Source organism: Coffea eugenioides, chromosome 11, assembly GCF_003713205.1.
Source record: "Coffea eugenioides isolate CCC68of chromosome 11, Ceug_1.0, whole genome shotgun sequence".
NCBI classification, from domain to species: Eukaryota; Viridiplantae; Streptophyta; class Magnoliopsida; order Gentianales; family Rubiaceae; genus Coffea; species Coffea eugenioides.
The window spans coordinates 37,913,845-38,058,023 of record NC_040045.1 but is presented as its reverse complement, the minus strand read 5'-3'; the positions used below and the strand labels follow the sequence as shown (position 1 = coordinate 38,058,023).

The window sequence follows — 144,179 nt, the reverse complement described above, 5'->3', positions numbered from 1 at the left end:
TTAGCTTGGGTCATTGGGTGGCCCATATCATAAACAGAATCGAACTTTTATTTTATAATTTTTTTTAATAGGAGTATTGTAAGATTTAAGAAAAGTGAAGGGAGCAGTTTGATTGGAACCTAAAATCTCTAAAACTTAAGATGTCAACGTTACTCACTACGCTAAACCTTCATCGGCAAATAGATTCCAACTGTTAATGGTCTTGATGGAAGAGTTCTTCGAGTTAAAATGGATGGACAAGAAGGAATCTTTCTCTCTTCTTTATTTATTTATTTATTTATTTATTTGAGATTGTACTGGATAAGAATATTTGAATTAGAAAAGAAATTTTGCGACAACAATTTGAGCATTAATTGTTGGAGGGTTGACTGCCCAGTTTACTTGGACAAATCTTTCTTAGGCACAATAGTTCTTGGCATTCATGAATTCTTTTTTTTTTTTTTTTGGTGTGAAATCCACTGTATCCAAGTTACCCCTATTTAAATTTCCACCTAAAAAAGCGGGCTGTATCCAACCTCCACCCAAGAACTTGCTAAAACTCTGCCCAGATAAGATTCCTCTCACTGAATCAGTGGAAGGCGATTGGGGAAACGTGGGCTGTATTCTTCTTGTCCATTACTCAATTGGCAAGATCATTATTCTCACAGATAAGCAAATTTCCATCATTTTTCTTTTCTCCCCGGAAATGGTATTATATTATTGTGGTAATTAATACAAATACTAGATGCCATTACAACCATCACATTCATGATTAGGCCTTAGAACAGCACTAGAAGCAAAAATCTAGAAATTAGTTGAAGTTTTTCGTTATTGCAACCTGCAACAATTTCTTGACACTTGCCAAAAACCTATCTTTAATTATGTGTTAATGCACCAACTTTCTTGTGTAAATAAAGCTCCTACAGAAGTCAGCTGGATTGTGGTTTATACCAATCATTCAACCCTTTTTTTCATGTGGGTTTATTTCAGGAGAGAAGGAATTGATTTCAAAGGAGACGGTGGAAGCTATGGACAAAGAGAACCAGTCAATTACTTATGCTATATTTGAGGGTGAGCTGATGAAGATGCACAGAACCTTGAAAATCACTTTCCAAATTATTCCAAAACATGGAAAGAATTTCTTGAAGTGGACATACATATATGAGAAGATGAATGCTGATGTTCCACCTCCTGATGCATTGAAGGGCTTTGCTAGCGAAATTACCAGCATAGTTGATGCACATTATCTGGAGATGAATAACAAAAGCCATGGGGTTCGAGCTTGAGAACTTAATTACTCACTTGATTATCTAAGCATAATGTTAATTTTGTGTTTTTAGTAATTATGATCTGGTCGACAAAGCCATATTATAGCTTTCAGCTTATGTTGTTTGATCAAATTGTAAAGAAGGCAGGCTTAATAGACCAAATTAGCCGTTTGTTGGATAGCTTAATGATTAAAATAATAGTATGATACGACTAAATTGTCTACATGTTCAAGATTTTCACTTTTATTATAAAATATATTATCAGTATTTCCAAGTCTTGCAAATTGGACTCATGAATTTGGGACAGCCGGTCAACATGTTACTAATGCCAATGGGAGATCATAGGTTTGACTCTTGTATGTAGCACTCTGGACCAGACCTTCACCTTCAAATAAGAATCGAATTTTATGGACGCTTTTTGAATCAAATTCGATTTAATTTTACTAAAGGTGAAAATATCGGGTGCTCAAAGAAAAAAAAAGTCTTGCAAACTCGACTCATGGTTGTGGCATATATATATATATATTTATATTTATATTCCACTTTTACCAGCTTAAACTTCGGCTCCGTTTGGATAGCCATTTTTCGTCGAAAAATTACGTTATTTTCTATGATCACATTTCCTTATTATTATTTTTTTTTTACATACATCAAATCTCTATAATAATTTTTTTAAAAAAAATTCAAAAAAATGCAATCCAAACAACGCCTTAAGCGGTTGGGAATTTCAACCCCAAAGGGCAATTGAAGTAACGAATAAAGAATAAGAACATCCGGAGTAGGGGGAATATCTAAAGACTCAGAGTCTTTAAAGTCTGCCCCTTGTAATGCGGGCTCTGACCATCGATGGAGTCTGTACTCACATCGAACCCCCTCTCCTTCCCCTTAGGCTAGGCTAGATTAGGTTATAGGACATCTATCGTTACGAAAAAAAAAATCTTCCCCTTGTAATGCGGGCTCTGACCAACAAGGTCTGCAAAGCCAGTAAAGTTGAAAGAAGAATGTACTTCGTAAGCCTCGCTAAAATAGCTATTGGTTTAGGGGCACTCGTTTAAATATATTAAATTATTATATTTTTTGAAAAATAAAATTAATTTAAAAAAGTATATAAAGGTAACAATAATAATAATTTTTTTTAGTGTTTATACATATAATAAATTAGATAGAATTTAAATATATTAATGAGTATCATTCAACATCTTTAAATGAAAGTGATGGTGGTCAATCCTGGCTGGACTTATAGCCAACTTAGCTATTATGTTTCAGGGAGTTAGATTAGGTTGGATGACAAGGTGGAGATTTAAAAAAATAATAATAATAAAAGAAAAATAATAATAATAATAAAATAAGTGATCAAGCAAAAGCAAATCTTTCTGAAGAATATTTTGCTAGATCATGCCCAAAGACTTGTTAATATTTTATTGAACTAGCAGTGAGGAATTCTATCCTTTGACCATTATATTATACTTCTTTACCGGTTAAGATGGCTATAGTTTTCTCCGACATGATATATGGTTAAAAATTAATGAAGCGTAAGTGACTTTAGATGGATTAGGAAGATCCAATCGAATGAATTAAAAACCTTCTCCAACAACTTATAATTGCAAAATGCTATTAGTTGTATATGACAAACTAAGGAATCAAATTCTGCTTCATTGGGTTGATTCTTTTCCCTTTGGTCATCCTCTCATTGAGCCCCTAAAATAGTAAAATTTGCCTAGGTAAATTAAGTTCCACCATTAAGGAAATTGTGGAGATGTGGGCTACAAACTATTTTTGTGCATTATTTAATAGGCAAGGACCAAGGAAGGTGAAATAAATCATGTACTGCCAAAGTGCTCCATCAAATATATACTTCTCTTGAATAAAAAAAAACAGAGGAAAATTTTTTTTTTAAAAAAAAATCCAGTGGTTTCACAAAATTGTATTTTGTATGCCTAGAATTGGGGCAATTTTCATACAGGTCCCTAAGATTTTAAAAAGTGGCTAGCTAGTAGCCACCAATGGTTTTAGTAAATGGCAAAGGGACGCCTACCAGCTAAATCTCCATTGTAACCTCTAGCCCATTGTTGAAAACTGATCAAACATGTTACTTGCTTTTTAAGTTTGTGTCCATTGCATTATCAGGTTTAATTTGTAGAATTTTTCGTTTGGAGATGAAGATATATGCAATAATTTTTCTCTTTTGGTGGATAACACAAATTAAATCTAGATATTAATTAGCTGACAAAAACCATATTCAATTTGATGTTAATTTGTAACACAAAAACTTCATAGTCATGGAACTAACATCTGTGATACATTGATTGTAATCATCCCCTCTGCTGACAATTTCTATAGCAAAAGCATCTGTGATGCCCTTTGCTTTGCTGTTCTAAAGAAAGTTGTGTAACGAAATCTTGTCATGATAAATCAGCTTATTTTGTTGGTGCAGGTCCCTTTCTCGGAAAAAGATAAACAGAGTGGAGAGTAAAATATACCAATTAGGAGTTGTGATGTCTGATAAGAGTTTATTTTACGTATTTTTAGTGTGTTTTATTAGTTAATTTTGGTTTGATTATTTAGTTTTATAACTAAAATAACTAAGGTTTTGGTAAAAATCTACATTTTATGTTAAAGTGGCTAACATTGCATTTTTATGGATTTTTATGGTAAAAACTTCATATTTTGTAGGTTTAATGATTCAATCATCAAATGAAGTGCATTGAGAAGATATTTGGATGATTGATGATGAATTAAAGTGGTGAAAATAAAATATGAAGTGTAAAAGGAAGAAATGCAATTTGAGGACAAAAATCAAGAAAAGTCAGCTTTGACAACTCAGACACATTTTCGTATTTTGACTATATCAGGAGCTACACTGATCGGATCAAGGTGATCTTGGTACCATTTTGAAGCTAAAAGATATATCTACATTTGGTATGAAGACATCAAAGTCCAGTTCAGCCGTTTTCATAGTCAAAAAGTTGAAATACCGAAATTCAACTCAGCTGTCCAAAGTGGAAAACAGAGCTCTGACCAGGGTTTAGTATTTCGATCATATCTCAGGCTACAAAGCTCAGATTTGGATGATTCTTGAAGCATTGGAAAGATAACTCAAAGGGCTACAACTTTTGTGTTTTACACAAAAGCCAGTTCAGCCTTTATGATAGAGAAAATTGCAGCTGAAGTAAGGACAAAGTGAATACGCGAGTACACAAAACGTGACTTGTAACCGCGTTTTGTGTAGGCGCGTTTTCTGGCCGCAATTCTGCAATTTGCTCAGTCAATTCTCTTATGTTCAAACTACTTTCCAGCTATAATCTGCAAGAGAATTCGGTGCACATGCTTCAGAAGACAAAAGGGCAGACAAGGTGGCTTATTTTCAAGTCAAAAACAATGGTTTTTGACTTCCTTAACAAATGGAGATTTGGGAATCAAAATGTGGAATTTGACTTGGAAAAATGGAGCTCTTAAGCAGTTTATATGCAGAGACATTTTGGGTGGTCTGAAAAGGGGGAAATATACGGGAGAAGCTTGAAGAGTGCAGAAATGTAGTTCTTCCATTTCCTTAGTGTAGGATAGTGTAGTAAGTGTAGTTCATCCATTCTTGTATAATGGCTAGATTAGGATGAAAATGGAGATGAAGAAAGAGAAGTTGAAGCTCAAGTGACATGGGTTATCTCTTCTCCAACTCTTTATCTTTTGTATTGGATTCTTAAATATAGTTAATATGCAATTTCTGGATTTTATATTTAATATGTGTCTTTAAAGTTTATACCTTGGGTTTGGTTGAACTTTTTATGATTGTTAGTGTTTATCATTTGGCTATTTAACTGCTATGATTTGAGCAAGTTATTTAGCACTTTAACTCTTTAAATCATGATTAATATGGTACCATTAATTGTGATTATCTAAGGTGTTATTTCTGCAATGAAAATTGAGATTTAACATTAGTTCAAGAAGTGCTAAACATAGGGAGTACACTCACGAAAGTAGAGGTGCACCTATGTGGTTTTTAGTGATTCATTTCATGTAATTTCACTGAAGAAATGAACTTGCAGCTAATTTCATAACCATGAGAATAGGTATGGATTAGTTATAAGTATAATTGATTCACTACGAAAGTAGGATTCAAATGCATAAGGAAATTACACCATAACTAGCTTAGATGTAGTATTCAATGATCCAAATATAACACTTGCATGAGTAGTTAGGGATACCACAACCTAAGGAGCTTTTATTTGTTATTTTGTATAATTTCAGTAGGTTAAATTTGTTATAATTCATTGATAGTCTAAATAATAAAGAAACTTTAGTAATACCGGTAATTGTTCACTCTTCCCTGTGGGATCGACCCGATATATACCCTAAACTACTAGTTGACCTGTATACTTGCAGTGAACGGGTGTAATTCGGTTTTTTAACTTGTACGTCTGTAAAATACCCGTCAATGTCCTATTCTTGAAAAAGGAAATCAGAGTGGGAGACTAGAAAAAACACCAATTAGGAGGTTAGGTGATCAAACGTATTTTTGTTTTTTTGTTTTTAATCAAGGGATCAACCATTCAGATCATGACTGCCTCGTGGAAAAGCAATCAATCATAGATCTCAATCCCAAAATATGATTTTAAACTTTCTGCTCAGAAATAAAATAACTACATTTTACAAGTATATAAAGATCAAAGGGAACTTTATACTTCAAATTGTCCAGAGAAGAATGAGTCTTAGTGGCAAGCTAGTGTTCGAGCAGGAGATCTCATCTCCTGGAATACTTTTCTTCGAAATTTATGGCAGCAAGAAACAATAATATCTGCCAAGCATCTGCCCTGACAACTTCCTAGCATCGAATTACTTGAAGGAAATTGGGGAGAAGTAGGATGCAAACTTTTGGTAAATTACTTGATTGGTAAGGCCTGCATGGACTTCTTATATTAAAGAGTGTAGACCTTGTATAAATATGCAATGTTTTTTTTTTTTTGTTGATTTTTCATTCCTAATTTGGTTCATGTTGTAATCATGTGTATTAATTGCAGATGGCAAACTAATTCCTGTAAAGGAGACTATTGAAACTGTTGATGAAGATAACAGGTCAATGACTTACAGAATTCTTGAGGGTGATCTTCTGAAGGATTATAAGAGCTTGCTAATAACTTTCCAAGCAACTTCAAAAGGTGAGAAGAATTTTCTTAATTGGACATACGAGTATGAGAAGCAGAATTTAGATGTCCCTGCTCCTGATCACATGTTTGACTTTGCAAGTGAAGTTAGTAACATAATTGATGCTTACTTCCTCAAGAACCAAGATCATTTCCAAGCTTGATAAGCTTCTTGATCAGGAATTTCAATGTAAAACCAGTCAAGAATACATGCCATGTGTGTCTCAAATAAATTTCATTTTAGCATTTTTATGATCTATCATGTAAAAATTCGTTTGTCTCTTTTATGCACAAATCGTTGTGACACCAAGAAGGATGGATCAACATTTACCAATGGCTTATGATAAGAAGCATAACCTTAGCTACCACAACCGTCAAAAGCCACAAAAAGAGAAGGAAAATATGCATGAATTACCCTTGGCATGGCCAAGTTGAGTTTTCCATCTCAAATTGTCAATGTTTACAATAATTGGTATGGTTACTGAATGAGTGATCAAAAGTATATGAATGTTACAATAAAAGGGTTCGTACTGTACAAGTAGGTACAATTCACGGGTCTAATATTCTATATGTATACTATATACTATACATCTATGCTTCTATATGTATACTATCTACTATACATCTATGCTTGATTTTTCCACAAGGCTTTGCATATCATCAAACACTTCCGCTTCTGGCATACTTGTCAATCTGACTGATATCGAGAATTCTATCCATCCCACTTGCCAAAAGAAACCTGAAATTCCGAATCAAAGCATAGATAAATTGGCTGAATGAATCAAAATTTCAAGAGTACTAATATGAAGCCAAGAAATCAATATTGTTAATGAAGTAATGGAAATTACTTGTCCCTGAGGTCTCTTGACATCAATTGGCAACCTCCTGGTACGTTGGATTGCAAATTCACAGCTATATTTGGATTGTGAATGCTCTGTCTAAGGTGTACCCATCCAAGTTCTGCATTGTCCTTGTCAGAAACTTTGGCCCTGGAGTTTGAGCAAATTTGTATTTAGCAATAAAGGGACTACAATTATGTAGAGTTTGTCAAGGTGTTAACATTTTATGATAAATAGATTAGGAGCAGCTTGAGCCATTCTCGCCAAAAGCAATGGTGGATCCATAACCTAAGATTTAAAAGACAATGATGCAACCTAAAGATCTACCTGACCATTGAAAAAGTTTTATGTTTTTCAAATTAGGTGATCAATTCTTTTACATCATACGGATTTAAGGGAAGGGGCTGTAATTTTTATGCCGAAATTTGTTATAGAGGAAAAGGAGAGATTGATTAAGGAGCCCCAAAAACATAGGAGGCGGAGCATTAGCCTGAAAACTTTTGGCACCTGTACATGTGAGCATCAACAGCTGCTGGAGTGTCGTTGGTGTCCACAAGGCAGCCATCACTTACCCAACACTCTCCACAAGAGTCTAAATCCCAGCCTGGCAACTGACCTTCCTGCAAATAATTTACCATTCTTTTAGCATAAAGTATACTAAAGATTTGATCAGATATGGTTCTTGCTATTTTCCTTGTTCTTTTTTAGCACAAAGTAATAGATATGTACCTCAACGTAGTTTCTGAATGTTTCAATGGCCTCAATGGCTTTGGCTTTTGCAAACCTTGGCTCAGAAATGACATTCATCCTAAGCTCTGCTGATTCCAGGGGCCCTTCAAGATCTTTAATAAGACTACCTATTCCATCACCTGAGCCCTCAAGCTTCATTCTTACCATCTCAATGATGATCTTCACAACCATATAAGCACCTGCAAAGTTCAACCACATCGCTTGATTTAGTCAATGTAAAGTGCATATCAAGAATCCATGCCAAAATTTAAGATTCATGTTTATATATAGAACAAGGACAATAGTTGCATTACAGACATTGTGATTTTCAAAATAAAAAAGACAATGTAAACCCCAGTAATTTTAAGAAATCGGGAGAATGTTTATTTTAAATTTAGGGATAAAGTTAGAATCAGATTGACAGACTGAGTTACATGAGATATGTTAGAAAACTATTAATATATGTCTTTTAAGTTTGAAAGTTACAGTGTCTGCAATCTTGATATTTTCCGTAGAAGAAATAGACTAACCATCATCAAGGAAATGGTTTTCTTTGAGAGCACCATGGCCAGTAATTTCCATCATCAGATGAGTCTCCATCCCATCCTTATTAAGCTGAACTCCTTTATCAATCACATTTCTATATCCAACTCGATACAGGCAATGCTGACCTCCTCTGTCAGTGATGAATCTAGTCAGGGCCATGCTTGTACGTGCATCAGTCACAATTGTAGTTCCAGGATGCTCTTTCAGGACAATGGCAGACATCAGTGCTATGAGTTTGTCACCATTTATGGGGTTGCCAGAGCTGTCAACGACGCCGCTTCGATCAACATCGGTGTCGAAAACTATGCCAAGATCAGCTTTGTTTTCAAGAACTGCAGCCCTTGTTAAGGCCATGGCAGTTTTGTCCTCAGGGTTAGGAATGTGGTTAGGGAACATTCCATCTGGATTGAGGTGTAGAGAACCGAATGTGTCTGCTCCTAGCCTGTCTAAGACATCGTATGTAAAGAACCCTCCTGATCCATTTCCAGCATTCACAATTATCTGCATTAATTTCATCAGATTTCCTCCATATGCATCCCAAATAAGAAGAAAAATAAATAAAAAAGACTGTAATTTACCCAAAAAAACACCGTATAGAATAAGTAAATTGAAGGTACCCATATATCTTTCCTTCTTTCATTTTCTTTTTAAGAACAAATTTTCATTTTGTTTTAGAATGGGCCTTCCGTTTCATTGCTATTTCTGGCCAGCCTGTGTTGCAAGCGTATTGACTGTTGGGGTCCGGAAGAGCGTGGGCCGACACTTTGGTTGAAGTTATTTTATTTGGACAAAAGTATTAGGCTGAGCCCAAAGTTTAGTTATTATATCGTAGCAAGCTCTTTAATGAAAATATTGGTAGGCAGCAGTTCATTTTACTAAATTAGACAAACGCAAATTTACTTTTAAAAATATTAATCAGATAAAATTCGTATATTTCAATCACATATTTTAGGTTAATATTCATCCTAACCACTGGGGTCGATCTAGTAGACAGGAAAGAGTTCTTGGAGTCTTCTTTACTGTCAGATTCAGGATTCAAATCCTATGTCTGACAGTTGAAAATAGGATGGGTGTAGAAAGGGGTGAAAAGATAAATAAATAAATCAAACAAAGGTTAATATTCACCCTAACAACACAGACAATCATGCAATTTTTATGGCCAATGTTCACTTGCTAGTATAACAATTGATTCCAACATAGATGAGGTAAGTGGAACCACCATTGCACATGAATGAACAGAACAAGGGAAAAACAACTCGTGCAGGAGAATTTTTCAGTCACAAACTAAATAAAGATCGAGCTAAAATTTCCAACCTGAAATCCTTGGAGAGGAGTGTCATAATGCAAGGGATGATTAACTCTTTCCTTGATGATATCTCTGAGGTGTTTTGCATAAGTGCTCATGAAATCCACTCTTTTTGGTGGATTCCGTAGAGCAGTTGACACTTTTGCAAGTCTATTAGCATATTTCCGGGCGGCTCTGTAGCATATTTCCTCCACATCCAGCGATGTCAGGCCTCCATTCTTGGTGAAAAATTTCAGACCATTCCGGGTGTATGGCAAATGAGAAGCTGTCATCTGCATCATGTTATATTTCTCAATTCTTCCACGTATTAGCATACTAATACAGACTAAAATAAACATCCAAAGCCTAGTAGTAGTATTTTCCCATTTTCTCTCATTTGCTTAAAGCCTTGAACTATTTTTAAAGACTTATAGTTTCCCAGCGGGTTTTAATTTTGCTTTTAACTTATTTCAGATGAAAGAAAAGTATTTGTGAAAATCAAGTGTCTTTTGAAGTTCGAATTTACAAAAGTTGAAGAGCAAGATTACCATCTGGTTTCTTGAAATCATGTTTCAGGAAATAATAGCCATAGCATCACTTAGAAAGCAAAAGGAAACAATATTTAGCTTTAAAAAGTTTTGTCTTCACAAACTTCTCCTACACGGTCTCAAAAGGCATTTTCTACAAATTTTATTATTTTCCTTAAAAGCTTCAAGACTTGATATCTATGTTTAACAATAGTTTTAGTGCAAAATCATTGAAGAAATCAGTCTATACCATTTTTATATGTATGCATAACAAGCTCAAAAACATGGAGCTGTTTTTCAATACCATTATGGAAGCATCATACATAAATGGAGGCAACAATGTACTCATGAAGCAAGCCGGTGTAGTTGCAAGCCCCATATCAAAAGCCAGACAACCAGCACGAGCAAGACCAGCAAAAACAGCAGCACTTAAGGATGCACCTGAAATTCTAGGGTCACGTCCAAGTGACACCCTAACATTTTCCACACTTCCATTTGTTTTCTCCTTCTCCAATCTCTCCACAACCCATTCACCAAAACTCTCTGCGATCGCCTCCACGGCGGGAGGCGTTAGGTCGACCGTCCTCCCCTTTTCGCCTTCTAGAGCCACCCCACGAACATCCGAGCCATTTTGCAGTCTTCTAATTTTATCCATTTCTTCATCCACCACAACTTCATTGTACTTTACAGTGCTGGAAGATTCGACGCGTGGTAAAGATTTTCTAGAGGGAAATGGGAATGAAATCTTGAAATTTGTATTGTGCAATATTGGTTTATTTATTGGAAGTGATGGAAAGTTTGTTTTGGAAATTAGACCTTGTAGGGATTGTGATTGTGTTGAAGCCATTGTTATTATTTGCTTCAAACTTGGCGCCCTTAGTTTATTTTCAAAGTGTGTAATGGTGATGATATTCGGACAAGGGTTGAAAGTTAGGAAGATAAGGTTTATTGGTGAATAAACCATAACCTTACAGTTTGCATATGTATCTCCTGCAAAGGATGAAATATCTGAGAACAAACTTCCAAATGCCCTGAGATTTTTTTTCTTGTTTTATCTATGCATATCTTCTTCAGCGATTGATACTTCTATCGAACAGAAAAATGGTATATTCCACGACACCTAATAATCCAATTGGGGTTCCAAAAACTGCAAAAGGCAAAAAAAAAAAAAAAAAAGTGTTCTATCTTTGCATCTGAAGAATTAATATTACGTAAAACAACCAAAATATAGTGATCTGCATTAATTTTTTTTTTTTGGGAGAAGGGGGGGGGGGGGGGGGGGGTTCCTTTTCTGTGGGGATTAACCGGAATGCCGAGTCAAATTAGAAATTCGGATGGAAGACTGGATTACTGAGCATCATTTCCTGGAATTTGAAAATGAGATCTATATATAACTAGAATCAGTGAACATATCTGTTGGTCCCAAGAATTTCAAGTATCTAGATGAAAATTATAGATTATTCAAGTCTTCGAGATATTTTATTTATCAGAGAAAAAAGTCTCTGAGATATTCTAAATCAAGAACAGTTTTTGTGTAGCTTTTCTGAAGTAATTTATCCAAATGAAGTTTAGAGATACAAGATCTTATGACTGATTGACTAAAAAAAGGTCGTGAAGGTTGTTCAAGAATATGCCAAGTTCCTTATGCTTGACGAGGAGAACATGGGAATAACGCCAGATTAATTTTTTTTTTCCCTTCAATTTGATCAAGCTCAGAATAAAATTAAAAAAAAAAAAACCAATTCTCGTCAATGTCAAGCAAATAATATCACAGCTAAAGAGAAAGGAAATCAGGGGTAAATGATGAAAGAGAAAAATGGCATCTAATCAATTTCTGCTGTTAATTGTCGAAAGAGAAAATAACATCAGCCAGGGCGAATTCAGTTCTTGATTGTAAACTTTTTCAAAAAAAAAAAATCTCAAATTTCTTGCTGAGAAATACGTTATATTCAGTTAGAATAGTTAAGGGCCTTATTCATCTCGATCGTCTTAAAGCAAGGATTCAATATTCTCTTATTCGCGTTATCCTTTTCTGCTTTCTTCAATCCCCCTCCCAGGTAAAGAGACAGAAAAGGTTATATTTGTTATAGCTACACCAGCAAAGCAGTAACCTGAACAATAGCCATACAAGAGGCCGAGATAGTTTCCTGCGAGGGTAATACCTTAGCTCTCAAACATTACATGAGGAACAGCCATAAATATACAGCAAGAACTTAGATTGTATGCCTTCATCATCAGCCCTCGAATCACAAGTACGCAACAGCGAGGGAATCAGTCTTGCTTTTAGCCTCTAAATCCAGGATAATCAAGCCATTCAAGATGTATTTCTACTTCACCACATTCCACGTTTCTCAACCTAAGTATCATCTTTTGGAACATTTTACCCTGGTTCCAAACAATGCAGCTCTCATCTGCAAGGCAATTGTCGTGGCTTGGTTGAACTCTGTCAACTTTAGTCCCATCTGGGAGGTCTTGCAAACCCATTTTCAAGCACTCGAGAAATGGTTTCACGTTGAATTCTGCATCTCCCATTGGATCATCTCCCGTAAACGTGTCTTTATCAAATACTCTCTGAAAGATACAAAATCCATTGTTAATCAGTGGAAGTCATACATGATGATCACCATATTTTGGTCCTCCAGAAGGCAAGACAGATATACAAAGGAACACACACTTTTGATTAAGCAAAATGCATAGAGAACATAAACTTGAACTCATTGCTTTATACTATCAGTTTGGCAAGACTGCCGACCTAGATCCATTCAAGTCACGGATGTTCATTGCAGACACTCAATAAGAAAGGAAAAGAAAATGTGACTTACCAGAGCAAATGGGACATTAGGATCCTTCAAACTAAGAGTCAGACTTTCATTCCAAACAGGGGAGCAGTTTTTATTCACCACACTTGTCTTCACAGTCTGCAGTAAACTTTACATCATGAGAAGCAGTACACGATCCTACGATCTACATGATTGAAGAAAATTCAGTAATCACTACTAAACTTGTCTTGCAGCCATCAGGGGGATAACAGATCAAATTCCTCAATCAACAAATTATTCAGCAGAATAAGCACATTGTAACCACGTTCATTAAGACTATCCAACATCTACAAATTCCTAAAATGGCTGGTCATTATTTTGTTGGTGGTGAACGGTGAAGGAAAATTGAAACGCCATCTCTATGCAGCGAGTTCACTTGCCAAGTCAATTCGGTACTAGCAGTGCTAAAACTAAGTGAACACAGCATGCATCTCTCCATTTGTAATCAACCAATTACGTTTTTAGCTGTCCAGAAATGGGAAGCTTATCAAATAACAAAGCAAAGCATTTGCAATGCCATATTTGAGAATGTTATGAACAACCAAAAGTTTGCTCTATTAAATAAGAAAGAAACAAATTAAGCAGAAAGTATAATGCAAGAACGAAAAGAAACATTGAAATTGAACTTTCAGTTTCAGTATCTTGAAATTCAATCAGCATTTTTGAGCATTTAGCTGACAAAACCATGATAGCCTAACTACAAATAGGCCAAACAGCACTTCCACCATGAAATGGTATACTTAACTTTCTGGCATAAACGCCACTAGCTCAGTTCACAATCCCCCTTATTCAGCCATGCTTCTCATTCTTGCCTGATCCTTTTCCTCAGTTGCAGGTATCCTCTCCAGCATCAATCTTATATTCAGTTTCAAAAAATTTAAAAAAAATCTTGAAATTTCTATGTATCTTCGTATTCAGACCTAATTTCTTTATGTTTTTCCTATTCTTCTTCAACTAATATTTTAATTAGAAAATCAATCTGGTTGGTTAATTCTAATTAACATGGCCTTCTAATTCTACAACTTCAGCTTGCAACAGATGCCGATTTCGACGAGATTAACACCAAAATTGCAATCTTTGGAAACAAAAAAGAAAACCCAATATGATTTGAATAATCACAGAAAAAACCCACAAATTAAAAGACCATATGAATCATATAAGATACAAGCAATACATGATATGATTACAGAGCCAAAAAAAAAAAGAATTGCCAGTAGAAAAAGTAATGAGAAGACGACAGGCCTGGCCAGCATGGCTGACGACGACATAAGGGTCACTGCTATGGCTAACAGTGTCACGAACAGCGAGGTTGATGCCTCTGCAAACCTTAATTCTCAGTAGACCACAAGAATTCATGTTCTTCAGTACTTTGAGGAAAGAGCAGAAAAAAGAGGTAAAGAAAGGTTTCTAACTTGAATAGTCAACTCTTTTGTAAATATAGGAAAAGTTAAAAGAATATCCTCCTCACAAACTTAGAAAATCGAGGACAACCATTCCACTCAGAGTCACAACTCACAAATTCCAAGTAAAACTGAATTTACAAAACAAAAAAAAAAGGTGGAAAATGGAGTTCCATCTTATGTTTATGTTTTGTGTGACACACTGATACTTAACATTTTTTCAATAAATAAAACAAGTAAATATACAAGAATATTATTCCATTAGTTTGTTATTCTCTTTTTTTTTTTTTTTAAATCATCAACTCTTTCACTATTATTACTCCAGCCTACTTAGGAGAGAACTCAACTATGTCGGGAGCTAGAGGGAATAGTTCCCTCACTTAAATTAAAAGAATGCAATAGTGCACGCTTTTTAAATTTTACATCTTATGTTTTGCCTCATTTGTTATTCACACTAGTAAACGTGTATCAACTTTCGGTGAATTATGAGAGCTACCGAAGATTCATTTTTGGATTCAAATTCTCTTTTTCTCTCCCTATTTCTTCAATTTCACCTCTTTCTTGTTAGGGAAAAAAAAAAGTAATAAGACCAATGTTTAATTATGCAGGTTGTCTAAATGTCTAATCTAAGGACTATTCCATGAGCATTGCTTAAGGGCGAAGTTGATGTGTTAATGTTGGAATTTTTAGCATTTGTGATCGATGGTTTGAGGAACATATAGCCAATGCAGTGGAATATGCTAAAAAGCAATTAAAACTTGCGTTAGTCCTATTCATTTTTTGCTCATGTAAGAAGAAGAGTATTTAAGATATTCTCCTATAATTGAGAGTCCAATACCTAATTAATATCCACTGCCAATTAAAACGAGTCATTTATGTTACAAACAGTATTTCACGATACAATTTGAATGGAACAAAATTAATGAGGAAGCACTGGGCGGCATAATCAATCCACTGATATACAAGCCCAAGCCGTGTCAGGTGAACCATAAATCTTATTCATCCAGTCCAGTACACGAGCATCTCATAGCCCATTGACCATCCTGGCCTTTTAGGTCTGGGTTTGGCCTCTTTACACTGCATAAACTTTGTTAAGGAGAGAGGGAGGGGGAGAGAGAGAGAGAGAAAAAAAAAAAGAAGTCTACCAACTTCAGATTCCAGATATACAAATTATAGTCAAGTGATTAGGGAGAGTTTTTAGAATTTTTTTTTTTACTGTCAAGTTCAGGATTCGAATCTTGTACCACACACAGGTGAATATGAGAAGGGGTGGGAGGGAAGCGATTTACTATCAATTTTACAAAAATTTTTGAACAAAAGTCCTAATTAGAGTTCTCGAATTAGGAGTATTTCTAGCTAGGTCCACAAGGAAAATCAAAAGCAAATTGTACACAGTCATTACACGTTGTTTACTTTGCCTCTCTCCCCCTTCCACCGTACTCACTTCTGAAAAAATTATTGGGACAAGACAGTCGAAGGATGGAAGAAAATGGCAAAGAAGAAAAAGCCGAAAATTCAATTAGAAACTCTAGAAAGGAATGAATGACACTAAAACATGCATATAAAACACAACCAACTACTACAAAAGAATTCAACATTCAAACATGAAACATGTGTCCACTGCCCACCTTCGATGATGGCCACATTCTTATCATTTCTTTCCTCCTACCTTTAAAAAAAAAAAAAAGGGACTGCATCAACATTTTGGTATGCTAACATGACAAATTAATATTTAATCTACAATAGGACAATCATATTGGAGAGCTTTTTTTGTTTCTTTATTTCTGCTACAATAGATTCAAACATATTCATATTTAAGATTAGAATAAATAAAGAACATAAGCTACCACAATGTCAAATATATCACCCTGGTTTAGGTTTAACAAACTTGACTTCACCTACCATAAGGTATCATATACGAAGGTTCGCCTATCTACATCTCCTATTGCCTTTTTTTTTCCCCACTTGTCTTTGTTCTTTTGTTAATCAAGGAACAAACATGCATATGCTTAGAATATGCTCAATGGCCCCATTCACGAATTCTTAATCAGAGAACCCCATTCTTGAAGTCAAATACAGGTTCTGTTAAGAGAAGAAGGTGAACCAATCATCTCTTTTCAAAATATAGCTAACAAAGAAGCAGATAAAACCTATTTGTGCTAATTTTCAGCAACTGTTGGGCAATGCTGCAAGGATGAAACACAAACCAATAAATATATATATATATATATATATATATATATATATATGTTATTTGATAAGGTAATCACGCAAATACTGATAAAAGGATATCTGATCGTGAAAATAACTTGTTTTGTAGATTTTTAAATATTAGCCATCTGATTGTAGAAGAACGTCACACTAGCTATAAGTTCGATTTAAAACCAAATTAAGATGAAAGAAATTTTTAGTGATGCAACACCAATTAATGAGATGAAAGCTAAAATGGGTGGGCACTAGTACAATATACAATCCATTTGGATTGGTCTATTTTTTAAATATAATACTACAGAAATACACAAACAAAAACAACTCAAAAAACATCACATCCATATAATATATCAAAAATAACTCACAAATATACATAAAAAATTTTAAAAAAAATAAATTCTACAATATTTTTCATCTCTTACACCATCCATCACTACCGTCACCAACCCCTCCCTTCTCCTTTCTCCTCCCCCTCCCTCTTTCTCCTCCCCTTCCCTTCTCCGCCACCCCCGTCCCTCCCCTCTCCTCTCGATCTAGTCGAGGCATCTAGTCGCCACCAAAAGGTCTCAACTTTCTAGTTACAATTTGGCCATGACCAGATTGCGGCCTTTGATAGCGACCAAAGGCCTCAATCTGGTCTCGACCGGATCCAGGGGGTACGGGAAGGGGAGAGAAGGAGGAGGAGGAGGAGGGAGGGGTGGTGGCGGTGGTGGTTGTGGTTGTGGGTGGTAGTAATAAATTTAAAAAAGTACCATAAAAATATTTTAATTTTAAAAAATACCCCAAAATATCTATTAAAAACCCCTCCAAAAATATCACAAAAAGTATTTATAGTAAAAGTTTTTCATATACATTACTACTGTAAAATATTTCAAAAATACCTTAAAAAAACAACTAATCCAAACGGAGCATAGATGGCTGAAAAACAGAAATGGAGAATATTTTGTGAAACCAAACGCGGCACAGTTGATCTTTTTGCCTGCTCAAAAGAGCCAAATACCTGACAAACTCCAAAACTAGACGCATGTGCACCCATGCTTTTCAAGAGGGAAAAGGACATTTGCAGCCATCAAAATCGAGCTTTCCAGCAATCTAAACAATGTATATTTCATACACATCTGCATGGAAACGACTAAATATATGTAGAATCTTGTATACGACCCATGACTCATCTATACCCTGTTTATCTTTGCAACCGCCCCCCTCCTCCTCACCGACGGGAACTTTCAGGCCATATTAAACCTTCAAAGTACTAATCATCCCCACAAATCCAATTGCCAAGAGACGTAATATCAAGTTCATCAATTATATGCCCAAGCAAAGGTGTATAGACAGGACCATGTTATTGAAAACTTGGCTGCTCCAATCTGTAACCAAATTTAGGGAAAGAATATTCATCACTCAATCTGTTGTCCAAGTTACCACTAAGATTACAAGAAACTTCAAATCCATAATGTTGAAATTAAGCACGCTTAAAAGTCTTTATGGTTTTTCATGATTTGTGTTATATTAAGTCAAGGATCATATTAAATTCTTCTAGCAAAATTAGATCGTGCTTAGTTAGTTTGCTCTTATGAACTCGTTGAGAACTATTCAGATCTGGCTCACAACGTATTAAAAGTAGGAGGAACAAACCTACTTATCAAATGACGAGATAAGTAAATGAATAATTTTTTTTCTGACCAAATATGGATAAAAACTCATGAAGAAGCCTTTGACATGTGAGCAACTATATATTCTTTGGTTAGATGGTCGAATTATATACATTTACACTGCAACTGCGACTGCGACTGAGTGCAATGTCTAATAGCCCAATATTCAGAAAAAACAACCAAAGGCTCCTCTACTTTGACTATTCACTCTATTGGAGAGTCAACAAAATTCATAAATGCTTCCAATTTGTCTACAATCCTGCAATCCATTCGCTTATCTCAAAAATGGGTCCTATGAATTGAATGCAGCACAACATGGAGGCCAAACCAATGAAAGAAAGTCGACTGTAGTATCAAGAATATCACTCAAAGATACTTGAAAAATTGAAATTTCATAGACACTTGTTTTGAAAGAGGTCTGGATAAGCTCCGTTTACTTGTGGTTATCTATCCCTTCATCCCTTTCAAAAATAGACACTTGGTTTGAAGATAAGCAAGAATGCAATTGTACTGTCATATCCTCGAAAGAGGTCTACATTTCATACTTAATAATACGCCTTGTCAAATTCCAGGGGCTAATTTTTATTGTAACCATCAAATTAAGATTCAATAACATTGAAAAACTGGGAGCATACGATAGACTTAATAGATAGGTCAACTCTTTAGCATCTATGATTTCATCTAGTCTAGTATTTATTCATAATATTTTCTAGTAAACATTATAGAGGGCTGGAAAACTAGAAATTTGATACCTGTGGCTAGAAATATCACCATTTCTAAGCAAAAAAAAAAGAAAACGAAAGATGGATATTGCTTTTCAGTCCGCAAATCGGACCCATGTAGGTCGGTAGGGTACAAGGTACAAGTACATGGTACGAATCCAGGGTCCATTTGTTGCAAGGTGTTAATGGCTTCAATGGCCATAATTATAAGGGATAATTTGACAAACCTCCCCTCAGGTTTCTCACAATTATAAAGAGCTCCCCTTAGGTTTTAAAAATGTAGGTCCAAGAACTTAAAATTTCTTTCAAAAATCCTAAATTGTCCTTTTGTACAAAACTAAGAAAGAAAAATATAGTATAGTCAACCATTTTTTTTCCATACTTTGCATAAATCAACAAGCTAAACCCCTAACAACCATTCAAGCATAAGTTCTAAAAGCAAGTAACCATCCAAAAGATCCCAAATTGCATATATAATATCAATACTTTCCACGATAAAAAAAAATACAAAACCCTATTGACAACCAATTTTATGCCCCCATATTAAATATCAATGCTTAAATATCTTTTCCATATAAGCTAATTTGACCAAGAACCACCATTACAATTCTCCTATGGCTTTAAAAATATTAATATCTGAAAAGTTGAGAATAAATTCTACTTCCACAATAAAATGATAATAAAAAATTTCTAATCCAATGAAAGAAATCATTATGTAATTACTGATATTTTATAAAAATTTTCCTTAATAATAAACAAAATATGACAAATTCCACTTCTTTAGTTCTTTTTCCTATTTCAATCATCAATTTCATTATTTATTTCTCTATCACTGCGAAGTCTCTTTATTTTCTTCTAGTTTGACACATAATCTACCCCCTTTGTATATTTTGTAATTCAATTTGCTAATATCCACAAAATTGAAGATAATAAAAAGAAGTTATATTAACTAGAATATAGACAAGAGACGGAAAAATAGATTTTTTTTTTTTAGGTTTTGTAAATTTGTTGCCTTAAATTTAAAATTGTCTACTAAGTAGAGAGCATTATATGTATTTTACTATATCAAGGGAGGTAAGTGTAATTTCTTAAACCCGAGGGGAGCCGAGAGCAATTGTCAGAAACCTCAAAGGAGGTTTCTAAAATTATCCCTAATAATAATAGGCTTTAAAAAGCTTTAATTATAGTTAAATCAATTGAAGGCATTGACCCCTCCAAACCTTGATTAGTCGTTATCTAATGTCCATCATCCCACCCTAACCTGACCTAGCCGTCTTTCACAACCTTAAAGCTTTCATTTGAGAATTTTTTAAGCTTTAATTTAAAATATTTACGTTTGACCTTGTAGCTGTGCAGATTAGTCAATTAATCCTGCTTTGTAATAGCAATTATTTAAATATGGCTTGTTAGTTAATTACCAGCCAAGCATATATTCTTGAATACGAGCTCGAGTCGAGTTCGAACTAATCAAGTTGAATTCGAGCTCGAACTCGAACTCAAAATTACCAAGCTAGTTAGCTCGCGAGCGGCTCGCTAGTTCGATTATATATTTTTTTTATTTTTTTTAATAGTAAAATTACATATATATATCTAATATTTTATTATTTATTAAAAAATATTATTTTATTCATTTTTAAAAATAAAATATTTTTTTATTTTTAAAAATAAAATATTTTTTTTTATTTTTTTAAGTTCGAGCTTAACATTTTGAACTCATCGAACTTGATCGACCTCGAATTTGAGTTCGAGTTTCGTAAAATTAATTTGAGACTCGATTCGATTAGTTTAAAATTCGACTCGACTCGATTCGTTTACACCCCTAGGTGGAGGGGGAGGGAAGCGATTTACTATCAATTTTTCAAAAATTTTTGAACAAAAGTCCTAATTAGAGTTCTCGGATTAGGAGTACTTCTAGCTAGGTCCACAAGGAGAATCAAAAGCAAATTGTACTCATTCATTACACGTTGTTTACTTTGCCTCTCTCCCTCTTCCACTGTACTCACTTCTGAAAAAATTATTGGGACAACCCCTAGGTGGAGGGGGAGAGAAGCGATTTACTATCAATTTTACAAAAATTTTTGAACAAAAGTCCTAATTAGAGTTCTCGGATTAGGAGTACTTCTAGCTAGGTCCACAAGGAGAATCAAAAGCAAATTGTACTCGTTCATTACACGTTGTTTACTTTGCCTCTCTCCCTCTTCCACTGTACTCACTTCTGAAAAAATTATTGGGACAAGACGGTCAAAGGATGGAAGAAAATGGCAAAGAAGAAAAAGCCAAAAATTCAATTAGAAACTCTAGAAAGGAATGAATGACACTAAAACATGCATATAAAACACAACCAACTACTACAAAAGAATTCAACATTCAAACATGAAACATGTCCACTGCCCACCTTCGATGATGGCCACATTCTTATCATGTTCTTTCCTCCTACCTTAAAAACAAAAAAAAAAAAAAAAAAGGGCTGCATCAACATTTTGGTATGCTAACATGACAAATTAATATTTAATCTACAATAGGACAATCATATTGGAGAGCTTTTTTTGTTTCTTTATTTCTGCAACAATAGAGACAAACATATTCATATTTAAGATTAGAATAAATAAAGAACATAAGCTACCACAATGTCTAATTAACAAAGTTGACTTCAACTACCATAAGGTATCATATACGAAGCTTCGCCTATCTACATCTCCTATTTATTTTTTTTTCCCACTTGTCTTTGTTCTTTTGTTAATCAAGGAACAAACATGCATATGCTTAGAATATGCTAAATGGCCCCATTCACGAATTCTTAATCAGAGAACCCCATTCTTGAAGTCAAGTACAGGTACGTCTGTTAAGAGAAGAAGGTGCACCAATCATCTCTTTTCAAAATATAGCTAATAAAGAAGCAGATAAAACCTCTTTGTGCTAATTTTCAGCAACTGTTGGGCAATGCTGCAAGGATGAAACACAAACCAATATATATATATGTTATTTGATAAGGTAATCACGCAAATACTGATAAAAGGATATCTGATCGTGAAAATAACTTGTTCTGTAGATTTTTAAATATTAGCCATCTAATTGTAGAAGAACGTCACACTAGCTATAAGTTCGATTTAAAACCAAATTAAGATGAAAGAAGTTTTTAGTGATGCAACACCAATTAATGAGATGAAATTTTTTTTTTGGGTGTTTTGGGGGGGGGGGGGGTAGGCGGGCACTAGTACAATATACAATCTATTTGGATTGGTCTATTTTTTAAATATAATGTTACAGAAATACACAAATAAAAATAACTCAAAAAACATCTCATCCATATAATATATCAAAAACAACTCACAAACATACGCAAAAAATTAAAAAAAATAAATTCTATAATATTTTTCACCTCTTACACCACCAATCACTACCGCCACCAACCCTTCCCTCCTCCTCTCTCCTCCCCCTCCCTCTTCCTCCTCCTCTCTTCCCATTCCCTCTTCATCCTCCCCTTCCCTTCTCCGCCACCTCCGTCCCTCCCCTCCCCTCTCGATCTGGTCGAGGCATCTGGTCACTACCAAAAGGTCTCAACTTTCTAGTTACAATCTGGCCACGACCAGATTGCGGCCTCGATCTGGTCTCGACCAGATCTAGGGGATACGGGAAAGGAAGAGGAGGAGGAGGAGGAGGGAGGGGGAGGAGAAAGGAGAAAGAAGGGGTGTGGCTGTGGTGGTTGTGATTGTGGGTGGTAGTAATAATTTTTAAAAAATACCATTAAAATATTTTGATTTTAAAAAATACCTCAAAATATCTTCTAAAAACCTCTCCAAAAATATCACAAAAAGTATTTATAGTAAAAATTTTTCATATATATTACTACAGTAAAATATTTCAAAAATACTTCCAAACAAAGCATAGATGGCTGGAAAACGGAAATGGAGAATATTTTGTGAAACCAAACGCGGCACGGTTGATCTTTTTGCCTGCTCAAAAGAGCCAAATACCCGACAAACTCCGAAACTAGACGCATGTGCACCCATGCTTTTCAAGAGGGAAAAGGACATTTGCATCCATCAAAATCGACCTTTCCGGCAATCTAAACAAATTTGTATATAGACAGTACCATGTTATTGAAAACTTGGCTGCTCCAATCTGTAACCAAATTTGGGGAAAGAATATTCATCACTCAATCTGTTGTCTAAGTTACCACTAAGATTACAAGAAACATCAAATCCATAATGTTGAAATTAAGCATGCTTAGAGTCTTTATGGTTTTTCATGATTTTTGTTACATTGAGTCAAGGATCATATTAAATTCTTCTAGCAAAATTAGATCGTGCTTAGTTAGTTTGTTCTTATGAACTCGTTGAGAACGATTCAGATCTAGCTCATAGCCTATTAGAAGTAGAAGGCACAAACCAACTTATCAAATGACAAGATAAGTAAATGAATAATTTTTTTTTGACCAAATATGAATAAAAACTCATGAAGAAGCCTTTGACATGTGAGCAACTATATTCTTTGGTTAGATGGTCGAATTATATACATTTACACTGCGACTGCGACTGAATGCAACGTCTAATAGCCCAAAATTCAGAAAAAACAACAAAAGGCTCCTCTATTTTGACTCTTCACTCTATTGGAGAGTCAACAAAATTCATAAATGCTTCTAATTTGTCTACAATCCTGCAATCCATTCGCTTATCTCAAAAATGGGTCCTATGAATTGAATGCAGCACAACATGGAAGCCAAACCATTGAAAGAAAGTCGACTGTAGTATCAAGAATATCACTCAAAGATACTTGAAATTTTGAAATCTCATAGACACTTGTTTTGAAAGAGGTCTGGATAAGCTCCGTTTACTTGTGGTTATCTATCCCTTCATCCCTTTCAAAAATAGACACTTGGTTTGAAGATAAGCAAGAATGCAATTGTACTGTCATATCCTCGAGAGAGGTCTACATTTCATACTTAATAATACGCCTTGTCAAATTCCAGGGGCTAATTTTTATTGTAACCATCAAATTAAGATTCAATAACATTGAAAAACTGGGAGCATATGATAGACTTAATAGATAGGTCAACTCTTTAGCATCTATGATTTCATCTAGTCTAGTATTTATTCATAATATTTTCTAATAAACAATATAGAGGGCTGGAAAACTAGAAATTTGATGCCTGTGACTAGAAATATCAGCCCCCGAGGCATTGGTCTGCTAGTAGTAATAGCCTAGTTAGGTGAGTACTACTGCTAAAGATCGAATCTCCGGTGAAACAGCCCACACGGCTTGGGCAGATTGGTGTGGGACACATGTGAACTAGTCTGGTGATTCAGGATATCACACGCTTCAATTGACAAAAAAGAAAAAGAAGACTAGAAATATCACCATTTCTAAGAAAAAAAAAGAAAACGAAAGATGGATATTGCTTTTCAGTCCACAAGTCGGACCCAGATAGGTCGGTAGGGTACGAGGTACAAGTACTTAGTACGAATCCATGGTCCATTTATTGCAAGGTGTTAATGGCTTCAATGGCCATAATAATAAGGGATAATTTGACAAACCTCCCCTCAGGTTTCTCACAATTATAAAGAGCTCCCCTTAGGTTTTAAAAATGTAGGTCCAAGAACTTATATTTTCTTTCAAAAATCCTAAATTGTCCTTTTGTACAAAACTAAGAAAGAAAAATATAGTATACTCAATCATTTTCTTCCATGCTTTGCATAAATCAACAAGCTAAATCCCTAACAACTATTCAAGCATAAGTTCTAAAAGCAAGTAACTATCCAAAAGATCCCAAATTGCATATATAATATCAATACTTTCCACGATAAAAAAACATACAAAACCCTATTGACATCCAATTTTATACCTCCATATTAAATATCAATGCTTAAATATCTTTTCCATATAAGCTAATTTGACCTAGAACCACCATTACAATTCTCCTATGGCTTTAAAAATATTAATATCTGAAAAGTTGAGAATAAATTCTACCTCCACAATAAAATCATAATAAAAAATTTCTAACCCAATGAAAGAAATCATTATATAATTATTGACATTTTATAAAAATTTTCCTTAATAATAAACAAAATATGACAAATTCCACATCATTAGTTCTTTTTCCTATTTCAATTATCAATTTCATTATTTATTTCTCTATCACTACGAGTCTCTTCATTTCCTTCTAGTTTGACACATAATCTATCCCTTTGTATATTTTGTAATTCAATTTGCTAATATCCACAAAACTGAAGATAATAAAAAGAAGTTATATTAACTAGAAAATAGACGCCCTTCGGGGCTTGGTCTGGTGGCTAGGGTTGCTGAAGATGGGGCTTAGGTCCCTGGTTCGAACCTTGCTACCAGCAAGTTGCGGAGGGTTGGGGAATAATCTACGGGGGTCCACTCCCTGTGGGACACCCCTAAAAAAAAAAAAACTAGAAAATAGACAAGAGACAGAAAAATAGATTTTTTTTTTTTAGGCTTTGTAAATTTGTTGCCTTAAATTTAAAATTGTCTACTAAGTAGAGGGTGTTATAGGTATTTTACTATGTCAAGGGAGGTAAGTGTAATTTCTTAAACCCGAGGGGAGCCGAGTGTAGTTGTCAGAAAGCTCAAGGGAGGTTTCTGAAATTATCCCTAATAATAATAGGCTTTAAAAAGCTTTAATTATAGTTAAATCAATTGAAGGCATTGACCCTCCAAACCTTGATTAGTCGTTATTTAATGTCCATCATCCCACCCTAACCTGACCTAGCCGTCTTTCACAACCTTAAAGCTTTCATTTGAAAATTTTTTAAGCTTTAATTTAAAATATTTACGTTTGACCTTGTAGCTTGCAGATTAGTCAATTAATCCTGCTTTGTAATAGCAATTATTTAAATATGGTTTGTTAGTTAATTACCAGCCAAGCATATATTCTTGAAAGGATCTCTACTTATTTCAATAGAAGACAATCCCACATGACACGCGCCATCACATTCAAAGTAAAAGCAGTGGTTCGTTATATTCCTACTTCGCCGACTGTATTGCTCGGTCACAAAGCGAATTTAGTCAACATTAATGCTACAATTGAGCATCTTTTTATCGTTCACACCCAAAAGGACACCAGAAGCGAGTATTCTAATAGAAGTTCTATAGGAATCCAATTCCTTTTTAACTTGGAAGGCACGATTCAAACTTCTAGCTACGACTGGAAAAAGAATATACCCACAAAGATCCTGGTTTGATCAAAACCAACGTTGAAGCTGCACAAGGATTAGAAGGGTTGATTGGTTGAAACATTAGCACCATTGCACCTGAATTGGCATGCTCAGGCCTGCATCTTTGCTTCTTAGGAACTCTGAACAGCAAGTTCAGATCCTGTGCCATGAAGAGCTAAACTCTAAAACATTCAAGGCTCCAACAAGCATAACCATCTCACAGCACAGAACATTATACGCACCAGTTTATCACTGTCAATTTTACAAATCATCAGAAAGAAGCGAGCAAATTTCCCAGAATAACACTATAGCACTTGTAGGGATTTGATGTATGTGAAATTAGTTAGAATGATAAAATAGGCGACCATAAAGCGTGTATGATGCTGCAGAAAAAAATTTGGAAAAGTTGATCAATCCAAATAAACAATATTCAAAGGATCCCAAAGAAATGATGGAATTGATGGAAACGTCAACAACAGATTGATAAACAAAACATCTTACATTAGTAGGTAAAACCAACAATTCTTCAACTTTATTCTTCGACAAGGACATAGACCAACTGAAATCACAAAGATACCGAAACAAAAGGCTACTGTGCCAACACGGCGACAAAAAGTAGAAAACTCCGAACTTGCCAACAACTTTCAAGCCACAAGCCAGCTCTTACATCTTCAATTCAATGAGAAGAAACTTTGAGATTGAGTGATTTATTAAACCATGCCTTCCAATTTCCAGAACTCTTCCTAGACATAGAGGGAGAAGTCTGATTGCCATCACCACTCATCTTCTGTGTCTCTGGCTTCTTGCACAGCATGAAGTTGCGAAATCCAAGAGAACCAATTGTCTCCCATGGACTCAAAGCTGCAATCACACGGAGACGATGATTATCAGAGAACATGAATTATTAAAGCTGCAATGAAACCAAGCAAATACAATTGTCACTCAGTACAATAGAAACAACAATCCAACAACCATTTCAGCAGACTCACTACGAACCTAATGAAACAAAGCATCTCTCAAAGTGACAATGCAGAACCCAAAACCACCAATTTCAAATTTTACTGACATAGCTCTGTCCAATACAGAATTCAGTAGTACAAATTTACATTTTGGCAATCAGAAACCAGACTAGACTCACCACAAACATTGCTCAATTCCATTCCCAAACTAGATTAGTTCATCTAAACAACAATTCCAGAAATAACCCACAAATCAAATAGGAAAATGCACCTAAAATCAAAAGCCAGAAGCCAATATCTATTACCTTTTAGTACCTACTACAGAATACTAGACCTAAAAGGATCCATCTTCTATGAAAATTCCAGCTGAAAAAAATCAACCAACAACCTAATAATCTGTGCTAGAATTTCATTTGGATCAGATAGAATTAAAAGATTACCTTCAGTGGTGGCACAGGGGCAATAAAGCATGAAATTATTGAGATCAGTGCCGAGAACAGGGAGGCGACCCTCACGTGCATAAGATTTCAGAGCAGTATCAATTACAGCCGCCACAAGCTCCTCCTCATTCACCACAAATCGGATCGGACCAGCAGACCCCATTACAGTAATGCTTATCAGAAGCCTATTCCCCTTCGCCGCCCCCTGAGTTTTCTTCTTCTGCAGCAACATTTTTCTAGCTTTTTTTAAGCTTTTTTTCTCGAAAATAAAAAGAACCCAGAAAAGTTTTATGAAATCCCTTGAGGAAAATTGAAGAATTGAGGAATATAATCGGAAGAATTTAGAGGGATGTGGATGAAAAAAAAAAAAAAATCAGCTTTTCCCTGTTTTCAAGGGTCGACGCCGAGGCAGCGGTAATACCAGCCTTCTTTGCAAGATCCAAAGCCAAAGCAGAAGGATGTCAATAAAGAAGAAGAGACCCCCCTTCTTTGACGGCAAAGGGAGATCATTAACAAATTATCAAAGATTTCCACCATTCACAATAGCCCAAAACTGAAAACCAACGAAAAAGATTGGATTTTTCGATTGAATTGCCAAATGGGAGATTTTCTCAAAACCAGAAGAAGGGTTTTGTTTACCTCTTAAGGAAGAGGGGACTGCTACGAAAGGATTGTGAAAAGAATGAGGTTTTTATAGCAGGAAAGAGATAAGAGGTGGATTGGCGTTTTGCTTCTAGGGTTAGGGTTTGTTTGTTTGCGTTTTGTTTTGTGGTTTCTTGATTTTGATAGAAATCCGTGAATTGTATTGCCAGTTAGTTGAGAAAACTGTGGTAATATCCAGGCCCAGCCGACCCTGTGCGGTTCATGAACCGACTTGACTACTATTAGGACAAGTCAGAGCAATTACCTGTCGGTTGGGTACAGGACACTTTGCTGGGATTAGTTACTGATTGAAAGAGGGCATATTTTTCTCATGTTTTAATTTCTTTATTATCATGTGTTTTAGCGTTTAATGAGGTTTTGAGGGGTTGGTGATTTCTATGTATCAAACATATCTCCAACTCTTGAATGTTTGTATTGAGGTTTTATGGTGTCAATTGTCATAAGGAGATTAGTTAGTTATTGCTGGCTGGACTAGTATCTCATTTTATTTAACGGTTTGTGAACATCCGTTAAAATATATTTCAGGTATTATATTTTTAAAAATATAAGATTAATTAAGAAAAGTAAATAAATAGAAGCGAAGGTAAGTAAGATTAAATAAAAAAAGTATATAAATGCAAGAGAAAATAATAATTGTTAATATGTGTATATATATATATATATACATATGTTTAATGACTACCATAAAGGCACTTGTTAGAAAAATTCATTATTTAGTTACAACTATTTTATGATTTTTATTTATAATAATTGTTAATATGTATGTATGTGTGTGTGTGTGTATATATATATATATATATATATATATATAGTAGGTTAGGTGAATGCTAGATGTGTTAATAACTGTCATAAAGGCACCCATTAGAAAAAATCCATTATTTAGTTACAACTATTTTATGATTTTTATTTTAGAAGTATGAAAAGTTCTTGGCTAAAATATGCAAATTTTACAAAGATAAAGTGTAAGGTCACCAAATTTTTCATAATTTCAATTAACTCACTATAATTTCAATTAGTGCACCAAAATCCTCAAGTGCTTCATTTTGACAACTCCGTCTAATAATTCGATTAAGAAACAGTTTACAGCACATATCGTGCACATGATATTTATGGTACATTTTTGGCATCTTACCCATTCAAGTGATGAACCGTAGCTCGAAGTCATTACTGTCCATCGATTATCTTTCTTTTTTATTATTTTATTTTTTTTAACCATGTAAAAATTCATTTATAATTAGATTAAAATCATCGTATCAACACAATTAGATGCATGACATATAATTTGAATTTGAATTTAAAATTCAAATTTTGCATATGTATCGTATATCCAACAGTGATAATATATACACTGTCAGTGTGTATAAGATTTATTTTAAACAAAGAATTAATCTTCTATACATCGACAGTGTATACACTTTCACCGTTAGATGCATGACATATAATTTGAATTTGAATTTGAATTTAAAATTCAAATTTTACATATGTATCATATATCCAACCGTGATAATTTATGCACTGTCACTATATATAAGACGTACTCAAAAACAAATCTTTGAAATAAATCAAACTTAATTCATCAAAGAATCAAAATGTTTTCTAGGTTGAATAAAACCTAGCTAGGACCATAGGACTTTTTATGCCTAGCTTTGGTGACCGTGTGCCGGTAAGGGTGCCGACGGCAAAAGCAACAAGAGACGGTAGTGTTTTGCTTCCAGATTTTAAGAAAACCCATCCACCTTTTCGTCACAGGTATGATGAAAAATGGGTTTCAAAAATTGTATTCAAGTCCCTAAATTTTTCTCTTCTTTTGTATCTGTAACCAATTTTCCATAGTTTTGCAATTTAACCCCATTTAGTGTAACTTTAATGTAGCAAAAAGTCGATAATGCCTCAGCACATGTACAGTGCACCTCATGTGAGCATAGTCCCTTTCATCTAAATGATTTATTAGACAAAATGATCAAAATGGAGCATTTCAAGTGTTTAGTGGGCTATTAGGTGTGACAAAAAAAATGGTATAGTGAATTAGATAAGATTTTGAAAACATTCGGTAACTTATAACACTTAACCCTATTGGATATATATGCATCTTATAACACTTTACCCTATTGGATATATCTTATGTTATATTTTATATGCACGGATTGCACCCAAAGTTATCATTTGTAGCCTTATTGAAAGGAAAAACTTGGGAGAAGTGTGATCATACGCTCATAAAAATGAGAATATAAACACACTCTTTACCCCAAAAAAATTTCTAAATTACAACTTTTGGAGAGCTATGACCTCAATGTATACATTTTTCTGCTGAACTCAAATAATCATTGAAGTTAGCCTTAGAATGATTGTATTACATTGGATATTATTGAAATAGGTTGCGGATTGAATCAATTGGATAGTCAATGTTGCAAAGTCAGAATTATGTATTTTTAGGGGGTATTTTGTAATTGAAACTATTTACAATTTGACCAATTAAAATATGTATGAGAACCCAGATTCGCATTATGATTATGTTTTATATTGGTAAACTATTTCAAAGGCTAGAACGCTTCCACATGAATTAGAGCAACTACAAATGCTTGTGTGGTGACCTTCATATAGCATTTAAGACGCCAAATTGGAGATATGAGAATTCTACGAGAGAGAAATCTCTATTATACACTGAATCTGATTGCACAATCAAGAATGTGATACCATGTGAAACTTCCTGTCTCGGGGATTCTTGTCGTCAATGTAAATCTATTTTTATTCCAATAAAATCAATCATACGTACGAGGATTGACCAAATGTAAAACACAAGGAATTGTGTTCACACCAGCAAGAAGTTCCATGATTTCCTATCTTTTTTTTTTAATCAATTGTCACCTTCTACTCTACTCCTACAGTTCTATTCTAGCCTATTCTAAAGGCGTGATTCAACTGAGTTAAAGAAAATCAACGGAAACTGAATCACTATCGGATCATACGAGTGCATTACTTACTCATATAAATTTTAAAAAACCACATTTACAATAAAGTAATAGATGGTATGATTTGAACTCTTGACTTTCCACTCTGCAAAGACTCTAAGTCTTTTATGGTCATAGTTATTCATACACCGAATCAATAATAGTTGAGAAATTACAGCAGACAAAACCATGTGGTGCTTTAAACCCATTAGCTATCTCTGTTTTGCTAGGTTGATAATGCAAGAGCCAATCCTATTGGTGCAATGTGATCTGTGTCAGGTTTAGTACAAAAGGACAAGTCAGGGGAAATAAAATTTTTAGATATGATCTGAATGTGCAATGCTTCGTCTCTTGGCCGTGAAGTAATGTGCCAATGCCATGAGATCAAGGAAAAAAAAACTTCCTAATTGGACTTGCGAAATTAAAACCATAGTATTAGAACCATTAGATAAGAAAGTCAAAACTGACTTGAACAAAATAGTTCAGCAAAACAAAGAATTTGAACCGATACTTATGACAATCTTGAAGAGACTACGGCCTTGTTTGATTTAGTACTCAATAGATTTAATAGATTTTAATATATCAGAAACATATGATAACTAAAATTGAATATTTGAATTAATTAAATGGTATTGAATTTTCTCGACAAAATTTCTTCCTAAAAATAAGTGATAAGCTATTCATTTGTCACTTAATATGAAATACATCAAATTTAGTACTTAACAATTCAATAACTTAATTGATTCAGATTTCAGATTTCAGTTTTATTAAATGCACCCTAAGTTACAAGGTTCCGATTTTGTTGGTGTTTTAGGTCTCATCCTATTGAACAATTTCACTATACTTCTATATATTTCTAGTGCTTTCACTATATTCCAATTATCAGTCTTCTGATAATCATGCCTAAAGGAGTTAAAATCAAATATTCTTATTTTTTTTGTCTCTGCAACGTGGATGATGATATGGTTCGGTTTCTTTTCTTCTTGATGTGGTGATCGCGATAGCAAACATGTTAATAGCTTAAAAAGCTGAACATCCCAAAGATTATACAACTAGGAAGTGTCATGCCATGATTGTCCGTATATATGGGTGCCACTTTAAGACTATGTTGTGCATCCTTGCAGATTCTGTGCATGTATCCATGTTATTATTGATTTGAGTTAGTTCCATGGACGATTTGTAGAACAACCAGGCTGAATGCAGTTATTCATGTACAGAGCATGTTAATTTGGTAAAGCTCATATTTGCTGTTTTAGGATCCGAATTTTTTATATTCTGTAAGTTTATACCACCAATGTTATTACTTTGAATTCTCATGGATTCCACCATGATTTGAACTTCTGCCCTTCCCAATTTCCCATTGAGCACTTTCTGTTGTTCCCTTCTAGTTCTGTCATCACAGCTTGCATGGATTCCTACTGGCCACCACTGATTATTCCCCATTTTGTCTTCCACCACTGATTTCTATTGTAAAAGCAAAGTTAACAATAATATCCGTAACTTTAATGTTGATATGCCAGTAGACCGCCATACCAATTTCCCATTTCCTCAATAATAAAACAATCATCATATTGGAATCTTTTCTTTTTTACTTTTTCCATATAAGCCAACCTATTTTTTTTTCAGTTCCACACAAGAAAATGATACGTGGGGAGTGGAGTCTACAGACTTTCTTGAGCTGGAAAACTGTCAAGGAGCTTCCAGCAGAACCTAATACTTTGATGGTTCATGGGGGACCTAGTAAGGCTGGTTCCCTCCACCTCAACAGCTCAACTTGGTGAGTTACCTCATTAGTGATGATGAGTCACTCATCTGTTTCTTCCTTTGTGGTACTGTCGGTTCAATTTCCATGCCAGTGTCTTCATCCCTCCCCTGAATTTTCCTCTCGCCTGTTACAGCCACTGATTAATTATCCAAGCCACACTTGCAACACATGGTAAGGATGAGAATTCATGATGCCGAAGCAATTAGCCAGGAAATTTATTAGATTCCCTTTTATCTTAATTTTTTGTTTATAAACTGATGTGTAACGAATGCAAAAGGCAAAGAAAGGAGTACTATTTTTTTTGCACCTTCATCGCAAAGTACAACCCTGTGGAAAAGAAGAAATCAAGAGAGAGTCGAAAAGTCCTCTGTAAAGGCTAACTACAGGGAGGCAGTGACCAAGATGCAGTAACACACAAACAGAGAAAAGCAATGAATTGAGAAAATGAGAAAAGAAAACAGAGGCTAAGCGAAGCAACACACTAGATAGAAACGGAAAGGAAGTAAGACACCAACAAGGAATAAACCATTTCCTGCTACAAACTGGAATTTCTATCACAGCAGATTTCCTGTTTTTCCGTTTTCTTTTCTCAGGGACTAGAACGAAGAACCAAAAAAAAAAAGAAGCTAGATTGATGTTCGGAAAAGGAGATTGGCTAAGGGATTCTCATATGATAGATACTTTATCACCATCCATCCGGATAACATTTGTTGAGAACTAGCTCATCGCTGTATTGTGTAAGAGCAACCATTTTCATATCATTTAGTTTTAATATTTATCTTATAGTTAGTATTTTAAATTTTGTTGAATTTGTTGTTTTAGTTCTTTTGTATCCATATTCATCTAGAACCAAAATTTCAAAAAAAAAAAAAAAAGGTGCAAATTCACGGACAAATAACTCATAGGCAAATAGAATGTGAAAATGGTGTTTATTACGTGTCTTTGAGTCGTACAATCCAAATACAAGACTCGATGGCGATTCTAATAAAATTACTACTATTATGCGCAAGATGTTACTTGGACCATTCGAATATGTGATTATTGTTCATAATCTCATAAACTAAGAAGTTGTTTGATAATCCAATTCACTACTTAAATTTAATAGGTTCAAATTTGGACATGTACAGATGTATTTTATAACAAAAAAATAAAATATTTTAATTAATTAAGTGCTTCTGAATTACCCAGGTAAAACTTATTTCATAAAATAAGTGATAAATTATTGACTTATGATTTAATGCAAAATACGCTCAAATATTAAGATTTAATACTTAATAATTTCAAATTTCAAAGTTGAGATTTCGATTTTATCAAATGCAAGGAATATTTTGCCCTTTTAGGTTCCAACTTTTATACTCTCCAAGTTTTGACCATTTATGGTTTTTTCTTTTTCTTTTTTTTTTTTAAATTCCCACTGAGTGCAGGGTGACTTGAACTTCTGTATTATTAGCGCCTAATGTTGGACTATATATTTTTGGTCTGAAGAAAACAAATGAAAATAATGCATAGTTCCTAGTTGCCAACTAGGTGCAAATTATTATCTTTATAACCCTAAAAAATAAAAATTAAAAAATGAAATAAAATGAGTGACGCAGATGGACCTCATGTAATTTGGACCCATCCGGCCAGTCCATAGTCCAGCCCAGTGTAAACCCTGGGGAAAACTCAACTCAAAAGTTTTCTGAAGCGTAGAGTCCTTTCTCTTTGCTCTAAATCGTTTAATGATGGAAGAAGAAGAAGAATCATCACAATTTCTGAGCGAATTGGAAAAGCTTCGTTACGAACCTTATTACTACCAAGAGGACAACATCTTGAAATCTCCCTATTTTCAGCCGATTCACTTCCTCAATCCAAGTTCTCTATTCAAGGAGTTCAAGAAAAAAGCGGAAGAATTTCGTGAAATGTATATGTCCTTATAAATCAGGGTTATGTCTTTGAATTGTGGATCTTATTCTTGAGTCTTGCAATACATCGAAGGCCCTTGACATGTTTATTTGATTTTACTTGCATGTTTTTCTTGATACTGGCTGGGATTAATTGCAGATCATTGTTTTCGTTTTCATTACGTTCAAAATTGCAGGTTGACGATCTTCTGTTTCGTTGCAAACCCCACTGTGCATTAATGCGCTTTTATTCGCCTTTTAATTGAAAAAAGAAAGAGAAAAACATTTTCTATTGTAATCCATGGCTGTAAAGATTTGAAAGTGCATAAAAAAATATGCTTTTTTCTTTGCTAGTGTTTAGAGCTTTTCTTTGGCACTCCAATTGCCATCGCTTTGCTGCAGCCACCAGGAACTGGCCACAGCAAGTGGTGATAAAATGTCTTATGACTTAGAGGTTATTGAGGCTCTTTTGAGGTGCCATAGGTTTCATTGCCAGCCGTATTTCATTTATGTAATTCACACATGTACACCTTGTTGTTGGAAGTTTCCATCTCATTCACTATTTTCAGGATCTGCTTTACCATCTTCTATTTACTTTTGCTTGCTTTTCTGTATTGCTTTTGTGTCTAATCTACTCATAAATGCATTGCTTAGAAACAAAATTGATGGCAAGGACTTGGATACTGTAAAATATTGTGACTTCTCTATGTTGAACGAGATTACTGATGGGTTCAAGAAAGAGAACTTTGTTCAAAAAGCTTTGTGTGGTAGCTTGTACAGAGGTAATATTCGGCTAGGTTCAAGAACCCAACAAGTGCTGGTGAAGACGTGGGATTTTTACGAAATCCCTGGTAGGACAGTTGACTATCCTGTGTATCCTTCTATATTCTCTGTATGTACACATTTTTTAGTTTTGCTTGAGTTAAATTATCAGATTTTAATGGTAGCTAGTAATCAAGGCTTTGTATGATAGGCTGAACTCAATCGACTTATCCAAAAGGAATTGAAAGGACATGACAATTTGGTGAACCTGATTGGATATTGCTTTGACAAGAAGCTTGCAGTGGTATATGAAGCTAAAGCTGATAGAGTCTTGTCTCAGGAGCTCAACTCCGGTACTTTGCTCACCTACACATTGTTTGCTTTGTCATGTAAATAGATTTTGCGGTAGTATTTTATACTTATGTTATCAGTGATCAAATTTAGATAACTTTGATTGGGATGAGCGAATGAAAGTGGCGCTTCAGTTAGCGAAGTTTTTAGAGTGGTTGCATGATAACCACATTCTACTTGGTGCTCTTGATGCTAGTTTGATTCTGCTAGATGAGGTTGGATATACTATTGTATTTCTCATTATTTCTTATAAATCACTCTCTTATTAGGGGTCAGCTAGTATTCTTTCATTTGCAGGAATATAATGTAGCATTATTTGAGTTGGGTCTTCATCGGTGCGTATTGGACCCTAGCAATGGAGCATCTACAGGTGTTCTCAAGTGGATTTATTCTATTTTTGCTCCAGACCCAGTTGTTAAAGATGACTCAGGCATGTATCCTCATCTTATATGCTCAACTATGAACGTTGTTGTGTGCATCATAAGCTCCATTCTGTAAGGAGTTGTATGTATTTTGGTTTCTTAGAAAATGAATTAGTGGTCTTTGTGGGTAATTATTTTTGGTCTAAGTTGCTAAGAGATCTTGAAGCAAACTATGAAGGTTCTCTTTCTAGGATTTCGGGCTTAAAAACCCAGGTAATCATATAGTGTAATGGTTGTCTTGTTACATTCTCCGCCCCAACCATCTCGAAGAATTTTTGTGGGTGTACTTTGCCTCCTCAAAAAATCCCTATGGTGTCGTTTTTTGGTTTTCTTATTGGAAGCTATAATGTTGTCAAAAGTGAACATTTATCTTTATAGCACTGTTATATTGATGAAGTGTGATTGGTTCTGCCAGTATGTGTGATTGGTTGTGTTATGCTCAACAAACCAGGTTTTGAAAAACAATTTACTTCAAATTTCATTCAAGGTTTTCCATAATTTCTTCTTAATTAGTCGCCTCAACCATCTTATTCTCCTTCTAATTTGAAAAGGTCAGAGAGTGCCATGCCCAATTTTGATTTTTCCAACTCCTCCTATGAGGACACAAATCAAGGTGAAACCTTTATCCTAGCTGGGAGAGGATCTGCTGCATCCATTTTAGAATTGTTTCAGAAAGTTCTTTTTTTAAAAAAAAAAAAAATCTTTGAAGCGAAGTGCAACAAAATTTTACTTTCATTTGTGATAGTTTTTTAAATTGAGTTGGCAACTGAATGACTTAAAGATTTAAAGAGCTTTTCTTGCATGAAGATAGTGAATCTTTATGATCTGTCATTTAAAGAATTGGTTCAAACATGAACTTGCAAAATTAATGATATCTAAATTAGAGGAAGGAGATAGCTTATGTGATACTTCTTATCTTGAGTTTCTTCTATTTTTGAGCTTGTTGCAATATAATATGCAGGCGATATCCTGAATTTAATTGTGTCTCTGTTTTTCATGTTCACCAGTCATGCAAAAAGGGGATGAGGTGTATACAGGGTTCTTTGAACTTTGCTGATCTCATAATCCCTTTGTAGAATTTAATTAGATTTATATTTTTATCCTTTGTGTTTGTGTTTATTTAAAAGTCAAAATACAGTTTGCTTGACCTTTTAGCTTCATGTTGCAGTTGCAAAATAATGAGAATTTCCACATGCACTACATGCATGAAGGGCTTTAGTAGTATAACCTGACATGAGATACACCCCATAACCAATGCTTTAACCTTTTTTGGTGATATTTTTTGGCAAAATGATACCTTTTCTTTTCGTCATCTGTATTACACCAAACTGTTATTTTTGTATTATGCACATGAAATGCCGTATTCAGCCATTTGTTTTCGTGTTTAATGAGATGCTTTTTAGTTGAATATTTTTGATAGAATGGCTTCGGACGTTCTTTCAAGTGTATAGACTTATAAATGCCTTGTTTGAACTAAGTTGCTTTTCATTTGGTGGCACGAATCTTTAAATAATTAGGATAGATTTATAAAACAGCTATCTGATTCTGATATTGTTTCAAACGTTGTAGATCTATGGACTTCTAAATCAGAGGTTTTTGCCTACGGTTGTGTACTCTGTCAGCTGATAATGAAAAAGTATTATCAGTCCAACTGTAGTCTGAGTACAATTGCACGGTCAAGTTTTCGCGAAAATCAAGCATCTCTTGTCAATGAAGATTTTCATGTGAATGCAGCTGCTGGATATAAAATCACAGAATTGGCAAGGAAATGTTTGCAACATGATCCAGTTGACCGAGTAGATATGCGACATGTCGTTAATTTCTTAGAGCAATTGACTCTTGATCAAAAAGCCAAGAAACAGCGAACCAACTGAAAACTTTGCTCAGTTTTTTCTGAAGTTAGTGGTGACTGTCTGGTGATAAATCCCTTTTTTTTTATTTCAACATTGCAACTTTGTTGTCTGGTTTATGTTTTGGAACCTTTGGAAGGGAAAAAGTATAATATTGCCAGGCAGACTTTTTGAATCCTTCCAAACCCATCAAACATGTCTCACTATTAGTACTCTTATTTGTTGAAAGTCAATATTTCAAATATTCTGGTCAATGTGTTTGCCTTATTCCATTTACTAGAATCCCATAATTCTTGTGACTGCATAAATATATTTCTAGTTATTAATGATGAAGAGCTCAATTCTGTAACAGTTATTCATAGTATTGTTGGGGTATAATTCTGTAGTGCATTATAATTCAAGGTAAAACGACTTTGAAAGCCTTCTAAATTCCTCTGTATTAGTCGCAGCCGTTTCAGATTAATCATTCTTTTTTCGTACTAAAGTCAGTGTTTTGAAAACAGGCCCCGACCGGATCGGCCAACCGCGAACCGGTCATGGCATCGGTCTGGTTCTATGTTAGAGTTGGCTTTGTCAGAAAATCGGTCAAAACCGGTCAACTCGTGAAAAATCGCTGAATCAGATTGAACCGGTGATTTTCAGTTTTCAAGTTTCCCTCTTTTTTTTTTTTTTTAAGTTTTACAAAATGCAATTATCAAACTTCGATCTCAAGACCTTTGTAATTGAAAACCAATGTAGTAACAATTACATCATCATATCTTATTAGTTTTTTTTATAACTTATTTATATAAAACAAACATCCATATTTCTTTTTTTCATTTTTTTTTACAAAATTTCATCCTTTTATGGCTCTCTCTCTCTCTCTCTCTCTCTCTTCTTTTTTCTTTTGTCACTCTCTTTTTAATCAAACCTCTTTAGTTTTAATTTATTGATATTTTCTTCCATCTTTTAATTTTATTTTTGCCCATTAAATTGAAAAAAGTTAAAAAATAATTATTTTTCTTTAACCCAAATTATTTAATGCCACAACCACTCATTTTTTGTTTCTTATCAAGTTTGCATTTTTATTTTCGATTCTCTTGACTTCTTCAAATTCCAAACTTTCTTTTTTAAATTGCAATCTCTAAATTAAAATTTAAGTTCACAATGTCTAAATTCTCATATACGTGAATTTTGTATAATTTCAAAATATTGTGATATTTTTGGGTTAGATTTAAGTTTTTTTGGTAGATATAATTGAAATTGAGATGAAATTTATTTGTTTTAACTTATAATTTAAAAATTTTATATTTGAAAATTCAAGTTATTCAAAAATAGTAAACTTTTCATCATATAAAGTTTTAAATTAGTCCATTGCATGTCTTATTCTGTGCATATATATATTTATATAAATTATTTTTTAAAAAATTCATTGAATCGAGGTCGAACCGGTCTGACCGGTTGAATCTCGACCCTTTCACTTCACCGGTTCAATTGACGGTTCAGGTTTTCAAACATTGACTAAAGTCGCATTCTATATTTTTGTTCTCAGGTTTGGGTGAGTAACAGATTATGGATGACACATGAAACTGGCTTGTAAATCGGATGTGTTTTTACCTTTACTTCTGAATTTTCGCGTGGGATTTTCTTCATAGAGATGAACTAAATCTTTTTTTCTAGCCAAGAAACTACGGAGGTTTTGATTCGTCTAAAAATTGTGAGATCGAATTAATTTTATTTATTCCTCTTATTTATTGGTATTTGCATATTCTTTGATTGTAGTGCTTATGGTTGTTTAATTAATTGATTATCTTGGATCCGGATAATGAATTGATTTAGTAACCTATTGTCAATTGGAGCATTAAATTCGTAATTGTTTAATTGCTCTAAAATAGTGACAACTGGCATGATTAGATTTGTGTTAGGGGAATGCGCAGGCTAATCTAAAATGACCCTGGTAGTCCATTATTTGATTAGAATAGGGCTCCTGTAATACGTAAGGTAATTGGGGAATTAAATCTTACGGGCGTACCTAGAATTATTTCTCAATTAGAGTAGTAATTAACAGGTGTATCTTAATCACCGACACAGTAAGAAGTGGTTGACTGTCATCGCTTGTTTGACAGTTATAACCTATTTATTAGTAAATAATTGGAATTACATTTGCATCAATGATCAATTAAGTGAACAGTTGCTGAAGTTATTTCTTGGCTAAATCTCTAATTATTATTAATCTGATTTTAGTAAATTGTCATTTAATTTTTAACTAGGTATTTGTTTCTATTTGAACTATTTTAATTGTCACCGTTTATACAAAAACACTCCCTTGTTACTTTGAATTTCAAAAGAGACAAATATCCCAAATTCCTGAGGAGACGACCTTACTTGCTCTTTATACAAATCAATAATTTCTTGTTAATAAGCAATCCTATTCTGGTATATCGGATTAAACAAACTCTTCGAAAACATGGTGAATCAAATAATCTATTGTACATCTAGAGTCTCTACTCCAGTATTTAGAATTGGGTTACAACTACTTTAATTGGTAATTAGGTTCATTTTTATTATTGCACAAGTATCGACAATCTGTCAATTTTTGGCGCAGTTACCGGGGAGTGGCATTAGTTTATTTGTTTCTTTTTAAGTTCATTCTTGTTCTAATTTTCTGGTACTTTTCTAGTATATGTCTCATTTTTCTCGTACAAGTGAATTGATTTTTAACACTGAGGTAGAGAAGACTGCACGGAGAACACGAAAAGAGACCAGACAGCTTAGAGAGGAGCAATCTAGTGCTACATCTCAAAGATTTGATCCGAAAGTTGTAGCAAGAAGTTCATTTGGTTATATTTCGAGTGATTCGGATCGAGAAGAAGTTGCTATGGCTAATGCACGAATACTAAGGGAGTTGGTTGCCCCTAATTTAAATCAGCAGCCATTATACATTAATTTTCCAAGTTTGAATGATAACAACCCATTTGAGTTAAAATCTGGTGTAATTCATCTCTTGTCATCTTTCCATGATTTATCAAGTAAGAAGCCTCATAAGCACTTGCAAGAGTTCGATGTCATTTGTAACAGTTTTAAACTCCCGAAAATTACAGAAGAATAGATAAAAATGAGGGCATTCCCCTTCTTTCTCAAGGATTTGCAAAAAACTGGCTGTACTACCTTTCTCTAGGTAGTATCACCACTTGAGAGCAGCTGAAGAAAAAATTCTTAGAAAAATATTTTCTTGCATCTCGAGCAGTAAGTCTAAGGAATGAGATATGTGGTATCAAGTAACATCTAGGAGAGACGCTCTATGATTACTGGGAGCGATTCAAGAAATTATGCATTAAGTGTCTCCAGCACCAAATAAGTGAGCAATTGCTCATCCAGTATTTTATGATGGGCTACTTTTCAAATACAGGAATATTATTGATGCTGCAAGTGGAGGGGCGTTGGTGAACAAGACTTCTCGAGAAGCGTGGGAGTTGATTGAAGGGATAGCTGAGAACTCGTAGTAATTCGGTACAAAAGAGGATGTCCCGATACACAGAGTGAATGAGATAGAAACATCCTCTATCCAACAGTAATTGACGAAATTAACGTCCTTTGTTAGGTAATTGGCTGTATTTATGCACCACAGGCCAAGGTGTGTAAAATTTGTACTACCATGGGTCATTCTACAGAAATGTGCTTGATGATTCAAGAAGGGAATACAGAGCAAGTAAACATGACTGGTCACGCGTCCGCGCGTCCGCGTCAAAAAAGCCATATGACCCGTGCTCGAACACGTACAATCCGGGTTGGAGTGATCACCCGAACCTCAGCTATGGAGGGAATAGGTAATCAAATTTTACACCGAACAGACAGCAATGGTATCATCAGCAATACCAACCTCGGCCAGTACCATCCCCACCTTCAAACTTAGGCCCGTCTTTGGAAGAAATGATGAAGCAGCTAATTACTAGCCAACAAAAGATGGAATCTAACTTGCAAAGTCAAATGGGTCAGATACAAGCAATGCAAAGTCAGATGGCAGTAGCAATCAATCGCCTGGAATCTCAAGTTCACGAAAAATTGCCATCTCAACCTAAACAGAACCCGAAGAATTTAAGTCTAATGACCTTAAGGAGCGAGAAAGAAATTCAGGAACCCGAATTCGTGACTTCAAAGGATAAGGATGAAGAGAAGATTGAGAAAGAACTTGAGGCAGAAAACATAAGTATCAAAAATTCAGTGGTACTCTCTGACCCGATCATTGAAGTTAAAACCAATCCGCCTCCCTTTCCTAGCAGGTTGGAGAAACCGAAGAAACAGGATAAAGAAAAAGAGATCTTGGAGGTATTCCGCAACGTAGAGATCAATATTTCCCTATTAGACGCAATCAAACAACTGTCAAAGTACGCAAAATTTTTGAAAAATTTGTAAGTCAACCTAAAAAGACTGAGGGAAGACGAAAGAGTTATTGTGGGGAAGAACGTATCAGCGGTTCTCCAGAGAAAACTTCCACCGAAATGCAATAATCCAGGTATATTTATTATTCCCTGTAGGATAGGCAATATTTTGATTAAAAATGCCATGTTGGATTTAGGAGTGTCAATCAATATAATGCCTAAATCTATCTATACTTCTCTGAACAAAGGTCCGTTAAAAGAAATTGGGTTAATAATTCAACTAACTGACCGAACAAATGCATACCCTGATGGGTTGGTCGAAGATGTGTTATTAAAATGAATTGGTATTCCCAACTAATTTTTATGTACTTGACATGGATGATAATCACTCTCCCGACCTCTCGCATTTGCTATTACGTAGACCCTTTTTAAACATAATCTAGACTAAAATCGATGATAATAAGGGTACCTTATCCATGAAATTTGATGAAAAAATTGTTTACTTCAATATCTTTGAGACTATGAAATATTTCTCAAACTCTAATTTTAGGTCTATTTTTTCTATGAGTACTATTGATCATGCGGTGTAGGAAGTGTTTGAAATTGTTAACAGGGATGAGCTAGAGATTGCTTTGACCAAACACCTCGAGTTGGAAACAACTCATGATGTAGAATTGAGTAAAGAGTTGAAGTGTACGATTGGAGCCTTGCATTCGCTGCCGATCACGACGACAAGGTATTACCAAAGGGTATTATCATCTGTGGTGCAGGCATCTGACCTAGAATTAAAATCTCTGTCAAAACATTTAAAATATGCTTATTTGAACGAGAAGAAAATGCTCCCGATGATTATCTCGGCGGCACTGTCAGACACCCAAGAAGAGAAGCTAATCCGAGTTCTCAGGGAGCATAAACAGGCTATAGGGTGGACCATCGCCAACATTAAGCGAATCAACCCTTCTGTGTGTGTGTGTGCCGAATAAAACTAGAACAAAATGCCAAACCTGTCCGACAAACTCAAAGGAGGCTCAATCCCCTCATGATGGAAGTGGTGAAGAAAGAAATATTGAAACTACTAGATGTGGGGATTATTTACGCAATATCAGACAGTCCATGGGTGAGCTTAATACAGGTAGTCCAGAAGAAGACAGGAGTGACAGTAGAGGCTAACCAGACAGATGATCTCGTGCCAGTACGCAAACCCACCGAATGGCGGCCATGTATCGATTATCGAAAATTAAACACCGTCACAAAAAAGGACCATTTTTCTCTTCCTTTTATTGACCAAATGATTGAGCGATTAGTTTGTTGAACTTATTATTATTTTCCGGATAAATTTTCAGGATATTTTCAAATTGCAATTGCACCGAAAGATTAAGAAAAGACGACATTTACGTGTCAATTTAAAACTTTTGTATATAGACGGATGCCTTTCGGATTGTGCAATGCTCCTGTAACATTCCAGAAATCTATGATAAGCATCTTTTCATGAACAACTTTATTGTATATGGTGATAGTTTCGATAATTGTTTAAATAATCTGAAATTGATCTTGTTGAGATATATAGAAACTAACTTAGTATTTAATTGAAAAATATATCATTTTATGGTTGAGTATGGGATAATTCTAGGTCATGTAGTATCCTCTAAGGGTATTGAGATTGATTGGATTAAGATAGACATTATATCTGTTTTATCTTACCCCGCGAGTGTGCGGGAAGTACGTTCTTTTCTTGGGCATGCAGGTTTTCACCAAAGGTTTATCAAGGATTTCTCAAAAATTGGAGCTCATTTGTTCCAACTCTTACAAAAAGATGTGGCTTTCGAATTCAATGACAAGTGTGAGAGAGCTTTCGACAAGTTAAATGAGCTATTGACATCGCTACCGATCATCCAACCCCCTGACTGGAGTCTACCTTTTGAGATTATGTGCGACACCAGTAACCATGCAGTGGGGGCAGAGTTGGGACAGAGAGCAGGAAAGGCAACTCATGTCATCTACTATGCGTTCCGAGCCTTGAATGGAGCCCAAATAAACTATTTCACTACTGAAAAGGAGGTTCTTGTGGTTATCTTTGCTTTAGAAAAGTTTAGGTCATATTTATTAGGTACTAAAGTTATTGTATTTTATGATCATACAGCGTTGATGTACCTAATGACTAAGAAAGATGCGAAATCAAGGCTAATAAGGTGAATATTGCTCCTGTAAGAGTTCGATCTGAAGATAAAGGATAAAAGAGATTTGGAGAATTTAGTAGCCGACCATTTAAGTCGCATATCAGTTGGAGAGGAGAACGAGCCATTGAAGGATACATTCCCTGATGTACACTTATTTTCTTTAAATTTTCAATTGCTTTAGTATGCTGATTTAGTTAACTACATATTAACTGGTAATTTTCCTGCAGGTTGGCCTAAATCGAAAAAGAACAAGTTGAAGAGCGATGCCAAATATTTCATATGGGATGACTTGTACTTATAGAAGAGGCTTGCTGACCAAATAATGAGAAAATGTGTAAGTGAAACTGAATTTCAGTCAATTTTAACTTTTTATCATACTTTTCCCTGTGGTGGTCATTTTGGACCAAAGCGAACAACACATAAGCTATTAGAGAATGGATTTTACTAGCTTTCGTTATTTAAAGATGCATATTTATTTTGTAAATCCTATGATCGTTGTCAACGAGTAGGTAATGTAGCCCGTAGATACCATATGCCCCAAATATAATTTTCGTAGAAATTTTTTATGTTTGGAGTATAGATTTTATGAGGCCTTTTCCTACGTCGTTTGGTTATATATATAATTTTGACAGTCGATTATGCTTCCAAATGGATGGAAGCTAAAATCACCCGAACTAATGATTCGAAAGTGGTTGCAAATTTTATTAAGTCTAATATTTTTATGCGTTTTGAAATGCCAAGAACCATTGTTAGTAACAGGGGAACGCACTTCTGCAATAAGACTATAGCGGCACAGTTTCGAAAGTATATGTTGTACTCCACAAGATCTTGACATCGTACCACCCTTAAATCAATGGTCAAGCGGAGGTCTCGAATAGGGAGATTAAGTCGATACTAGAGAAAATGGTTCGACCCGATAGGAAGGATTGAAATCAAAGGTTGGAAGATGCACTCTGGGCCTATCGGATTGCGTATAAGACCCCTATAGGGATGTCACCCTACAGATTGATATTCGAAAAGTCGTGTCACCTCACAGTGGAATTCGAGCACAAGGTCTTTTGGACGATAAAACAGTATAATATGAATTTGATGGAAACCGGTGCTCATCGAACTTTGGACCTGCAAGAATTGAAGGAGATCCGAAACGAAATGTATAAGAATGCATTAATTTATAAAGAGAGAAGTAGGGCGTTCCATTACCAACAAATCTCTAGTAAGACTTTTATAGTTGGTCAGAAGGTTATCCTATACCAATCCAGACTTAAACTATTTCCAGGTAATCTACGTTCCCGTTGGATTGACTCTTTTATAGTTACTCACGTCTTTCCCTATGGTGCAGTAGAAATTCAGAATACTAAGACAGACAATAAGTTTGTGGTGAATGAACACCATTTCAAACATTATTACGAGAGCTTTCCAAATGGAGAAGTGGAGATGATACGTTTGGATGCACCAAATTATTTCAATTAATGACACCTAATCATGTCTAGTCAGAGACGTTAAAGAAAGGCGCGCTTATTGGAAGGCAATCCAATTTCTTTTAGTTGTTTGTTCAGTTTTATTTGACAGTTTCAATACGTTTTCTTAGAGTTTTTCCGAATTTCTGGTTTAATTTTTCATTTTTGATGATTAGTAGTTGTTCCGCAGACATGACGCGCTCGCGTCACAAGGGCTGGTGATAATGTGCAACTCCCAAGTCATTCGTCAAAAGGGTTTCCACCCTCATGACGCGCCCGCATCGAGTTGCCTGGAGAGCTTTTCTTTTGATCTTGGAGCAGACTGACCGACATGACGTGCCCGCATCAACCGGGCGCCTGGTAATTTTTAATTCTCAAAGTTTTCATCAAAAGACTTTAAGCCGTCATGACGCTCCCGAGTCACCAGGGCGCGTGATAATGCACAATTCTCCAAGTCGTCATCAGAAGGGTTTTCACCCTCATGACGTGCCCGCGTCACTAGGGCGCGTCATAACGTGCAATTCTCAAGTGTTTCATCAGAAGGTTTTTCATTTTCATGACACGCCCACGTCAATAAGGCGCCCGATAACTTTCAAATCTTGAACCATTTACCAGAAGGTTCTTGCCTTTTTAATGTGCCCGCGTCATATTCGCAGGAACGGTATGTATTTAAATCTCGAAAAAAATAAATAATTAATTAATTAAAAAAGAAAAAAATTTTCCGTTTCATCTTCAAATTTAATTTCTTTTCCAATTTTAAATCTGATTTCAAAATTTAAATCTTAAAACAAGAAAAAAAAAAAGAAGATCCGCTGCCTCTTTTTCTTCTTTTCTTTTTTTTCTTTTTTTTCTTTTTTTTCTTTCCTCCATTTCCCTTTTCGTCCTTTTTTCTCCTGCTCTCCCCTGTTCTTCACTCCTACTCAATCTCGGCCGAGACCCACGCACCCGCTACCGCCTCTTTTCTTCTCCACCTCATGTGTCACCTATTCGTCGCCGCGTCCGAAGCGACGCCGCGGTTGCTCATCAACGCACGTCAACCGCACGTCACTATGTCTTTCTCTCTCCTCGACGCCGCCAGCCCAAGTCGTTGCCAACCTCGCAGCGCCGCTGCCACTTCGCTACCAACGCGCGAACTCTCCACCGCCATGCAGTCCAAGAGCCGCGCGCCCCCTCACTTTCTCTCTCCCCTGCTGAACTCTCCACCGTCTACCGCTCATTTCCCTCTTCACTTGCGCGCTGTCACTGCCACAGTTACTGCCACCGCCACAGTTACTGCCACCGCAGCGTCTCTCAGACCACCTACTACTCCCCTCGTCGCACATCACTTCATATACTCAGCGGTGTAGAGGTGCCCTTCAATTCTTCCTCTTACACTGATTGATTGGAGCATCGATTGTTGGGATTAATTTTTGAACTCCATTGTGGATGTTGTGACAACATTACTAGTTGGCTGAATTGAGTTGCACTGTCTGGGGATTTACTGATATTGTGGTTGCATTTAATGGTTCAATTGAGAGACAACAGTGCCTATTGGGTTGATTGCGGTATTGTTGGTTGATTTCATTGCAGTGAATGTTGCCAGTAATCTGTTTATTCATTGAGTATTAATTCATTAGGGGAATTTGTTGAGCATTTGAGTGGACAAATTTTGCATTTGACTATTGAATTGGGGAACACAAGTACCTATTGATTTGCATTTGCTTATTCCTATATTTGTTGGAAATTTTATCTCTTGATGGTTGGATTAACTGCTAAGGACAATGGTGAGGCCTAAATCCTCTTTTAGGTCTAGAACCTCTCAACCTCAGCCTACTCCACCCCAACCCACCATTCCAATGAATGAACCTACCAATCAACCGTTCTCTTTAGGTGTCCAAACTCGCCTAGGTAGGGGTAGGGGTGTTCATGTGGCTACACCGCTCACTTTGGGGGGCATTTAAATTTCACTAGGGCTGCTGATCAACAAAGATATGTTAAGGTTTGTGAGCGGCGTATCATTCCCTGCAAATATTATGAGAGAATTGTCATGAATGCACTGGGTATTAGGGAAGAGGTTGAACGGATGTTTACTGCCATTGGGTGGCGCCCCTATATTGATATTTTCTGTCCCGTCTTTATCGAACTTGTTAGAGAGTTTTACTCCACTTTTGAGTTTGAGTTGCTTACGGGGTATACTGTAGATACCCCAAATATGATTCACTTCCGCCTTATGGGTCAAGAGTACAATTTCTCTATCACTCAATTTAATTTGGCCTTTGGATTCATTATTCGAAAGTATGTTGAGACTATGGAATACGCTGAGAGTGCATGTGACTATGTAGAACCATTTTTCTCTCACTACCCCGATATTTGGAGGGATATGTCTGTCGACAGAGACCGCTATGACCCTTCTAGATCTAGAAGTTCTTATCTTAAGGATCCCAGTACCCAGTATATTCAGTGATTCTTGGCCTACAGCTACTCGGGTCCCAAAAACAGTTCCGGTGTACTTTCTCGACCCGAGTTCTTCTTTCTGTGGTGTATGAAAAATAATATCAAGATAAATTTGGGGTGTTGGCTGGCATCACAATTTAAGGCCATTTTAGCCAAGAAAAACAAATCCTTAATACTCGGATCGTATATCACGCACCTGGCAATCTAGTTGAGGGTTCTTAATTTGCAGAATCACGATCTCCATCTGGCTTTCGACATGGAGCTTCTGGATGCAGACTGTCTCTAGAAAATGGGAGTTCTAGAGCGGGTTAACGATATGTTCCAGTTTATACTTCCAGGACTCATTCGGGCTCTAGGTCGACGCCCTTCGACACGAGCAGGGTTTTCTTCAGCTCTTGGATCGGCCGATGACACTGCCAGCCCTTCTTCTTCTGCACCTTATCGATCGATGGCCTCAAATGCTGAGTGGCGCCACTTGCGTGCATAGGTTCACCATGTGGATGAAAGAGTGATGAACATCGCCAACCAAGTGGCTTAGATGTCTCAGAATCTGGCCGCGTACTTCCACCACATCAGGTTCACTCCACCGTTCCCGTCTATCCCTTAGCCACTTGAGAGGAAAGTTTCGTTGTCCTCTTCGCTTTAATTGCTCTATTACCTTCATTGGGGACAATATCGGATTTAGGTGTGGGGAAGGGGGACAGCTGTGGTATGGCTAGTATTTCTAGTTTTTAGTTTTTAGATGTTTTTCCCTTATTTTTCTATTTTTCGCTTATTTTCTTTTGACTTTTATTAGTGATCAGCTCTCCTATGACTGTCAAGGTTCGATGTTGGTTGTTGACTCTAATTTCACTATTGTCAAGTTTTAGTAATAAAAGTATATCAAATTAATTTGGTTAAGTCCAAAAATATCTCTTTGATGAATATCGATGATTGTGTGACTCTTATAATTTTTGGTTAACTTTTCTAGGCATAGGGAATAACTGTTGGTATTTTCATATGAATTGGTCTAATTATTAACTTTAGTTCTCCATGTTTGAAAACATAAGGCTAGCTGCTGCTATTTTTGTGTTATTTTGAGTTATTTTGTTGCCTGATTGAGAATTAAAGTTGGTTGTACTCCGCTAGCGGTTACTGCTGAATAACCGGGGATCTTCATGAAAAGTATCGATTCTCGTGTCAAAAAATAGCAATTTCTATGATTACGTGGTCATGTAGCGATAGGAGCTGAGTAATCGGACTCCTTCATCTAACAAATATTGGAGTTCGCATCAAAAGGCTCTAGTGGCTAGAAACTAAGCCTATTATTACTCCAAAAAAAAAAAGAAAAAAAGCAAAAAAAAGAAAAAGATCATAAAAACAAAAAGAAATGTGAAAGTTGTGTAAATGTGCGTCTAAAGTTAGCCTTCTGATCTATGGATTTATGTTGAGATTTTGGTTAATAATTAGACAATTTGCTGATAAATGTTGATAGACCATTCCTTTTTCTTAGAATAGTTAGCCATAAATTGGGGGAATCTGCGGTTTAGATGCTAATCGGGATGATGTTTCTTGGATCTTGACCATTCATACTTGATAGGTGTTTTTCTCGATATCTTGGCAATAAGGTAATTGGAGTAATCGTCATTGTCAGAAATTGGTATTTGTTTGCTGTTCTCATACTTGAGAACAAGTATGGTTTAGGTGTGGGAGAAATTGATGGGGTGCAATTTGATCATTTATTTTAGAATTAATTTTCTCTATTACCTTACCAAATGTGGATTAATTATCAGATTCCACTCACTTTTGGCATTTGCGCTTATCGCAGGGAGTTGGACCAAAATGTGGTAAAAAAGTGCGAATATCGTACTGCAAATACTGCTTGGCATGGTCACGTCAACCCAGGTCTTAACATGTCCAGAAGGTTCGGGAAAGGCGCGCAACACCGACTCTCGTTTGGAAGTGCAACGAAAGGAGTCAAATTGGGATTAGGAATCCTATCTTTTTGGTAGCTTTTGGAGAGCCAACTGCGGAGGAAATCAATGGAGACTAGGAGTCTTCCTTGTACTCCTTATTGGTAGTCGAATAGGAAATAGAGAATATATAGGATTTTAGTAAGGAAAAGAGCAGAGAATTTTGTACTACTTTAGGTTTTCTCTTGACTTTTTCTTTTTCGTCTTTTTTATGGGGTCTATTCATCGTATGTTAGAGGAAAGTAGAAAGAAATGGTCATTCTTTGGCTTAGTGGATTTTTTATTTACTATTCATTGAACCGATTTACTTTATCGAATTTTGGAGGAATGTCTTCGATAATGACTTCTGAATTTTCGCGTGGGATTTTCTCCATAGAGATGAACTAAATCTCTTTTTCTAGCCAAAGAACTACGGAGGTTTTGGTTCGTCTAAAAATTATGAGATCGAATTAATTTTATTTATTCCTCTTATTTATTGGTATTTGTATATTCTCTGATTGCAGTGCTTATGGTTGTTTAATTAATTGATTATTTTGGATCTGGATAATGAATTGATTTAGTAACCTATTGTCAATTGGAGCATTAAATTCGTAATTGTTTAATTGCTATAAAATAGTGACAACTGGCATGATTGGATTTATGTTAGGGAAATGCGCAGGCTAATCTAAAATAACCCTGGTAGTGTATTGTTTGGTTAGAATAGTCCTCCTCTAATACGTAAGGTAATTGGGGAATTAAATCTTTCGGGCGTACCTAAAATTATTTCTCAATTAGAGCAGTGATTAACGGACGTACCTTAATCACCGACACAGTAAGGAGGGGTTGACTGTTATCATGTGTTTGGCATTTATAACCTATTTATTAGTAAATAATTGGAATTACCTTTGCATTGATGATCAATTAGGTGAACTGTTGCCGAAGTTATTTCTTAGCTAGATCTTTAGTTATTATTAATCTGATTTTAGTAAATTGTCATTTAATTTTTAGTTAGCTATTTGTTCCTATTTGAACTGTTTTAATTGTCACCATTTATACAAAAGCACCCCTCTTGTTACTTGAATTGCAAAAGAGACAAATATCTTCAATCCCTAAGGAGACGACCTTACTTGTCCTTTATACAAATCAATAATTTTTTGTGAATAAGCAATCTCATTCTGGTATATCGGATTAAGTAAATTCTTCTGAAACAGGGTGAATCAAATAACTTATTACACATCCAAAGTCCCTACTCCAGTACTTAGAATTGGGTTACAACTACTTTAATTGACAACTAGGTTCATTTTTATTATTGCACAAGTGTCGACAACCTGTCATTTACCTATGCAGTCAATTTGTCCTTTGTTTTTGGTAAACTTGAGAGTTTATTGTTTGATCTGTATGTTCTCTTTGTTAAAGCCTTTTTTAAGGTTTTTTTTTCAAGGAGCCTTTTTTAAGGTTCAATTCTGTTGCGAATTGTTTAGTACCTTGAAAGGTTAATTGGCGGTCACATCATCAACTATCACTTAATTACATGCAATTTTTCCCTTACGGTGTGTTTGGTGCTTCCCAATTCCAATTCTGTTGTTTGGGTAGCGAATTGGTTTGTGGATTTAGAGCTGAATTGCAATTCTACCTGTCCCAATTTTGAGCTTTGAATTCTTTAGTTGGAGGTAGGAATTCAAATTCCAATTCCATAAGTCCGCTACTATTCGAGTCGAGGAGCTTATCAATCTAAGGTAAAATTAGAAAAATGGGTCTTATTTCACTACTCCAGGCTTTTCTCCTGTCCTTGGCACGTCTGAAATTACTGGGCTTGGTAAAAAGGAATTTGTTAAATACATAGGTTTTCAAAACTGTGTAAAAATATATCGTTAATTCTTGAATAAATCCCCTTACTAAAGCAACTCTTTAATTCACATGAACTTTGATTATTGGTGGGGGCAAAATCCCTTTTTTTTTTTTTAATAAATGACTCCGATGATAAAGAACAGGAAGAAACATTGTTGCGGTTATCAAGAACTACCTACGCAAATTAAGAACTTTATCCTCATTTTGTTAATTCATATTCTGACCTTTCACCTACAATCTATACCTATATATATTAGATAGCAGGTTTTTGACCAGACGCTTCCACGAGTGTCAGAAATCTGAATCTCTTTTTATAATTTTAGATTTATTTGAATTTAATAACCCTTATTTTCTCCTTATCCCTTTCCACTCTTCAATTTACGTGACTCACTAACCCATAAAATTAAAATTCCTAAATTTTAACAAACAGATAATAACCACCCATGCAAAATGATATCTGCAAATTTCAATTCACGTCTCACATTTACTAACGACACTTATCATATCACTAATAATAATACTCACACTTACTATATTACTGATAGCAATAATTAACTGTTAATTTAAAAAACTCGCAACTACGAAAGTCATATATCCAAAATTTAGGAGTCTGTTTGAATTACAATTTTCACAATTCTACGTATTTTAAAAAAAACTCACAATTTAACCATTAATTTAAAAAACTCGCAACTATGAAAGTCATATATCCATAATTTAGGAGTATATTTGAATTACAATTTTCACAATTCTACATATTTTATTGTCATAATGTATTTTACTCTCATAATCATTCACAAAACTGATGATCACTAACTCATTTTACCCATTTGCATTTGTCATCACATAAATGTATTAGAGAGCAGGTTTTTAACGAGGAGTTTCCACAAGCGTCAGAAATCTAAAACTTTTTTTACTATAATTTTAGATTTATTTTAATTCAATAACTCTTATCTTCTCCTTATCCCTTTTCACTCTTCAATTTACATAACCCATTAATCCACAAAATTAAAACTTAATTTTAACTAACAGATAATAACCACTCCTGCAAAATAATATCTGCAAATTCCAATTCACTTCTCACATTTACTACTAACACTTACCACCCCGCATAAAGGAATAGATTTGTTTCCTGATAGCAATAACTAACCGCTAATTTAAGAAACTTGCAACTACGAAAGTCACATATCCAAAATTTAGGAGTTTGTTTAAATTACAATTTTCACAATTCTACATATCTTATTGTCATAATGTATTTTACTCTCATAATCATTCACAAAATTGATGATCACAAACCAATTTTACCTATTTTCATTTGTCATCACACAAATTAAATAAAGTTAAAAAAAAGATTATGTATCATACTCTTATCATGGATGAATCCCACTTACAAGTATTTCAATCAGTGACGAAACCAAGATTTTTTTTTCTAAAGGGGTTAAAATTTTTCCTAACATAATTATTTTTATATGTTATGTTCAAAATAATTTTGATCTATTTAAATATATGACATCTAAAAATATCAAATTTTAATATTAATTATAAAGAGATGTAAAACATAAATAACATTTTTAAGAAAAAATTAATTCAAGGATAGTTAATTCACACACACACACACACATAGATACATATATATATTCCCATAATATAAATTAAAATTGTAAAAAATTTGAAGGGTTAACTTTATTTTATACAAATATTTACACAATATGAATTAAAACTTTTAAAACTTAGAGAGAAGGAGCTATGGCCCACATTAGCCCCCCATTGGTTCCATCATTGATTTCAATGGCGTATTAATTTCAAACTTGCAACATTATGAAGGAGAAAACAACTGATCACAAAATAAATCTTATACCATAGTGAACCCACTAAAATATTTTTAAAAGGTTTAGCAAATTCACTTCTAAAAAATACAAGTCTTATTGAACTTTTTTTTTTTTTAGTATGAACTTTACAAAATTCAACAGAATTAATTAAACCACCAATATTGATTTTCATACTAAAAGTTGATTGATGTAAAAAAATCTTTGCATCTTTGTACAAAATTATCAAACCGAATGCATCATGTTTGTAAGTATTTTATTTTAAAATAATTTTCATCTATTTAAATATATGACATCTAAAAATACCAAATATTAACTTTAATTATAAAGGAATGTAAAAAATAAATAACTTTTTTGAGAAAAAATAATTCAAATGTAGTTAATTCATACACACACGCACGCATATACACACACACACATATGTTCTCATAATATAAACTAAAATTGTAAAAAAATTAGGAGGACCAACTTTATTTTACACAAATATTTACATAATATAAATTAAAATTTTTAAAACTTGAGAGGGGTGGTTGTGGCCCCCATTGGTTATATCATTGATTTCAATGGTATCTTAATTCCAAACTTGTAAAATTACAAAGAAGAAAACAACTGATCACAGAATGAATCTTACACTATAGTGATCCCACCGAAATATTTTAAAAAGGTTCACAAGTTCATTTCCAAGAAATACAAGTCTTACTGAACATTTTTTTTGTATTACGAACTCTACAAAATTCAATAGAATTAGTTAAACCACCAATATTAATTTTCATATTAAAAGTTAATTGATGTAAAAAATGTTCGCACCTTTGTACAAGATTATCAAATCGAATGTATAATATTTGTAAGTATTTCATTTTAAAATCAAATAATACATGCAATTACATTTATTTCTATCCATATATCATTCAATTTCTAATATAAATTTCTATTATTATTTCAAGATCCATATTTCACAAAAACGCAATTCTTGAATGATCTACATATTTTGTCATACATTGAACTATTGTTAAATAAATCTTAAATTTTAATTATATTGGTATAATTTTTTAAGTTTTTTCAAATTTATCCTCTCTTTTAATTTCTTCTGTTTAAACAATTTGAATATACCCTCAATTAGTGTAGGATCAACCCTTATAAAAATTAACACTAGTTAGGATAAGAAATAGTAGGGGTATAAACAATAACACAAAAGTGTGGGGGTAATTGTTAGATCAGTTCTTGACTTATGCATGCTTAACAAATGGTGAAATGTTAGTGCCAAGTGTAGATCATTGCATGACAAAAAAAAGAAGAACTCTTTGGTCAAATTTTCTTTAGTCTTGCTCCATTTCCAACCGAGATAAGAATAGAGAGAAACTTTATGTCTTGCTCTATTTCTAACCGAGAGAAACTAAAGGGAAAGAGTTGAGAGAATCTCCTTGTCTTATTCCACTTCAGCCGAGAGAAACCATAGTGCCTTGTCTCCATTTGCAACTGAGAGAAACACTTTGTCTTGCCTCCATTTCCAGCCGAGGAGAAAGTAGGAAGGTGAGCTAACTTCTAGCTTGAGTTGTAGCAGAAAAATAAGGTAAAATGGCTAGAAACTTCAACCTTTCTATATACTTTAGAGGGATTTGGATGCATGTTTGGTTTGAGGTTGGATTGAAGTAGAAATTGGTAGTAGAAACTTGTTTCATTGCCGGAAATTTCCCGGCTTGGACCGAACTAGAGGTGACTCTTTTTTTTTTTCCAAATTGTGGCTCTTGTTTTGCTGCAAGTTGCTAGAAAATCTTGAAGCCCTTTTGATATATGAATCTTGGTGAAAATATAGAATGTATGTGAGCTGGTAGCTGCTGAAATTTCCAGGTTGAAGCCGTGTGTTAAGCATGATACGGACAATCTTGTTCCACAGCTTTTCATTCAAAATTTTGGAAAAGGTTTTTCTAGGAATGTATGATATATGTCTTATTCTTGCTTTGCATGATATATACAGTACGTTTCCCTTTGAATTTAGTAGGAAGTTGATAACTTAGATGGAAAAAGTTTGAAGGAACTGTTGGAAATCTTGCTTGACTGGCCGAGTGAGGGAGAGAGGGAATTTTTCCAGTTTTTCCACGACTTTTGCCTGCAAAATTTCAGATTTTTGTTCGATATACTTTACAACTCACTAATCTTTACAAGCATGTTGGGTTTGAGTGAAAAATAAAAAGTTTCGTTGGAGGAAGGTTCACTTGGCAAACTACCTTCTTGCTGAAATTTTTTCGAGCTTTGGAACCATGGAAGAGGCTTGAGTTTTGAGCTCTTAAATGCAAATTTCTTTGCCGAGTTTTGCTGGGATGCCTAATTAATACCTTATATCATGTTACAAGCCTGTTATTGTGTGATTTATGATTGAAAGTGAGTAAGTGAGGTGCTGTTTTGGTGAGAAAAGTGAAGAGAGACTTGCTGGGAATTTTCTTGTCTGAACCATAGGGTGAAACTATGTTTTCCAGCTTGTGGCTTCCATTTTTGTCAAAGTTTTTCAAGGAGATTCATGCTTTATAATTACTTCATGATATAATGCATGATTTATGCCTGAACCGTGAAAAAAAGTTGAGTTTTGGGTTAAAAATCCACTTGCATGTAACTTTCTTTTGGAGGAAACTTCTAGCCTTGAACCGTAGCTAAACTTCAGCCCATAATTCGAAAATTTGTTGCAATTTTACTATACATTCATGTGAGAAACTTTGTTAAAAGTTATTGTCAAATTTTGATGTGCTAAATCCAAAAGTTATAAGGGAATTGGAGTGGTAATGCTGGAGTTTCTGCTTGGAGCCCGAGAGTCACCATAATCACCATTTTCTTTCTAGATTTAATACTAAAATATTGGCTGCAAGCTTGCACACATTGGTTTATTGAACTTTTAATGTTTCAATCAAAACATGCATGAATAAATTCACTAGTTTTTGGAGAAATTTTGAAGTAATCTAGATGAAAAATTTTTTGTCAAAAGAAGTCGAGAGTGAGGGCAAATTTTCCAACCTTATTTCAAGAATTTGGTTGCAAAAACTCTATACATTTTTACCTCCATGTTTGATAACCCTTTTGAAACTAGAGCTATGTGTTATGTCACATATTTTGACTAAGATAATTTAGTAGTTTGGAAAGAAAGTTAGTTTTGTCGAAAGGTCGAGTAATTATAGCTTGGGTATGTCTCAAGAGTCAGTGGTGAGTTAGAAGAAAACCCCTAAGTCAAGGCGTGACTGTCCACTTGATTGAGTGAGTGTTTCTTGTATGTATCATGATTAAATATTAAAGTATGGTTGTGGCTTGTTGCTTGGTGAACTGACGGATTGCTATGTCTAATTGTTTGAATTTTCAACTTAAATTGCTATTATTATTCACTGATAAAATATTAGTGTGTACTTTATCGCACTTGACCTACTTACTTTTGGAACCATCAATTGTTTAATTGCTACTGTTAACTATGCATGACCGTTTTGGGCCCAAACCCTAACGACGGTCGGCCTATTCGAGCCAGCAACGGATTCGATCGAGTAGGCCGATTTTCCTTGTGTACCGTTTATTGGTATACTTGAATATGACCCACCAAGGTGATCACCGAACATTGGATCACCGAGAATGTTGGGTACTGTTGCTTGGGAAATGACACTAAATCACTAAACATGAGTAAGTGCTATGTATTGAATCGGATGGAAGCCACATCTACAGCCTATATCAGTACAGTATCCTTTCACATTGAATGTGTTATTTGTTTTATATTGCTAATGGATATATATATATATCATGCTTTATAATTGATTTGTGATTGCTATGATTATTGTGGGATGAATGGGTTCACTTGGAACGTTACTGAGTATCAGCTCAACCCTTCTATTTGTTTTCCTTACATGAGTGGAAGGCGAGTGTGTGAATGGGGATGGCAATAGAAACGGCTGCATACGGGTACCCGTCCCATGAGAGGAGTAATAGGAAGGAGGATGGGGCGGGGTGAGGACGGGGACGGGGGGAATTTTTCTCCCCCCATTTAAAATAGGGCGGGAAGCGGGGGACGATACCCCCATCTCATCCCCCGTCCCGTCCCCCACTTCAATTTATTAATATAAATAAATGTAAAATATTATATAATCTAATAATAATAAATTTAGAATAATTGGCAACTAAACATAACATTTATCCCATTTCTATTCAATTTCCTAGTTGATATTTGGTACAAGCATGTTATGTATTCTATGAGTATTTTCAAATATTATTTATATAATCCAATTGAGTTTCTTAATTTTCTTGGTGTTTTATTTTAACACTTTTCTTTTTTCATTTTTCATTTTTTTCACTTTTTCCAGTTTCGTATTGTATTTTATTCTTTGAATTTAGTTTTGATCTATTGAATAAAAGGTTCTAGAAAAAAAAACTAAATTATCACCCGCGGAGAAAGCGGGATGGGCCGTGGGGGGGGAGGGTAGGGGCAACAGAGGTGAGGGACGGGATAGGGGTAGGAGGAGTTTTTTGGCAATGGGGCCTAGGATGGGGAAGGGATCCCCCGCCCCAAACTCGCCGCGTTGCCATCCCTATGTGTGAGAAGTCAGTAGTATAAGTTCGAAACTTAGAGTTCTACATTGGTGAATTTTTTGTATTTGAAGTAAAGTCATGCAGATTTATTATTTTAAGGAATGTACATATTAATTGATATAGTTAAGATAACTCTTGTTTTGGTTGGGGAAATATAAGCTTGAATGGATTGTTAGTAGTTAATCAAAATTAATGTTATCTCTGGAATTAATGTGAGTGAGTGAGTCATGACAGGAGTCAGACTGGCGGTCCGCTAAACTCTAGGGTTCGCCCTAGGGTGAGATGGGATCGTCACAGTTGATAGGTAGCATGTAAAAGAATAAAGGTGAGAATTTTTTTTTTAGGTGTCATTTTTTGGATTTTTTTTAGAGTTGTTTTGGGAGTTAATCACCGTAATCATGAAAGACAAAAATAGTTTTTCAAAAATTTGTTAAATCCAAACAAAGACAGTCTGACATTCTTGAACATAGATAGATATCGTGACATACAGCAAATTAAAACTACACAATTAATCAAACGTTTTTCTTGATCTTACATATCTATGGGCCTACTCATTCTCAGTCATTAAGCTATGCAACACATCAGCAACCTGAAATGCAGCTAGACGCTTTGTTTCCTCTTTATAAATGCATTTTTTCCCCAATTCAATTAGTTGTGCTAGTAACTGTCTATCATATCCAGGCTGCAATAGTCTTTTTTGAACTTGATCTTCACACTCTTCAGGGGAATCATGGAGATCAGCCTCATAACTCTTTCTATAAGGGAATCATTCTCGTCATATTTAACTGAGACATTGGTGATCATTTCAAATAACAAAACCCCAATGAAGTAGACCTCAGTCTTTGTGCAATTGACGAACCCTGGGAAAAAAAAATAGTAGAGTTTTGGATAAATATAGGAAAAGATATGCCCACATAGATAGAGACTATGACTCCTTTAACAAAGTTTATGTATACAAATCGTTGTATACTAATCGTGTTGGTCATGAGAACAATCAAACTAAAGAGAGTTATGGCAAAATTTTGTCCGAATAATGAAAGTAAAAACATTTTTAAAATCATCTGAGCTTAAAATATTTAATTCAAAAATTGCATACTCTATTCAAAGGAAAATAAAAAATAAAAAAGCAAAAAAGATAAAATCCAGACCAATTAACATTCTAATGCTGTTTGATTCCATATAGAAATATGAATAATGTGTCAAGTGAGGGTTAATATAATCTTTTTACAATTACTAGGGGAAGGTAAGTGATATTTCTAAAACTTCAATGGTGCCAAGTGATATTAAGAGAAAACTCAAGGATGGTTTCTGATATTATCCCTAAAGTTTTATAAAACACTTGAGTGGTGCAAGAAATAGAAATTGCAAGATATTATCATGAAAGCAATGAAGTAAGAGTTGGATAGCCTACCCCAGCATTGACCATCGTAGACAGGATCAGATCGACGACGACGTTCACCAACAGAAGTGACCGTGCCAAAGTCGCACAGCAAAGCCTTATCACCCTGGAATAAAATATCAACATCATGTCAAAATGTTGAATTAAATGTCAATGTATATCCCTAATTTTACAAGAGTTAATCTTACTTTTAATAAGACATTCTCTGGCTTGAGGTCACCATGAATAATGGGATCGGGAAAGTGTGAATGGACCAAATGTAGTCCATAGGCTATATCATGCAAAACTTTCACGATTGACTGTAATTCCAAATCTGCACCAGAAAACAGTTATTGAGTTACGTTACGGGGTAAAAAAAAAAGGAAAAGGTCATTTGCCTTGAAGCATGGACTAAAAGTTCTTCTGTAAAGATTCTCGCAGTTGAAAAGCTGTCTAGACTTGACGACAAAAAGTACTGTGTAATTTCACATAGGATAGTAGTTCTCTGTTTTATTTTCATGTCAGTATGCATACTATTCTTGCATTTCTTTCATTGCTGCTCACATTATTGTTTTCTCACTAGATGACAACAGTTCGCTAGCACATAAGCATCAAGAAGCTGGTCTAATTGAACAATTTCTTCTTGAAGAACCACAAAAATTAAAATTCAACTAATCAAGTTGCTTTTCGTTTTGTCAACATTCTGGTAATGCAAACGCTGTAACAAAAAAAATATAACAGAATGACTTTTAAATTCCACCAATTATAAAAACACCTGGAAAAAAAAATCAAATGCAGAAACCAATTTTTCTTATGCATATGGTGGAAGAATTCGGATACATTTATTTCTATGGAACTTTTATAGACTCTCAGATTTATTTCGATCTTCATCATACGGCAAAAAAAAGAGTACTTAAAAGGACCCAAAAGAGACCATGAGCCCATCATCTTCAACCATATTATATAAGGTTTCCCCGAGTAGAAGAATCTACCTTACTGTTATCATCAAGCCAACCGCGCTGCAATCCATCGTCAGATCATTGGTAAACCACACACTCCGGAAAAGAACATTTTTTCCGGTGAATATTGTTTTTGAGGGATATGTGGGGTAAGATATTTTTGACTTCTTAAATCATGACATATAAAGAAAGGTAAATGGGACAAAATGAACGTGCGCGTAATTAAATGGGAAGTGTATCCAAGGAATATGGGAACTACAGAAGTCTTCTTATCTATCCCACTCTTCCTCTAGTGAATTCAAGACGCAAAAGAACAAACAAAATAAGAACATCAAACCGGTAACATGCCAAATCATGTTGTGTCATCTGTAATAAATTTTTCAATCAACTAAATAAAGGAAACCTCATGATTGCATTTAGTAGGGAACAAATTTAGATATTTAAATTTTAAACGATCAAATGAGACAAACAATTTAGCATTCACAACAAACAAGGATGTCCAACACAATTACCGTAGATTTGTCTTAATACAAAATATATTTCATTTTTTTCTGGATATGTACAAACATATTTTACCGGGATAGCAACAAGCAATAAGGGAAAAACACGAAGTGAAGGTTTTATGCAATCAAAATATAGCAAAAGTAAATCAAATGAAGAAAGATACCATGTAACTTGTGTTTCAGTTGACCACCACTGATATACTCCATGACCAAGCATGCTCTTCTGCAAGCATCATCGAGTCCAAAGCCCACCAATTTGAGCAATGTATCCGCATAGAGAAGTCTGTATTCTGATCTAAATTGTATCTCCGCCTATTCAATGTAATGAAACTAAAATAAATTCAATATCATGAAACTGAAAACTAAGTATCTAATTTATATTGCCTTATCATGAAAATGGATAAAGCATATTACCTTTACATATTGATAATAGCCCTGACGCTGTATCTTGAAAGCATAGCTTCCTGGCGGTAGCCCTGTAGGATCCCCATCCTCTACAGTGTGCACATAAATTTTTCCATATTGACCTCCTCCAATAAATACCCCATTGGTCTCAATACTCTCATAAAGTGCTGATTCTGATATCATATGTGAAAAATCCACTGGCGCTGCAAAATAATAACTGATTAGCAACACAACAACAGTTGAAGGATGATCTATGAAATGAATGACAATCAGCCACGCTGCAATGACCTTTTTATTCCTGTGGCAACACGTATTCTACCACGATTAATAAAGTTGACTTGCACATTGTTAACAGTGCACTCAGCTATAACTTAGGGGTCCATTAAATTTACATTATGTCCCTACTGAATAACCATTACTGCAAGCTTAATGTAGTAATTTAGATGGTCAAGCTAGTTACACGTTCTCCAAACAGTGCCTCTCATCTCTTGTTAGACCAACATGCCAAAGGAGCTTTCCTTTTGGATATTGTCTAAAATGGGAACTTGATGAAAGTCTGAATCAAATTTTGCACCAAAAAGTATCATAATCAATAATAAAATTGGTATGCCAAACAAACTTGTTTCAACTAATTAAGAATCCAATTAAGGTTTGACTATCATATCTAACATGCACACCATGCTCACTCTAAGCCATTTCCTAGAACTGTAGCCAGTCACCACAGGGAACATAAACAAAGATTTAGGTGAGCTATTAAGACCAAGATGCGTCCGCCTTGTGTTTTACATTTTCAAACATTTTTTAACATTTCGGTAATGGATGGAGATGTTGTTTGACAGCCAAATGAATGAGTTGTTGATTCCCCCACAGTTGTTTGTTTCTAAAAAGGAATGCAAATTGAAATCTAATTTCCATATAACTTCACAAAGAAGAAAATCTGAGTTTGAAAACCATTTGAAACTTGATACAAAAAAAAAAAAGAACACTTTTACCAAGCACTAATCTAGATATGATTGAATCCCTGTTAGGTCTAGCAAAAAGATGTCACACAGGATACAATCTTTAGTTGAAAGGATCCAAAAATACCAATTTTCAACAATGGACAAAGATTTAATCGTAGAATTGAGCTATACATCACTCATAACATTCAATGGGACTTAAGTGGTACAGTAACTCCTAAATTGAGGATACTCAATCTCATATTTCAAATTCTTGACATACTTCAAATACATAATTGGAGCTTTGTTGACTGTCTTTGAAAACATGCACGTATGTCTTAGCAGACTTAGTGATTACAAATAAATCTAAGCACATACATTATATGAGACGTTACCTTCATCAACGAAAAAGGAACAAAATCTCTCTACATGTCCAATAATGTTGGAGTACTTGAGAAATATCTGATGCAATGGAGATCCAACCTGTTTTTTGCATGCCAAAACTTAAAGTTTAAATAGTTATACAGACAAAATTACATGTTAGGTTAAAACGTTAACACAGTAAATATTCTTAGTAACATTTCCAGACGCAGCACTGTCTACCAATAAATGGAAGATCTTGGTTTAGGGGGGTACTATGTCAGTATGTAGCAAAGTCCATCACACTGGCAAATAACTGAGAACAGCCATATTGAAATAGCTTCGTTCTAATACTTAACCTTATACCTGGCAATTAGGGATGGCAATGGGTGTGGGTGACTGCGGGCACCCGTCCCGCGGGGGGCTAATGGGGAGGGGGTTGGGGCGGGGGGCGGGGGGCGGGGGAGTGTACCCCCGCCCCGCCACCCGCTTTAAAAAAACCAATATATAAAATATATATAGGTATATAATTATATATAATATATAATTTAATTAGTTACAAACTTATAATAATGATATTATTAGTTATATGTATTATATGATGTCTATTAGTATATATGATATAATTGATATTATTAATTATACTAATAATTATATATGTGTACTAATACAAATTATTAATTGGTTATACTAAATTTACTAATACATTTATACTAAATCCCTAATTACACTTAATACAATAACATTTTTTAAAAAAAAAAGCACAAGCACAATAATGAATTAGTGATTGTATTTGTATGAAAAGTGAAAACTTGACTACTTTAGTTATATTTATTTCATCATGTTGGATTGTATTCAAATAATTTTTGTTTGATTGTTTTTATAAGTTTTAATTGTAAAATTACAATTGATGATGTGTTGATATTTTAGTACTTGATTATTTATTAAAATTTAATCATAATAAAATTATATAACAAATTTTTATTAGCCCCACGGGGGCACTCGCGGGGGAAGCGGGACGGGGCGGGGGAGCGGGGGACGGAGGATGGGGCGGGGGCAGGGGGAGTTTGTAGGCAGCGGGGCAGGGGATAGGGGAGAGGTCCCCCGCCCCAACCCCGCCCCGTTGCCATCCCTACCGGCAATTGGGTTGGTTGGGTGGGTTAATATTGGGTTTTCATTTAAATGAGTTATACCCAACCCGCCCAACTTTAAATTGGATTAATTCTGGATTGGGTCATATTGGGTCATCTCAAACTCATGACCCAAATATGACCCAATATATTAATTAATAGATTTTGATACATAAACTTTCTCAAATATATTTTCATATACAAAAAAAAAAAATTAAGTGGGTGCCCAACACAAATACCCAAATCGCCCAAAAAAAGATTTTATTCTAATATTTTCACAAAGAAAGTATGGTAATTTTGGATTTATGTAGTTTTTACATATTGAGAATACGGTTTATAAAAACAAAAATCTTTTAGCATGATTGAGTTATGTGGTAGTTATTAAGCACCGAGGGCATGAGTAGTTGTAAGTTGACATTAACGTCTCAAAATTAATTTCAAATTTAATCATGTTCAAATTCTTTATACTGAACATTTTGATGACGATAATATAAATGAAAAAAAAGTCACATTGTAGCTAAATATCTAACTCATAAATGCAAATTAATTTTTTTGTCACGATGAATCTGGCAACTATTCTAACACATCTGGCCTTTTCCATATCGGGTAATACCCTATTAAGTATGTAACCAAGGAATTAAAAATAGGCCAAGTAAAAAAAAATTAACTTGCTTGGACAAGAGATTATTTGCCCAAATATATTTGTTTACATCACCATTATAATTTTCATACACATTTTTATCTTCCCAATTATCTTTTTATCTCACATACATCACATCACAAAAAGTACTACAGTAAAAATATCTCAAATAATTTATAATCCAACCACACTTATAATCACAAAAGATGTTTATAGCAAAAAATAATAGAAAAAAGTCTATAGTTGATGCTTTTGAGTAACTATTCACCCTTTAAGATTGTGTTGATTATTCACTTGATTCAATTAGCAAAAGTTGGGTAATGGATGTCCAATACAAATACCCAAACCGCCCAAAATATATGTGGATTTTATTACCCAATCCAAAATTGACCCAATACCCAATTTACTCAACTCAACCTCTCAAATTAGTGGGTGGGTTGTTGGGTTTTGGGCATGAGTAGTTGTAAGTTGACATTAACGTCTCAAAATTAATTCCGAATTTAATAATGTTCAAATTCTTCATACTTAACATTTTGATGACGATAGTATAAATGAAAAAAAGTCATATTGTAGCTAAATATCTAACTCACAAATGCAAATTAATTTTTTTGTCACGATGAATCTGGCAACTATTCTAACGCATCTGGCCTTTTCCATATCTAGGGTAATACCCTATTAAGTATGTAACCAAGGAATTAAAAATAGGCCAAGTATAATCACAAAAGATGTTTATAGCAAAAAATAATAGAAAAAAGTCTATAGTTGATGCTTTTGAGTAACTATTCACCCTTTTAAGATTGTGTTGATTATTTACTTGATTCAATTAGCAAAAGTTGGGTAATAGGTGTCCAACACAAATACCCAAACTGTCCAAAATATATGTGAATTTTTATTAGCCAACCCAAAATTGACCCAATACCCAATTTACCCAACTCAATCTCTCAAATTAGTGGGTGGGTTGGGTGGGTTGTTGGGTTTTGGGAATAATTGCCAGGTCTACTTACCAAAATTAAGGATCACATGTTGCAAATGAAAGAAAGTACTGACCAAAATTCTGCGTATGATTGAAATACATCCAACCAATTTTGCATCATAAACTGACGCGTTCCTTGCCCTATGCCAAACAATCATAACCATAAGTTGAGAATCTATCTTCCTTGAAAAGCTCCGAAAATCATTCACTTACTGTTCTAGGAGCAAAAAAGCTGAATCTGAAAGCCTCCATGCTAAAGTCTTAAATGCTGCCTCTGCATCGGAGAGCACGACAGGCCTTTTCTCATTGAGATTATCTACTGAAACTGGTTGGGGCAGTTCCAGCTCTTGCAGCAGTGCGTTGAAATCACTGAGCCAAGGAATGCGATTGGGATCTTGTAAATGGTCAGACAACAGGGTCAAAAGTACCGCATTCTTCACATTTTGAATAGAACTGTCAAGCAAATCCTCCTGTTGTACTTCTGCTAAAGGCAATGCTTTTCCTAACTCCTTGAAATCAGTGATGTATTGATCTTCCAATTTCAAGGCTGGAACTGTCGAAATCCAGGAAAATATGTTATAATATCAGTTGATATGCGCATAAAGTAATGAACCATGCAACAAGTCAACTTTTTAATGTTTTCCGACTCGGCCCGGGAATCGACTCGGCCGAGCTCAGGGGTCAGGGGTCAATGGGTTCGACCGGGGTCAATAGGGGTCGAACCGGATGACGTCATATATACGTCATATATAGATTATATATATATATATTCCTGCAAATCAAATTTACAAAATATAACCAAAGAACCCAATCATCTAAATTTATATCCAATTCACCAAATTCATCCAAACTCACAAAATTTATAAAATAGAAATCTCATACATGTTTAATCCCTGACAAATAGCAATCCAAATAAGGTAACAAGCTCATGTTCAAATGCTTGATAAATATCAATCTAAATAAAACAACACGTTCAATTTCTAAACCAAAGAACTATCTAAGCCATTCTTTATCTTCATCTTCATCTTCATCACCCTTTTCTCCAATTTCATAACTTTCGATATCGATGTCATCAAGATCATCCTCATCATCAAGCTGACATTAAAAACTACAGAAGACTGAAGAGACATTGAGGTAGGAAATTACACTAAAGACTGCTGCTTTATTGGACCACAGGACATTAAAAACTGCATTAAATGGTTGTAGCATATTATTCTACCATTTATGTCCATGGTACTAGTACGGCTGATAATTGTATCCATCAGCCTTTGAGGTAGGAAACACATAAGTTGGTCAACAAAACTACAGAAGAGACTCATTCATGTAACAGACATTATTAACTTTTGATCCAGTGTATTCTCAAAACGAAAAGATAACTATTCGCTTGGACTGTGTGATCATTATCAACTTAAAAATTCTTGATCCAGTGTATCCAACCAGTTTGCACTGGTACTGATGCTATAACAGAGAAACGTGAAGGGACATATAAGCATGGTTGTGCGAATTATAACCAGTAAATGGTTAACCCAGATGGAACAGACAAAGAAAAGTAACCAATCATCAATGGAAGAAACTTGAAAACAAGAAGAGACAATCAAATTCAAATTTCCAGATTCTCTAATAAGGACGTGATATTCTCACCCATAATATCAAAATCCCAAATGCCCAGCATAATAAATAAAAAAAATACTGAAATTTTAGTCACAGATCAACTTCAACATAATGAATTAGCCATCTTCACGACTGGTTTAGATTATAAAAATTACCAGATTTAGCTTCGGTTCACCAGCGTGTTAATTACTTGATTGAACCTTGAAATCTGAAGAAACTGGTGGTGTTGCGGCAGTGGAGGCTAGAGATTGAAGGACAAGTGACTAACGGCAACCTTGATTAAGCGACGATCGGTGAATCTCAAATGCCAGCGGTGGAGGCTTTTAGATTTTAGGGTTATTGGAGCTGAAGAAGAAAGGAAGAAAAGTACGGAAAGAGAAGCAGAGGAGCTGACCCCAAGTTTTGATAATTTCGTCTCTTTTTTAGTTGGTCAGTCCAACTTTTGACTGAAAAAAAAAGGCAGAAAGGGCAAAAAAAAAAAAAAAAACCGGGTTTGATCAAATTATCCGGTTCACCGGTCAAACCCGGAGCAAACAAGGAAAACTAGTAGCATCTTTTACTAGGAAATCACCTTTCCTTAACACATTAACTACAAGCCAAATGCAACATCTAGAACCAATTGGAGAAACTTCACACAAATCACAGGTAAAAAAAAGGGCGATACACAGGGAATAGCAGAAAATGCATAAATGATCCCCAATAGTTCAGTTCCCAAATGCATTAAAAAGAAATCAGCATAGATAATACCAAGCAAACTAATGTTAGACGCAAATGAGAACATATACAAGGCGTAATAACTTCTACCAAGAGTTGGATGTACCTTTAATATTCTCATCTGAAACATCTCGGATGCTGAATATATTTATGGCATACTTCAAGTATACATACCAAGTCATCGACTCCAGGGATGGGGAAAGTAAGTCAGGGAATCCCAACTCTCGTGCATGAATTATCAATTCTTTCCCATTCACCACCCTGCATATCAGTTACATTTGACAGTAAGGCAAAATATTACACTTTGACAAATGAAATTAGTTTACTATGATTCCATTCGCTACCCAGTTTATGACGAGGAGGATGAAGCTGCTTGCGAATCCATTGGAACAATGGAAACTGTGTGAATCGGAATCACTTTCGTTGAGATTGATACACCTTCAGCAAAATCCAGTTTCGAAAACAAAGAGTCACCTGTTCATGTTACAAGAGCAAAACATATTTCACGAACTAGTGATGAAAAGAAAATCATATAACAGACTATAATTAGGCCAAATGTAGAACAAATCTGGTAGTATGTCCCACATAGTGTATTAGTCTTACGACTAAGATCAAAGACAGACAAATTGCAAAATAGTCGGACAAAGTATATTTGTTAGTTTGCTACCTTTTAGGTTTGATTGTCTACCTGACTAGGTAAACCATTCATGACAAGACAATTTTGAAAGTACAAAAAATTTCAGCCAGCCAACGCCATGGTCAAATAAAAAGCATTCCCAGAAGGATCCTTATACTTCAAAACATGCATTCAGGAGCAATCAGCCAGCAGAACTTGACTGCCACACAAACTGGTGATTAGTTCCGCAAAATAAAATTAGTGACTTCGATAGTTGGATGTTGTAGTTAAATAAAACATCACCTATCAATCAAAAACATGATGGCCTATTCATTTTATTCGTCACTGGATCTTAAAATTGTTGATTCATTCCTTGAACAAGGCACACTTTCTAAGCACAAAAAACTGAAACGAAAACAGAACAGTGGAGATTTAACCATTCGAAACTGAACTTATACATAATATCCTCGCACAACTTCAGACAGACGGTGTTCCTTACCAAATATACTTCTTTCTTCAGCCAGACATAAATTTGCCTTGAGACCGAATTCTTACCCCAGAAAAAAACTTGCCTACTACTTGTGGCCTAACAGACGTGTATAGATATATATATTTATACTGGTTACAGGTCGCCAGTGTATCAGGAAAGCCAAGCAGAGGTACAGCAAATGGCAGGTTAACGCGATTTTATTGGGAAAAGGGAATAAAACAGAACGTACTAAACGAAACAGAACGCACTATCTTCTTTGGGATTAATTCTTCACTCTGCCCCGGGGCGGAATTGTTTAGTTCACTATATTATGTATATATATATACACACACACACACACACACACTAAAAAGCTTCAGTATTCGTCAAGTAAAAAAGGTGGGATCGAGAAAATGTGAATGTTAGCATCTTTTGGTATTCCTCTGGGATATTAATTTATGACATGGTTTGCGTCCAAAGTGTTGTAAAAGACGAAGTCACTCCACTCTCGCCTATTTACATTAGCTCTAAGCAGCGTAGCACGTAGTACTATATATTTAGGGAATTGCTATAATATTTATCCCTTTTTTTTTTTTCTGAAAAAAACACCCCCATTCTTCGTTCCAAGTGAATTCTTAATTGATTTCTACAAAGCGAACCCACCTGCCTGTACTGGAAGCTTCAAATTTCTTGACTAAATTCTTTTAAAAAGAAAAGCTTGCCCAACGCCCATTCGAACAAAGGGCAGGGGCAGTGACAACCACCTGGAATTGTTCACGTCTCTGACTCTGAGGTGCGAACAAGGCAGGCACAAACTCAAATTGAAGGGTCTAAATAATGTCGTCTATGTAATTCCAACACAATAAATATGTACGAGTCCACATAAATGATAGTTGAATGCAATTGCCTGAAATTATTTTTCGATTGTTTTTCAACCAACACTTTCTTTTGGGTAATTAAGTGCACTAAAGATTATAACATCTGTCAAAATTATTTCACCCTATATTTCCTTTTTTTTTTTTTTTTTTAAAACCAAAACACTACTCTTTCGATCACACGTTCTAAACTCCTTTTTTCCTCCTTACCGGTTAATTACCATATACGAGCACTCTATCACTAGCAACGGTAATGGAGAAAGGACTGATAAGATCATGTCATCAAAAAGACAAAAAGTCTGCACCAACCTTTTTCAACTAAAAAGTGCAGGTACTGAGCATTATGCGGTGTTTTGTCTTATCTTGAAATCAGCTACATATTGACACGTGCGAGGGGGGTTAGGATCTTTTTTACATCATTCAACGTTTGGGTTAAATGCTCTGAATCCTCCTATTCCAGTTACACTTTACCCTCTACGTTTTATAAATAAGTACTTTGTCCTGTTCTAGGGCAAAAGTATCTCTTCTATATTAATTATTTTATTTATTTTCTTTTTTTTGGGTCCTTTTTATTCTTGTCCCCTTTCTTCATTTCTAGAAATTTTTTTCTATTCTTCATTGGCCAACTAATTTCTTTTCTTTGTTATTATTATCTACATATTATTTTTAATCTTCTTCAACTTATTCTTTATTTATTTTATCTTTTTTACTTGTTATTATTAGAAATAATAATGATCACAAAATCTACTCTATGATAAAGTACACGTTAATTTAATAATGCACATGAAATATTTCAAATGGTATTTAAATTAGCACATCTGGAGCTTAGATACTTAATTTTTAACGACAACAGTAACAAATAAGATTGTAATAATATGATGTTTAATCAACTGTAAATAACAAAAAAAACCATATGTAATAATAAATAAATAAACATACTAGTTTCTTCATTAATTTGGTATATGGTTTTAAATATTAAGTAATTTAAAAATTTTGGTTTGCTAATGTCTATTTAAATAGTCAAATTGGTAGTTATATACACCTTTGATTATAACGAACATATATTATTATATCATGTTATATAGTTTGTCCTCAATTTTTTAACCGTGTAAATTAATTAATTAATTAAGAATGAAATTAGAGGTGAAACAAAACTACAATATTACAACAAATATAGAATTAATAATACAAATAGAAAAGTGAAGAAAATAGTGAGATGAAAGAAGTGAAAAAAAAAAAGAAAAAGAAAAGAAAATAATGGAAAATGAAAAACAAATAAATGAATGAAGAAAAGAAAAAAATATATATTCCTGCAAGGATGCTATTGCCCTAAAGGTCGGCAAAGTGTCTATTGAGTGGGTTTAGAGGGCTAAAGCAGAGCTGAGAGTAAAGTGTAGGGGTTAAGCGTATTTTACTCTTAATTTTATGTATTTCCGTTAAGGATTACTGGTGCTCGTATAATATGTCGATACAGCAGGCCCGAAATTCTGAGTGACAGCTGTCCTATCCCAATTTATATTGCAGCCATAGAGATACGACAGGTGGTGCATTTGCCCTAATCAATCGAGTGCAATAGAGCACTTCCTTACGAGGCGAATTGGCGCTGTGGTGGTGCAGCGTCCCCTGCAGCACGGGGTACAACTAAAAGGTTCTATCACGCGAGAATTTCGTTTTAAACCATTTCGCGTTCAAAATTTCACATTTTAATTCTTAGTAATTTAAAGACATATAACACTTTTTTTTAACAAAAAAAATACATATAACGCTACAGTGATATCCTTTCTCCTTGAAATAAGGACTAGTAATATGTTTTAGTTGTATTAACAACGAAATATTTGCAAGTGGAAAATTGCACCAATATTCTCGAGATGTTTATAAAAAAAAAATCTCATTAATGGTCTCTCAAATATTACTAATATAAAATTTTAGTCTCTTAAAATGAAAATTTATGATTTTAGTTTCTAACAATTTTTAAAAAAAGGCTCTCATTTTTTTTCCCCCAGTCACCAATATAGTCAAATTTTAGTCAAAATAAATTACAAATATATCACATAATCAATATTTAGAGGGAAAATATGATAATTTACTTAATCATTGACCAAAATGTAAAGATCCAAAAGCTAACTTCTCAATTTCCTTCAATTCTTTTCCACCCTAACTCTAGTTTAGCAGTCTAGCGAGCAAATTGAAAATTTTCAATTCATTATGACACCAATTTTCTTTGATTGTGGTGTAGCAGTAAGTGCGAAGACTTCATGGATTGCTAATTAGGTTGCAAATAAGTTGAGTTGAATTGAAATTTTGTTTAAATGAATCGAGCTTGACTCAATTTTAATAGGGTCGAATTCGACGAGCTTTCATTTTAAAACTTAATCTTAAGCTCGAATTCCAATTCAAACCTACTTGAGCTCAAATAAAATTTTAAAAAATTATTTTTTTAAAATAGATAAATGACACATTTCACCCTATAAACAATATAAATATAGGGAACACAAATGTAATGAAACTTCATCAGTTGACCATTTCTTTCTTGTAGTAAAAACTTATGTTGATAGTTGTACATTATTCCGTGCTAAGGATTAAGATGTTAAGAGGACAATATCGTACTATCCTCTTAATATATTTTCGACATCTTTAAGTTGGCATCCTCTTAATATACGGGAGAAGCAGGGCGGGAGCGGGGTGGCGTGGGGGGAGCGGGGGGAATTAGTATGCAGCGGGGCGGGGCAGTGGGGGAGGGGTCCACCACCCCATTGCCATCCTTACTTATGATGCATTTCCAAGTTCCAACTGTGTTGCAGTCAAATTCAGGGGGTAATAAACCACCCGCGCAGTAGGGACAACGAGTCACCTCTATACCCCATTTATGAAGAACAAAAGAAAATGAAAAAAAATGAGGACAATGAAATGATAGTTATGAGTTTAGATTTTCAGTACGGCTCTGGCTCTATTTGGATTTTATTTTTCATAATCTAATTTTTCATTACGGCTCTGGCTCTATATAATAAAATTATATAACAAATTTTTATTAGTTCCGCATGGGAAGCAGGGGGCGGGGTGCGTGGGGGAAGCGGGGGGAATTAGTAGGCAGCGGGGCGGGGAGTGGAGGAAGGGTCCCCCATCCCGTTGCCATCCTTACTTATGATGCATTTCCAAGTTCCAACTGTGTTGCAGTTAAATTCAGGGGGTAATAAACCACCTACGCAGTAGGGACAACGAGTCACCTCTATACCCCATTTATGAAGAAAAAAGAAAAAGAAAAAAAAAGGAGGACAATGAAATGATAGATATGAGTTTAGATTTTCATTACGGCTTTGGCTCTATTTGGATTTTATTTTTCATAATCTAATTTTTCAAATACAATGTTATAATAATACACAAATAAAAATAACTCTAAAAATACCTAGTTCATACACAAATAATTAATAAATACACAAAAATAATAATTCTACCACATATTCTTCTTTCATCACACACCACTACCCACCAGACAACATCACCCATTGCCACCCATCACCACTACCCCCTCCCTCCTTTCTCCTCTCTTTCTTCCTCCTTTCCCTCCTCCTTTCCCTTCTTCCTTCTCCCTTTCCCTTCTCTCCTATCCTTTCCCCCTGCCAAATTCAGATCTAGTCGCAACCAAAAATGAAGGAGAAGGGGAAGGAGGGTTCTTGGGTGAAAGTGAAAAGAGGAGAGGGGAGGGAGAAGAGGGATAGAGAGGATAGAGGAGAAGGGAAGGGGTGGTAAAATTTTGCAATCCCCTTTTTATTCAATGGCAACTTCAATCGTGATCGTAACTCCCTCTAGTCGCAATTAGAGATCGTGACCAGAGCTTTGGTCGTGATCTACCATGGGATAGAGAAAGAGGCTGACCAAAAGAGGAAAGGGAAGCGAGAGAAAGGGGGAAAGAAATGATTGGATGAACAAGAAGAAGAAGAGGAAGGAGGAAGAAGAGGGAAATAGGGCAAGAAGAAGAAGAAGGGATGGAGGAAGAGAAAGGGGTTGGTAATAGTGGTGGGTGGTGGTGACATATCTTTAAAAAATATCCCTAAAATTTTAAAATTTTAAAAATACTCAAAAATACATTCCAAAAGCACCACCAAAAATAACTATAGTAAAAATTTGTCACATGCATTGCTATAGTAAAATTTTTCAAAAATATCCCTAAAAGCAACTAATTCATACATATGTTAATTATGGAAAATCCTATATTAAATGATATACAACTTAAGCAATAGAAATAAATTAAAAATTAGTCCATCTTCTTGATTTTCTGAAATCTCATATTTGTATTTATCATTTAGAAATATTGTGATTTTTAATCACTTTGAACTCATTAATCATGGTGGCATGGAGGGATGGCTTAACTATTTTGGTGTCTATACGCAAACATCAACTTGTCAAGCTCCATGTGAAAACTCTACTTTTTTATTTCCATATGTTTTGGATTCAAAGGGGACTCGAAAACTTATAAGGTGAAAATGAAACAAGCTCCAAGTTACTTGCCGGAGAAAGGAGGAAAGGGAAGGAAAGGATCTTATAACTAGTTGGCTTTTTTTGTTTTTTTGGAGAAGGCTAATGTTTCTTTCACTAAAGTTGGCTTGGCGGCATACTAGAATTCGACATGAAGCTAGGTGATTGGGTGTTTCACACCTGTACAAAGCATGAAGGTGGATTTTGGTATTAACATTTTTTTTTCACTTTATGTTATTCCATCCTTACCCTCAAATTGGTAAGAAACCCACTATATAACCACCAAAAATAACAATTTTAGTAACTTCATAACTTATTTTAAAAAACAAATTACTTCCAATAATTCTTTCTTTTTTTGGAAGTATTAACTTCTACCATTTTTTTTTAATGACACGAAAGTTTAATCCACATTTTTTAAATTGGGTGTGCTTTCCACTAGCCCATGTTAAGAAGCTCTCCTAACCTCTCCCATTTTGGGCTTCTCTTTCATTGGCTTCTTCGGTTAGTCTCATTCTTCTGCTGTTTCCTTTTCTTTTTGGATTTTTTACCTGATGGACCGAAACGTCAAAGAAACGTCAAATTCTCCCACTTGCTTGTTGGGCTGCCTATGGACGGGTCCCTGCATTAGATTCCCCAATACATGCATCACCAGACATATTCCGCAGTACCTGGACTAATATTCAACTTGGATGTATTCATCTAATGGAGGAGTTTCATCCCATTAAATTCTTGGATGGAAATATACTAGACTTAAAAGAAATTAAGGTAACAGAAAACCAAAAAAAAAAAAGAAAAAAAGTTGTATAAGCTACTTAGGAACCTTTCCCTGCAAAAAATCATTTTCCGAAGCAAAAGAAAAAAAAGAGAGAGTAGGGATCCAGCACATAATTCTTTGGACTTAATTTCCTTGCTGTATTGTGATATTTATCTAATATGATTATTGTGCAACTTTCTTAACACATGGGACAATTTTTGAGTAAATTTGCGGGAATGTTTCGTACACAGAAGAACGAAAAACAACTCTGAAAAAATGGGCAGACAACCCGTGCGCATCAAATTTTGAGATTTTTTGGGTCAACAATGGATTAGGATGTATTGACCATGACTTGGAATTAATGTTGGAAAGTTGAAACTTTGAAATTTGTGCTAGAAATTTTTACTGGTTTTGGAACTTAAACTTGGCGACTTTGGTCAACCACGGTTCCGTGGTTGATGTAGCTCATTTGTTCCTGGCCTTTGGTTCTCTGGAAAAATCTTCATGTTGGTTTCCAATCCAAATCTTCCCTCGTTTCCACGTATCTTGCGTCAATGTTATTTTTTTTTCCTTTGCCGAGCACGGATCAGATGGGTGCAATAAAATTTTTAAAAAATCCTGGACAAGAATGTAGGCAAAAAAATTCGATCCCTTGACCTATATTTAAGGTGAGTTTTAAATCTCTCCCTGATAGCCAACCACTAAAGCAGTTGGTTATCTTGCGTCACTGTTCACTTTGAAGTAGGGTGTGTAAATGAGTATATAATCAAATCCAACGTTCTAGTGTTGAGCCTTATTTGATCATTTTAACAAACTTGAAATTTTGTTCAAACTTTGTTTATTTATTTGTTGAACAGAATTTGAATAAATTTTTTTATCGAGATAGAAAGTTATCAAATATAAAATATTTTTAAACTTTATTTGACTAATTGATGAATTAAATTCGAATAAGCTCTTGCTAAATCAAATTCGATTCAAGTATTAAATAATTTAGTACATCTTTCGACCCTATTTTGAAGTTTGAACAATCAAATCTTTCATGCGTGCAAAGTGCCTACACTGGTCCTTTTAAATAGGACAAGTTCATTCTTGGTGTGCTAATGACCAGTTATGTCTACAAATAAAGCAAGCCTCGCATGGCGAAAGAAAATCCATGGTCAATTTAATGGGATACATCATCGAATTCATGTTACAAGTTCATATAATGTCAATTGTTCCAAACACACGTTGGTAATGAACAGTGTCAAAAGATTACACCCAAAAAAAAAAAAAAAGTATATCAATCTATTCTGGAGCCTGTATATGGAAGTATATTCATGTGATTTTGGATGACACAAGTGGCCACAAACTTTTTACCTTCTTAGCCTAGCCTGTGATTCAAAACCTCAAACGTAGGAAAGTCAATATATTTGCCTTTCTTCTTGGTTTTTTCAGGCTATTTAGGTAAGTAATAATGGAGGTTGCACTTAATAAAGTACCATTCCACAATTGAGGTCTTTTTTGTGATTTTGGGGTAAGAAAGAACAGAACTTCTAGATCGAGGATCTAGCAACGAATCTTTCCATAAACTTTTGGATAAATTTTATGTCATCAGTCACGACTTCATCTTTATGACCAGCTTTCGTACCACTAATTAAACCACGCCTTCGTGGTTGTAGACACTCTGATTCATTCATATATAGTCGATTCTGAGTTATTGACCAAACAGCAATCCTTTAAGATTCTACGATCACCATTATCAAATGTAGTGAGCTGGTTTCTGTATCATGCCAGAAAAAGAGGAAGATGAAAAAAAAAGAAAAAGTGGGGAGTTGGGAACATTTTGTGGTGGAGAAGTATAAAGTTTTTATAGTGGGAATTTGCCCAAAAACTCAGAAAATTGCATATCATGACTGAAAGTCACTTTTAAAGTGCCACCCGACAAGCCCAACTATTAGTACCCCACGAGCGGTGTTGACAATGACCAGCCACCAAAACCCATTCCCCCCTCCCTCCGTTGTGGCACCGCCCACCTCTTATTTTTATGCAATCCATGCAAAATTGAATAATGCATGTCCTAATAATAATTACTCGTATACAGCAAGGTCTTGAAAGACTGCAGCAGTTTTCAGCTTTGATGTCTTGGGAAAATGGTACTTCTGTTAGCACAGATAAACACACAACCCCCCCCCCCTCGGGGAGGTTTGGCCATTTTGTAAAGCCCACAACAGAGATATGTTTGGAAAGAATTGCAGTATGATTTTAACCAAAAAAGATTCGGAGAGGATTAACATCTTGAAGAGCAAATGCTTCCATACAACAATCATTCCCTCTCAATTTTCATTCATTTTGTCACCTCCAATGCTTCTTGATTGTCCAATGTAATCATGGTAGTTTATTTATTAGTTTCGCATCGAATAAAAACAAGGGCTCTAACAATGCTAAAATCAGCCAAATAAAAAAGTATTTTCCTTGCAATAACTTGTTCAACTATCTCTGTGGCAACCTTATAGGTTTTGCACACCAAAGGGGAAAAGAAAAATCAATGACGGGGTCTTGAAGATGAAAGGAAGATTACAGGAAGATGGCGGGCCGTCTCAACAAGAACTGTCTACAGTTTACAAAGTAATTGACTCTGTTCAATTCCCACATCTTCATTTACTCATTCGTAGACGCTATGAACGATAAAGTTGGAAGAATTTTAGTTTGACATGGCATCTTCGCAACCAAATTCTCAAGAAGTCCACTTTTATTTGTCTGTCAAATCTGTGAGGTAGGAAAAGAAGAGCCTTTGGGGCTCAAAACACAAAAGCCATGTGGGATTTGAAATGGTTTATGATGTGATCCTCCAACAATTTATTAAAAAGGGACGTTTATATTTTCTTTTTTCTTTTGGCCCCGGGGGGGGGAGGGGGGTCCCAACAAGAAACCTAAAAGTCTATTTAAAGGGCCAACTCGAAATTAAATATTGCAAGTTTACTGTGTATATATATGCGCATATTTTCTTGTGCATCATTGCGCATATAATTGCAGATGTATTTGTAATCGCTACAATGGATATATACATGTAAAGTTTTATTGTTCAATATGCGTGGATTAGATTGCACTTTTGCTTCCATTTGTACTTTTGTTTATTTACTGGTTGTTGAAGATTCAGTGCATTTGTTTTTGGCCATTTCTATTAATCTTTTTTTTGGATATGTTGCTAGTGTATTTGAGATTCTTTCAGTTTTATAAAATGATATTTTCATTTTTTTTTCAACGTTTTTCCTCTTTCACTGCAATCTTTTTTCTTTTCTTTTCCTTTTGGAATAATTTCAGAAACCTCCCCTGAGGTTTCTAACAATTCCACTGACCTCCCCTGAGATTTGAAAAATTACACCTACCTCCCTTGATTTGATAGTTTTAATAACAGAACCTTAAAATAATATTGACTTGGTCAAATTTTTAAATGAATATCCAAAAATGCCCTTGTGTAATAAGTTCTAATTTACTTCCCTATACAATTATAAAATTGTCTAGTATAACTATAAGGAAAAAGTGCCAAATTTTCATATCCATACCTACTATTTGATAAACAACTATAATAATAATTTTTACCATTATGATAGGATACTTTTGATGGTATTTTATTATAGATTTAGATTTATAATATGAAAGAAAATGTTAAAATAATTCATTTAGAGTTTATGAATTTTTTGAGTAGTGGAATTATCATAATTTAGTAGTGATTTTGGACCATTTCTTTTTGATTTATTGTTAATTTTAATACCAAAAAAATAGAAAACAAATATCAGTAAAAACATTGGATTGCATATAAAATTAATTCATAAAAAAATCAATAGTTCGACATTTGGTTACAATAGAAACTAGAAGTAATAGTAGTAGTTCTATAGTTTTATTGGCAAAAAATTTTTTTAAAAAAAAAAGAAAGAAAGAAATAAGAAGAAAAATAATGAAAAATAATATTTTAAAAATCAGTCTAAGTATAAGCATACAAAATGAGGGAATCTCATTAAAATATTTAAGGGCAATATTATCATTTCAAATGAGAAGGGAGGTATGCGTAATTTTTAAAACTTCGAGGAGCTGAATGAAATTGTTAAAAACTCCAAGGGAGGTTTCTGCAATTATCCCTTTCCTTTTTGAACGGTCAAGAGTTGAGGATGATCTTGGCGTAATTTTAACTCTCAGCCTCCATTGCGAAGCCATCAAGAAAAAGACATGGAGAAACTGGATAATGTTGTTGAGTACATAATCAAGAAAATTGCATGAAGTCCTAGGTGTCTTCCTAGGGGTTTCTTGGAATGAAGATAAGAATCCAATTATCATGATGATGATCTCAAGACAGAAAATGGACATGACCAATTTGAAATCTTGCAAGTTGAGCATGACTCTGTGTACTCTGGCAGGTTTGAGTTCCCAATACTAACTCACCTCTCAAGGCCTAACTGACAACTCTAACTATCAGTTGGGAAACAAATTTTAATTCCACTCTTTGTGGATTTTCACATGGATAGTGCAAAATTTTCCTCATATCTTGCAGGTTTAAATGGGAAAAAAAAGGGGAAAGATAAAGGAAAAGACCCAATACTAATGCAACAACATGCTTCCCAGCTAAAAGGAATGCTAATGCAACAAAGATGCTAACCAGCTAAATGGTTCAATCATACAATATGAACATGTAGTTTTTCAACTTCTATCCCCTTTAGTTTTATATTGCTTGTGTACATTTCATCTAGGGACATCACCTTAAAATAATACTAACCTCTGTATCTCAACTACCATATATATGATCTAAGGCAACTTGCAGTCATGGTTGTCTCTAGCCCACCACTGCACACCTCCCTTTCATTTTGACCAACCTTCATTATCATCTTTAAAATAATCTAGACCAGCCTTCCTCAATGACCAAAGCTTCAATCAACATTTTGACAACTTGTTACAAACCTTGGCATCTTTGAAATTCTGATTTCTGTGTTATACTATCAATTTAAGCTAATATAGTAATACTATATACTAGTTATATTGAAATCAATTCTTTATTATATATATATATATATATATATATATATATATATATATATCTTTATAGTTTTGTATCGGCTAAGTTCACGAGTTGGAGATAGACGGATTCGAACAGCTAGCATAAGCTATAAGGTAAACCACCACCTCTCGAGCCCCCGACTGATTTATATTGTTCTTCCTTATAAGCAATACTATTAGTTCTTTTCTGGATAATAACCTTGTCCAAACATTAAGAACAAAAGCATGCCTTCGATTTTTTATTTTTATATTATCTATCGCAAAAATTACTGCATGTGGATGCTATGCATTATCAATAAATCTTTTTTTTTTCAATACGAGCTACTCAGATAAGAGTAATCTTGCAATAACTATATGTCGTGAAGATAATTAACTGCTTAAAATTACTTATGTATGCATACATCTTTCTGGTTAAGAGTTTTATATATAGTTGGTTGAGTTGGAGTTAATTACTTTATATGTCATAGGAAAAGATTGACATAGCAAATCAAACACTAAAGTAATAACTTTCCCTCCCAGGTTTGTTATGTGGCTCAGAGCCAATGGACTGCAAGTATAGTGATCATACAACAAAAGCCTTCAAAAGCATTTTTTTTCTTCCCTTCCCCCACTGTTTTTCTCATACTAATCCCATTATATTCCACGAGTGCTAAGTCACTTTTAGAACACTACCTAGAAAAGGTTTCTTTTCAATTAGAATTAAGAAAAAGTGCATTGACCACTTTCTACATCTTAAATTGTACTTTATTAGGTCCTAGCTAAAAGAAGTTAAGGCGTGAGGAAATGTCTAAAAAAGCGGGAGAGGTAAAGCAGAAATCACTACTGAATTAGACTAACGAATAAGAGGTAATTATTACAAGGACTTAAATGTGTACATTTTCATCTCTTTCTTCCTCTCTTCGTTTCTTTCTTTTTCTCCGAGAATATTAAATGAAATTGTACAAGCATCCTCATTTCAGCAAGAAAGTACAAATTATTTTTGTGGTGTGTAAATAGTGAGGCTTAGATTGAATTTTAGAAAGTGATGCTATTTTTTTTTTCTTATTTTGGGGGGCAAAACTAACCAAAAGTATATTCGTGGAGTCCAAATATGAGATTTGTCTTCTTTTTTTTTCATTTTTCCAAAAAAAAAAAAACTCAAACAAATCAATTTTTGGGTTCACTTTTTAATAGGGTTCTTTTTAGCAATTTTTTATCCCCTCAAAATAGGGTTCATGTAGTTGACTTCATGTGACCAATAAATTGAAAAAAAAAAAAACTTTCAAATTTGTAAAGCCATTTAATTCATTTCCATCTACTCACCATACTCATATCTAGTTTGTTTGGTGAATTGGGAAAAATATTAGCAGTCAATTCAGAATTCATGTTGCATCTAATTGCAGAATATAAGGTCTTGAAATTTCAATCTATTTAACGAATTTTAACCATATTCCAATCAAGAATAGCAACCCGTGTGAGAAATGTACGTATAAAACCATCTTGCAACTGGTAGCAGCTTCTCTTTCAAGAGAAGTTCAATTATTGGTCAATCACATTTCGACATTTGGAAAATTGCCCAAAATTTTTCTTTATTTTCTGATTTTCAATTAGAAAACCTCAGGGAAAGAAGCCCCGCCCCAAACATTGAATTTAGGGAAGGGTCATTCTCAATGTTAAGAGCATCTAAATGGGACTCAAATCAATTGTATACTTTAAAAAAAAAAAATTAATGAAGCATCCATTATTAACGTCTATTGTAATCAAATGGCCGGCAAATTTTTTGTTAGGATCCAGAAGAGAATCTCATAATAGAAATTTTTCAAGTTGCTTGAAAATGATAATGACAGGTACTCTTATATTTAATAGAGTAAATGTTACAATCATGTAGGTATTAACGATCCTTAATCATCCTGCTAACGTGGCGAAAATGTTATTAAAAGTCGTATGACCTGTACTAATCTTGTTCCCTAAATAATCTTGTTCATTAATCATAATACTAATTGATGCCGATCTGCGAGGAATTCAATTGTAAATTTCTTAGCAGGCCAGTCCCTCGATATTGTTAAACATTGCTAGCTGCTGATCACTTATTCTATTCTTCGAATTCATCAAAAAAACATATAACTTGCAGTAAAAATTCTCTCGTTTTTCCCATAGCACTCCCCTTATGACCTTTTAAGTTTATTTTATGAGTTCGATTGTCTCCCAAGCCTACCTTTACTTGCATCTTGAACTAACGTAATTTAAAGCTCCCAACTCTCTTAAAAGGCACACAAAAGGAATAGGATTTCAAGAAGGAGTTGTCATGCTATTAATTAGTCAAATCGTTTAGTATTGCTTACAAGCCAAACTACCATTTAAGCACTTGTTGTAGTACATGCTAATCACCTAGTTGTCTTGAGTCGTCAAAGACGATTGCAAATGATTGTTGCTAAAATACTCGAGATTAATAAGAGTATTAATTGTGCTAGTCATCATGATAACTCACTGAATTTGTGGCACTTTTTGATGTTTTCTATAAGCCCGTTGGATTGCTATTTTTTGAAATGTACTGTAATAATTTAATTTGATATATATAAAATAAAAACGTAATTGAGAAATGCATTCGTCAAACATATAAAAATTTATTGAGAAAAAAAATAGCAATCCAAACAAGTTTGGCATATTAATTAATCGAGTTCTAGTTGAGACTTGAGAGGGTGGTGCATGTTAAATTCTTGTAAAGAAAATGAAAAATAATCGACACAATGAAGTCAACACTCATGACTCAACAGCAGCTGCAACAAGCCCTTGAGTTCAACAAATTTCAGATTCTTATGAGAATGATTAGGGCTCGAAAGTAAGTTGCCAAGCCATGTGCAAATTATAGACATTCTTTGACAAAAGTGAGCTCTCAAATGCTTTGATGGTCCATGAAAACCAAAAAGTTCCAATCAAACAAGCTTTTTGATAAACCAGCACAAACACACAATTCCACAAATATGCCATTCTGTCATTTACATCACGCCCACAATCAAGTATCCAGAAAGAAAGAAAAGAAAAAGAAGTCCCCTATCTTTTTATTAAGCAAAGCTATATATAACTACACATTGACCCTTTTGAGATTCACCCCCGGAAAGTTACATGATTCCACCCCAAATTAACAAAAAAAAAAAAAACCCTAAAAAAATTAAAATTAAAAACCTAAAACAGATGGATAAAGTAAAAAGAAAATTGAATAATTCAAAAAAAAAAAAACAAAAAACAAAGGGAGACACACTAGGGAGCGGTGGGTCTCACCTCACTAAGGTACCCAGCTAAGCAGAGACCACTCTTACAATGGTTTGGTAGACCAAAAGGCCCAAAACTGAGCTAGTCCCCCCCTGCAAACCCATAACTCACTGACCGAGTCAAGTTTAACTCGGTCGGTTAACTGAGTTTCCAAGCCGAGGTTGCAATTAGAGGCCTTGTATGCCATCCCAACATCAAACACCCATTGTTTTCCTCCACTCTATACCCATTCCCACCAGCAAACAAAGCCAATAACATACTAGCTTGCTTAAAGGCATTGGAACCCAAATGAACCGCCTCGAAACCGGCCGAACCGAACCTGGTTCGCCATTGAGCCAATGTCTCATGCCTCTCAACCCGGTCCACCCCCTCACAAGCCACCACATTACAGATCTGCCTCCCTAAATACACCTCAGACATCACCTTATCTTGATCACTCACAGCCACACCGCCGCCACTACTAGAACCACCATCAACACCTCCGTTACCGCCGCTGCGGCCGCCGCCGCCACTGCCGCAACCCTCCAACGAGTCGAAAAGGGTCGAGTAATAATGCAATGACTCGGTGAACCGGTCCAAGAAAACCGGTCCATTATGATTAGCTTCTTGCTCGACCACGGTTAAGATTTCAGGCTTCAATTCTTTCACAGCTGACAAGACTTTTTCAATAGCCCCTGGCCTAGATAAAAGCTGATGCAATTCAAAGATGGAATTCACTGCAACTGTTTCTCCTTCGCGAATATCAAACATGGATGCGTCAAGATCAGCAAGGGAGTTAGCAACGAAGCCTCTGAACTCAAATTCAACTTTAATGCAATCAGCTAATTGGGCTAATTTCCACCCGACTTCTTGCAAATGATCAGTATTATCATGTGAAGGCGGTCCAATCCCAGTTAGCCTAAAACTAGGAGGACCACCTGGCCTCAAGGCCAAAGCCTGTAACAACGCAGGCCATTGCATACCTTGTTTCATACTAAAATCGATCACATGTACCCGATTTTTGTTAGCAAAAGCCTCCAAGATCGCCTGATTTGCTGTGAAATGGGCAAATTTTATGTAAGGACAAGTCTCATAAAAATGCATTTGCAGCAAATCAGTAAAGGCAGAATCATGAGGGCTGGTTGGATACAATCTATAAATCCTCCTTGCCAATGCTTCAGCAAAATAAGTTGCCACTTTTCTCATTGCCCCTGCTTGAGAAACTGCCAAGAATCCAATATGTTTCACCAAAGCTTCAGCTAATTTCATGTTCTCTTGCTGAATAGCCTCAGCGCAGGCCATCAAAGCATGAACAAGCCTAATCCCATTTTCTTGGGAATCAACAAGAACAACTGGCCTTGTTGACGCAACAGCTCTCGAATTCGTGATGATGGACTCGCTTGGAGTCCCCCAACCGCCCATTTGGGAACTTGGCTTCATTCTCTTACTCGGCGGCTGAACAGAACCAGGAGAAACGGAAACAGGGGACGGCAATTGCTGGATTTGTGGGTAAACCGCCGCCTTTCCAGGGATGGCGGTGAGATCAGAATCGAAAGATGAGTCGTCAAAAATCACCCGATTGGAATTGGGATAATTGTGCAAGGTACGTGCACTATTGCTAGTAGTGTTATTCGAGCTACAATTATCCAACGAGGAAATTGCAGACGAATCAGGGATGGAAGACATATCCGGGTAGAGTTCAGAAATCATAGATCCAAGCCAGGACGAAAGATCTGAGGGATTATAATGAACAGTCTCGGAAACCAGATGGGATAAACTATCATTTTCGGCATTACCAAAAACCTCTTCAAGCTGCTCAATCTTTTGTGCAACTTCAGCCATATCTGATGCCTTGACTTTATAGCCCAAAACAGCCAAAAGCTCATCATCTTGCTGGTCAGACTCATCAACCCACATCTTCCCTTTGCTCTGGCTTCCTCCTCCTGCAGAGCCGCAACTCGCCATGGTACTGTAACAGCTGCCACTTCCCGTTGAACTTCCACCCCCACCTGAATAGCTGCTTTCCTGGACTTGCACTCGTGCTGCTGCTGCTGTTGACTGCTGCAGTTTTGGATGGTTTCTTTTCATCTTCCCTTCTTTTCTTTTTTTTTTGTTTCTACAAAAAAAAATGAAAAATGAGAAGGGTTCGGAAGAAGTTTCTTTCTGGTATGTATCAAGATTTGTGGGGGTGAGGAGTATGAGGAAAGAAGAAGGGTCTGAGCATTGGGGATTGGGGGAGAAGTGCTTGGATTTTCAGAATTTCTTAGTTGGGGTTTGAGTTGAGCATGAGAAGATGGGACGAGAAAAGGAGGAAAAATATTGGAAGGGGATTGGGGGCTTAACAATAATAGTGGTACGAACTACGAATAAGAATAGAGGAGAGATGAAAAATGAGTGTGTGAGTGTGTGAGAGAGAAAGAAAGACAGGGGAGGGGTCTCGTCTCGTGAAGAAGGGCGCAAGGACCAAAGAAGCCAGCGCAACAGTGGAACAGGCTAAACCAGATAAGATTTTTACTTACAGGCCCTGCAAAACATATATTTTATCCTTACACTGGATTGGTTCACTTTTTTACAGCCATATTTACTAGCTAGTATTTAGATAGACTTGGCAATTTAGCCATTTAGGCCAGTTTTTTTTTTCCTTTTCTTTTTTTTGGATAAATAAATTCTAGGCCATCTTTTATATATTTTTAAGAAATTCTATCTTCTCACTGCTTCTTTTAACAATATTTTAAACTATTTTTTCATCGACACACCTTGCATCATAAAAATGCTATAATAAATATAGGAAAAAATTCAAATAATTTTCAAACAGACGGAGTAGTACTGAATTGGATTCGATTCCCTTTTTTTGTTATATTAGCGAATTATTAGTATTAGTTTAGGATCAAACTTAGCATGTTTAGAGCCGAGTTCAGCGTCTTTAAATGCATTCAGGGGGAAATTTCTTCAAATTGAGGTAAGTCTTGGATTGTGAATTTTCGCAGAAAAATTTTATCTTTTCACAAACTCATTTTCCAATCACCTTTTCACTTCACATATATCAAATTATTACAGTGCATTTTTTTTAATAAAAATTCCTAAAAATAGCAATCCAAACAGGTAGTAAATTATTTATATTCATATTGATCTGTGCCTACTAATATAAGTTTTGCTTATCTATTTATTTTTTCTTATTTGACTAGAAAGAATAAGAGAATATGCCTACTTGGAATGGTAAATTTTCATAGTTTTAGTTTCTACTCTTAAAAAAGCGGGCTATTTTGGGAGTTCTATTAATGGGATTTGGATAATTACCACAGCTGTTACCTTTTCTTTTAGGTAAGACAAATATGGTAACGTGTTATGAATTGCAAGAATTAATTGCTGCATGGGAATATAAGCAGGGATGGTATAAAACACAAGATTGCCTACTTAAATTTGTGTACCGGAATTAGTTGAGATTAATTGCGCTCAATCTGTGACTTAAATGAAGTTAGTTTTGTACCTCAAATTTCGCCTTGTAAGAGTTTTTTAGAAGTAGGTATGTTTTACCTGACTATTTAATTGCTTTTAGGTACCATTGATAATTACCTTTACATAAACTCTACAATTTGATGCTTTCTGCTCATAGAGGGGTTTTATCTGTATGGACAGATAAAAATTAAATAGATTCCACCATAAATGTTTGTGACCCTAATTTAGTGAGTATTAATTCATAAATTAATATCAGAATTTTGTAATGAAGATTGATCAAATTATAATAAGCATCAGAACAACCAAACTTATCCAACTAAATCAACTTCAAAAGGCTCATCATTGCCATTGATGATATTGGCCAATTTCTAGAAGATTCATATCAAACATTATGCTGAAAAAATCATTAGAAACAAATTAAACGCTGTATCTGTAAACTTAGAAAACAGTTGCAATAGTAATACAAGTCGATCGTGCTTCTTTATTTTCACATCAATGTATAGTAAAAAACATAAGTGTGTGAAATTTTACTCGATCGGGCTTTTGATTTGAAAGAGAACACTTTTACACTATGCAACATCCAGGTTTTTCTTTTTAAAAGTGTAAAAATTTGAATTTAAGATTTCTTACTTACAATTATTTTATTTTACCATCCGATCCAATCCTCCTAACAAAATTCATAGTGGTAATTTTGGTCCAATGTAATTAGAAGGGTCGAAAGACCTGATTAACGAGTGGCCAAAACTTGAGTCAATTTGGTTTTCAATAACTTATGATCCAAATTGTACCGCAACACTTGACGAAATAATTTAGTTCAATCTGAATCATTACATCTTTAAAAATCTGGATTAATTAAATTGGATCTAGTCGGTGATGAGTTTTGGGTAGCATCGCTCTTGTCTCTTATCCCACCAATTGTCAATGTTCTGTCTGAATTTCCAATGGCAAAATCTACGTACTCTAGTTCTTAATTTTTTTTTGGAACGTGTGCAAAATAAAATAACAGGAAGATTCTTTTCCAGAAGTGATAATTTCCATGTACGGATTAACATCTACCAGCCCCAGGTTTACTTAGTGAATTACGAAGTAAACTAGTACTACTATTAAAAAAAAATGAAACCTTAAGGCATTTATCTAATCTCAATTCAGGATATTGGATAATGAACAGTAGATATTCTTGAGGGATTGGAACTTTTGATGTATTTAAGGGCTAGAGAAAGAGTCTTGCCACCTTTTCGATATGAAACTTATGAGACTGTTGGGAGGAAAAAAAATTATGAGACTTGACTGTATTTGGATTGCATTTTCTATGATTTTTTTATAGAAAAATTACTGTAGCGATTTGATGTATGTGAAAAAAATAATAATAATAAAATGTGATAACGAAAAACGACACAATTTTCCAGTAAAAAAGGGCTGTCCAAATAGGGAAATGGAAGCTTTAAGTCTGCTCAAATGTGAATGGAAGAGACCTGAAGAGTTGTCATATTCTGATTTTGTTGATTAAGTTTAACGAAATGGTGTTAAAATGTTCATCATTATTGGTCAATCTTTGTAGTGAAAATGATTAACTAAAACAAGAGGTCATTCTTTTTCTTTTTCTTTTTTTTGAAGGAAGAGATCATTATTCAACACATTAGTTAAATGTTTGACTAATTGAGATTCAGGTATGCTCAACCTCAAGATGCACATTGATATATATTTTTCAAAGTCCGGGATGAATCTATAGCTGAAGATTGTGATGTAGAGTTGTGTAGACATTTCCACTTTCACTGTTTGCATCATATGTCAAGAGGAAAAAGAAAAAGAAACAAAAGAAAAAGATGAGCGAAAAAAAAAATTTAAGAAAGAAAATCAGTCGAGCAATGACAAGAAGGAACACAACTAATGTTTGGATAAGAGTTTATTTAAAATATTATTTGGAATAATTACTATAGTATTTTTATAATATGATGTATGTGAAATAAAAATGTGGAATCGAAAAATGTATTTGTGTTGCAAGTAAATAATTTTTATGTAAATTATGCTTACAAACAAAAGTAAAACTCACAAACTTTTTGTGGATAATTTCAATTATGGTCATCTCAAACTAACAAAGATTACTTAATCGAACTAGTTAGTATAATTTTTCATGGTTACGGGCACAAATCAAATGACCAAGTAATCAACTTTTCTTTTCTTTTTTTACATCCTTTTCTTTCTTTTTGAGTAAAGTATTCGTGATGTCATAATTTGCTTATTGTGGCATTATAACCTATCAAGAACATTTTAAAATTTTGATAGGATATTATTTAAAATAATTATTATAATATTTTTTTATGATGTGATATATATAAAATGAAAAAATAGTTGAAAGTATAAAAAATGATTTGAAAAATGTGTTTATGGTACAAGTAAAATAATATCTAAAATAATTTTGTGTCCAAAAAACCCAGAATTTTGTTTAATTATCAAAATTTGGCTTTTTTATTCTTTACTCTTGAATTAAGGTAAATTTGCATTGCCAAATGTCTAATCACTTAGTTCCAAAATCTGTTTTTTTTTTCACCTTTTTCTTTATTATATTCGAGCAGATTTATTTTTCATATTTTCCTTCTAGTGTAAATTGTTTTTCATTTTTCTTCAAGTTAGTAGTGATATTTACTTGCCGTGTCAGAGTTGCCCCACATGACGGAGACCAATTTGACCAATGACCCTGCCGTCAACATCAGTGGCCGTCCCGTCAGGACCTCACAGCGGCGTCGTCCAATAAAACGGTAAACCGCCATTAGTACGAAAACGAGAAAACGGTGGGCTGGCAAAATTTGACGCCGTTACTGTCAACCTTATCCTTTCGGAAAGGTTCAGTCTCTCAAATTATAATGGATAGTGTATTATTTGAAATATTATTTGGAATAATTACTGTAGCACTTTTTGTGATGTGATGTATGTGAGATAAAAAGGTGGTTGGAAATATAAAAAAGTGGGTTGGAAAATGTATCTATGATGCAAGCAAAATATTATTTGGAATAATTAGGATACCCAAACAAATGTTTACTTATTCGTATTTTTAAAAAAAAATTATCCCTGCTCTTTTTACCATCCTTTCATTTTCGCTTCTTTATAAAATATTCCAAATTCCCCTCTTCTTTTTCTTTTGTTAAATTCCTAAATTCCCCTTGGCGCACAGCTTTTTGGGTAATTATTTAGGCCCTATTTGGTGTTACGATTGCTTATAAAAAAGTATTTTTAACATAAGTATTTTTAATAAAAGTACTTTTTATTTATCAAAACTGGACCACTTAAATTATGAAAAATTAGTTATCAAATATTCTAAAAATATTTTTAATATTTAAAAGTAAATTTCCTATAAACGCATCGTAACCCTAAACGGGTCTTAGTCCGGGGCGCTTTTCTTTCTTTAGCAAATATTTCAACCTTTTTTTGAGCTTGAGGCAAGTAATAATTAGACAATTTTGCAGCTTTTGAAAAGGCTGTTAATATAATTGACGCAATACAAAAGCGAACTCTAAATGATTTTCGAGTAACTTCATTGAACACAAATGATGGGTTCTTGAACCTGAAATTCCTCATTTCGTATCAACAGTTGTTATATATATATATTTTGGAAAGAAATTCTAAAATTAGTTTAGACGTAAATGTTTTATTGTTTTCCGATCATTCGGATTCAAATTTGATGAACATGTTAAAAAAACAGGAAATATACGTAGTAATTATTTTACAAAAAGAATATGAAACTTTTGTATAAATTTTCATTATGGAGTTTTACAATGACCAAGACGGTAGTGTGTGATCTATGGATTATCTTTCTTCCCTCGTGGCATATGCAATCATCTGTAATTAAGAAACTTTTCTCTCATCCCAAGCTATCATTAATCTTCATGAGCATTATAACGTGTCTGTGCTCTTAAATCTACCTTGATTGGATTGAAAATGATTTGATGTGTTGTATGTCAACAAAAATTTGAAAAGATTAAAACAATGGATTAAAAAGTAATCTATAAAAATATTCTAATTCATTGTCAAATTCATATCCAAGCAACGCATGTTGAATCAGATGCATTATAAAAGTGCACGTAAGTCAATGCACGTTGAATCAATTGCTCAATACAAATCACATTTTTAGGAAAATTGTGTATTCGAATCTCGCTGTGAATGTAAAAATAATTAATTTCTAAATAAGCAACTTATAATTTTGAGGATTTGTTTTGCCTAGTAGTTATCGGTGTCAAGACTCTATTTATAATAAGCGATCTCTAAACCCGTAAGCGATTCGTAATCCTGTTGTGGATTTGTTTGGTCTAGTGGTGATGATATTTGAAATTACTCGACTTTTTTTTTCAATTACAAAAATTGAAAAAAAAAATTGCCTATAACTGTGTGTGCTGTGTGTAAATTTATGTGGAATACAGGGCAGATGATGTTTGCAGCATGGAGGAAGCCAAAGGCGGCCCAACGGACAGACTGAACGAATACCGTAAAGAGTGCACACACACTCAAAACACCGTCACCATTACCCCTAAGCGATGATCTGCCAGAGACTCCGCAGCGGCATTTCGATTTGGGAAGATAAGGTAGTACGATTTTCTGTGTACCAACGGACCAAGAAGGGAGGCCCCATAGCCCACGTGCTTATGACACGTGTATATATTCCCCTAGGCCCTGACAATTGTGAAGCGTGGGGGCCACAACCCACATTGGGGGCAGCTTCCTGCTTCTGTTTTCCTATTTTTAGTGCTTGCGGATAGATCCACCCGATCCTGATGTCTCTCCACGCTGACACCCTCTGCTAATTTAATTTATTTACAGCTCTTCTTTTTTACTAGATTTATTCACTATTAACTGTAGCATCGAATCAAATGATTATTACTAATACTTACCTTTTACCGCTGCAAATTTTGTTCCTCTTTTGGTCAAGTAGGAGTGAGCAAATTTGGTAAGAACATAATTCATACCCGATTTCAAATTTAATTCGATAATTTGAAATCGGCTATTTGGTGATTTGGTACAAAAATGGTATTTATCAAATTTACCGAATTTTAATGTGATATGAAATAGATAATGAAATTATTAATATGATAATAACCGATTTCGAATTTAAATTCGATAAAACGAAATAGGATACTGTATTGTGGCATTGGAATATCAAATTAGTTTATAAATTTATATATTATATAGATAAATGCTATAGACTATTAATAGATTATATAAGTAAATGCTATTAATAATAGATAGTATATAGTATTATCATGTACCTATAGTAATAAAAATATATAATGATATAAAATATACTATTTTAGTTTTTGTTATATGGTTATAATAATACAAATATGCAATAATGCATAACTATAACACTTACCCATTTATACATAATTAGAATTAGATAATAAGTATAAGTATAGTACTAAATATTAAACATAATTAATAATTAGAATTTAGTCATTGATTCATCATTCATGTTTTGGATTATTAAATATTTGAATGTGTAATGTTTAACTTGCAAGTATTAGTATAATCTAAATTTACATTACATATACAATATGTGAATTTATATTCTCTAATCACTAATCTCGTTTAAATGTAAACAACTATGCAGTATCATTAAGTAATCTACGCGAATGTATATGAATTGCATGTCAATATATTAGTGTATTAGCATTCACCGTTGAAAGCAATCAAGTTATTTGCAAATTAAACATTTAGGTTATATAAAAAAATAAGAATAAATGTAAGTGTAATGCAATACATCATTAGTAAATTATAAGTAACTAAATGACTAAGTGTATGCAACTACACAAGTGATTCCTATTTAATTATGTGAAAATTATTATCCAATTCGATTATAACAGATTTCATGACTGTTTCCAAATTCAATTTGGTAACTGAATGAATTCAATTATTTCCAATTAGAAATTGAAAGCAATTTAGATTTTTACAAGTAAAATAATCGAAAAAATCGAATTCAAATAATTGAATTTCCAAAATTGTACCGAATTCATACCCCTATGGTCAAGTTCGGTATTCTAGAAAGCTAATCAAAGCTCACCAAATGACAATTCACTACTAAGAAATCTTTGAGTGTGGTTGGATAGGAGATTATTTTGAAATATATTTTACTTGGAGTATTTATTGTAATACTTTTTATGATGTAATATATGTGAAATAAAAAAGTGATTGAAACGATAATAAAAGAACGATTAAAAAATGAGTTTATGATATAAGTAAAATAATATTTGAAAAAAGTTATTATTCTTTTTCATGCTCATTGCTTACACTCCATTGACTCTTGGCATGATAAGAATCTTACAATGATTCTCTACTTATTCTCTTAATTATTTGGATCCATGACCTATCTTTATATCTTACCAACTAGGTTACGCTTCATTATCATGATAGAAATCTTTAATTATCCATACTTAAAATTTTACTTTTTCTACTTACAATTATAAGTAATGAGAGATTTAACCAAATATTACTTTCCTTTTTGAAATATGTTGAGAATTAAGGGGCGTATGAGTACATTGATGTGCAATTATTTTGTCAATAAACTTTGCGTGCCTAATTGTTATTTAGTATCATACCAAAACTACATAATGCCCGGTAAAATCTCACAAGATTCAACTTATGCATGTTAGAAACTCATAAAACATTTCCTGGACAAATTTATATCCTTGTTGGTCTCAAGATTTCTAATCGCCTAATCACAATTCTTTCAAAAACGAGAAGGAACTACATTTTGACACTTTTATTGCTATTTTTCCCTTTTATGGTTTTTTAAAGAAAAAAAGGCAAGAAAACTTAAATACTTCACTCTAGAAACCAATTAGCTTATGGTTGTGTCTACGAATAAGGGAGAGGAAAAAAACAGAAGAAAGAATTTTTGAAAGAGTCCATGGTTTGCCCTTTGCTAATACACAATAAACATCATTTTCAAAAGTAAAGGAAAATTGACCTTTAGTAAATGAAAAAGAAAACTCGTCGAAAATTGAACCTAGTGTGTTTGGATTGTAATTTTTCAAAGAAAAATTGCTACGTTTTTCATGGATATATTTTTCAATCACCTTTTTATCTCACAAATATCAAATCACTACAGTAATTTTTCTACAAAAAATCCAAAAAATGCAATCCAAACAAAGCTTAATCTGCTAAATGTGAGCACATAATTTGAATTTACACACTTTTACACGCAAATGGTTTGACTAGTCTACAATAGTCGCAAAATGCTTGACATTGACTAATTTCACTTATTTAAAGCCCAAATTTCCAATAGTGACGATGCCTAGGCATGTACAAGTTTGTGTTTGTGCTATAAAATTATTGCTTATGCACTGAAACTTAAAAATTGGAATTGGGAATTGTTACTTGCATCAAAAGAGAGCAGCTAATGAGGAACTGCTCTTTTTATTAGTTATTTGTTTTTAAGCCCTCTCGGCTTATATTCTAAAGGACATCACCTTCTTTGATTCTGTGATTTAACATATTCTACCCGTTTGAAGGATAACGTTAAGTTGTAGTCAACACGCAAAAGTGGGAAAAATGAAGAAAAAAAGAATCAAAATACATTACGACGTCCAAATTTCAGTCAGCTAAGTTGGGTTTTGAAGATGTATTAAAAATAATGACAAGCGACATACTAAAATTATTAAAAGATTAACACGGTTCAATTTATTGTTATTCCTACTTATACACTCAAAAAAATGTTAACTCACATCTATTACTCTAAATCGAGCTCCAAAATTAGCCCTAATCCACCAAATATACCATGCACACTTTTGAAAGACAGAAAAAAAAAAAAAACCAACTCAAATCATGAAGCAAAGTTTTATCTTTGAAAGTTGCCCATCAACTTATAAATTCATGTTTGAATTTTCAAAATTTCACGTAATAATTCCAAGAATCATTTTCCAAGTAAAATACGAACCTAAAGTGAATAAGCTCATAGCTTGACTTATCAAAGAAAACTATAAAGTCTCCATTGATTCAAATAATCCTCATCACCTTTGCTATACCGATCATCTTGGCACCACGCGCGTTCTTGTTCTTGTGATTCTAGACTTCAGCCCAAACATGTGGTTTTTTTTTTTTTTTTGTCTGTAATTTTTTTTTTGGTCCATGAGAATTATTCATTTCTCTTTTTTTTTTGGTTGCCGTCCACTCTAGTTTATGTACCATCAGACCACACGGTTTGAAAATGGCAACATTATTTGGGGTTAATGTAATATCAAGAAATATATCGAACATCAAGAATCATGCGATGGATTTTTTTTCTCGTTATAATCTACATCAAAACAGCGACATTAGGACCATCGTCTGAAACCTTGCTCTTTACTTTTAGCTACATGCAATGAACTCGATAAATTGGTCCCAAAATCAATGCACCGGTGGTTGGTTCAAAACTTGAAAATAGTGGATAACGAAATGTGATATACTTGATAAGGCCTTTCACATGTAACTGATATCACGCGTTCGATTCATTCAGAGGATAAGTGAGAAAATACTACTGTTAATCCCCTTTATATATTAAAACAAAAAGTTAACAAGAAAAAGTAAGGTGATTGAACTTAGAATAAATTGCTTTTTTTTTTTTTGGGGTAACTCTTACTACACAACCTACCCTACTACAACATTGTTATGAGCTTGTTCTTTTTTTCTCAAAATGAGCTTCTTTATCTTTTTTTTAGTGCACCTGGTGTAGAGTTTTAATGCAAAACCTTCTACAAATCGAAGGTAACAAGAATTTTCTCAAATCTAAATATGAAAGTCACATGAAACAATTGATGACAAAAATGGGACAAATATCAAAGTAGCTAGCTGCCATGCATGTGAACATAATTATTAGGTTCTGGCTATTTAACTCCATACTGAATACCTGAGGCCATGGGGCAGGTGCAGGGGTCCGGGGACGGGGACGGGGACCCCGTTTTTAACGTTGTCATTTCTTCCATGTAACCCTAAAGCCTAACTTGAGTTTAGGTACAGGAATCGGGTATGCTTGATGGACCCCAGAGGACTAGGAAGGGTTGGAATTGGACCACGCGGGTCTACAAATGGGTAAAAATTCCACAATAATATTGAGAATATTCTTCACAAGAAAGCAAAATTCAAATTGGGTCCAAAAAATTAGAAAAGTCTAACTCAATGTAAACGCTTTAACATATATGCAAATTTACTCTTTGCTATAATTTTCTGAAGGATTAATTAAGCAGAAAAAATTGTTGAATTAACATGTGAAATCTACTAAAGAGACGTGAAATCCTGCGACTTATTAATACTCGAATAAGGATTTAGGGTGCCAAACTTAATTAAAGACTCATTTCAGAAATTTAAAATCGAGAGAGTAATGGAAAAATATTCCCGTTTGAATTGTTTTTGTTTTTGAAATTTTTGTAATAAAATTTACTGTAACGATTTGATGTATACAAAATAAAAAGATAATTAAAAAATATATTCTCGAAAAAAATTAAAATGTTTTCTTAGAAAATAGCAATCCAAACATTCCGGCTCGAAAAAAGCCATCCCACTGAAATCGGTTTAGTAAGTTGGTTTAGTGTTGTATATTTAAGTTGTTGTTTGCACGAATGGATACTAGAAAACTTGTACTTTTATGTGATCCCATTAATAATGCCTTTGGAATATTGTTTATGTGTGCGGTGTGCCGGCAAAAATATGTGAAGTGGTTTGAATATTAGTGAAGACCAGATACATTTAAAAAAAATTCATTATTTTTAAGATCCATCTTAATTTAATTGACAGGAACAATAATCCATCGACTATGAGTTTTAGTTCTGACTCTCAAATCTTTATTTTTCCTTTCTTTTGTAAAGCTTAGACGCCCTTTCGGTGTAAGCCCAAAATGGAATTAGCGAAAAATTGATTAACAAGTAGCCCGTAACCAAACCAAGTAAACAAATTGCATGAGAAATTAATTAGCGAAGTAAATGAATTGCACTTATCAGTAAAACCACATAAGTGCTTCAGACAATCACTGATATGTATCTATAAGCAAGCTTCTGATTTGTCCATGCAAGACAACGTATCTTTTGACCTAACTTCATCAGCCTATAGTCCTTAAAAACCAAGACACAAGACATATGTATGATATACATATCTTGGGGCATCCATAGAGGGTGCCAGCATTTTAATAAATTTTTTTCTTTCATCATTAGCCTAAAAAGATAGATCTACTTCAATTAAACACTACATAATCCACATAAAAAAATCATCTAATATATTAATTAATTGTACGATTCATCATGTACAGAGAATCATTTGGTATCTATCTTGTTAGGTGTATAGTATATTATCACATGTACTGCAACGTTTTCTTGAACAAAGACTAATAAGATTAATTAATGCACAAAGACTATAGATTAATTAATGCACAAAGACTATAAGATTAATTAATGCCGGCAGAAACATGTAGCCACGAGCTCGACCATGCTAGATGGTTGGAAATCTCATTATTCTAGTAATATAATCCAGCCACAATTATTATATGCTTTTTGTTTTTGCATCAGAAATAAACTAAAAAATACGGTCATTTAATTGTTGAAAACTGAATTGTTGAAGCTGACATTTGTATAAGAAATAGCCCAGTAGGTTTAGTTGAATCATGTCTCTGCAACACTTGGAGTTTTGCCCTTAATCCAAGCTTAAAGTGATAAGATTTTTTTTTCTAAAGAGATAAAAGTTTTTGGGTGCAAGCATGTATTACTTTAAAAAGTCTTCAGGTTAATGCGGGTACAATTTCTTTTACTATTATGTTTTCAATGAAAAAAAAAGGAAAAACTACAGAATGTTTTGGCTGGAACGAGAGCGTATACAAAATGACGTGTAAGAGCCCGTTTGAATCGCTATTTTAAGGAGTTTTGTAGAAAAATATATCGCAACGATCTGACGTATATGAGGTAAAAAGATGATTGAAAAATATGTTCACAAAATATATAAACATTTTTCTGCGAAAAACAACAATCCTAGATCTGCCTCCTCCCTTTTTTTTTTTCCCTACTGTTGCTCATAGTGTGCAAATTTTGGGTATCAAATGAAAGTTGATAAACGATATTGAGAGACTCAAATGATAGAATTTTTTGTGAGTAATTTCCCTCTCCATTTTAATATCTACAGTCTGAGCCTTAAAGATAACATAAAAGATAAGCAGGCAAATGAACACCCAAACTTAAAAACAAAAGTCAATTATTTTGGCTAAGGCAATATATAATTCTTAAACTAAACAAGATTATGCAGTTTGGAAGTTGCCCTGTTCCTGACAAAGGAAAGTTCCTCTTTAATGGATAAAAGGACTGTACTATATTAATCAGAAAAAAAACTTGGTCGACGTCCATTCTTGCACGAGTGGATGTTGGCACTTGCCAACCTGGTCTTCTCTCTGTCTTTCTTCTCTTTCGAGGGGTACATTCAAATCAAAGATTCTAACTATAATGTCATGATAAAATTTAATTTCATATTTGCATACCTTAATACCAAGTCAATTTTGTTTATTAAAGGCTCATTAATGAACTAAAAGATTGATGAAGAGATACTACTGACAATATTTGAATTCTGGGGCCCAAGTATAATTTTTTTTAAAAAATTAATATTACAACAAAAAAAATTGTAAATAAAAAAAGAGACGTGAAATGTGAGTTTACCATGCTAACGTACTAGTTAGAAAATCCGAAAAAAAAAAAAGAAATTCTTGTCCCTGTCAGGACTGTGGAATATGCTTTTCTTCTTCTTGTTTTTGTTCCTTAGAATATTACAAAATGCTAACTTGTGAAGCTAGCGCCCGTAGAATTTTTAGTTGAACAATTCGCCTGTACCAACACTCAGGGGTTGGCTCAGATGATCGCAGGCTAGTGGTTACAAATATGATGGTCATGTGTTTGAGCCCCATTTTATCAATTGTGTGTCCTCAGGGACGGGGTGCATAGCCGCAAGGTGATTAGTCTAGTATAAGCTGGGATATTCCTATGTTGAAAAAAAAAATTCGCTCCAACTTGAATCGTCTAGTTTGTCAAGGAAAAAAAAAAAAAACTCAGAAACTTCGTAAATGAAATGAAAAATATGAAATTGTTGAGGCTGTGTTTTTCTTTACTTTATCTCTGGAATCAAAAGTACCAGGATATAAATTTCTTAAAATTTTATTTCATTTTGCTTTTCACAATTTCTAGTTTTACATAATTATTCTACTACTGATAGAAAAGATTGTATCTGTAGCTTCTACATTTATTTACTGAAAAAAAAAGCTAGCACATCTGTTTGGATATAGGGTATTATTTGAAATAATTACTGTAGCACTTTTTGTGATGTGATGTATGTATGTGAGATAAAAAGGTGAATGAGAATATAAAAAGGTGGATTGAAAAATGTGTTTATGATGCAAGCGCTGCAGGTTTGTTTGGATTGAGCATTATTTACCTAGTTTTATTTGTTTACATCATCATTACAATTTCCAATACACCTTTTTATTTTCCCAATTATCTTTTTATTTCACATACATCACATCACAAAAAGTGATACAGTAAAAATATCCCAAATAATCCCAAATAACTTACAATACAAACAGATTTATTTGAGATAATGTGCTGTCCAAACACTTTGGCCGCTGCCTCATCCTTCTTTATTTTCTCTTAATTTTTTCCCACTTCTCTTACTCGGTGAATGGACCTCTGCACTACATCTCTTTGCCAGTTTGGATTGGACAGTGAGTTTTGCTACAAAGACCAGAAAATCAAAATTTAGCATGTCCAGATAATGTGATTGGACAACACTATCAAAAGTTGCAGAGACTCATTATTTATTTTGTTCTGTAAACAGCAATAAAGAGGGTGGCCCTGAATGAGTTATTCTCCATTAGTGGTTATTACTTCATTTGGTTAACAGAGAAGATATTAAATCGGACAGATGAAAAGACACCATCACATGTTTGATCATCAAAAGCAAATATGTAGAAAGTGCTCAATCTTTTCAATGTCAGTGCACAAATCAATAGCTGTTCCATTGTATGGTCATTTTGGCAAGATATTATGAATTTCTTTAGATTGTATTTCTAAGTTCTTTGGTAAAAAAAATTATTGAACGCTAGCGGGTGTAGAGCAAGAAAAATTTGTTAATTGAAAGGATCTGTTTCATGAAATTAAGTCCTTTTTATTTTAAAAAAAAATTTACGCAAACAGTTAAATTTTTCACAAATTAGCTACGTATCAATGTGTTGTGTCACATTATAAAATCAGTGCTAGGTAATTGGTTGTACATAATTTTGGCATGCCTAATGCCTTAAATTTTTTTTCCAAGTTATGACTTGAAATTAGTGAACTTTGTATGCACCCCAAAAAAAAGTGAACTTTGCCTCATTATGTTCATGAGAAGTTAATATATCTTTCCTTAAGCTCCCACTTAAACAGTGAAGAAAAATTGACAGTTTATATATCCATTGCTGGAAGAGAGGCAGAACGTGTATGTCGTTTTTTAGAATATTGTTCTATAATTACACGTTATTGAAAATAAATTAGGTATAGAATTATGCCGTGTACATTTTGTACATAGCCTTCAAGAACGGTTGTTTCTGCAACCGTTCCTGCCCCTGTCCTTGCTGTTCAATTGTATAAGAGTCTTTGCCTCCAATTATTGTGCAGCATTCAGTTTTTATACATGTGTAGTTGGTGGTTGCTTTAGACTAATTTTGTACTTCCCTGTAAAACTTCTTCACTCAGAATCTATTTAACATAAGAGGTAACATGTATCATATCAAATGGCAGAGACATACCCATTCCTATTTAAATCATGGTACTAAGTTGGACCTTTGGGGCCCTAGCGACAGTGAAATATTAAACCATCGCATGTGCTTCATGGCTACCTATTTTATGCCTTTAGAGCTTGGACAGAATTTTAAGCACAAAAGGCGAAAAAAGGGTGAAACAAATTTGCTTGATTTGGTATTAGGTCCACCTATCATTCATATGAGAAGGCAGTGTATAGTCACGGCTGAGTGGTTCTACAAAACCAAAGAATGAAGTGCTAAGGACAAAGATTAGGGTTTGTTTGTACAAAGGTCAGTTGAATTATTTGTATCGAGATAAGTATTAGAATTTTTTTTCAAACAACATGTATTTTAGTTTCTTTATTTTATCTTATATACATCATATTGAACAAATAACTCTGAATCATTCTCTCGAAGTGGATTATAGATGATCTGATTGTCGGAAAGTGGTACAGTCAAATTTTTTGAAAAACGCAATCGAAATCTTCGGTGTTAAAATTTTTTATTTTCCTTTGTTGGGACATCGGAACCATTTGGCCAAAAGGAAGATCTGGCAATCATATGGGTAACACAACATGAGGCTTGATTTTTTTTTTAAAAAAAATTATTTCTTTAATCTAGATATTAACTTCTGAAAGTTATAAAATTCTCTGTTTTTTCTAATTTAATGTAGAATCCTACAAGAATTAAAGTATGATGCTTGAATACCATGCAGCCTCTAGAAATTCTGTGAAAGGGATTGAAGATGACAACAACTGCTGTACCACGAACTTCAAGTAACCAAATTTAGTGATTACTCAGCTCAGTGTCCACCAACGGATGTTGGTGCAAGTGAAAAAAACTTGCGTCCTGTAATCATGAGGTTTCGAGTTTAAAATTTATGAGAATGGAAATAATAATGTTGGAATAACTTTTTCTCACAAGGCATTCGATCTAACTCGAATATGATTAGTTGCAGATCATAAAAGGAAAGCATATATCTGTGGTTTATGGAAAAAAAAAATCTGATCTGACTCGAACATGATTAGTTGCAGTCTTGCAGACCATAAAAGGAAAGCATACACCTGTGTCCTACAATGCAGATTTTTACTCTTTATAAGAAGGGCGCATGAGTAGGAATAAACTTTTTTTGCTTGCGCAATATACTTATTGCTGCCAGATTTTCACATGCCATTTGTTCAAGGGCCCAACCAAGTATGAACCCAAGATTGGGTTTGCTTGCATGCCTCTTCGCTTTTTGGGGACAAGAAGAAAGGTACTCTAGATTGCATGGGGATAGGAGGTGCCTTTTTACCTTTCATGAAGCTACTTGATCAAAAATTTAGCACGAAAGTGTTGTTTAATTACCATAACTGAAATAACATTTTTAGCAAGTTGTTTTATGAAAGTAATATTCCAAAGAAAGTTTTTGTTAATTTTTTCGGTTCTGTCCAAAGGGCACCCATGTTCAATGGGTACTCGTTAAGACATACTTCAAGTGTTAACTTCTCAAGCAGATAAAGTTAATTTGGAAAAATATATAAGTGTGAGGGAAGGAATTAATTATAAGCTTGTGCATAGACTTGGCAAGTTATGTTGAATAAGATGTATTAATGAGCGCTCAAAAATTCATTTTTTTTTGGTTGCTTTAAATGTTACTTGGACATGAAATTAAAGAAAGCACAATTTTCATTTATCAAAAGTGAATGGATTACAAAATAAATTTAGCTGAATAAAAGTGAGACCAGAACAAATTAAGTAGTGACTCCAATTTTCGATTCTGGTCCAGCGGAGTGATACCAATTCTTTTCGTTAGGCCCAGTAAGACTATAAAAATTTTTGTGTATTGTTACGAGAAGTCTGAATTCAGTTATGGCCCAAATTGTGTGCAGCCCATTTTGAGCCTGCCAATCTTTGCAATCAATAAGGCTAAAAAATGCATAATCAAATTTGCAATAGTGAGAGCAGAAGTACTTGAATTGAGATCAGCATTTTGCTTGGTTAAGCCAATTCGATTGAGATTAGTCTTCGTACTTTAGAGGACTAAAACTTTGAATAAAATTTTAAATACTATTGCTGAAGGGTTGACTTGTCTATGGGGATGCATATAAATTTAAGCATTTCGAGTGCCATTATTAGATAATTGCAAATATAAGTTGGCTCATTTGATAAGTACCAGTCACTTTCTCATAAAGGTCGTGTATTCAATCCCATTGTTGATGTGAAGAAATGTGCTGGTGGATGATTTGTAAAAATTTTTGTGAGCAATTTATCATATCGAAGGCACGCTCTGACCAGTGGTGGTGACCAAAATTAAACCCTTTCAAACTTTTTTTATTACAATAAAAAAGATGACTTAAAATAAGCACTCGTTAAGAGATTATTCAGTTTTAAGTTTTTGAAAAGATGACTCGTTAAGAGATTATTCAGTTTTAAGTTTTTGAAAAGATAAATTTAATTAGAAAAATAGATAATTGTAAGGAAAGATAATAATTGTTAGTGTATGCATTCACATGATAATTTGAATGTGATTTAGGTGTATTAACAAATGCACAATATATAGATACTCATTAGAAAAATGTAAACTTAATTAGAAGAGTATTTTCTTCCTTTTCTTGATTAGATATCCGTTGGAGGCCTCTAATATTGTCATTTAATTCTGCTACTATTTTTGTTTAATTAATTTTTTTACCATTATTGGTTACATTAATTTCTCTTTAACGTATTCAACGTTGAATTCAAATCAATTCATACCTATAATTCCCATTATCCAATCCCTCTAATCTTTTATCTGCATTAGCCATAAAAGGCCCGATTTTAACGTCCCATTGCACTTTTTTGCACTAATTTATTTTCCAACCAAAACCATCCGTTACTTGTTTTCCCCGTCATTCCCTCCTGTCACTCAATAAACTCTCTAAACTCAACTAATTTATCTATTCTTCCTTTCCAACTGTTTTCTTTCGCATCCCTCTTACAAGATATTAAAGAAAATGGAAACGAAATCCAATCCCACAAATGAATTGGATCAAGGCCAAAAGAATAATGGAGGGTGGCAACAAGTGACATATGCTAAGAAAAAGCAACAAAAAAATAAGAAAAACCAAGCAACGAAAAAACCATCATCTGATCCCACCAAAAATATTATTGATAATGGTACTAGAAATGTGTTCGAGTCTTTGGAGAAGCATGCTGCTGAGAGGAGGAAAAATGTTGAGGCTCGAAAAACGGCTGACATTTATGACGACGATGGAAAGTTTTTGGCAAATTCGTCAAATCATCGATCAGAAAATGGTGGCAGTGGAAAGAGTAGGAAGAATGGAGCTATGGAGGAAAAAGAGAAGAAGAAGAAGAAGGAGAAAAAGGAGATAAAGAAGACTAATATGACTGTTGCTGAAGCTGCTATGAAGATTGATGGTGATGATCTCTCTTCTTTCCTTGCTGATGTCTCGGTTAGTTTTTGGTTTCATGTAGTTTTTTGCTCAAATTTTACTTCTTTGGCATATTAATGGTTTGCGAATTCTCTTTTTCACTTCTTGTATCCAATTTTATATCACTTACTATTTTTCTAAAACGTGTAAAAAGTGCACCGGACAAGAAAATAGAAAGTAAAGTAGAAATTGCCACAAAAGATGAGTTGGAAAATTCGGGCACGAATTAATGTGTCGCATCATGCATTGCTTAAATTGAAAATACGATCTCTTGAGTTGGCCAAAATTTGATAAAACTGTAAATAAATAGTGAATATATGTGAATTTGGTCAGCTCTTCTAATTTTGTATAGCAAAAATGAAACCATGTAATCTCCACTAATTAACCATGCAACCTGAGTATTTCCACTCGTGCACCCCGGATTGAGAATTACTATTGATCAAAAACAATATTCCATGCATTACAATATATACATTTGGGAACATTACAAAATGCTTGCATTAGATTGAGGGATGTTATTCGTACAATTACAAGTTTCTTGCGTTGAACATTTTAACTTTGATCTTGTAAGTGCATTTCTTTGTAACTTAGTTGTTTTCTTTTTGACAATTTGTAGGTATCGTATGCATCACAAGAGGAGATTCAACTAACGAGATTTGCAGATTATTTTGGACGAGCATTTTCAGCTGTGAGTGCAGCACAGTTTCCATGGTTGGAGTTGTTCAAAGAGTCATCCCTTGATGCAATTGCCGATGTGAGTTGGTTTTGGAGATGGCTACTGCCCAATATGGTTTTTTCTCCATTTTACCTTTACTTGACGCCATGTCAAGAAGGGAGGAAAGAAACAGAAAGAAGAAAAAGATAATTACTTGAGAAAAAATCAGAATAAATTTGCATTCAAGTAGTCACATATAAAGAGTGGTTCCTTCAGGCATAACAATCTTTTGGCACTTGTTCATTTCGTTTTGGTCTTCCATACTGCATTTTAACTAGTGCAATTCATTCATGAACATATAAAGAATACATTTGTATAGGAACTAAGCAATTGAAAAAAGTAATTTGGTCAATTGCTTTGTGTTGAGCAGATCCCCGTTTGTCATATAAAAGAAGTTGTCTATAGGACTTCGGTTGACTGGATTAATCAACTTTCCAATGAATCACTCGAGTCCTTTATGCTATGGTCATTGGACTGCATTCTTGCTGATTTAACAATACAGAAAGCTGGATCTAAGGGCCCCAAAAAAGGAGTTCAAACTTCATCATCAAAGTCTCAGGTACAATCTCCAAAAATGGTTCTTGAGCGTTGATTGTGGACATATATTTCCTATATATCTTGGTCGAGGACAACATTTAATTATTGGACATTTTACCAATAGATTGCTTAGCTGATTTATTTCTTGTTGCAAGTAGACGTGTACATGGCTATAAGAGCTTTGTTAAGTAGAAGAGATCTGATATCTCTGACATGTTTCTTATCAGATCTCTTGCATTGTTGCTGTAGGTCGCTACATTTGTCGTAGTATCTATGATATTGCGACGAAAACCTGACATTATGATTAATCTATTGCCAATTTTGAGGGCTAATTCGAAATATCACGGCCAAAATAAGCTTCCACTCTACATATGGATGATAATTCAGGTATATACCTACATGAACATCCCGTCACTTTGGCCAAAATAAGCTTCCAATTATTTGTTCGTCTTCATGAACATGAACGGATGACCAAGCTAAATTTTCTTTGTCCAGGCCTCTCAGGGAGATTTAACAGTAGGATTATATCTATGGGCACATTATGTCTTGCCTATATTGGGAGCAGGCAGCAAGTCAAGTTCAAATCCACAGACAAGGGATTTGGTTTTACAATTAGCAGAAAGGTTTGAAATTGTTGAGCATAATTCAAAATTGCAATGCTTCTTTGGTAAATGCTTTTTTACTTATAAAAGTTGCTCTTTTGTTCTTCTTTCCACAGAATTCTTTCTAGACCTAATGCGTATAAAATCTTGGTAAACGGTGCTGTAAGAAAAGGAGAGCGTTTAATCCCACCTTTGGCACTAGACCTTTTGCTACATGTGACATTTCCTGCATCTTCTACCCCAATCAAGGTGAAATTAAACCAATTTACAGTATAAATCATGTAGTATAATTGGTCATTGATGTTGTTTTCGTGATGGAGCAATGCCTAATATTTAGATAAATTTTTTCCACACTAATAGTGTATATATTAACGAGTTTAAATGCATGTTATATATGTAAAATTTAGAATTCAAATTCAGATTTTACACGTGTTGTATGTCTAGAGCCGCTAAAGTATACATTAAAAATATAGGAATGATTAACCCTTATATTTTGAGCACAAAATTAGGCAGCCAAAAAATTTCTTTTTGCCGGGGGGATAAGTAGTTAACATAATTTTTTGATAATGCAAAGCAGGCAACTGATAGATTTGAGGCAATATATCCCACCCTCGTTTATGTTGCTCTTGCTGGTACTCCTAGAAGTAAATCGATGAAACAACTCGCCCTACAAGTTCAGGATTTTGCAATGAAAGCAACTCAGGAAGGTAATACATTTCAAACCTGAAAAATGACTTTCCATTGTGGATTCTAACGACATGGCAATATTCTCTATCTGTCTTCAAATGATTTTTGCAGGAAACCCAAAATTATCCCAAGAAGCCACCAAGTTGTTACTCTGGTGTTTGACTCAGAATACCGAATGCTACAAGGAATGGGTAAGCTAGAATTCATGTCTACAAGGAACTTTCATCAGAAACCTCCCCTAAGGTTTCTCTTTATATCATCTAGCGCCCCTAAGGCTTTAAAAATATCATTTACTTCCCTTACTTTTGTTATTTGTGTAACAAAATTTTTTAAGATCCTAAACTACCCTTTTACTTGCTAAATAAAAATATTCCTAAACCGCTTTATTCACTTCAAGAAAACCATCATTTAAAAAATAATCTCTTGTAATACTATTGCATCATAATACTATACCCCATAAAACTATAAATTTGAAAAGTAAAAGAGATATTTGAAAATAAATACATTTGCACCAATTTAACTCTATGTGCTTAAAACTAATTTCATATAAACTTTATATTTTTTTTCCAACATCTTGTCAACTCTTGCCCAAATCATTAAATTGTACCAATCATTATAAAAATTAATTCAAAATAAGTAAATAAATAATACCTCACTCTATCACAATCACAAAAGTTAAAAGAAAAATAAAATTCAATTTATTATAATTTACAAATAAAATATTGCATAGTCATCCAAAAAATGAGTACGAGAGAATGATGGAGAAAAGGGAAAGAGAAGAAAGTTACTTTGATTTCATTTCTTTTAATTTTTGAACTCCATTTATTTAATATGTGAATTATGTATCAAGTAAGGATTAATATAGTCATTTCACAATTATTAGGGGAGGTAAGTGATATTTCTAAAACCTCAGGGGTGCCAAGTGATATTACGAGAAACCTCAAGGGAGGTTTCTGATATTATCCCTTTCTTTCATTGTTTTCTTCCAATATTCTTTTGGTCTTTCTGAAATTTATGTTAAAATCAATAGCTAATGCTATTGTTTGCAATCCATCTGTACAGGAAAAGATCTATGCAAATAACCTGGAAACAAGTGTGGCTATCCTCCGAAAGCTTAACCAAAGATGGCCAGAGCTAGCTTCAAAGCTGGCTTCTGCCGATGATTTACGCGACACTCTCAAGAGTTTTAGGCAAAAGGTAGTTATAATTTTTTCCTCTTTCACACAAGATTGTTGGTTGTGCTTGTTTCCATTGATTTAAAAGTTGTACAGTTCACATTTAATGAAATTTAAGGTAGAGGAATCCAATGTTAAATAACGGTTTTTTTTTTTTTTCTAAATCAAATAATAACTTTTAACAGAATGAGAAAGCACTAAGGGGTGGAATGGATCCTGCTCGTCAAGCCCTTTTGAAGGAGGCAGACCAGAAGTGCAAGGTTATACTGAAGAAGATGTTTATTGAGCAGAATCGTTGGATGATTATTAAACTCTTGGCCTTCTTTCCAATCCTTCTAGCCTTTGCTGCTACCTTTGGATATAAGGAATACTTGAGGAGATTTTGAGATTTTGGGGATGGAACCATTTTTCATCAAGATTTTTGTGGATTAGGCCAACTTTTAGTTTCAATTTTGCTAGAATATTGCCAGTTATAGTCTGGGCAAAATATGCACTAATTCTGTTACTTATGGCTAATGTTGTAGATCAAAATGTGCTCTTCCTTTATATGTAGTGTAGATAAATAAATAGTTGCAATTTTTAACAATTTTTGGAATTTTTGCTTTAAGAGCTAAATGTAAGCAGAAAAGCGAATAAAATTGTTATTGACTTGAATTTTGGATAAATTACCTTTTATCTCCATGGGTTTGGTGTTTCATCATGTAACCCCCTGTGGTTTAATAACTTGTATATAACCCTCTCATAGTTTGGATTAATTTTTCCGTTAAAATTAACTGTGAATGGTAAAAAGTCAAAGTCAAACTAATAAATTGACAAATTCATTCCTTTAACTACTTTTTTTTTCTTTTCTTTCTCTCTATCTTTTTTTCTTTTTTGGAAAAGAAGAGATGATTTTGACAACCTATACTTTGGCCTGCAAATCTTAATTTTCTCCAAATACAAAAGAGTTGGAATAGAAATAAAAAATAAATAAATGAGAAACAAAAAAATGGAAGGGAAACATAAAACAAATAAATAAGAAACAAAAAATTTCAAATCTTTTTTTACTACAAATATCATTATAGTTTTTAAACCAAATCTTTAATGATATTTTTTAGTTCTTATTTATCTTTTTTTATTTCAGTTTCTTCTTTTTATGTGTGGAGGGAAAAAAGAATTAATGAAAGGATAAATTGATCAGTTTATTAGTTTGATTTTGACTTTTTTACTATTGATAACTAGTTTTGATGGAAAAAGTAACGGTGACACTTTAATATAAATTATGAGAGGGTTATATATAAATTTTTAAACCATAGGAAGGTTATGTGATAAAGCACCAAACTATAGGGAGGTAAAAGGTAATTTATCCTTAAATTTTCTCTAAAAAGAATAAACATTATTTAATAGCCAGTCATTTGCGCCTACTAGCATGATGGATAGACAGACTAAAAAAAAAAACATCAAATTCCAATACTATTACATTTTTGAGTTTTAGTTATTCATAATCTTCAGGTGTAGCCCAAGGGTACTTGCGAGAAGCACCCTTGATTTGAGAGGGGTTTTCTGGGGTAGACCAAGGGTACTTCATGGATGGATCTCTTGGGAATTTTCTGAAGTTCAAGAAGGGTGCCCATAGTAGTAACCTGAGAGATATCGGCCCTCTTATTAGTCAATAAACATGAACCGAACCATCAGATATGGAAAAAGAAGAAGAACAAGAAAAATGTACCTCCACCAGAATTTTTTCCTCCAACATTAATTATGAATATTTGCTAGTGACAATTTTTTTTTTTGAAGAAGAGCAAATTAGGCTTGTGTTTGAAGACAGAGAATGCTTAACTAGGCTTCATAACAGCTAGTTTCTGTTTCACTATTTGCCACAAGTAATGATGTTAGTTTTTAGTTGATTAAATCAAAGTTTTGCACCCCTTTAACAAAATGTGTGTAGACTTTGTATCATGAACTTCTTTATGTGACAATCAATAGTAGTTGAACCTATAAGTTTAGGTATCATTTTTTTTTCAAAACTGCAATTCCTCTAAATTGATGGCACCATTGTCTACCATTATCTATGTGCACTAATCACCTTACACTCAAGTACTAATTCAGCTGTCTAATAGGTTAAAATGTTCAGATACTACTCCTGATTATGAGAAATGGCAACTTTGACCGCAAAGAATTAGAATTATAATGTTGGCAAAGTGGATCAGAAGTGGTTTTAGAGTAGGAATCACTTACCCTGGGAAGAATATGAATACAAACATGAACTGAAAGTACATCTCGATGAAGCCCCTTTTGTACCATCTGATCCTAAGCCAGTTCATAATGATTGGCTGCAATTAATTCGCACATATAAATCAGTATTGATTTTTTCAACAGTTCATGGTATCCATTGAGCCCATTTGCAAGGTCAAGAATATGGTAATGGCCACTCACTGGAAAGACAATAAAGTATATAAAAGCACATATCCCCAACTGAATTAAGATGGTTATCAAATCTTCTTCATCATTCACTCCTGTTACTGCTAAAGCAGGCTCTGCTACCTGTTTGGCAAATTTTCTCAAATAATTTAGTTTCAAGTTTGTAATGAGATAAGACAAAAAAAAAAAAGTCAGTTGCTTACAGTGGCAAAAAATGCCCCAACTTGAATTGCCAAACTGGGAATTGCAGTTCCACTATTCTTGATGGGCTCTGTGCTGAGACTTCTTTGTGCCTGTTATCAACAACTAGCAAAATATGGGATTTAAGAATTCAGAGGCTAAAAGTAAAATAATGCAAAATCTGATGCAGTTTTGTTTTTCTCCATCAAATAAAATTGTCATACGGTTGACAATTTATTACCTTTAGCTTTGAAGGTGGAGGAATTTTACGTCTGCAGACAATCAAAAGTGGTGGGCTTTTGGATTGAGAAGGGAGGCGGGGAGGCAAGGCCTTGGTGAATTGGAAGCTCAATGAACTGCTCATTTCAGAGCCAATTGTTGATCTCCTTATCCACAGAATGCATGAATTACATGCAAATTCAGGAAGAGAAGGTTTTGGCTGTTGTCTGCTGTAGTGTTCTATGGATGGTATTATCAAAAATGAAAATGAGACTTGGGAAACAACAATTGTGGGTGGCTCTCAGTGGTAACATATCCAAAAGCCCCTCACTAGTATTTTGACACGTGGCAATGAAGTAATTTAAGGGTGCAATTGAGATAGTATAATTTAAGGGGGTAATGTGAATAAAGAACATTGAGTGGTTTATTATTTAATGGATACATGTACACCAAAATAGAAGAGTAATTCTTGTGAGGGCAAGGAGTCAACTTCTAAGGCTTTTTAATTACAAAAAAAAAAAAAAACTTCTAAGGCTTTTTAGTTTGGGGGACGGAATAAAAAATTTTATTTAAGAGGGCAAAATAGATATCACTATATCATCTTTTGAGAACTTTAAGGGGCGAATATCTTAATATTCATAAATTTTTTTTTCAAAATTTCAAAAGAAGAAAATATAAATATTTAAAACTTGAGAGCGGTGGTCCCGTCTTACTCCGTAGTTCTATTCTTGTTTAGTTTAAGTTTTTGATCAATGAAAAATTGAGATTTGTATTATTAATCATGTATTAACAATAAACTTCATCCCACTAAAAATTTTCAAACTTCACAAAGATTCCTAAATCGATATGCATGTAAATAAGCTCTTTTTAAATTATCCTTAGGGAATTAAGTGAGTTGATATTACAATGTCAAGGTTAATTAGATTTTTAATGAATTCAAAATACTGTTCAAGCTTTATTTTGATACTACGTGAATCGAGTTGAAAGCCGTCAAGTTGAAATGTTGAATATACGAACATATATATACCTATTAAGATTTATACTAGTATTTTTTTACTTAATAAACCAAGTTTAAAAACCTTTTTTTGAGGAAAGTTTGAAAACTTATTAAGGATAAAATCTTGCACCAACTTGGTTGATATAATACAAATCTTGGCTGATATGTGGCTATTTTCTCCAAAAACCAAAAAAAAAAAAGGAAAATAAAAGACATCTAACATCTTTTTCAAAGCAAGAAAAAGGAGAGAATACAAACGCACCATTTTCATTTGTTTAGTCCTCAAAACCACAAAATCCCAAGTCCTTTTATCGGAAAAAAATGGAAGAAAATCCCCAGTCCAAAACCTTGGCTTAGACACATAAACCCCGGACTGTTATTCCTTCCAGAACCTCTGTTTTGTTCTATTTCATCGACAATCAGATAGAACTTATGAGTGCCAAACATCGATTTTAGCATTGCATAAATGGCGCTGATAATCTCAACCCAAATACAACTCAAGCCCTCCAATCCGCTGCAAAATCAAATCTTGCATCCTCAAGTGGGATTTGTTACAGTTAGAACCAAGAAAACCAACTGTTTTAGCAGTGATAATGTTAATCATTACAGATTTAAGCTCAGAATAGGCTATAAAGATTCAATTTTTAGAACAAGGGTCTCTGATGATAGTGGTGCCATCCCATTTCAGCCTTCATCTTCTGCTGTAAGCTTTCTACATATCATCGACTTTCCATTTGTCTTCATCCCATTTCACTCACGTTTTATTCTAAGATTTTGTGTATATGAGTATAGTGATCGAACTCTGATGTTTATTCGGAGTTTTTTTTTGTGATTAATGGTTTTTACTGTGAAGTCTAAATTTGTTGCTGTTTTTGTAATGCTGATTGTATGCTGTGCTATAGATATCAAGTAGCATACAAAAATGTTGGCTTCTTGAAAATTATATCAGTGATCGAGATTCTTGCAAAATTATGTTGAGGAATTATTAGAATTTTTTCATGTTTATTTCAGTCTGAAATTGATATTGTCTGGTCGATTATGTAACTGTTTTTATTGCTGTTGAATTTTGGAAATTCAATTATCCATCCTTCACCACCCACCTCCCCGCCCAAAAAAAAAAGGGGAAAAGCAAAATTTATTTGAGTCCTATTGGAGTAGCTTAATCTCGCCTTTGAGTTGCCAATCCTAAGTTCTTGGTGTAGAACTGTGGAAGGCCCAGGCAAGTATTTATATAGGGGACAATGGTGTATCTTTACAACTGTACACTTCCATGTAAGATCAAAGCACAAAAAATCTTAACTTGTCTTTTATAATGCTAAGCAATAATTTGATTGAAATCCTGAGAATAAAAATCCCAAAACATGCTACTTGCCGATGGCAATAGTGTGTTATATTTGGGGTCACATGACTTTAGTCATACCATCCATTTAGGTGTATCTTAAGTTCATCAAAGTTTTTGCTGTGGCTAATTTTTTGTTTTCTTTCTCTTTTGTTTTTCCTAGTGCAGCTGTGTTATTTGGAGTTATATGGTGCTTAAAATTCATATATTACCTTGTTCAGGACGATTTTTATTGTTCCAAACTAGTGCCGCTATATTTATTTTGTTAATCAACCCTTTTCCAGGATATAACTAACCTTTTTTATGGGCCAAAATTCTTGATATTGACATGGTCAGTAAAGATGTGTCTTTCATCACGTATACATGTCATTATTCTGTTCCTTGTTGACATGTACTTTTACCTTTAAATTTGCCATTACTTTTTATGCATATGTGAATGAATCAATTGCCACTCGGTATCAGGATGTTGATGCACGAGGGAGGAGCTCATCTGGGAGCAGTGATGGTTATGTGGCATTATTTGTACGGATGCTTGGATTGGATAACGATCCTCTTGATAGAGAACAAGCTGTAGTTGCACTCTGGAAGTATTCACTTGGAGGGAAAAAATGCATAGATAATGTCATGCAATTCCATGGTGCTGTAAATCTTACTGTCAACCTTCTCAAGTCTGATTCTGATTCTGCATGTGAAGCTGCTGCTGGAATCTTGAGGACGATTTCCTCCATTAATGTTTACAGAAACACTGTGGCCGAAAGTGGGGCAGTAGAGGAGATAACTAGCATGCTTAGACGAACTTCCTTGTCTTCAAACATGTCATCGGTCTGGTCTAGTGTCAAACCCGGAAGTTAATGAAAAACTGCTAGAAACCAGTCGAATCGCTAGAAACCGTACAAACCATAAACCAGTGGTTTTTAAATTTTCAAACGTTGCACCCCAAATGTCAGAAACATTGTCAAGAATGAAAATTGCGGATTCGAACCCCTGCTTTATGGCCACTATAAGGCATTCTTACCACTAAACACAGAACAAGGCAAGTTCATTTTGTCTAGCTACTTAACTTTAAAAACTAAAAATCAGATTAAAAAAAGGTGAAACCCAGCATTAAGAGGCTCACGGAGACTATTTTTTCAGTTTTGGGCTTTCTTCCTCAACTTAATTCCTCCATTCTTTCTTGATTTTTAAAAATTTTTTCTTCATAACCCTGTATATCCAAAATCCACGTAAGATCTTTTTCAAAAGTTCACCATGATCATCAGACTATTATCTTTAGTATATTTAAGATAAATGAAATTTTAGGAAAATAAGTATGAGTCATTTTCTGCATTTTAAGTTTATTTTTCCCTCAAGATTTTTGTTTTCTATCTATCTTTAGCCGATTTTTTATATTTTCTTCTTTTTTCAATTTTCTAAAATCAGTTGCTATCCAAATTATTTAGAGTTGTTTTTTTAAACTTTGGTTGAATATTGTCTGTTCCATAAAAAGCAATGATGATTGAAAGAAATTTGACTTCAGTTTGTTCAAAATTGTTTGCTTTTTCTATGTTGATTTATTGTGATTTTAAGTTTATTATCATTTTTCGTTTTCAATTAATGGTTAATTTGAAAACCAATAGGTGAGCCTTCATTTAATAATCAAATGCCACTTCCTCATCATGTGAGCAAACCATATTAATTTTCTTCAAAAGTTTTGTCAAATTTGACAATAACTTTTTAATATTTGTAATACCACTTTCCCTTTGGACATTATGCTATAATTGGTAGTATTTTGTTATTGTTACAATTAGAAAAGACAATTTTCTAACTTCTTGATAATGTACATGAGTTTGGCTCCATAAAATGGTACCAGAAAATTATATCAATTTTTATTGAATGAAAAAAGCAAATGTTAACAGTTGAGCTTTTATGTGACTAATTGATCTTCTTATATTTGAAACTTTGTTAATTTTATTTCTTACACTAGCTAACAAACTTGTGAAGGTAAACATACCTTAAGGTAGTAGAAAGCAAAAAATCATGACAAAAAAAGATATAGCAGGAAAGAGTGAGTACAATATTGAATGAATTGACATTTGGAAATTTTATAGCATTATGTTCAAGCCTTAGACATATATTTTAGCTCATGACCAGAAGGATAGGAAAAAGGGTGATTTTGTGAAAAAGAACACTTAGCATTTAATGAAATTTATTTAGCGAGATAGGAGATCTAGTAATCAAAGAGAAAGTCAACTTCATACGTGCTTTTTTTAAAGATGATACGTTTACAGCCAAGAAATTTGAAAAAATACTGGGATTTTCTTTGCTTGGCTGTTAACTGATTAAATAGCAAAATGGATGGTCCAAAGGTCCATCTATCATTCTTTGATTAGTGAAATTTTAGTTGTTGATTCAGAATACTTGAACAGAAACTATAGGTGCTGAGACAAAGACCATTGACAATTTTTTGATTGTTTAACGGTATTTCTAGTGGAGCATCTGCAAGTTGTAATTTATTTTTGAAGTGTTGAGAGGTTCTTCAGTAATGTATGTACTGATGTGTAGCAATTATAATTTGAGTTTTTGAAAGTGAATCTATCTATTGTTGGTCTGTGCTGCACACTGCATCAATAATTTTCAACAACATTGCTCCTGCTGATTTTTTATTATTTAAGTGATTGGTTAAGAACTAAAAGAAATGTCCAGGTTTGATTGCAACTGCATTAAAAAGTTTGTAAATCATTTAATAGTTTGCAATCACAAGAGAATAAATGTGAAGCAAATTAATTGTTAATAACTGTTTGTTATGGTGAAAATAATCATCATTCGTTTATTGCATCACTGATGAAAGGATTAGGTCATGTAGCAATAAATGTGGCTCCCTGACATGATAAATGGGACTACATGCTATTATTGAATCCTGCTTTTTAATATGAGAGTGCCACAAGAAAATTTATTTAGCGCCTAGATTATGAAAAAAAAAGGAGGTAGTAAAAAGATGAAAATTTATTTAGCGCCTAGATTATATTGGACGAGTCTTGCGGTTTTGGCTATTGTGTATAAATAGGTTTTCACCAAAATAAGGGCCAGTTAAGACTCCTAGTTTGCTTGCAAATACTGAATGAGCGAGAGACTATGCTGCCTGAAATACGCTCCTGTGATCATAAATGAGAAAACAAATGGTTGCTGGAATTTATTACACAAGGTAAATGAAGATAATTTTATCAGATTCACTGATTTCATTAGGAATCTGTAGCAGTGTCCTGCATGGGACATTAGGATAATCCAAAGCCTTGTCTCTTGACTGGAACTGTTAGCTTTCTCATAGAGATAATGTATCACTACTTGTAGAAAAGGATGGTCAGGCTAACCTTATTTTTTATTATGTGTGTTGATGTATCATTTCTTGTACTTAACCTTGCTAAAAGGTAAGATCTACCTTCTGAGGTGAAGGATTGTGAGGTTTTCTTGGGATCAGTGGATTATGCCTTCTTAAATGATGCGTACCACCTCCTTCTTAGCAGACAATACATGTTAAGAGATATGTATTTGACCTAAGAACAAAATCACTCCAATCTTCTGGTACCTTACTAAAAATTCAAATGCTTTCCTCTTTCTCAACTTATGTCTGGGATGATATGCCATTATGATAGGGTCTCAAAACAAGTTCCATACAGTGTCTTAGAATCATAGAATCCCCTCCTGCAGAGAGCAACATGAAGCACGGTGAGAGCCATCTAAATGGCTAATAGGGTTTTTTTTGTCAGAGAAATAATAGCTACAGCTGAGTCACCATTGAAGTTTTCTATCTCTGAATGGCTGCCTCACATAGAGGGCTTCTGTTGTTCCCCAAGGAAAAGGTTATCTTCCAGTTGTAGTTTGAAAAAACAAGAATAGTGAATTTTAAGCAGCCAAGTTTATTGTTGTTTATTTATTTACTCCTCAATATGATAAAGATGCCACTCTGTGGTTCTGAAGGGAAGTCAGTGTACATATATGTATATATATCATGCATTACTGGAACAGACTGATAGACAAAATTATTTACTTTTTACTCTTACACTACATTCTTCTTGTAGCTCATTTACTTAGTAGTCATCACAGTATTTTTTGGTAAGTGCTACAAGCTAATTCATGATTAAGAAGAAAAAGTGACTTCATTTGGCCAATCCATACTTTCCATTCAGAATATATTTTTCCAACATTAATCGCTCATGATCTGCTGGTTTCGGTTTCTTTGCCTTCATTTCAGGTTTCCTTTATGAAGCAGTAAGGTGTGTTCTTTCAGTGTATTTGACACGCAGCTTTTACTTTTTCTTTGGGTCTCTAAGCTTGAATTTGATTTTTGCATCATTTTTAGGGCAAAATTTGACAGTTAATAAGCATTTCCTTGTTCAAATTTTTAACACGGTAGTCTGCCGTCATTTTTTCTTTTCAGATTCTTGTTATGCACCACAAGTTTCTCTGTTACTTTGTTATAATGATGATTGCAACTGACTGTCACTGCTAGACCTCAAACTAAGTCTACTTTTTTCTACAGTGTGCAAACCATGTATGTCAGAGACGTCGTAAATTCTGCCTTCTTAGCTCGCATCATTGAGATTTTGAAGACATCATCCCCCAATTTGCAAAAGAAAGCTGCTTCCATCCTTGAGTTTGTCATAGTTGATGATGCATGTGTGGAAATGGTCATCTCAGTTGACGTAGCATCTGGCTTAGTTTGTGTTTTCCAACAACGTTTAAGTGGTAAGGAAGATGCTTCAGAACTGTAAGATGCAAAACATTTATGAATGCTTCTTCCTTTTCTAAACTGTTGCTTTGGAGTTCATTTTGATTTAGATCACTGAACCTGCGTTGAGGACTAGTAAATTTATACCTCATGTCCATTCATCTAGGTGTGGCTGAGCAAATACCAAAAAAATTGATTACAGATAAGCTCAAGAAGATAGAAGTGAATCACACTTTACTTCTTTCAGGCAGATGACCAGAGCTAGAGAAGAAAGAAACTTTTTTATAAGTTTCCATTTCCATTTGCTCCAAATCAAATGTAAAGGTCCTAGCCATCCATTAACGTGAAGCTACTAGTTAGTGCAACCAGACCAACAGGAGATGATTAACCACCAACTCTAACATGTCATTCTTGTTTTGGAGAACCTAGTATGCACATTCTGGATTCAAATACACCTGGCTTTTGCAACTTCAAAGTCTTACTAAGGCTTTCAGTGACATTCTTCTTTTTTTTTTTTGGTCAAGCTATTGTGATTAGAGTTACCTGGGATTTAAGTATTTGGAAAGTTAATTTATGCCATTCTATTGCCCTTATACAAAAAAGCAACTGGTAGACACCTGTAGTTTTAAAAACGTCAAGGTGTTTCCCTCACTAGCCAAGCGAATCTTGAATATTTTCGTCCCACCACACACAGGTTTTGGGTATCTCACATTCCTATTTTTATTTGAGGTGAAGAACATCTTTTATTTGGTCAACTAATGGTAGTTCTCCGTTTACTGTTAACCTTCTGGCTCTCTAATTATTTCCCTTCCCCTGTATTGCTTATTTGTGGGTTTCAACTACTCTGCTAACGATGCTCAGTCAAATTTAGTCTATCTTGAAATTATATGCTTCCTTCCAATTTCTATTGGCCTTAATGTGGAATTAAGATTCTCAGAGATTATTCATTCAAGACACACTACTGAAGCCTCATTTCTATTGGCCAAATGAAGCCTGCGATACACACTCTCTTTCTACCTGATTGTGCTAAATACGTGTGTGTGTGTCTGCATGTGTGTACATGTGTCTGTTGCTTAACTATTCTAGAACAGTTTTCTTGTTTGTCCACTGTTCATAATCTACCTCATTTCTAATTTGACAGATATAGAAGCTGACACAGATGTACAGAGACCAGAATTATTGGCCCTCCAAGTTGAAGAAGCTGGTCAAGCAATATCAGCAGCATCCCGCTTATTTACAAGACTGCTTGATTCTGAGCACTTCCGCAGCACTATAGACACACAGCATTTCATGCATTTACTTCGTAAAATTCTGATATCTGAGATTCCTATTTGCTACAAGGATTGGGTTGCTTCTTGTCTTGTTAAACTGAGTTCTTTCTCTGGTCCAAACCTGGACTTTGAGAATCCAGTAAATATGGAGGTAACTCTTTATGAAACAATCCCAAGGTTGATAGAGCAGATAAAAACCTCATCTTCACCAGAACTCCAAGAGGCTGCAGTTATTGAACTTAACAGAATAATTTCTGAAGGGGTGGTTGATTCTACCAGAGCAGTCGCTGCACAGGGTGGCATTTTTCCATTGGTCAAGTTGATTGAAGAGGGTAGCAACCGAGCAATGGAAGCTGGTTTATCAATACTGTACAATTTGAGCATGGATAGTGAGAACCATGCAGCAATTATGTCAGCAGGAGCTGTTCCTATTTTGAGGAGAATTGTGCTTTCGCAGAAGCCACAGTGGACAAGAGCTCTTCATTTGCTCAGGACTCTACCCACCTGGGAATAGTGTAAAAACTGAATGTAATTTCCATGTAAATTTTCGCCATTTTCGGCAAATGTCAGTCACAAACTAATTTTTTAGTGGTGATGATCCTTGGACGGTAGAAAAATCATATCAACCCAAAAGAAGACCGGGTCCAATTTTGAATGTTAAGTATACACAATTTTCACCCTGTTCTAGTGCTTAGATGAAATAAAAGTTGCTTCCTCCCTGCTCCCTCTTCAAATCCTAGAATGCCATTTTTGTGCTTGTGGAACTGCTGCAGCATAAGGAGAAGTGGATTAGCATCTTAAAGAAAATTGTAATGTATGCCTCTCATCATGTGAGACTAGACAATTTGTCTTAATTACAAGACTGAAACCAATTTGGGACTAGATAACACTTTAAGTGGCTGCACAAGAAAACCTAAAGCAGGAGATGAAAAGCCAAAAACAAGTTCAGTCTACTATTTCCATCAACTGAAAGGCTACCATCTTGACTTGGAATTGGGACTGGTCAAGGCTTGGTTTTGTCTATCAGATGGTTCAGATAAGATATTTCAGTGCCACCCGTTTAAGTTGCAGTATTGGATGCATCTTCTTTTGCAACACTACAATAAGCTTCAAAGCAAAGGATATCAAAAAGAAACAGAAGAATGGTAAGCTTGAACTGCCTTTCCATTAACAAACTTCAAATTCTTGCCTCCACAAACAAAACTTCTTCACCTTCCACATCTCATCAAGGCAGCCCCCCTAAGCGTTCACATCCCACAATAGACACTGGCAGTAGTTCCCCAACAACATTACAGCCACCATCAATACCAAGGCTGAAGCAGAAGAGAAAGCAGAAGCAACCATCAATTCTGGAGATTGAAAGAGCCGTCAGTGCAGGCAGTTTTAGAGACACAGAACCCGTCAGGCAACTACTTTTTATTTCATTTTTGACTTGAGTACTTCTTGTTTTATCATGAAAAATGGTTCTAGTATTGTCTGGAGTTTCCTGATTGATTGCTTTTTGGGATTTTTTGTGTTGAAAATGTTTAGGGACCCAAAAGAGAAGATGTCCCTGTTTGGTACCCCCATGTCAACTGAAAGCCCTGTGGAGAAGCAACTACGTGAGACAGGGGAGTGGATTGCTGATAAAACGGAAGCCTCATTTCGCTCTGCTGGTACTGACCATATTGTCCTGAAAAATATTATTATCTTGTCGTCTTCAACATAATATTTCAAAGCATGAATTTCTACTAAATTTATGCATGAAGTTCTCCTGATTTGTATAGTATCCCAGATTGAAAGGAATTAATGCACTTGTGCATTCAAGTAGGACAAAGATTTGATAGCCTGGCAATCCATTTCTTTACGAAGTGACCTCAGAAAGTTAAAGTGTCCTATGTCTACTGTTGAATGATAGTGATTATGAGGCGTACTTTTGGTATTTTGAGATGATTCTTATCTTTGATTCAAGAAATCCAATCAATTTGTCAATGAAACTTTTGTTATTATCAACCTGAAATCCTTTAAATTATAAAGCTTTCCCCCATATTTCGTTGTCTAAAACCAAACATGCCTTCTTATATTTAAACTGCAAAACAGTTCTCATCCCAACATTGCTGGTAAAATTTTAGCCAATTGCAAATATGGACTTACATTTTTTCTTCTATATGCGTTTATGCTGCTTGGCCGGTGCTTTTAAATTTTTAATTACTTGCTTTTTATCTAACTGTCAAGCCTGTCAATCACAATTCTAGGATTTAAAACTTCACAACAAAGGCTGGTAGATTTCAGATTACATGAAAAAATAGTTTATAGCCTTTTAGAAGCTTATCCTAGATCTTTGCTGCACCAAGTTGCAAAGGGTAGTATATTCCTTGTCACTGAGGTCATTAGGTTCTCCATTATGTTTACTTTCAATGGCCTTTTCATGAATCACAAATTAAATATATCAGATTCATGCTGCTTTTCCCTTTCTTGTCCACCATTTCTGTAAGGATTTAGCGTTTGCAAGAGAATGGAGAATGATTAATCCATTGAGAAAGACGGTAAGAGAAGAAAAGAAGCAAAGAAGCAGAAGTACGTCTATACTGAAGTGGCATTAGTCAAGAGCTGCTTATTATATCAAGAACCTCTTAAGTCTCAACAGTAGTTTAAAGCATTTAAAAAAAAAAAAGAAGGAATGATGGAAAATTACATCTTTTACTGTGTTATGGGATTTGCATTTTTCTCATACAAAGAAACCATAAGAAAAGATTTCAGACTGCATGAACAAAAAAAAATTGCACTGTTTTATGTCTGGCTATCCTGAAGAATATTGCCGGCTTAAGATCTTCATGCAGTTGTTGGAACCTTAGCTACTTTCAAAATTTAGTCTTGTGCAGTTGAAAGACAGTTTAACTCTACTGTTACCTTGCAGGGAAGCCAATTCTGATGTTTACATTTCAATGGATGCTACCTTTGTGGCTTTTTGCATTCTTCGTGGCTTCTGGGATCATAAAGCTTCCATTTGACACCCCTTTGCTTGATGACTTCATTATGTGATAAAGCTTACTCTCCTCTGTAAAATTGATGAAATGCAGTTCTACGCTCCATACCTGGCTGACTAAAAAATTCACATTTTGAAAGTCCATAAAGCATCATTTAGGTCTTCAGTAACCACTTCTACTAAAACTGCAACTATGTTGCAAAGAGCCAGATATGTCTGTATATATATATATATATATTGTGCTGAGTTTCACCTTCATGTAATTCAACTCCATTTGTAGTATTAGTATACCTCATTCTAGTGGAAAAATCATATCTATAACTCCCTTAGTAGCATCTTTTTTAGGATATACTACCTTGTTTCCTTTCTTTGTTTTTGGTTTTGTGTTAGAGAATCAATCGTGGAATTCCAAACCCCATTGATAACTCGAAGCAGGATGTATAGATCACAGGTGAAGCGCCTTACATACTGATCATGAATGTCATTGCCTACCCCGTACTTATTTTATTCAGCTGATTGCAGAATTTCATTCTCTTAAAAGTAGACAATTCTTATACAAAAATTACTTCAGTTTTGATAGAAAGAAGCACAGCCTTAAAATTGAGAGAGAGAGAGAGAAGAAGAAGTATTCATTCTACTTTTGACTTATTTATGTTACAGAGTTTCCAATTAATCTACCATATGTTACTATCATGGAAATGCTGCTATATAACCTAAAAACGGGACACTGATTCATGCATCTGACAGTGATTCTTGTAACATTGCTGTTTTAGTAGGAAAATCGGATGGCTCTTCAAATCCATGATCATCAGAAGAGGTGACGTGCAATCTCTTTCTATTGCAGTTTGTCTGCTGCTGAATCTGGAACTAAAATTTGCTTGAAATCAAAGCTAATAACTTGCATGAACAAACAACAATCGTGATCCTTAATTCTTAGATTGTTAGATAAGGTGACATGAAATTGACACATGCAACGGTATTAATATTGTGGGCATCTGCAATGACGGAGCTAAGGGGGACTGATAGGGCCATGACCTCCCCGAATTTTTTACAATTTTAGTTTTTATTATGAGAATTTATATATATATATAATTAAAGTTAATATTTGATTTTTTTTAGATGTCATATATTTAAATGGATGAAAATTATTTTGAACATAGCATATTAAGAAAATTTTGGCCTTCCAAGAAAAAAAATCCTGGCTCCGTCAGTGGACATCTGTTGAACCTATTGAAGAAGTCAGGGCTCTGAGGAGCCTTACAATCCAAAAAACCTAGTAGAAGAAATTGTCACTTTTCTACTTAATTAAGAAGGTGGTGATTGGACAATTTCTCCACACAAGTAGGAAATAGAGCATGTTAAAGTTGGTTAACAACTGTCGTTTGTTATAAAACCACCCCCAAAAGAAGAAAAAGTCTTTAGACTTAGTCCACTTGGGAGAAAAGTCATGAAGTCTAATTTATTATCTTTTTCAACAAGAGCTGAATTCCACTGTTCTAGTAGTTATTTTTGGAGGATATGAACAAAATCTAGGCAGGGAAGAAGAGCAAAGGCAGCCAAACAAAAACATATTCTTGTTCTATGACCAGAGACCCTATGACAGCTACATTTGTCTCCACCTTTTATGCCGGATGACTGGATGATCTAATGCTATAAGTTGATAACCCGTTAAAACAAACAGGGCATTGTTCATTTTTTCCCTTTAAACGGCAATCACATCATTGGGATTTTTGTCTACGGCAATCGATGACTAGTTTTTTCATTGTGATACTTGTTAGGGAAAATCGTCCAAAACGTCCCTCACATTTTGTAAAATGACTTTTTCATCCCTCACTTTTGAAAGTGTAATTTTATGTCCCTTACATATTCACATCAGTCAAATTTAGTCCCTAACTAGGTTTCCGATCATTTTTTGGCCGGAATCCATCACGTGCAAGGCACGTGATCATTTTTTAAGGGTAAATTTGTCAAATTATATTTTACATAATCTAATCTATAGTCCTCCACATTTTATAAAACAAATTTTTTCGTCCCTCACATTTTATAAAATGATTTTTTCATCCCTCACACTTCACAAAATGAATTTCTTCATCCCTCACATTTCAAAAAATGAATATTTCCATCCCTTACTAATTATGTGTGTGAGGGAAACCCTAAAAAAATATATATATGTATATGAATACATTTTGTTTAAACACATGTATATGTCTATTTGATTTTGCTTAATAATACGAATAGCATAAATATATGTATGTGTCTATTTGATTTCACTTAACAATACGAATACCATATATTATACGTGATCATTTGATTTCATCTGGTATTAGCTAGTAAAAAATCTTGCATTCATTGTTAAGTTGGCTAATAAAACTATTTTCGATCAAAATACAATAAGAATATGCAAATTAAGGTTCTATTGGTAAATATTAGTCATAATCATACAAAAAGAGAAGATAACCCACAAGTTGGGCCCAATTACATATATGTGTTTATGCTATTATTATTAAGCAAAATCAAATAGACATATACATGTGTTTAAAAAAAATGTATTCACACACATAATTAGTGAGAAATGAAAAATTTATTTTTTGAAATGTGAGGGATGGAGAAATTCATTTTGTGAAGTGTGAGGGATGAAAAAATCATTTTATAAAATGTGAGGGATGAAAAAATTTGTTTTATAAAATGTGGAGGACTATAGATTAGATTATGTAAAATATAATTTGACAAATTTACCCTTAAAAAATGATCACGTGCCTTGCACGTGATGGATTCCGGCCAAAAAATGATCGGAAACCTAGTTAGGGACTAAATTTGACCGATATGAATATGTAAGGGACATAAAATTATACTTTCAAAAGTGAGGGACGAAAAAAGTTATTTTACAAAATGTGGTGGACGTTTTGGACGATTTTCCCTACTTGTTAATACACGTAAATTATCTAACTTATCATGTGAATGCAATAAATCCACATTTAATTACTTATACACTTAAATACTTTTTCAAATTAACTATAAATTTTATAAAAAGAAATTAACATCTCAAGACTGTCTTAACGAGTTTCCACCGACGCCTCATTAGCCGAACCACATGAAATATTAATTATATATCTTGTTTTCTATTATAATTTTTTACCAGTAAACTAAGGCATTGTGGATTTCACTAATGACAGTGCGGTGAAAAGGGAAATAATTCATCAAATATCCAGAAATAGTCGAATCCTTTCTTGCATTTTTGGCAAGTGACGCTAGTACTGTTCTCTGATTATTCCTTCAGGCAGCAAATCAGGTTTGTTGGACGTGAAATCTTGGATGGATTGGTAGATTTCTTGAACTCAACTCTTGTATCATCATTCATTATTGATCCACCTGCCTATCATTTGTCACGAAAATTGCTTTCATTTCAAGAATTCTATTGAAAGTGCTTCTTGATTGTCATCATCTTTTCGACTCTTGTTCTCTTCCTCCCTTCCAATTACACTATTATACGAGGGTGGGAGACCTCTAATTTCTTTATTTTTCTTTTTTTAGGTCAAAGGCTTTACTTCTATCTTGCAGAGGTTGAATATTTCAGCAACAAATTCAGAAGAATGCATTAGAAGAACCCTTCATAAAAGGTTGTTGAACATCCTTAACCTACCAAGTGTTTTGATTTAGATGCGACTCAGGACGACTTCTTGAATCAAGTAAATTCTCGACGGTTAAAGAGCAATTTTTAAAAATATTAGTCCAGATTATACATGATCTAATTCTAAATTCAAATGTATATTTGCATAATTAGATCAGGCCATACTCATTTGGATGTGCATCATTACAGTTTTGTACCCATTATAGGAAGCAAAAGAAAGGTTTCCACGGACAAAGTTATACATGCAGAAAACAGTAAATGTGCTTTTGGAGGCAAACCTTAAAAGATGATGGTAAAGCCTCTCAATCTGACGTAGAAAATGACAACAAATTAACAGTAAATTAGTACACCCAAAATTACCCAAGATAAGGTTCCGTTTGGATTGTTACTTTTTATGAAAAAGATTCTTGAGTTTTTACAGAATATTTTTTTATCTATTTTTCAAGTATTTATTTGTCTCATATACATTACATCTCAGAACTGTGTTATAGTTTTTTTTTTCCACACAGAGACTTTTCAATTGCATTTACGTATCAGCGGTCAAGTTTGCAAGTTTTGGTATCAAAAATTGCTTGCAGAAATTGGGATTAGATGTGACTTGAAAGAGTAAACTAAATTTTGCTAAAGAAATTGGAGGGACAAATTTCAATATGCTTGAAAAAAAAAAAAAGGGACAGAATTTGGATATCTATTTGTCTAAAGGAGAAGGAGAAGATATGCACGTCACTAATAACAGCTCGATCCTCATCAATTTTTCTCTTTATTAATGACTTGAATTTCTTTTGGTAGCAACCCTATGCAGAAACTCAATGGTGATTTGCTTTCTCAATCAAAACAAAAAAAAAAAAAATTTTAAAAAGAAAAATTTCCCATGTTTCCCCATTTTAGACAAAAAGAACAGAAAAGAAGCTAAAGTTGGCGGTGGAATCACCAAAGCTGCAAGAAAACAGCTGCTGCCGACTGCTCAGATTGGTTTCTGTGATCAATCAATTTGATATTTTATTTCTTTCCACCTATTATTGGAAGCACGTGTACATTATTCAATGAACAATAGAATAATAATATAGGAGTAATTAATCCTCTGCTAATTTAATTTCTTTATCTTGTTTGTCCCTTTCTTAAATCCCACAAGAAGGATTAATAAACATTATTATTGAATGGTAAGTAAATACAACTGAACCTATGACGCAGCCTACTCAACAAAACCATGCAAATCGCATTTTTTATTTTATGCAAACCCTTTCATGTTTCCTACTATTCTTCTTCTGTACCAACCCAGAGGTATGAAGTGGAAGATTATGCATGCATTCATTTCTTGTTAGTTATTAGGAAATATTTGCAGAAAAGTGTGCTTGAACGCTTCATTCATGAATATGGTGTAATTTTGCACAATGTACTGTAAAGATTCTTGAATTGAATCTTGATATGTACATTTCTTGCATCAAATTCACTATAATTTCAGAAACCTCCCTTGAGGTTTTTAACTATTTCATTGGCCTTCCTCCAAATTTTGAAGATTACACTAACCTCCCTTGAGGTTAATTATCTTATAACATTAAGGCTCAACTAATAATTAAACAGTGATATTAGAAGAGAGAAGAAAATATGATTCTACCATTGTCCTTTATTTACTACATTGTTTAGTTAATTTAATACTAACGCGCTCATTAAAGAAAAGCACTAAAATTTACTATTTATCATTAGGAATTAAATCACATATAGCATCAAAAAAAATAATATATCATTCTATATTTTTCACTTAATGAAGGATCCAAATTACTCTTTTCAATTACATACATATTGTCAAATATGACCAACAACGAATAATTAAAAAAAAATTTGCAATTAAAGATTCTTGAATTGAATCTTGATATGTACATTTCTTGCATCAAATTCACTAAGACTTTATATATAAGGGAGTCCAATAATCATAAGGGAATTAGTTTCTTGACTAATTGTGCCCTCCCACGTAACCTTGCTTGCCACATTACTTTCTTGACTAAACTGGTTCCCAAAAGCTGGAAAATATTAACCAAGAGAAGCATGTTAAATTATCAACTGGACGTCTAGAAAAGATTCCAAAATCGAAAGCCAGTAGTGATTACTTCTTGTGCAGGCTTCTTTGATCGTTCCAGTTGTGTGGCTCATGTGCTCCAACCTGTACATATGAGCACAAATTATTATCTTATTTTGTACCCTCAAAATTTCTTTATACCCTCAAAATTATTATACTAACACATCTTCTTTTACTATTACGTCATCAATGATCAAATTAATACTATTAAACTCATGTAGGAGGTCCTTCAAAAAAAAAAAAAAAAAACTCATGTAAGAGGAGTAGTTACATTTTCATCTCAAGATACATAAACAATGAGTGATTGAGTATAATTTAAAATAATTATCATAACGTTTTTGTGAAGTAATGTGTATGAGGTAATAAAATAATTAAAAATATAAAAAAAATATTGAAAAATGTGTTTATAATATAAGAGAAATAATATCTAATACTGTTATACTTTGCTCATAACGGCTTCTTATAATTTTTTCACTTTTCTTATTTTATTTCAATATTTTGGAGACCACAAATGAAGATCACTCATGCAATTCCCATTATATTTATCAATTGGAAGAATATTCAACCCAAAACTTTACATGTGAACCATGTATTATGTAGTAGCCACTTTCCAAAAATTGGATGGCCCTTTTCTAGTCAATTTAAATCTCAATTGACTAAATAGAAAGTTCAATTGAAAATGATAAATCTCAATTGGCTAATACAATAGACCCCACATTTCCTATATTTTCCCGATATTTTGTTCTTTCTTAGAAGATCCAATACTTGCAGGGATCTTTACAAGTGCTGAATTTAACACTAATTAATACTTTTTTTACACTAATTAATACTCATGTCATTCTAATTTATCACCAAGTGTCTAGTGCTATATTAGAAATACAGAATATTAATAATAATGAAACTCCACTTTTTGTTAATGAAACATTTCGTATTATCCATTTTTTTCATAACTTACAACATGACATAAATTGCTATTAATAAAATTTAAGTGTCAACAACATCACTTAATGCAAGGAGAAGGTTGAGTATGATAAGATGGAGGAATTGTAAATCAATGTCTCCTATTTAAAGGAAAAAAAAATCGCTTGAAGTAAAATTGGGAACTTTTAGAATTACAATTATTTTATTAATGCTACAAAAAGTTGCAAAATTAAAAAATTAAGATGGGTCCCAAAAATTTTTGCTGTACTAATGATGACTCATTATACTCTGGCTGTGTGGAAGGGGCCGCCAAATTGAACTTTTTTCATTGCCAAACAGTCAGATCACACGCACAGCACGCAGTAACAGTAACTATACCCCACTCTCTCTTTCCTCCGTCAACCGAACAAACAGAAAAAGAAAAAATCCTCCCATTCTATTCTCTCCTTTTCTTCTGGGGCTCTAACAAAAGGAGAGAGAGCGATTTCTACCCGATTCTGAAGGAGAGGTTAGGCGATCTCCGCGGCAAGGTTTCAGAGGGAAGGATTATTGGTATTATTTATCAATAGAGAGAAATGGGGACGCTTCAGACATGGAGAAAAGCCTATGGTGCACTTAAGGACCAAACAAAAGTTGGACTTGCCCATGTTAATAGCGATTTTAAGGTACCCTTTTAAGATTTATTTGATGGGCTGTCGTCAGTTTTCTTGATTGATTCATCGGAAGTAACAAATTTTGGGTTTTTTTTTTCTTTTATATAGGATTTGGATGTGGCGATTGTTAAGGCTACTAATCATGTCGAGTGTCCACCCAAAGAAAGGCATCTTAGAAGTGAGTTGTTACTTATTAACACTTATATATATTTTTTGGATTAATAGATCCGATTTTTGGGTTGAGATTTTTGTGGGTTTTGCTTTAATTGAGGAGAATATGTGGATTTTTTACATGGGTTTTCGATTTTTCGAGCAATATGTCAACTTTCCACTTGGGGTTCGAGTTTTTGGGACAAAATGGAATGTTGGATATTTTTGTGGGGAAATGGAGTTTTTGCTTGCGGCTTTCGAATTTTAGCCTTGGCCTTGGCCTTTGGTGAGAAAGGAAAAAAAATAATTTTGGAACTGGGGTTTGGTTTCTGAGAGTTTGATGGATTTTTTTGAATTTTTAGTTTGAGTGTTTGCTATTGTTTGTGAGATTCAAAATGTCTGAACTGCTGGTTGGACTGCTGTGCTTTGGCTGTTTCTTTCAGAAATTTTGCTTGCCACATCAGCTGTTCGACCGCGTGCTGATGTTGCATACTGCATACATGCGCTTGCTAGGCGATTGGCAAAGACGCATAATTGGACGGTATGAACTTTTCTGCTGATAATTTAAATGTTTTAGCTTTGTGTGATCATTGTATATTGCAATTTTTCATCATGCTTTTAGCTGAGTATTGCAGTTGACCCTTTCAGTAGCGTTAGTTGTGCTTTTGACTGTAATGTGGAGTTGGGTAGTTGTTATTAGTTTGATTTACAATACCGGTGTGCTCAAAGTTTGGAATTAGGTAGTTATTATCAGTTGATTTAGAATATCAGTGTGCTTAAAGTCTAAGTATGTTAGTTCACTGGTGAAGGTGAACCCCCCCCCCCCCCCCTCTTTTTTTCTCTTACTATGCAAAGAAACAAGAGTTGCATTTTTTGCTGATCAAAAGTGAGTGAATTGTCAAGGTCCCGGTCAAGTCCAGCACCTAACTGATCTTTTATTTGCTGGTGTTGCATTTGATCAGTGTTTTGTCAGACCTTTACGAAGGGAGGGGAAAAGAAGAAGTAGGGAGGGGAAGGGACTGTAGAAAGTGAGACTAGGCCCTATCTATGGCGAGTAAAGAAGACTATTAACTACTAGAGTACATCCATTTCTGGATACCTTGTTCAGGTTGATATCTTTTCAGTGTTTGAGCTTTGCTTCCACAAAATTTATTCATGGATAGTAGTCATTCTCTTTTTGGTGGGCAGATGGGCTGTGGAAAAGGATACTCTAATATGAGTTCAGCTGTATGATTCTCACTTCATTTATGCTACGTATCTGTTCAAGTAATGGTTAAATCTAAATTCATTGGAGTTATAGTCTTATTTCCCTAGCTAAATGTAGTTTGACTGGTTGAGGATTTGACAATGCAAAGAATATTGTTAACCCATTATCACTTTGACATCTTGTTGAAGTTCAGTTGTGGTCATTGAGATATCATATACTGTTTTTATGTATTAGCTTTACAGCCTTTTTTCGTTTGGCTAATCTGGCCCATGGCTAATAATTCTTCTTCTTTGGTATGTTGTTTGTGGAGTCTTTTGGCGTTTAGCTTAATGGCATCTTGTCAAGGAACAATGATTTAGCTTGAAGGTGGTCAAAATTTTCAAGTGGTTGGAGTCTGTTTACATATGGTACATAGGACAAGGAGTTTTAAGAAAATTGATTCTACATTCCATTTCTTCCATGTAATTTTCACTTTGAAGCATCAAGATATGATTTCCTTGGGCGATTGAAAGTAACTTCTTTTCATGTATTGCGGTTTTGGGCTGTGCTGATAGTTGTCTCACATCTGATTCATTCTCTTGTAGTGCATATGTTGCTGTGGTAATATTTATGTTTATAAACTTAAAAAAGTATTTTAAGACCAAAGTCATCACCTTCTTTTGTTGTTCACTGGTCCTGCATTTCTAGGTGGAAATGTTATACATTGCCAACTGTACGTAGAGATGAAAAATGGGTGTGATTTAGTGTCCATTTCTACTTAAAGCAATTGAAGTCTTTTTATTCTGTGAATCTACAGTAATTACCTCTAGAAGGTATGATATCCCAAAGACCTGGTGGTGTGATCGGAAGAGATCTACACTGTAATGGTCTTAATCCATCCAGATTCCAGTGTGACTTATCAAAAAAGATTTAGAAAAATAAAGATAAATTAAAAATACAAAAGAGACTGAAGAACAGTGTGTTTGAGAGGTTTGTGTTGCTATTATTTTGTTTATGGACAAGATTTTTGTTTCATTGGCTTGGTTAGAATGATGTCTTGTCTGTTAACAGTCTTTTTCTGTATTAACAGGTAGCATTGAAGACACTGATAGTTATTCATAGGGCTTTGAGGGAAGGTGATCCTACATTCCGGGAAGAACTTTTGAATTTCCAGCAGAGAGGACATGTACTACAAATGTCCAATTTCAAGGATGATTCAAGCCCTATTGGTACTGAAGGATACCTTTGTCTATTATTTCCCTTTGTTTTTATGTCCTTTTTGATGAATGTTTGTTTAACTTATGTTTGACTATAGATTCATTAATTTTGAGTGTTCTAAGTTGATCCTGGTTTCTTCTATTCTTATTTCTCTCTCTAGCTTGGGATTGCTCTGGCTGGGTGCGCACTTATGCTCTCTTTCTGGAAGAGCGACTTGAATGCTTTAAGATTCTCAGGTATGATATTGAAGCTGAGCGTCTTCCTAGGCCAGCCCAAGGACAAGAAAAGGTATGTGGTTCACATGATGATCTATTATCTCTTTGCCTTGTGGTTCCCCTTCTCTGTCTGTGTAGGTTTCTAATACTTAAGGGAGCTGTTATGATTGCATTTCTTGTGTCTGAATGCAGTTAGACATGTTTGAGAGAGAATAGGCAATTTGTTGCTTGTTTTCAAAGAATATTTGGTGCCTCATCTTAATGAGATCTCTCTTTTGAGCTATCAAGTACTGTGGAAGTGTTTGATAATTAAAATTTCTTTGTTTCAATTATGGGAATTGTTTCAGTATTGAAGATCTGTTTGGGGGACTATTCTATTTTAGTAGAACCTTCTGAGCGGATGATATTTTCAGCCTCAATCAACTCAAAGAAAAGATTCGACTACATGAGTTGATGCTAACTTGAATCTAAGATGACAATTTCTTTTCCTGTATCTTTTTCTTTTGGCTCTTATATTTTTGCAAAAGTGATTCAGATGTTGAGGCTTTTTTCTTTTTATTTTGGCTCTGTTTTTTCTCTTTCTTTTTTCTCTCTTTCTTCTGCAATAGGGATTCAGATGTTTCTCAACTATGTGATTTTGTTCTGTGGGAATAGTGAGTAATACAAGATAAAAGTATGCTCAGACTTTTCCTTCTTCACAGGACCAAGCCTTGATGTATAAGAACATGTGATGTTTGGTCGACTGAAAGTTGTGTTTATTGTGTCTTAATTCTTGGGTGTTCAAATCATTTTCTTTGCCCTTGTTCCCAGGGTTACAGCAGAACAAGGGAGTTGGATAGCGAAGAGCTTCTAGAGCACTTACCCTCTTTGCAGCAGCTGCTATATCGTCTTATTGGATGTCGGGTAGTTTTCTGACTCTTTAGAAGATAGTTCTTTTTTTTTTAATCTTAGTCATTTTTTACTGTCTGTTTCTGTAGCTGCTCTTTTGAAGATTTTAAATGTCTAAGAGCCATAGGTAACTAAGACTAAGAAACTGTTTCATTTTTCAGCCTGAAGGAGCAGCTGTCCACAATTATGTAATTCAGTATGCCTTAGCTCTGGTACGTTTTATCTTAGTGTTTTAGCTTCTGTTAAATAAATATGAATTTTCTCAATTTATCCTGTTTGTTAAAATTTTGTCAAATTTGCTCCAAAATATAACTCGAGACTCTAGTCACCAAGAAATTGAAGAAATTAAAACTGTTTTGGGGTAGTGTGAAGAAAAGTATGGTTGAAGGAAATACCTTTTCTATCTGTAAAGTACCATGCTTCAGAAGTCCGCTCCAGTGGAATTCCTCCCTATGGTACTCGCACTCTTGTGCTTTACGTGGGTATAAACAGATAACTGATTTCAAAATTTAAATTAAAATAGACTGCACCTGTGCTGGGAAACATTGTCTATTGTTGAATATAGCAGTTGAATGGGATTTTTTCTGTATATTACTTATGGTTCATTTGGATATATGTTTTTCCCAGGTGCTCAAGGAGAGCTTTAAAATTTATTGTGCTGTAAATGATGGGATTATCAATCTTGTTGACAAGGTGAATTTTTTATTGTGCCTTTGAGATGTTCTTTTGACAAATAGATTCTCCTTATTTTTTGCCCGCTAAATCTTTTTCCTGAAATTCCGTCAGTTTTTTGAGATGCCTAGACATGAAGCAATTAAAGCCCTTGAGATATATAAAAGAGCTGGGCAGCAGGTGATGTTTCTGAACTTAACTTGGATTTTGTTAAATTTGAAAATTTTCATGTTTTTTTCAAAGTTGTTTGGAATTCAGAGGATCTTAGCTGGCATTAGTATCACTCAATGAGCGGGATCTTTCTGCAGGCAGCAAGCCTTTCTGATTTTTATGAAGTTTGCAAAGGGTTAGAACTTGCCAGGAATTTCCAGTTTCCTGTGTTGCGAGAGGTAGAAGTTTATACTTTTCTTTCTTGAGTAGGTATTATTATAGTGATAAATTCTTACAAAGGATCCCAGCATGACGTCATTTTTTGTCACCAGCCGCCACAATCCTTTCTTGTGACGATGGAAGAGTACATAAGAGAAGCACCAAAGATGGTGTCTCTTCCGGCGCAGCCCTTGGTCAGTATGCTTGTTAAATGTGCAAATGGAGTAACTATAATCAAAATAACATTTTTTTTGCAGAGAAGTTACTTTCAATGATTTGTTGTCTTCAGGAATACCCAGAAAGACTTTTGTTGACCTACAAACCCCAGGAAGAACCTTTACCTTCTGAGGAACCAGAAGTCGTGGCTGATGAACCTAAGCCAGTGCCTTTAGATGATGCTGCTGTCTCAACTGCTGCGGTTGCTGCCCCATTACCCCCACCTGCGAACAAGTTGCATACTGATGATTTGCTGGTAGACTTATCCCTTCATATGTTTTTATACAGTCACTAATGTTCATTTCTTATTGATGAACTCACTGTTTCCATTTCTTCATTTTTTATATGACGTTCTCAGGGTTTAAATGCCATTTCACCTGATGCATCTGCTATTGAGGAAAGTAATGCTTTGGCTTTAGCCATAGTTCCATCCGGTATGTAATTTCTGCATAGTTTCTCCGATGAGCTGTATGTCTGAATTTTATTGCTTGTTGAACATATGATGCATGCCAATGTAGGTACGACAGATTCTAGTTCTGCTTCAATAAAAGACTTTGACCCAACAGGATGGGAACTTGCCCTAGTAACTACTCCCACCAGCAACTTATCGTCCTCCCAGGAGAGGCAGTTGGTATGCCTTCTGTACTGTTACTATTCCTTTCTGTAGCAATGTGATTCCAAATCCATGGATTAGTTGGGTGAAAGGTTGGTTGTTATTGTATCCTGTACCATAGTTGCTGGATATTATTTGGCTTTTATGACATATTTTGGACAAGTTAATCAGTTCTGCTGTCTAGAAACAAAACGTGAGGTCTAATGATGTCTGTTACAAACTTGGTATTTTAAGTCAATATAAAGTACTTGCAGATAAGAAAGGGAAGATTATGGAATAAAGCACCTCTAACTTGAGCTCCAATTTACCTGAAATGACTATTGTTGCTCGAGATTTCTTTGTGATGTCCAATGTTGATAAAGATAGAAATGTCAGCATTAAGCTAAATGGCTTCTTCTGATTGTGACTTGGGATTATTGATTGTTATCCAATTTGTAAAAGTTGCATTCTGCAAATTTTTTTTTTTTTGGCAGGCTGGTGGATTGGACACGCTCACGCTCAATAGTTTGTATGACGATGGAGCATATAGAGCCGCCCAGCAACCAATGTATGGAGTACCTGCCCCCAATCCGTTTGAAGTGCACGATCCATTTGCAGTGTCAAATAACATTCCTCCTCCTCATTCAGTTCAAATGGGTGCTATGCCTCAGCCTCAGGCAAATCCATTTGGTCCATTCCAACCTGTCTATCCACAGAACCAGCAGCAGCAACACTACATGATGAGCCAACAAAATCCCTTTGGAGATGCTGGTTTTACTGCATTTCCTGTCAATTCTGTTGGGCATCCCCAGACAACCAATCCATTTGGGAGCACCGGGCTTCTATAATAGAAAATGTTGCCGATTCGGCTTAGTTGATTTTGGTACATTTTGGAATGGAGAGCGGAGTGTGGGCTTGTGTATTTTATCCACATGATAGTATATGATTTTGCAGCTTGTGTTGAGAATGTAAAGGTAGTTGATTGATAATGAAGATGCTACTCTTTAGATAGGGCTGATTACACGATTAATAAGTGCTAAATTATCTGTGCCAATTGAATTAAATCGGTTTATATTATTGTTTCATTCGTGTAAACGTTGTTTGCTTTGCAGATGCTGAATAATTTGCTCAGCTAATTTTGTTAACCTTTACATAAGAGAACTTTTTGTGTTGAATGAGATCCGTGGCAATTTAATATCAGCATCCTTATAAAAAGCTTCCTTTAACACAGTAAAAAGTCTGCTACTATAAAAAGTCTTCCAATCAACTTCAACTTGAACCAGATTTGTGAGCCAAGATTTTCTTTTCGCCGCCCACAAAAACTGAAGTACCGAGATAAGCCTCAAACTGCAGTCTCCTAACTTGTGACTGCAAAACACAAGATACTGGTTAGTCTCTTGAGAGCTCTCACAATAGATCATGAGTACTAGCTTATGATCAAATAGTTCTTAGCTTGTCTTTTTTGTTTTTTGGGCCTAAAATACAAGATAGCTTTTTATCATACAAAAAAACTATATATTATTGTGGTTACCAAGCATGAGAGAGAGAGAGCTTTTTTAAATATGAAAGGATTACCGAATTGAAAGGAGATTATTTGAATAATGTGTTTCGAGCGTGTTTGGATTGGAGATTATTTCAAAAATAATTACTGTAGCACTTTTTGTGATGTAATATATGTGAAATAAAAAGATGATTGGGAACATATAAATGTGTTGAAAATTGTGTTTGTGATGCAAGTAAATGTGTGTTTGTGATGCAACAGACTCTTCTCTTCTGCACGTCAAAATAAATAGTAAGCAATATTATAAAATCCATTTTCCTTTTTAGTCAAGAGTGATAAACTAATAATAAAGCAAATATGGTCCAAAATTGTTGAGGACTTAGACGAGTGAGTTAATTAATTCACCATCACGTCAACAAGTTCTCTTGTTTTATGTGTAGACTGGCTGATTACTTGCAAAACTTGTGTATGTTTTTCAGGTTCCATTGTAAATGCTAGGCCTCCTTTGTTTTAACAGTGAAAGAGGCCTATAGGATGATAACTAATACACACTTCACTCATCAAGGATTAATTTTCTATACACTGTTCGATATACTTTCATCATTGGATGCATGACACATAATCTAAATTTAAATTTAAAATTCGAATTTTACATATGTGTCATGCATTTAAACATGATGATATACACACTATCAGTATATATAAAATTAACTTATAAATCAATAAATTAAATTTTTTTTTTTTGGGTGTAGGAAGATTGAACTCAGAGGGAATTGGACTTGTTGGAGTACGAGCAAAGTAGACCCTCAGTAGCATTTTGTTCACGAGATGTCATCAGACTTGTTTTTGGAGCCCAATTTTCCAAAATCTAGTATCAGCCCTCATCGTTGAGATAATTGGAAAGGGTTCTACATAGCCTACTAATGGACTTTTACGGTGAGTTGTCCATATTGTCAAAGGCCCAAACATTTGCAAATCATCTCTCTCTCTCTCTCTCAATTTTAAAATTGAATCCTGTATGAAGACAAAGCAAGACAAATGACAAGTTAACTAACGAAATTTGATGACTTGGAAACATTCTTTACTTGAATAGAGGAGAAAAATGTGTTGAAAGATATCACCTCAATATACATGGAAGTCAAAGTACTTGAAAATTACAGATAAGGCCAATAATAAATGGAAAAAAAAAAAGAAAAAAAAAGGAGGCAGTTATCTATCTCCCATTGAACTCAGATACAATCTAAACATGACTCAATTGAAAATAGCTCAACCCCATCATCCTTCGAGTCATCAATCTCTTTGGCATATACCCTCTTGTTGGCTTTCAACCTATAGAATTTTGCAGAACAATTAGTAGATCAAATTTGCTACTTTCAATAATGTGAGCAACCAAGAAAAGCAGTCCAATTTTCCCCTTTGTCCGGGAGGAAGCCAATTTAGTCCATCAAGGCAAAATTGAACTTGTGAATGATCGAAACCGAAAGGGTTCTTGAAATTTCTAACCAAAAGAATGCATTAGTAGTGCTCCCCACGCTCCATGGAGCTTGATCAAATAAAAGCTGACGGATTGTTCATAAGTGCCTAAGCCATCCACCATGAAGGCAATATCGTGGAGCTGGCAAAAACACTCAAAATTGGGATCATTTCTTGAGGTTGTTCTTAATTTCAGCAAATCCACCAATGAGGCCCTTAAGTCCCTGCCCTTATTAGGCTTCGATAAAAAACTATTATCATTGAGAAAATCCATGTGTTGTGTATTTCTTGATGCCATTTATTTTCCTAATATCGTTTTAAAGAAAAAAAAGCATGAGAAACTTTAGAAGTAGAAAACGTATAAAGACCTTCTCAAGACTCTAATATACGAGAAATGCCATATTTCATTTCTTTTTTAGGTTCGATCATCATGGGCGGACCCAAGTTCTCATAAAGATACTCATGGTTTTTGCTTGTTGGATTGAATTTGCATTTTTTATTTAGTGAAGTATCAGAGAAGGCCGAACGAGCCAAAGTTTTTTGGTGGGCATCACTTCTAACTCTATATATCTTTTAATGTGCATAGGTCAATGTCAACCGTCATTAAGAAGAACAATTAATTGGACAAGTTCCTAGAATAGTAGAATATTCGGTCTAAGATTGACAAAGACGCTTGACAAAATTAAGGTTACACCTTACGTGCAATTTGCAAGCATCAAGAAGCAGCTGGAAGGAATTCCCATCTTGGAGGAATTTCAAAGTGATTAATAATTCACTGAAGGGGAAAAGTATCTTGAAAATTCCCATTGAAAAGATGCAAGAAATTGTGAAGGTGAGAGGTAGATTAGAATATTAGGTGTGTGTGTGTGTTTAGGTTAGTGTGTGTGTGTGTTTCTTCCGGTTGTTGAAGGAGAGGTAGATTAGAATATTAGCTTCACAAGCATGTTTTAGACTTTCCATTTGTACCTTTCACTTCACTCTTCTCGATCTATCTGGTCACTAGACAACAAAATGGAAAGAGCTTTCACATATGACAGGTTCAGAATTTTATTGATGGATGAAACTAGTCCTTTTTCCTTAACCACCGGACTTTGGACTGGTGGCCACCACCAATGTATTAAAGTTTGATGGGATGGGAAACAAGAGTTCAAACCTTGCCTCCCACCAATTTATCACAATTAAATGTGGCATTGCTTAACAAATTTAGGTGGGTGTGTAGTGCACCCGTCTGGTCTGGTGGTGGTTCAGTTCCCTTCGGCCACCACCAATGCATTAAAGTTTGATGGGGTGGGAAACAAGGGTTCAAACCTTGCCTCCCACCAATTTGTCACAATTAAATGTGGCATTGCTTAACAAATTTAGGTGGTGGTTCAGTTCCCTTCGGCCACCATCAATGCATTAAAGTTTGATGGGGTGGGAAACAAGGGTTCAAACCTTGCCTCCCCCAATTTGTCACAATTAAATGTGGCATTGCTTAACAAATTTAGGTGGGTGTATAGTGCACCCGTCTGGTCTGATGGTGCTCTTCAGACCCTTCCCTTCGCCATAGCGTAGGAAGCTATCGTATTAAAAAAAAAAAAAAAGTCCTTTTTACTCAACTTTTGTTTCTTTTATCTGCATTTTGGAGCTGTTGACCTAAGCTTGCCTGCAATGACATGTTTATAGGTGGAATCTCTACGAAATAGAGTACTAGGATAACTTATTTGTGCTTTTTTTTTAATTAAAAAATTGTGTTTTTGTTTAGTGTGTTCTGGACTAGGTCAGTCTGATGCGGAATGGACTTTTTAGTTATCTAATAAGTTGAAATGTAGGCTATGAAATTGAAAATCTTTAAGAAAAGTAGCAATTAATATTAAGGGAAAACGGCCAGTTTTATTCCTCATATTTCATAAAAATATTTTTTTCATTCTTCACTTTTAAAACGAAACGAATTCGTTCTTGACATTTAAAAACTAAAACTATTACATCTCTAAAGTCAACTTTCAATCTGAATCCAACCACTCAATAGCTCGATTACAAATTTTGGAGGTATAATTGATAGATCACTTGGTTAACTCAACTTGATATTCACGTGAATAAATTCAAAAAAAATTATATCATAAAAAAGAAGGATTAATCTCTCTTACATTATCATTGTATATATTGACGGGTCTATATCCCTGCTATATCATTTTAATTTTAATTTAAACACCAAACTTTATATATGTGATATACATTTAGACTCACAAGTATATACATTAACAGTGCATGAAAAGATTTATCCAAAAAAGAAACCCTACTATTCCAAGATAAAGAACAGCCTTTTCATGCTACAATTTTTTTTTCCTTTTTTTGGTTCAATAAATGTTGTGTGAATGTGATAGAGTTGACCAAGTGATCTATCAATTCTATCATCGAAATTTGTTATCGAGTTATTAGATTGTTTGATTCAGATTGAAAGTTGGGTTCGGAGATGTAATAACTTCAAGTTTTAAATGTCAGGATGAATTCACTTCGTTTAAAAAGTAAGGAATGAAAAGAATATTCTAAAGAAATGTGAGGGATGAAACATGTTATTTTTCCTAATATTAAACAGATATTTTTGCTAAGAACCCTTTTGATGGCACTCCAATTATCATTAACAATTGGAGTGTCATTAACAAGAAATAGTGCCATTTGATAATTATCATTACTACGTTCACCTCATTCATTTGGGACTACAAAGCTAATATTGCAAAACCAAAAATGGTCAAAAAACTAGTTTCTTATCTTTAATTTTTAAGGAAAATTAGAAAAAATTATTAGCTAAGAAACATAACCTCAAAATAGAAAAAAAAAACACCAAAAAGAAAATGAAAAATGAAAATACTTTTTTTTTGGGAGGAGGGGGGTTATAATTTTAGTGGGCGGGTAGCATGCAGCTTTTTTGAGAAATGAAATGCAAATCCAGTGTTTAGTTATCACAAAAATCCCAAAAATCTTGCTTAGATAGTAAGTGTTGCGAAAGTAGCTGCATCAATTGACTTGTAAGGTCTCAATTAAACTTAATTTTTTTTTTTATATCAGAAATTAATTTGTTCATACAATCCAATCTCTGTAAATTATTTCGTATTGTTTTAAAATGAGCAACAAGCGTGGACATGAAAAGTTATCCCTGCGGAAATTAATTATTGATTTATGTTGAAACGGAATTCCATCTTTATCCAACTCCAACATACCAAATGATGACGGTTTTCCAAACACGCCTTTTCTACCCCGTGTGCAAATGTCATTTGTCAACTCAAATTCCGGCGTTTTTGGCACAGATGGACCTACGCTTTTACAAGGGTAAACGCCACGCTTCCTATTTGCAATCATGCCGTTTCAGATCTTTTCCCTTTGGCTGCAAAATGATTTCTTTTGTTTCACATTCTATGGATCCAAATTTGATTTAGATGATTTATTATTATTTTTTCGCTTGTTAAGTTATTCCACTGTCTTTATTAAATTGCAGTGATATTTTTCTGATGGTGGAAAATACTCTTGGAGTTCAATATTATAATTAAGTTTACTGTTTTTTAAATCTATTTTATATTTATATATCTGTGTCATATTCAATGTACTTGTTGCTATTAGTGTAGATATTAGAATGAAATTATCCTTTTTATATATATAAAAAAAAGTACAACCAGAGTTAATATTACCAAATTGGGACCCTACCTAAAAGAATTTTAGATTTTCTCAAACAAATAAATCTTATTCTCTTGTAGGACAAAATATTTTTAGAAAAAGTATTTTGGCAAGTGGATGACGTTGGATGAATTATAAGTTGCAAAATGAAATTACACCTACATGTAATTTGTTTGAAGGTTAAGTATATTTCTTAATGGTGTTAATGGTTTATATTACTTTAAAATTATTACAATTTAAGGACTCAAAACACTTATTTCACCATCTAAAATAAATTTAATTTGAGGATACGATGTTCAAAATGGACTTATAGAATCTCTCAAAAATTTTAATGGGTTTAAAACCATCAAGATTGTAAATTAACATGGCAAATGACTTTCTTTCAAGTGAAAAGACGTGCTAGCATGGGATATCAATGCTTCCAAGGAAGCATGGGATATAGGGCAATTTAACCATCATCAACATCCAAGAATTTATCTTTACTTGAAAAAGTAGCAATTCTTCCCAACTGTACGTATGATCCAAAATAACACAAAAAATTTTACTTCACCATCTATATCTAATAGATTAAAGGGATAATTAGCCATTGGTTCTTTGCTTGTTGGCCTAAATCGGATTTGATAACTTCGATCAAGGGTTAGTGTTATTATTGGCTATAACCAAAAAGGGTCCCAAATTTGATAAAGATGTGGTACATTTGTGCAAGTACTAAGCAAATTACAAAGGCATTTATTTTATAGTTTTGTTGGATGATGCCTTTGGCACCACGCAAGATGGGTAGATGATGATCATTGGGTCCTTCATTCAATGGATTCTACCCAAAAATTACTTCTTCTATTTAAGTAATTTAATTAAGCTGCCTTTTTAGAAATCGCCATTCATGTGGGAAGCTATAAAAACAAAGACCATTTCAAAGTTGCCTTGCATGGGCCTTAACAGAATTGTATAGAGAAGCAAAAAAGAAAGATGTAATGTTAATTGAGATTAAGGTCCCATCTGTTTTTTCTTTTTCTTTTTTTTGGAGTTTTGATTATTTAATTATAAAGAATCAATGCATGTAGGGAAAAAAAAAAAAGAGAGTTTAGACCAGACCTAGTTTGGTAATTAAATCATGGAAGTAAATTGCCAATACAACTACTGGCTAATATTACATTTTGGCAAAAAAAAAAAAATTATGTAGTTTTCCATAATTTTAGTTTCATAATTGCATATTATGCATTACTTTTTGTTTTATCCTCCTCCTTTTTTTTTTTTTTTTTTGCTCTTATGTGGATTACTAAGAAATGAGCTTATTTTTTAATTAAATGCAGAAAGAGGAAGGCTATGTCATCAAAATACATATATATCATACATTGAAGGGAGATATATAAAATTATCCTTTACAATAATTTACATAAAAGTTGTTCAATACTTTGGAAGAAAGGGGGCGAATTTCAATAGAACTTTGTCTTTGCCAGCCTTTATGCTAGCCAAACGTACCATAACATGGATGGAATGGAAGAAATGTATAGCCTTTAGCAATCAAAGTAGTGATATTGAATACTAAATCACTATACATGATCCAATAAATTCATATAATCTAAAGCATTTGGAAGAGGGAGGAATAAAGTGAGGTTATAGATAGTGAATTTACAAAATACCCTTTTTTTAAAATTTCTTTCTTCCTACTTTTTGCTTTTTTTTTTTTAAAAAAAAGAGGTTTGTGGGGATAGTTTTTCAGGCAACACTGTATAGTATTAGGGCTTTGGTTTCGAACTGTATCCACCATGAAGAGGGTATATTTGCTAAGCATGTGGCAGCAAAAATTTTATTGCTCAAATTCAGAACAAAGCATATGTTGCAATGATACGATTTTAGGCAAAGTACAATATCTAATTGCAGCAATATAATGACTATCACAATATTTTTATCCCGAATCTTATTCCATGTGGCCAGTGGCATACTTAAAAACTGAAAGTAATAGTTAGCAATGTTCTTCCACACAAAAATCGTTTTTTATTGGAATTTGGATTATTAAATTCAACAACTTATTATATAGACTTAGTCAATACATGTAAATACAGTTAATCTTATATGCACTAACAGTATATATAATATCACGGTTGGATGCATGACACATGAGTAAATTTTGAATTTTAAATTTAAATTTAGATGAATTGTTATGCATTCAGTAGTGACAATGTATAGATTGTGAGTGTATAGAAAATTAATACTCTATTAGACAATAAATTCTGTCATTTCTTAAAACCCTAGTAGCTTTCAATACATAACTCCTTGTGGGTTGAGTTTATATCAAAATTTTGACAACCCTTAGAAAAATAATTGAAGTAAACGAATTATCTTCTCCTTATTAATAAAATTCAGATTGACAAACATAATGATTTCCATGTTGT

The 144,179-nt window shown here is 34.2% G+C and overlaps 11 protein-coding genes and 1 non-coding gene across 12 annotated transcripts; 5 read left to right on the top strand and 7 right to left on the bottom strand.

The window, feature by feature from the left end:
- Positions 1-6,788: 6,788 nt before the first annotated feature.
- LOC113751259 (phosphomannomutase/phosphoglucomutase) lies at positions 6,789-11,212 on the bottom strand. The gene is made up of 7 exons (XM_027295196.1): positions 10,616-11,212; positions 9,814-10,077; positions 8,484-9,000; positions 7,954-8,153; positions 7,732-7,844; positions 7,234-7,374; positions 6,789-7,124 (listed from the first exon to the last, which is right to left on the bottom strand). The coding sequence occupies exons 1-7, from the start codon at positions 11,156-11,158 to the stop codon at positions 7,046-7,048; spliced, it is 1,857 nt and encodes a 618-aa protein (XP_027150997.1). The 5' UTR covers positions 11,159-11,212; the 3' UTR covers positions 6,789-7,045.
- A 1,088-nt stretch (positions 11,213-12,300) lies between these two features.
- On the bottom strand, positions 12,301-14,584 carry LOC113751633 (protein C2-DOMAIN ABA-RELATED 7-like). Its single transcript, XM_027295703.1, has 3 exons — positions 14,373-14,584; positions 13,134-13,229; positions 12,301-12,882 (listed from the first exon to the last, which is right to left on the bottom strand). The coding sequence occupies exons 1-3, from the start codon at positions 14,484-14,486 to the stop codon at positions 12,595-12,597; spliced, it is 498 nt and encodes a 165-aa protein (XP_027151504.1). The 5' UTR covers positions 14,487-14,584; the 3' UTR covers positions 12,301-12,594.
- A 12,138-nt stretch (positions 14,585-26,722) lies between these two features.
- LOC113751272 (uncharacterized protein At4g22758) lies at positions 26,723-28,477 on the bottom strand. Its single transcript, XM_027295214.1, has 2 exons — positions 27,693-28,477; positions 26,723-27,154 (listed from the first exon to the last, which is right to left on the bottom strand). Exons 1-2 carry the CDS (start codon positions 27,922-27,924, stop codon positions 26,970-26,972), a joined length of 417 nt encoding a protein of 138 aa, XP_027151015.1. The 5' UTR covers positions 27,925-28,477; the 3' UTR covers positions 26,723-26,969.
- A 6,266-nt stretch (positions 28,478-34,743) lies between these two features.
- Positions 34,744-38,598, top strand: LOC113753708 (receptor-like kinase LIP2). The gene is made up of 6 exons (XM_027297935.1): positions 34,744-34,971; positions 35,606-35,843; positions 35,925-36,066; positions 36,158-36,279; positions 36,362-36,494; positions 38,056-38,598. Exons 1-6 carry the CDS (start codon positions 34,790-34,792, stop codon positions 38,358-38,360), a joined length of 1,122 nt encoding a protein of 373 aa, XP_027153736.1. The 5' UTR covers positions 34,744-34,789; the 3' UTR covers positions 38,361-38,598.
- A 2,966-nt stretch (positions 38,599-41,564) lies between these two features.
- Positions 41,565-41,671, bottom strand: LOC113754576. Its single transcript, XR_003465258.1, has one exon. It is a non-coding gene; the product is annotated as a small nucleolar RNA R71 (small nucleolar RNA).
- A 17,900-nt stretch (positions 41,672-59,571) lies between these two features.
- LOC113752512 (probable LRR receptor-like serine/threonine-protein kinase At1g74360) lies at positions 59,572-68,205 on the bottom strand. Its single transcript, XM_027296625.1, has 9 exons — positions 67,967-68,205; positions 66,414-66,753; positions 66,275-66,341; positions 63,493-63,580; positions 62,169-62,356; positions 61,919-62,066; positions 60,502-60,626; positions 60,326-60,419; positions 59,572-59,774 (listed from the first exon to the last, which is right to left on the bottom strand). The coding sequence occupies exons 5-9, from the start codon at positions 62,340-62,342 to the stop codon at positions 59,572-59,574; spliced, it is 744 nt and encodes a 247-aa protein (XP_027152426.1). The 5' UTR covers positions 62,343-62,356; positions 63,493-63,580; positions 66,275-66,341; positions 66,414-66,753; positions 67,967-68,205.
- A 15,482-nt stretch (positions 68,206-83,687) lies between these two features.
- LOC113752886 (DELLA protein GAI1-like) lies at positions 83,688-86,387 on the bottom strand. The gene has a single exon (XM_027296926.1). It carries the CDS (start codon positions 86,051-86,053, stop codon positions 84,125-84,127), a length of 1,929 nt encoding a protein of 642 aa, XP_027152727.1. The 5' UTR covers positions 86,054-86,387; the 3' UTR covers positions 83,688-84,124.
- Positions 86,388-104,152: 17,765 nt separating this feature from the next.
- Positions 104,153-108,496, top strand: LOC113752511. The gene is made up of 9 exons (XM_027296623.1): positions 104,153-104,611; positions 105,207-105,344; positions 105,676-105,864; positions 106,092-106,229; positions 106,338-106,465; positions 106,561-106,693; positions 107,022-107,151; positions 107,243-107,322; positions 108,194-108,496. The coding sequence occupies exons 1-9, from the start codon at positions 104,153-104,155 to the stop codon at positions 108,389-108,391; spliced, it is 1,593 nt and encodes a 530-aa protein (XP_027152424.1). The 3' UTR covers positions 108,392-108,496.
- A 1,141-nt stretch (positions 108,497-109,637) lies between these two features.
- LOC113752991 (NAD(P)H-quinone oxidoreductase subunit L, chloroplastic) lies at positions 109,638-111,372 on the bottom strand. The gene is made up of 5 exons (XM_027297065.1): positions 111,128-111,372; positions 110,910-110,999; positions 110,722-110,829; positions 110,524-110,618; positions 109,638-109,928 (listed from the first exon to the last, which is right to left on the bottom strand). Exons 1-5 carry the CDS (start codon positions 111,248-111,250, stop codon positions 109,781-109,783), a joined length of 564 nt encoding a protein of 187 aa, XP_027152866.1. The 5' UTR covers positions 111,251-111,372; the 3' UTR covers positions 109,638-109,780.
- Positions 111,373-112,391: 1,019 nt separating this feature from the next.
- On the top strand, positions 112,392-120,137 carry LOC113752510. The gene is made up of 6 exons (XM_027296622.1): positions 112,392-112,805; positions 113,904-114,263; positions 117,071-117,143; positions 117,670-117,691; positions 117,904-118,163; positions 119,288-120,137. Exons 1-6 carry the CDS (start codon positions 112,569-112,571, stop codon positions 119,929-119,931), a joined length of 1,596 nt encoding a protein of 531 aa, XP_027152423.1. The 5' UTR covers positions 112,392-112,568; the 3' UTR covers positions 119,932-120,137.
- A 264-nt stretch (positions 120,138-120,401) lies between these two features.
- LOC113753224 (probable NAD(P)H dehydrogenase subunit CRR3, chloroplastic) lies at positions 120,402-122,719 on the top strand. Its single transcript, XM_027297327.1, has 3 exons — positions 120,402-120,822; positions 120,948-121,072; positions 122,314-122,719. The coding sequence occupies exons 1-3, from the start codon at positions 120,560-120,562 to the stop codon at positions 122,436-122,438; spliced, it is 513 nt and encodes a 170-aa protein (XP_027153128.1). The 5' UTR covers positions 120,402-120,559; the 3' UTR covers positions 122,439-122,719.
- Positions 122,720-129,365: 6,646 nt separating this feature from the next.
- LOC113753618 (putative clathrin assembly protein At2g01600) lies at positions 129,366-136,236 on the top strand. Its single transcript, XM_027297817.1, has 15 exons — positions 129,366-129,670; positions 129,767-129,836; positions 130,252-130,349; positions 132,085-132,223; positions 132,373-132,500; positions 133,238-133,330; positions 133,477-133,527; positions 133,943-134,008; positions 134,102-134,167; positions 134,296-134,376; positions 134,470-134,550; positions 134,646-134,828; positions 134,931-135,006; positions 135,091-135,203; positions 135,659-136,236. Exons 1-15 carry the CDS (start codon positions 129,581-129,583, stop codon positions 136,010-136,012), a joined length of 1,689 nt encoding a protein of 562 aa, XP_027153618.1. The 5' UTR covers positions 129,366-129,580; the 3' UTR covers positions 136,013-136,236.
- Positions 136,237-144,179: the final 7,943 nt, after the last annotated feature.

Excerpts from the sequence above, each read along its gene's own strand:
- LOC113752886 (XM_027296926.1), bottom strand. The coding sequence starts at position 86,053 with ATGAAAAGAAACCATCCAAAACTGCAGCAGTCAACAGCAGCAGCAGCA.
- LOC113751272 (XM_027295214.1), bottom strand. The coding sequence starts at position 27,924 with ATGTTGCTGCAGAAGAAGAAAACTCAGGGGGCGGCGAAGGGGAATAGG. Across the intron at positions 27,155-27,692 it reads CCCCTGTGCCACCACTGAAG|CTTTGAGTCCATGGGAGACA; the intron begins GTAATCTTTTAA and ends GTGTGATTGCAG.
- LOC113751633 (XM_027295703.1), bottom strand. The coding sequence starts at position 14,486 with ATGAATTCTTGTGGTCTACTGAGAATTAAGGTTTGCAGAGGCATCAAC. Across the intron at positions 13,230-14,372 it reads TCGTCAGCCATGCTGGCCAG|ACTGTGAAGACAAGTGTGGT; the intron begins GCCTGTCGTCTT and ends AGTTTACTGCAG. Across the intron at positions 12,883-13,133 it reads CTAATGTCCCATTTGCTCTG|AGAGTATTTGATAAAGACAC; the intron begins GTAAGTCACATT and ends TGTATCTTTCAG.
- LOC113752510 (XM_027296622.1), top strand. The coding sequence starts at position 112,569 with ATGGCGCTGATAATCTCAACCCAAATACAACTCAAGCCCTCCAATCCG. Across the intron at positions 112,806-113,903 it reads TTCAGCCTTCATCTTCTGCT|GATGTTGATGCACGAGGGAG; the intron begins GTAAGCTTTCTA and ends ACTCGGTATCAG. Across the intron at positions 118,164-119,287 it reads TTTCCAACAACGTTTAAGTG|ATATAGAAGCTGACACAGAT; the intron begins GTAAGGAAGATG and ends CTAATTTGACAG.
- LOC113753224 (XM_027297327.1), top strand. The coding sequence starts at position 120,560 with ATGGTAAGCTTGAACTGCCTTTCCATTAACAAACTTCAAATTCTTGCC. Across the intron at positions 120,823-120,947 it reads AGAGACACAGAACCCGTCAG|GGACCCAAAAGAGAAGATGT; the intron begins GCAACTACTTTT and ends GAAAATGTTTAG. Across the intron at positions 121,073-122,313 it reads AGCCTCATTTCGCTCTGCTG|GGAAGCCAATTCTGATGTTT; the intron begins GTACTGACCATA and ends GTTACCTTGCAG.
- LOC113752511 (XM_027296623.1), top strand. The coding sequence starts at position 104,153 with ATGGAAACGAAATCCAATCCCACAAATGAATTGGATCAAGGCCAAAAG. Across the intron at positions 104,612-105,206 it reads CTTTCCTTGCTGATGTCTCG|GTATCGTATGCATCACAAGA; the intron begins GTTAGTTTTTGG and ends GACAATTTGTAG. Across the intron at positions 107,152-107,242 it reads AATGAAAGCAACTCAGGAAG|GAAACCCAAAATTATCCCAA; the intron begins GTAATACATTTC and ends TGATTTTTGCAG.
- LOC113752512 (XM_027296625.1), bottom strand. The coding sequence starts at position 62,342 with ATGATATCAGAATCAGCACTTTATGAGAGTATTGAGACCAATGGGGTA. Across the intron at positions 62,067-62,168 it reads GCTATTATCAATATGTAAAG|GCGGAGATACAATTTAGATC; the intron begins GTAATATGCTTT and ends TACATTGAATAG. Across the intron at positions 59,775-60,325 it reads CTACGATGGTCAATGCTGGG|GGTTCGTCAATTGCACAAAG; the intron begins GTAGGCTATCCA and ends TTTTTTTCCCAG.
- LOC113752991 (XM_027297065.1), bottom strand. The coding sequence starts at position 111,250 with ATGAGCAGTTCATTGAGCTTCCAATTCACCAAGGCCTTGCCTCCCCGC. Across the intron at positions 110,619-110,721 it reads TATACTTTATTGTCTTTCCA|CCAATCATTATGAACTGGCT; the intron begins GTGAGTGGCCAT and ends AATTAATTGCAG. Across the intron at positions 109,929-110,523 it reads GTATTCATATTCTTCCCAGG|GTTACTACTATGGGCACCCT; the intron begins GTAAGTGATTCC and ends GATATCTCTCAG.
- LOC113751259 (XM_027295196.1), bottom strand. The coding sequence starts at position 11,158 with ATGGCTTCAACACAATCACAATCCCTACAAGGTCTAATTTCCAAAACA. Across the intron at positions 9,001-9,813 it reads CTCCTCTCCAAGGATTTCAG|ATAATTGTGAATGCTGGAAA; the intron begins GTTGGAAATTTT and ends AAATTAATGCAG. Across the intron at positions 8,154-8,483 it reads AAACCATTTCCTTGATGATG|GTGCTTATATGGTTGTGAAG; the intron begins GTTAGTCTATTT and ends TGAACTTTGCAG.
- LOC113753618 (XM_027297817.1), top strand. The coding sequence starts at position 129,581 with ATGGGGACGCTTCAGACATGGAGAAAAGCCTATGGTGCACTTAAGGAC. Across the intron at positions 133,528-133,942 it reads TTCAGTATGCCTTAGCTCTG|GTGCTCAAGGAGAGCTTTAA; the intron begins GTACGTTTTATC and ends TGTTTTTCCCAG. Across the intron at positions 135,007-135,090 it reads TTTAGCCATAGTTCCATCCG|GTACGACAGATTCTAGTTCT; the intron begins GTATGTAATTTC and ends ATGCCAATGTAG.
- LOC113753708 (XM_027297935.1), top strand. The coding sequence starts at position 34,790 with ATGATGGAAGAAGAAGAAGAATCATCACAATTTCTGAGCGAATTGGAA. Across the intron at positions 34,972-35,605 it reads GCGGAAGAATTTCGTGAAAT|AAACAAAATTGATGGCAAGG; the intron begins GTATATGTCCTT and ends TGCATTGCTTAG. Across the intron at positions 36,495-38,055 it reads AGTTGTTAAAGATGACTCAG|ATCTATGGACTTCTAAATCA; the intron begins GCATGTATCCTC and ends CAAACGTTGTAG.